Consider the following 141,069-nt stretch of genomic DNA (forward strand, 5'->3'; position numbering starts at 1 on the left):
CTCTTTGCTAAGGAGAAGAGGAAAAGGGGAAGTCCGAGGGCAGCCAGGCTCCGAGCTCCACACCCCTCAGCCCTGCCTTCGCCCCAGAATGCCCGGCTCCTGAAAGAAACTCATCCACTGGCCTGTGCTTCATGGCTGTGTGCACTCCAGGCTGTATGGGCTTGCTGACCCCGGTGGGGGTGGGGGGGGTCAGCCAGGAGAAGGAGGCAGGAGACCTGAGCCACTCAGCACAGAGAGGGAGTAGATGATTGGCTCTTGTTTGTTCTTTCCCTGAGGCAGGGGGGCAAGCAGCTGGGGTCACACTCCACCCAAGGGTCCTGTCTGTCCCAGGCAGTCTCCAGAATTCAAGTTAATAATGTAGAAGCCAGGAGAAAAGCAACTTTTTGTGTTAACAGCCTTATTAACATATAACTCAAATACCATACAATTCACCTATTTAAAGTATATACAATTCAGTGGCTTTAATTTTATTCACAGAGTTGTGTATTGTGTATCTATCATCACAATCAATTTTAGAATATTTTCATTACCCCAAAAAGAACCCCCAAAAGCCCTTAGCCATCATTCCCTAATCAATGCCCCCTTTCCCTCCCGGCCTAGGCAGCCACTGATCTGCTTCCTGTCTGTATACCATCTATTCTGGACAATGCCCTGTTTGGTCCTTTGTGACTGACTTCTTTCACTCAGCTTAATGTATTCGAGGCTCAGAAAAGACTGGCTTTGGCCACCAACAAGAGACAGAAAGAACCCAAGAAAAAGGCTCCCCACAGGAAGTCCAGAGCCTGGCTCTGGCTCTGTTGTGTGGCCTCTGGACATTGAACTGAGTCCATCCCAGCTCTAAGTTTCTATATTTTTACAGCTAAATGTATGGCATAGTTGCAGAGGAAGGCTAGACATTAGGAAGAACTACCTGTCTTTGAAGTGCCTCCTTTTCCAGGGTCTTGAAAAAATAAGGGAAGAAATGTGGATGTTTTTTGTTTTGTTTTGCCGGAGGTGATCTTGGGCCAGGACAATTGGGAATCAGAGACCTTGGGCCAGGCCAAGGATGCTAAGATTCCAAATATTGAAGGGGTGACCTTCTTTCGTATCTCCTTGCCAGGGAAAAAGAAGAAGGATGGCTGTGCTAACGGAGTGGTCCCAGAGACAGAGACCCCCCTCGTGTAGTGTCTGTCATGAGGGAGCAGACAAACTGACACTGGATCCTGAGGAACCGCACTGCGCAGGCGCACGATGGTCTGGGACGCGGTTGGTACCTGGAAACGACCATGTTCCTCGTAGCTCCTGTGAGACTCCGTTCCACTTTCCAGGAGCAGCCTGGGCAGCCGTCACACTGGGAGGACAGAAAACACTGGCCTGACCTTCCATACCCTGCCCTTGCCCTCTCCCCTTGTTTCAGGTCCTGGCTTCAGTCTGGGCAAGATGGGCCTAAGAGGAAATTCCCTAAAGGACTCTGGACATTCTCCAGGACCCACGGGGACAGTGACGGTCCAGGGCATTCACTTCCCTCCACTGTTCAGGAAGTATTGTTATGGACTGAATTTTTCCCCTCAAAATTCACATGTTAAAGTCCTAACTAACCTCAGTATCTCAGAATATGACTGTTTGGAGATAGGGCCTTTAAAGATGTAACTAAGGTTAAATGAAGTCATTGGAATAGGGCCCTAATCTAATATGACTGGTGTCCTTATAAGAAAAGGGAGAGACATCAGAAATGCACAGAGAGAAAGAGAAATGACCAAGAGAGGGCACAGAGAGAATGAAGCAAAGATTGATGCCTCTGGAGAAACCAAATCAGCTGAGACATTGATCTTGGACTTTCAGTCTCCAGAACTGTGAGAAAATAAATGTCTGCTGTTTAAGTCACCCAGTCAGTGGTACCTTGTTATGATAGCCCTGACAGACTCATTAACCAACTTGCACCAGAAAATTCCCTCCAGCCTGAGTCCCAGGCTTTAAAAGACATTGAACCTCTGAACTAACTGTGAATCTCTGAATGGCCCACTTCCAGCCCCAGTCTCAGCCCTAGCCCAAGCTCCTGTAATCTGAGACCTTGATGCTTCCTGATGACCAAGGCATTATCCTAAGAAAAGGTCTAGAAATAGGCGAAGGTGGGAGCAGAAAGACAAGGGTTTCTCTTTGGGGCCTGACAGACTTTCAGATCATCTGAGTTCATGGTCCTTAAAGGTAATTTACAATTATAGATCATCAAAGGATGATTGATATCCCATGGTTAGGAAGGGTGTCATTTTACAGGCAACACCTTTTTAATAGATAACTTCACCCTCTCTGCTGCCCATCATGCCTCCTATAGGAACTGGGAGTGGGATTCGAGGGTCTCTCCTCACTGTCTAACACAGTAACCACGAAAAAATATATTCAATTTACCCCAGCCAACAGGAAGTTTTTGCACAATTTCAAGAAAGCAGCTCAGCTCGAGGTGAGTGTCTCTACCTTAGACTGAGAGAGGAAAGAGCTAGGAAAAGCTAAGCAGAAGAAAAATTACAAAGGGGAAGGGTGCTAAGGCATCCTGGCATCTGACATGCTAATTTTCAGGTGCAAGTGCAGAAGATCCACCCAAGTTCAGGGGTAGAGGGAAAAGATCCCACAACTCAATGGGAAAATGGTCAAGGTCACTTTGAAAGAACTTGTTGGACGAAAGCGATTATTGTGGCCATCTTTGGAAAATACTACCTGCCACTAAGTCATTCTGTCTAGAAAAGCTCTTGGGTATTGCCACTGGAAAATAACTTGATGAGCTGAACTTAGAGGTTACTAGATGATAAGGCTCATAGTTACTCCCTTCCAGATGTAATTGGATTTTTTCTGGGGCTTCACTCAACTCTTGATAATAGAAAGGAAGAAGGCATGGAATAAACGGGGGTAGGTTTAGAAGTATTTTCCCAGAGTGGCTTCTATCACTCCATCTAGTATGTTAGTCCAGTCCAAGGATCTTTCCTCTTCACCTCAATTCCGGACAATCATTTCACCTTGGATAAATGGTCAGTGCAACTGGCCTGCAGATTCATATCGCCACCCCTCCGTTTGACTAGTCCTGGAGTTTCCCTGCCTGTTGGCTCTGCTCAGAGATGTCCTGCTAGTCACTTAGCTTCACCTAATCTTCATGCCTTTCCTATACCCACTTCGCTCCCATCTCCCAAGTCTACAGAACACTCACAGGGCCACCCGCCCTGGCTGTTTGTGTTGCTCCCACCTGCCAGTACAGACATTTCTCACATCTGGTCAGTGAATCATGCAAAATTGGCCTCACTTCCTAAAATTATGTGAAAGAGAAAATCCAAGATCTAGCAAGGGACCATGGTGGCAGTATGAGGAACACACACACACACACACACACACACACATACACACACACACCATGCCCCACCTTACTCTCCTTCATCCCCAGAGTCCCAGAGTCCCACCTCAGATCAGAGCAGTTCTGGATGGGATGGAGCCCACACTTCTCCCTTCATGAGGTGACCTCATTTAGACAGTGGTTTTGTAGGATGGTGCACCAGGATCTTTTTGGACACATCTACTCTGTTCAAATAAATTGGTGTTCCCATCCACAATGACTCACTTGTCAACTAGTAGACAAATGAACGCTCCAGTGAAAAACTCAAAGTGCTTCCGTGAGAACAATATTTGTGTTATTAAGCATTAGGGTTGATGCTTTAAAAGTCACACAAAAACAAGTATTGTTTGAGGGTCAAATGTATGCTAGGTACACTTTGAGGCACTAGGAAATCAGCATTGAACAAAGCAATGCCCTTCCTTTATAAAGTTTATATTCTAGATAATTAATAAGCAAGGAAGTATATGCCAGGGGTTGATAGGTTCCATTAAGAAAGATAAGCAGGGTAAAAGGCTAGAGAGTGATGTGTTGAAGAGAAGTGGTCCGTCTTTGGATAAGGGGATTAGAGGACACCTTCTGATGAGCTGATCTTGGAACAGAAACCCGATGACGCAGAGTCAGCCATGCAGTATCTGGGCAGAGAGCATTCCAGAGACCAGAAGATGGGAAGGCCCTGTAGTGAGAGCGTGGCTGGTGTTTATGAAAACCAGAACAGAGGCCAAGGTGACTGGGTCAAAACAAGAGAATAAGTTTGTTTTTGTTTTGTTGAATGTTTCTTACGTTTTTGTTTTATATTCCACATATGAGTGACATCATATGGCTTTTGTCCTTTTCTGACTTATTTTACTTAGCATAATATCCTCAAGATCCATCCGTGTTGTTGCAAATGGCAATATTTTATTGTTTTTATTTATTTATTTATTTATTTTTTGTTTATTTGATTGTTTTTATGGCTGAGCAGTATTCCATTGTGTGTATGTACCTGGTCTTTATGCATTTATCTATCGATGGACACAGGTTGTTTTCATATCTTGCCCATTGTGAATAATGCTGCAATAAATATAGGAGTGTATATATCTTTTCAAGCTAGTGTTCTCATATTCTTCAAATAAATACCCAGGAGTGGAATTGCTGAGACATATGGTAGTTATATTCTTAATTTTTTGAGGATCCTCTATACTGTTTTAATAGTGGCTGCACCAATTTTCAATCCCACCAACAATGCACAGAGGTTCCCTTTGTTCCACATCCTAGCCAACACTTGTTATTTCTTGTCTTATTGACAATATCCATTTTTAACAGGTGTGAGGTAGTATCTTATTGTGGTTTTGATTTGCATTTTTCTAATAATTAGTGATGTTGAGCTTCTTTTCACATGTCCATTGACCATCTGTATGTCTTCCTTGGAAAAATACCTATTTCGATTCTCTGCCCATTTTTTAATTGGGTGCTTTGGTGTGTGTTTTAGTTGTTGTTGAGTCATATGAGTTCTTTATATATTTTGGATATTAACACCTGAACAGAAATATCATTTGCAGTTTTTTTCTTCCATTCTGTTGTTTGCCCTTTTGTTTAAAACAGAAATGTAACAACAACAATAAATAAATAAACAAAACCAACAACACAAAAACAAACTCATGCCCTGGCCTGTTTGGCTCAGCGGTTAGAGCGTCGGCCTGCGGTCTGGAGAGACCCGGGTTCGGTTCCCGCTAAGGGCATGTACCTCGGTTGCAGTTTGTCCCCGGCCCTGGTTGGTCGTGCGGGTGGCAGCCACTCGATGTGTTCCTTTCACGTCGATGTTTCTCTCTCTCTGTTCCTCTCCCTCCCTCCCACTCTACCTGAACAAAAAATGAAAAAATGTCCTCGGGTGAGGATAAAAAAAAAACAAACTCATAGATACACACAGAGTGGTGGTCACCAGAGGGGAAAGGGGTTGGGGGAAGGGAAAATGGGTAAAGGTGAGGAATGGAAACCAGACTTTTATTGGTGAGCATGCAATAGAGTATACAGATATTGAATTAAAATCGTGTACACCTGAAATTTATTTAATGTTATTAACCAATATTACCTCAATTAAAAATAAATTAATTAAAAAACAAGGGGGTGAGAGTGGAGGGGGTGTGTCAGAGTAATGGCGTTGGGTCACAGTACATGGGACCTTGCGGTCTTGAGAATACCTCTTCCCTGGGGTGAGGGTGGCCAGAGAGCCCTTGTCAGATTCCTCCCATGGCGACCTTTGTACTATTATTTCCAGTAGGCTCATGGTCAGACCAGAATCCTCTCTAAATGTGCTTTTGTTTTTTTTGTTGTTGTTGTTTTGTTTGTTTGTTTTTTCCTTGAGTAAGACCCTCTGTACCTGTTCTTGCTGTACAAAGAACAAATATAAGAGCTTGCTGAGGCAAAGGCATCACGTGACATGTTGTCAGAGAGAATGGAGCAGGAGTCTAGCAAAAGAAAAGGGTTAGAGAGACATTCATTTCATCAACGGAGACAGGAGCACCCAATGCCTTGTTTAAGAACAATGGCTGCAAACATTAGTAACATCTCTGGCAAATCTTCCTTCCATGTTTATTAGAAGTAGCACCTGTTTAGTTCATCAGCACGTGGTTACTTACTGGGCTTTGGAGAAGCACCATCTCCCTCCAGCTCTGACTTGATGGCTCCCTGTATCTGTTCTGCATGCAGCCTGACAGAGAGCCTCTCAAACAGCACACCCCCAAATCCGGGACAGTCTTAGTGGGTGTCTCCCCTCAAATTGTGCACTGCTCACTTGGGTCCCATCTGCCAGGAGGGCCAGGCTGAGCCCATGGGTGAGTAGTGGGGACACTCCACTGTACAGCTGGCCTGGGTCCAGTTCTGGAAGCCACACTTCAAGGGAGACACTGGAAAACTCCAATGTCCAGAAGAGAATGACCAGAATGGTAAAAAGTCTAGAAACCTTATCATATGAGAAATGATTAGAGAAACCCGTCAGCCAGGCCAGTGTGGCTCAGTGGTTGTGCGTTGACCCATGCACCAGGAGGTCACTGGTTTGATTCCTGGTCAGGGCACAAGCCCAGGTTGTGGACCAAAACCCCAGAAGAAAGCATGCAGAAGGTGGCCAATCGATGTTCTCTCTCATTGATGTTTCTCTCTCTCCCCCCTCCCTTCCTCTCTCTAAACTCAATAAATAAATAATTTAATAAAAAAAAGAAATAAAGAAACCAGTCATATGTCACCTTGAACAAACAGGTTAGAAGGCCATAAGTCCTTGAATATTTGAAAGGCTCTCATGTAAGACAGGTTGCACAGTGAGGCCATGGAACATGACACTGAAGGACAGAAGTTGACTCGTATGAATAATAGGGTCTTAAAGCCCGAAGGAAACTTTGTGGTTACTCACTTCCAGTTGTTCATTTCTCAGGTGGAAAACCGAAGCCCACATAGATTGCTACTCCCTAGAGTTACATAATTAGTCAGTGGCAGCATTGGAATTAATTTTAGGTTTTCTAAATCAGTCCAGCCCCTTACCAGAGAAGGACTTAATACAAATGGAGAAATCCAAACATGAAGTGAGCTGTTTCAATGAATGTGTTTAAGCAGAAATCATCTCAGAAAAAAAATATATAGACAAGAGACTTTTCACATATTAAGTGGGAATTTGTATTCAATTAAAAAATCTGCTTTCGTCCTGGGTGGTTTGGTTCAGCCATTAAGAGTGTCGGTCCGCGGACCAGAGAGTCCTGTGTTCGGTTCCCACTAAGGGCACATAGCTCGGTTGCAGTTTGTCCCCAGCCCCGGTTGGGGTCATGTGGGTGGCAGCCACTCAATGTGTCTCTTTCACATTGATGTTTCTCTCTCTCCCTCCCTCCTTCTCTCCCTCCCACTCTATCTGGAGATGAATGCAAAAATGTCCTCAGGTGAGGATAATAAATAAATAAATAAATAAATAAATAAATAAGAATCTGCTTTCAAAGGCCATGTTGAACGTAGATAATTAATGATGGCACACTTCCCACGAGCCCCCCCACACACCAACACTCAAGTAACTCCAATAATTAATCAAAGTGGGGAGCCAAGATGAAACCAGTTTTCCAGTCCTGCCCTAGACAACCCATAAGATCCTTCTAACACTGAGAATGAATTATAAACTAAAGAAAAAATGAACACATAGTGGAGCAAAAGAGGTCCATGAAAGGACATCTGGCTGGGTGTCAGGAAAAATCTGCACTTCCTATAAAGAGTTATTCTAGCTTCCTTTGTTCTGCCATTTTCCTCAGTATATATCGCTCAGGAAATAGATCAGACCTGGAAACAAAGGAGATTGATGGGGAGTAATAATACTATTGCCAGGAAATTGCAACGTAGCATAAAAGCAGTCAAATAAATGAATACAATCGCACAGCCACTTAAGAAATCATGTTCTTAGAATATTTAAGAATAATGGGACCACACTTGTATCAGTTAGAGTTCTTTGGATGCAAGCAAAGAAGCCAACTCTGGGGTTAACTAAAGCAAAAGAAGGAATTGCTAGGAAGTTGTGGGTAGGTAAGTGCCTCAGTCAGTTCAGGCTGCTATAAAAGAATACCATAGGCTAGGAGACTTATACTCCACAGATATTTAGTTCTCACAATTCTGGAGGCTGAAAGTCCTAGATCAAAGCACCTGCAGATTCAGTGTGTGCTGAGAGCCCACTCCCTGGTTCATACACAGCCATCTTCTTGCTGTGTCGACCTGGCGGAAGGGGTGAGGGAGCTCTCTGGGTCTCTTTTGTCGGGGCACTAATTCCATTCACAAGGGCTTCCTCCTCATGACCTCATCACCCCCCAAAGAGCTCACCTCCAAATGCTATCATACTGGGGAGTAGGTTTCAGCACATAAATTTTGGGAGCACATAAAAATTCAGTCTATAGCACTCAGACATCCAAAGAAAACACTGACCAACCAGGCCTCAGAAAGGACAAAGCCCGGGGACCTCAGGGAAGCAAGGCGTCAGGACAACCACCTCAAGGACCACTGTGCGATATTCTGTTCTGTTTTCTATTCCCATGTTGCTCACTGAAAATTAACATTCCCAACAAGCAGATTGAGTTTGACTGGCCCACCTGGGGTCAAGCATCCCCCTTTAGGGCGTAAGGAGGAGTTGCAGGACATCTTGTCGCAAGTGGCAGTTGGTTTAACAAAATAAAGTACAAAACAAAGTTTGAACAGGAATCTGTGGAGCAGGAAATGCATGCACCTGTTCATTCAGTGAGCATTTACTGATGACCTACTGGCCACTAGTACCAGCTTAGGTACAGAGATTTCTAAATAATGGCATCACCATCCCTGCCCTCAAAGAGGTTACATACTAGCGAGGAAGCGTGTCAATAAGTGATTCCGATGAGTAAACCGTAATACAGCCCCCAGCGTGCCCTCAGAGCTATCTCCAGACGTGTGAGACCTCCATCCCCAAGGAGCACAGGTCAGGTCCACAGGGAAGTGGTGAAAGAGACAGAGGCTCTGCTGGGAGTGAACATCAGTTGGCAGAAACTGAAGAAGGTATGGCATGGTAGTTCCCTGGGGAAGATCTTCCCAGAGCAGCATGAGGGGCTTGTTTGGTTGACTGTGTTCCCAAAATACCAAGACATCCCAAGCTGGTAGGTTGTCTTTAGATTTCCCTGTAGGGGGCACTAAAGAGAAATAGATAGCAGTCTGCTCACAAGTTGGGGCTGGTGCCTCCTTCCTGGCTTGGGAGGTTCTGGCTTGGATGCCCGGAGTGAGATTCTGAAATGCTCCATCCCGCCCTCTGGCCCAGCCTGTTGGCCTCAGGCCTGTGTCCCCTCATTGGTGCTGCTCAGACCCTTTGGAGTCTTCTTGTTGTTCAGAAATACACTGGGATCCCTCCTGCTCAAACTTGATAACTACCTTTCAGCCCAACACTCCAATTCTTTAGATATCCCCTCCACTGAGGTTTCGGGCTCGATCCCCAGGAGGGTGCGTGCAGGAGGCAGCCGATTGATATTTCTCTCTCCTCGACGTTTCTCTCTCACATCTATGTTTCTAGTTCTCTCCCTTCCTCTCTCTTTTATAAAAAAAAAAAATCAATAAAAACATTTTAAAAGCGAGCGAGAGAGAGAAGAGAAGCGTTCCTGCACTGCCGGGGCCAGGGAGTCAGGGGAGGGTGGGAGAAACTGGAGTGCCAGGGGGATGAGGCTGCACTGGGCGCTCTTCTTTTTTTTCTTTGTTGGCATTACAGAGAGAGAGAAAGGGAGAGGGAGAGAGAGATAGAAACATCGATGAGAGAGAGCATCGACTGGCCATCTCCTGCATGCCCCCCAATGAGGATCGGGCCCACAACCTGGGCATGTGCCCTGACCAGGAATCGAACCGGAGACCTCTTGGTGCATGGGTCCATGCTCAACCACTGAGCCACACTGGCTGGGCTAAGTGCCCTCAGCCTGGAACATGGAGGAAGGAACACCCCCTTCATGCTCACCCTCACTCCTCACTGGGGACCATTCCAGTTGACAGACACACCTTAGCTCCCCTCTCCCCCAAGCCCCACCCTCCAGAAGCCTTATGAAGGAGATGACTCAGCATTCAGCAGCCCCATTCCAGCTCTTGTCTGTCCCCTGAACCAGACCACTGCATGTCCTTTGCCCCTTTGTCCAGGCTCTTTCCCTACTTCCCAGCCTTCAAGATAGTCTTTCATCCATCTTGTTCTCCAAGCAAAGCTTCAGAGTCCAGCCCTAAGCACTCCCCTTCCCAGACAGCTTCTCTGAGGTCATCACATAGCATCAACTCTCCCAGCCTTGCATGAAGCTGAATCAACAGCCATGTGCATCATTCTTCAACTTTTCCAGATGAGGTTAATAATCTCCTTAGTGAGGCTAGGAGCACCTGGAAGGGCCAGGTTTAATACCCGTCTTACCACTGACACGCAGTAAGCATAAACAGAGAGGTCAACGCAGGGGAGCCGGGGCATGCAGGTGGACAATAAGCAACTATTCTTCAGATATCCCCTCCACTGAGGAAGTCAGGAGTCTCAGGTTTGCAGATTCTATTATCTGGATATCCCCTTTCCAGGCAATATAATCAATTGGCTAGGCTCAAACAACCTTCCGGGGCTCTTAGGAACCTCTTGGCCACCCACAAAGACATACTCTGCTCCTCACTAACATCCTACCTCCTCAGGGACCCTGGGGCAGGAGTTAACTCCTCCTGCTACACTTTGTCTCTTCCCATCCTCTTTAATTCTTTGGAGCACAATTTATTGAATGCCTGCTATATGTCTGTTATATTTTGGAGCTTAGGTACGTGAATGAGTAAATTCAAGATCCCTACTCTTGTGGGGCTCACAGTACAGGGGTTAGGGGGGTAGTTGAGCAAGGACTTGAAAGAGGTAAGGATATAGCCATCTGGAAATCTGACCTAGAGCTATTCTGAGCAAAGGAAACAGCCACAGCAAATGCTCTACAGAGGTTTAAGAAACAGGAGCCAGTGTGGCTCCAGTGGAGAGAGCCAGGAGAAGAAGGACAATAGGTTAGGTCCCTAAGGTCACACATCAGGCCTGGAGGACCAGTGTAAGGACTTGGCCTGGCTCTGAGTAAAATGGAAAGTCATTTCATGGTTTTGAACAGAAAAATGATTTCAGCATCACTGTGGTCTATATTTTGACAATAAAGTGTAGGTGGGCAAGGGAGGGAGCAGGGAGATCAGCTGAGACACTGTTACTGTAACCCAGGCCAGAGATGATGGTGGCTGTGGGTCGGAAAATAATCATAGGGGAAGACGGGGGTTGGGGGGAGAGGCTTGGATTCTGGATCTACTCTCAAGGTAGAACCAACAGAACTTGCTGACAGGCTGGATCTGGTGAGGGGGGTGCAAAGGGTAAGAAGGGAACTCGGGAAGAACAGAGTTGCCAGGATGAGTGGAATAGGATGGGAGGCATCTGGCAAACAAAATAGGTGACTGTGGAATGTAGGAGAGAGGTCTGGCCTGGGTGCATACCTCTGAGTGTTGACATACGGACTTGATATTGGTAGAGAGGTGGGGGAGCCAGGTGGGAGGTCACCCCATCCCTGTTCTTCACTTTCTCCAACAGTGTGCTACATTCTTGGAAAGGCTGACAGGTGTCAAAAGGAAAGAATCCGATTTCCCCACAGGAACCATGTTGGAGCAGCATGTTAGGCTCCTGACCAAGCACCGATTGCTCAATGTTTGAATGGTGGTGATCACAAACATGGCATTTGACCAAGTCCTTGACAAACTGTGAATGAGAAGCCTGCATGCTGTGCAGAGGAGCTCCCTAAAGAGCCTGTTGTCAAAGGAACAGAGCACTGTGCCCTGCTGAGCAGAGCCCTTCCTGACATGGCCTTCTCCCTGGGCCAGGAGGCCCGGAGAACCAGGGGGACCTTCCGGGGGCCAGCCTGACTCTGCTCATCGTCTGCCGGGCCCTCTCAGAGAGGGCAATTTTTACACGCACTTTTGAAAAGGATTTTTGGGGGATTTGTGTGGCTTTTTTTTCATCACATGCTCCTGAAGTAATCACAAGCTGTGGTCATTGTCAGCACTCCAAGTCTGGGGAGGAGTCTTCAGTACGATGTTTATCCATCACACTAATTTGAGGGAAAGTCAGCTCAGGGGGATTTGCAGAGCTCTTTCAGGGAGTAGTTGTTGAGAAAGAGGTGACACAGCCCTGCCCTCAGTGGAAGGCGCGTCTGCTGGAGGCGGGAAGCTAACAGGACATTCCTAGGACGGGGCAACAACAGAGCAGGGTAGAGACTGGGACCGCAGAACAGGATATGGCAAGCCTGCCCTTGTGAGGACCCTCTGCGGGCTGAGAAAGAAGATGCCAGAGAACGAGAGACAAAGGCAGTCAGAATCAGAGGCAGAGAGAGTTACAGGCAAAAGGCAAGGCAAACAGCCTAAGCAAAGGGGCAGAGGCAGGTGGGGACTGGGGCTGGAGCTGGCATCGGAGCTGAGCCCCAGCATTTGGAGAGTCGGGGAGCCAATTCCGGAGAGTCACTGGCAGGAAGGGGCCACAAGGCTTAGGCTAGCATCCAGGCAAGAGAAAGGGGAGGGGCACAGAGGAGGTGGTGTCTGTGGGTACTGACAGGAGGGACACAGGAGGGAAGTGGGACCTGTAATGAGCTAAAGGGGCTCAGTTTCAAGACTGAGATAATTCTCCCAAAACTGTATGTGCCCCCTGCCAGGAGGGTCCCCCCTCACCTTTAAGAGAGCTGTGTGGAGACCCTTCAGGAGGAACTATCCACCTGGGAGGTGCTGCCAAGGTCAGTGATCGAGGGGGCACCTAGTGGGCACTGTGCCCAGAGGCAGCAGCAGCAAGGAGCCTTATGCCAGGAGCTGAGAGCAGGCAGGTGAGAAAGGGCATGGGAGGCCAAGCCCTGGTTCCGGGAAGTGGCCCTTGGAATCCTGCCAGCCCGTCCCCAGCCAGGCCTGACTCAGGGACCCTGCCAAACTTGTATTTCAGGTGTGTCCTGTTTTTACTAATATCACTGTTAATAATGAGGATTACTGTCAATACAGCACACGCATGTGGGTTCCAGGACTCCTGGTTCTCGTCTCCTTGCTGCTTCCTGAGCTCCTGTCTTCCCCCGACAGTGAGCCATCTCTAAACTCAATCCCAAGGCTTTATTCTTCTTGCTCCATCCCCGTCTTTGCAGACCTCAACTGCCTCAGCCTCCACCTCAACCTCTGTGTTAGATCTTTGCCTCTGTGCCTGCCATTTTGAGGGCTGGAGGCTTGGGGATCAAGCATTTATGAACTTCCTACCATGTATCAGATTCTATAACAAGCACTGCACACAAAACAGTCCTATTACTATTCTATTCTTCAGATCAAAAAAAAACCAACAAGGCTTTAGGAGCTCGTGAAATAACTACAAACTCAGGCCTTTCTGACTGCAAAACTGAGGTCTTTCCCTTTGCATATGTGATCATGACTAACCCACAAATATCTATTACAAGTTTTCCTCTATTCTCCCCAAACACCCACATGGGTGCCCCCATCACCTCACACTCGGCCTCTATAGAACGAGCTTGGCAGTTGCGTCTCATCCTCTGCTGCTCGATTTCCTACCTTGTCAAGGGTTTTAGACCTCTCCCCTGTTCACTTAGGATCCCATCCTTCCGGTCCTCCCAAAATGCATCCAAGAAGGCTGCTGAGGGCAATGGCTAACAAGGGGCGGCAGAAGGTTACCTTGTCCACTGCCCACCAGCAGGCATGTGACCATGCCCAAGCTGGTCCAGACTCCCCAAAGTAGCCCCTCGCCCCACTTTGCCTGCGTGAGTCCTACATCTCTCAACACTCTCCCTTTAGCACTTTTCTTCCTAATCTAACCATGAGGAACTGAATGGAATCCGCTTTGTTTCCATGCACCTGTAATAACTGAAACGATTACTCCAGACAGGCTGGTGGGGTGCAGTACAAACTCCAGGGCAGAGGTGTCCCAGGCTCTCACCAGAAGGCTCCCCTGGAAAGCACAGAGGACAAGGCTAAAGTTCAGATCCAGTTCCCTGCCTTCACACAGGCCACTGCCTAAGCAGTGACTGGAGGATTCTCAAAACTCCTTTGTTTCCAGTGAGGCCAGAAAAAAAGACTCATCCCTCCCCAGACTCACCCCAGTCTGACGGAATCCAGAGTCACTGAAATGTAATTGGGCAGCTTGCATGCTAATAGTTACTCTCATAGGAGCACATAGAAAGAAATTTATTGTGACTCCACAACACTCATGGTCTTTAGAATTTGGGGGCTTAAGAGCAGATGACTAAAGGATGACTTTCTAAAACCTAGGGAAGAGATCAGAGAAGGAACTGAGTCAGGAAGGACTCGGAATGTCTCTTGAATAGATTTCCCATGGCTGGGTGCGAAGTTAGGTTTCTGGTGGTTACCAAGGACATATAAATTACCTACATGATTTTTCAGTGACCAGAGCAACTAGAATTCAGCTCCAACAAGGCTGAAGAGAGAAACAAAAGGCAAAACGAGGATGTTAAATAGAGACAACTGATTTTGTGCTGGAAAAACAGAAAAGTCAGGACTGCCTTTGAGATCCCCTCTTCTGAGGCAGAGTGTGTGTACTGTCTTCTAGCCCAGTGACGTGATCCACCTAAGTTCTGCAAGCCAGTTGTTAAATGCAGCCACTATTGAAAATTAAATTATATAAACTTACAGTTAAGTAAGTTCTATAGAACAAAGGAGATCAGTACTCAAAAGTCATCACTTCCCAGTAATTTTACTATAGTTCACTCTTGTCTCATCACCGGAGGTTACTGACTTCTAAGGCATCTGTTCAGTGGAAATGCTCTACTCTGGGGTGCTACTGCTCCTTCTCCCAAATCCATGCCAGGAACACTATATCAGTAGCATGAAATCAGCCATGTAGGAGAATTTACATCACAGAAATGGCAAAAGCTATTCATCAAGGCTTCCCTACCTCCTAAGTACCCCCACCTGCTCCCAAAGACACTGTTAAGCATTTACCACCACAACTGTTTCTCTCCAACTCTGACAAGACTTCATGTAGGAGAAATGCCAAACCACCAAGGGGTCCTTGAAACAAAATCCTGGGAGCAGAAACTCCCCCCCTGCTCACCCAGCAGTGGTGATTGCAGTAATGATCACTGCTATCCGGCCTGGGATGGAAGAACTTCCCTGGCTTCCCTGGTGAGTCATCCTAACAGGAAGTTGTTTCCAGAGTCTCTCTAAAATCTCTCTTACTGCTTATTAATGAGCTTTACTTGCTAGAGCCTCGCTGTTTTCACCCCTTAAATGAAGGTTAAGTCTGAGTATGACTCCCTGGCTCCTGGAATGGGAAAGAGGATGTCATTTGACAAAACCTATACATACGACCAGCGGGCTGTCACCTTCCTTCCCTCACCCCCCTGCAAGTGACTGAGCTGGAGCATCCTCAGGCTGGGAGGGCCCTCCCCAAGTCATCCCGGTCAGTCTTCTGCCTTAGGGCTAAAGTGTGCCAGGACCAGTGCCCTGCCAAAGATCTAACCTTATCTAACAAGTCATCTGATAGGTGCTCACAAATGTGTGCAAATGAATGAAGGGATAGATGGTTCCTGCGTTCTCTGCTCCCCTCACTAAGTAATCCCCTCACCCCCTGTATCCCCACTGATCCCCCAGAACCTCTCACTTCCCCACCTCCCCCCCTTGTCCCTGGCTCCCTCTGTGCCACCATTGTCTCTCTTTTCTTCTTCCAAGGGTCTGTCAAGGCAGAGCCAGCAACGCTATCACCTAATACCCAAGCCAACCAGAAGGGCTTCCTAGTTATTTATAACTAAACAGGGTTTCTGGTCTTCCTCAGTTAAGAAACTTGAAACCCAGATACTTTGAGGTCCATCATACTCATACTTCATGTGGCCCCAGGGTAGGAGCAGGAAGGATTAGGAAGCACAGTTTTGCCTCAAGAGAAAAAGAGCCAAAGAGAGAAGGAAGTGCCTGGACTCTCAGCAGGCAGGTGGCTGGGCAGAGGTAGGCAGAACTGAGTAACTATGAAGTACCATGCTCTTCAGAAGACCCTCAGTCCCTAGACCAGACACAGGGGCAGTTGTGGGCCTGTTGCCGCTATCTTGTATATAGTACAACCACTTGGCCCACTAGAGGCAGTGGAATTGGAAATGTGATGTTTAGGGCTTCCTAGCAGCAGAACGTGGACCAAGGCATAAGAGCTCTGTGGGGACCAAGACTGTGTTCACTAGAAGGAACAAATCTGGTAGTCGAAGGTTGAATAGACGGCACTGGGAGATAGGGTGATGTCAATAAAGGTATTCAGGAAGAGCTTGGAATAGCCTTTGTTAGGAATGCGGTAGAAAGAATCTAAATATCAGAGAAACAGCCTGATATCTTAGATTCAAACATGCTTGGATCAAAACCAGAGTTGTTACCTCTGTGGCCTTGGTCAACATACCTAATCCCTCTGAGCTTCAGTTTCCTTATCTGTGTAATGGGATAATGCACCACCTCAGAGGACTAGAGTAAGGATTAAGTAAGGCAAAATAGCAGAAAGCTCCTGGCACTTAGTGAGTGCCCAATAAATGTCAATCCCCTTTCCACTAAAATGGGGGCTGGGTTAGATGACCTTGAAGCTCTTTCTACCCCAGAGTATGACTCTGAAACCCCTCCCAGTTGTTGAGAGGGAAGGCATACATCTAGGCGAGATAAAGTCAGGATTGGGTAGAGGAGAACAGGAGGAAGAAGGATGTTGAAAATGCTCTGGGAACATTCAGAGAGGTCATCCCTGCAAGTTCCTTGTTTCCTCCCTTCTTGACCTTCTGGAATAAAAGAGAAAACCGGGATTCTGGATTTTAAATCCCGCCCGAGGGGGTCTGTTTCCCCGTCTGTGTAGTGAAGGAGTGGGGTTAGACAGACCCTTCCAGCTCTGACTGCTGCCCATCTAAAGAGGAAATGGTGCAAGAATGATGCAGGACCACAGGGAGCCACGTCCCTCAAACTGCAGCAGAGCCTCCACCGGCCCCATGCCCAACCCTCTGTGGAACCACAGCCACCTGTCTCTTCCAGTTTCTTTATTTTGCTAAAACTGCTGCCTCAGAGCTCAGATCTCACACACAGAACAATTCAGTCCAGAACCCCACCCTCCCGGCCCCGGGGACCTCTGCCTTGGCTGGGGACCCGGGACCTCCGGCCTCAACCTCTCTGAGACACATCCTCCTCCTTCTCCCGGGGCCTTGGGGGCCAGGGGATGCGGAGAGGGCTCCAGGTAGTTGTATCCGCCTGCCTCCCACTTCGGGGAGGAGACTCTGCCTCGCCACCCATTTCCCAAGGGAAATGCCTTCAGTCTGCAGCCCGAGAGTGTCCCCGGCCGCGGGCAGGGAGCCCGCACCTTCTTCCGGCCGGAGCGCAGCCCGGCGGGCGCGCGAGCTCACACCAGCAGACCGTCCTTGCCCGGCCGCGAGCCCTGCGCGCAGTCGGGCTCGGCGCTGGAGACCTTGACGTAGACCGGGGAGGGGCCTGCTTCGCAGGCGGCGGCGGTGCGGGGCGCCAGGGGCACGTCCTCGGGGCCGCCGCTGAGCGGGGGCGCATACTTGCGGCGCAGGGAGCGGCTGACGGTCTGCGTCGGGTACCCCAGCAGCTGGGTGACGCGGCTGCCGCGCCCACTGGCCTTGCACCCGGGCGCCACGGCGTCCTCTCTGTGGAGACAACAGGCGGGCGGGTGAGCGGGCTCCTGGGCGACGCGGCGCGGGCCCGGCCTGGCGCAGCCGTGGCCACCTCTCGGCTCCCGCGCTCCCCTCCCGGCAGGCGCCTCCCTGCCCCGGCCCTGGCCTCCACCTTCTCTGCTCTCTGCCTCTTCTTGGGCCCGCGACCCCACAGTGGTCCTGGGGCATTCCTAACCTCTGGACAGGGCTTGTCCACACGTGTCCGGACGGCCCACGACAGGCAGCCCTATCTGATGTTTTCCCAGAATCACCGACTTTCATAGCGTGGGAACCTGGGAGATACAGGGGCTGCTTCCCTGGTCCTTTCCTGAGCTAACCCTGACCTTGCCCTCGCTCCCTTTCTTCTCGCCTCCTGCCCTTCCGTCTTCCTCTTTTCCTCCATCCCCAGAGCGTGGCAATCATTAGCACTACAGGTCTTGTTCTATTTTTATTTCTAGTTTCTAATATAAGTTATCCGCACTATTCTTATGAACGCTTCTTAAATAAACATGTCCAGAGTTCTCACCAGCTCTGTACAGGGGAAACGTGGAAAAATACAGGCCCTGCCCTCCAGGAGCTTACAATCTAGACAAAACGGAGAGGGGTGCACAGAGGTGGGGGGCAGGGGAGCAGAGCTGAAGACCGGGCATGGGAACGGAAGGGAAAGCCGTGAGCCCCGTGGCAGGTCGACATGCTGCAGTCCAGCACTCCGGCGATGGCGGGCAAGGCTGGAGTGGCAGGCAGGGGTGAGGAGGGGCAGGGCGCCAGTCCCCTGTCGCACAGCAGCATGCAGCATGCATCAGGTTTTACCTGATCTCATTAGCCAAGTCTCCGCAGGCCCCTCCGCCGACCCCGCCGCCGCCGTTGCTGTAGCCGAAGGCGCCGCGGGAGCCGCCAGCCCCGCAGCAGCAGCAGACGAGCCCCCAGATGCCCACCAGCAGGCAGCCCAGCGCGAGCAAACAGCCCAGCACTGCCCCGATGATCATGCCTACACGCCGGGTGTCTGCGGAGAGAAGGAGAGACTAGTCAGGCTCTCTGTAGCCTGGCAGGGGCCAGGGCAGAACATCTATGGGAAAGGGGCTCCGGGCCCTGGGACACTCAGTGAGGAAGATTTGGGGAGATGCAAGTTAACCCCTTATATTTGCATGTTTCTCCCAGGGCTTCCCACCTGCCCTCGGCAGAAACCTACACACATGCAATGGGCAGGCAAAACACAGCCTAGGTTCCTCCAATCCAGCTACAGGGCCCCCAAGGCCTCTGTACTTACCTGAGACCTTCACCTCCACCACACACACACTGTAGCCCACATGGTTGGCCACCGTGCACTGATACAGCCCATCGTTCTCATGGGAGATGTCCTTCAACACCAGATCTCCGTTGTTCAGCAGACCTGAAACTGAAGTTGCAGCACAGAGCTACAGCAAGGTGGAGAGACCTGCTGTCTGAGAGCCACACCCCAGCCTCGGGCCCTGTGGGGTGGGGGAGGGAAGGAGGGACAGTTTGTACACCCACACATTCAGATCCACTCCACTCCAGATGAGTCACCTTCCCCCTGCTGAAACAGAGAAGCAGGGAAGGACCCCTCGCCAGTAGGACAGAGACGGTATTAATTCACTCTGTCCCTTCTCTGAGCCTTGGTCTCCTTTGCACAGTAAAGATAAAGTTGGACCAGAAGACTTCTAGGCTCCCTCCAGCTCTGATCATCTTGGTTGGATCTTGAATACTAGCTCGCTTCTCGTATGCCGGCAGCTTTGCACACTTCACCCCATAATCCTCACAGGCCCCTGGAAGGTAGCTTATTCCCTTTTCATACATGATGAACCAAGGCACAGACAGGTTAGCCACTTGCCTGAGGCGTGCACCCAGTCAGTGGTCCACCCAGGATTCACACCTAGCAGCCTGTCTCAGATGGTTCTTTCCAAATTAACCATACTGCTTTGGGCCAACCCTCCCTCATCCCTTTGCCTCCTCTTCTCTCAATGGCGACTTCTGAAACAGGCTCGGAGGAGGTGTCTCCCACAGGGGTTCTAGGTTTGACTTGGTGCCACTGATGATTCAGAGAAGCCCCAGTGGGTCCCAAAGCCCTGATCTTCCAGTCATCCCGCCTCCCTCTTCCCGGGCCCCCTCACCTTGATTTATGGAGCTGTGGAAGGACTCCTGATAGGACAGCTCAGAGTGGAAACTGTGCTGGGAATGATAGGATCCTGCACGGTAGGGGTGGGTGTGCCCACTGATCTTGGCCCACTTATAGGAGAGAGGCGGGGTGCCCCCATTGGCAAAGCACTTTAGCACCAAATCGTTGCCATGTGCCATGTGGCCCTCAGACCAGCACATGGGCACGGCAGGCCGAGCTGCAAGAGAACAGGCAATTGTGAGCCAGGCTACAAGAGGCAGAGACAGCTCAGAGTGGCCAAGCCACCCATAGCTCTGAAGTCTGGGGAAGGAGAGCCCAAAGGACTGGCCATACCTTGGACGGTAACAATGACCTTCCGGGTGGCCATGGTGGTCTTCTTCACCCGGCACTCATAAGTGGCTGTGTCTGATACCTGCAGGTTCATGAGGTTGATGGAGGCATCATACTGGCTGGGGTCTGAGGCTGCAAAGCGGACCCTCTGCTGTAACTGGGGGAGGTTGCCATGGTTGATTCTCTTGTCCTGGTAAGTAAGGAACTGTGAAGAAGAGAAGAAAACAGATGTGAGACAGGCAGAGCCAAGCAGGGCCGTGTGGATTGGCTCCCTTGGGCAAGTCACTCAACTTTGCTGAGACTCACTTTTCTCAGCTGAAAAGTGAGAGTGATAAGGCCTGGTCCACTGACCTCTTACAAAATAGGCGAGATCAGATAAGAGCAAGAACTTTGGAAAGCATAAAGGCAGGCTGGGAACGTCTTTTTTTTTCATTCTCACCCAAGGATATGTTTATTGATTTGAGAGAGAGAGAGGAAGTGAGAGAGAGAAACATCGGCAAGAGAGAGAAACATTGATTGGTTTTCTCCTATACATGCCCCAGCTGGGGACTGAACCCACACCCTAAGTATGTGCCCTGAACAGGAATCAAGCCCACAAACTTTTGGTGAACAGGATGATGCTCCAAGCAACTGAGCCACCCGGCCAGGGCATGGGGACTTCTTGAAGAAAAGTACCACCCTTTTGGAGTGATTGCGGAGTTCTCATCCTTGTTGCCCTGTTCCACGAGAGTCCGTGGGTCTTAGTTCGGGGTCTTAGTTTTATCATCTGCCCTCGTCTCCCCTCCGTGTTGGCTTCCCACCACGGAGTGTAGGGTAAGGGGAACCAGTGCCCAGCACTCACCACATTCTCCCGATGTGAAGGGTCTGAATTGACCTGCATCCACTCAATGTCCAGCCCACTGGGACCATAGTCCTCAGGGTCCAGGATGTAGGGGCAGCCCAGTCTCACATTGTCACCTTCTGCCAGGTACAGGACCTCCTGGCCATCCCCGTTGATCCGCACAGCAGACAGCAGTGCTAGGGGAAGAGCAGACCGGGTAGGGGAGGGGAACAGAACCACAAGTTGGGTAGTCGGCTTCAGTCTCTCCCTCCACCGTTCTCTATCAGCAGCAACCCAGGCTCTATGAGGGTGCCACAGGGAGAGGGGGCTGCTCTGAGTGTGTGTCTGTGTGTGTGCATGAAGCAGCATATGCAATTCTGTGCAAACTTGTGTGTGCATGTTTATATACTACGATGTGTAGGATTGCATCTGAATCCTCTTTGTATATATATAGCCATTAGTTATGCTTGTTTGTATGCATGATTGTGTATGCACAGATGAGTATGTATACATGTGTACATGAGTGCTTATGAGTATTTGTGACTGCTTATGTGTACTGTGAGGATGCTCATGCCATGACCAGGTAAGTTGTCTGCTTTTAGATTTACATGATTGTGTGTGTGTGTGTGTGTGTGTGTGTGTGTGTGTACAGTGTACACATGGAGAACACAGCTGTTAAATGCTCTGACAGAGGAGCCTGGCTGGTTAAAAGCTGCTTCTGAGTGGGCTAAGTAAGATACTCCTGTCAGTGAGGTGCTCCTGTCAGTGAGGTACTCCTATCAGTGAGGTACTCCTATCAGTGAGGTGCTCCTGTCAGTGAGGTGCTCCTGTCAGTGAGGTGCTCCTATCAGTGAGGTGCTCCTATCAGTGAGGTGCTCCTATCTGGAAGCAGGAGGATAGACACCATAGCTCCTGCGGTCCCTTCCCAGCCCAAGGAGTGGAATACTGGAGATGCCCATGTGTGTGTTGTGTATAATGGTGTGTGTCTGTGGCTTTCTGCCTGTATGTGACAGCAGGTGCCTGCTTGTGTCAGTGCTCTGCATGCATGACAGTGGGTGGGTGTGACCAGGCTGTGTTTGTGTGGCATAGTGAATGATGGTGTGTACCTGGGATTGTGGCCACATGCGTCTGTAGGACAATGTGAGCCTTGCGTGATGATGTGTAGCACTGTGGACTTTGTGTCCTACCCTCGTGTGAATGTATGGCTCAGGTCCAGCTGCCCCTACATGCTCACTTCAGTCGGGTCCCCTCCCACTGCTGCCAGCCTGTTCCACTGAGTCAGCCTGGGTGAGGACCTGGCATCTGGAAATTCACCACTGAGCTTCTCTCCTTTTCTATTCTGAAGCCCCAGGCAAGCACTAGCCCCAACCAGTTGGACCTAGAGAGGAACAGAAGGGGGTGTGCCCAGGGCTCCAACCTTGACAGGCAGGGCAAGTAGGCTCTGCTTCCCAATCTCCTGCACCCCTCTCTCCCCATGTCCCTTGCCCAGCCTGGATCACTCTCCTGCATTTTTAGTTGAGGGGCAGCAAGTCCTTTGGAGATGCAGCCCTGATCTCAGCAACTCAGTCTGCCCTGCGCTTCTCTGGCTCTTTCTTGAGACCACCTTCACAGTTAGAGAGCATCTCATACACACAATTACACTTGATCGCAGCCAAACATAAAACATAGACACACTCTATGCAGTTCCACCTTCCTGCACACAAATACTATCAGATTCACGTGAACACACGTCTGCACACCTACACAGGCCCAGATCAATCAGAAGATATGCCCCCTGCACACCACATAGCCCAGGTGTGCTCATTCAGGACCAGGCATACTGCAGCAGCTTACCCTGGTTCTAAAGAGCCCGCCTACACTCTTGCCACACCCCCGTGGCTCAGGCATCACTGAACCTTGCCCTCAGAACCCTGGCTAGGCCGTCAGGCTCCAGGGGCACCCAGAGCAAGCAGGCTAGCTGCTGGGGCTCTAACGGAACCTGGTGATGCCTCCTCCAGCCCCAGGCCAGGAGAACATCAGCTCATTTCTGAGATAAGGATCCTGATGCCATCTGCCAGATCCTGGGGCAGCACAAGGCAAGCCAGGGACGAGCCAGAATTCAGCAGAGAGCAGAGGCTCCACCCTAAGGAGGGGCTCCTGGAAGCAACCCACAAAGAGGACTCTTCCCTGCACCTGGTGGGCAGCCCACAGGAGGGTAAGTATTCAGGGCAGGGAGCTTGGGAAGGAGGGGCAAGCTGGAAGAAGAGTGTGCCTTCACCCAGCGCTAGGCTGGGGGTCTCACTGTCCAGGCCAGGGAGCCTCACCCCAGCCTTTCGGTCTCCCTGAAAGCCTTCTCAACCTCTCCTAAGGTCTCTGGCCTTTCTGCACTCCTTTACTCTCCTGGGGAAGTTCTTCTTAGTGTCTCACCCTGATTTCTCTCACTGTGGCATAATGACAGAAGAGAGAGTCTGGAGAAAGGGAAGAAATTCACGGTGGAAGAGAATACTGGGCAGGGAGATTTGGAGAAAGGAAGGGAAATCACAGTGGGTTCCAAGAAAGAGGGCAGTGGTGACTAATTGTCCCCCCACAAAAGCACCAGGGGCTGCACACCCTCTGTGGATGTCACCTCAATAGTCGTGTCAATTCTCAACTTGTAAATCCTTTGTGAATTTTCAAGCTGCTTCCAGAGCTCCTAACCCTCCCGCTGGAGGTGAGGAAGGAGTCAGGAAGGGAGGGGAGAACAGGCGGCCCCCCCAAGAGTATATTGGTGCATCAGTGCACGCAGCACACACCCAGCACACATGCCACACATGGAGAGGTCCCAGCTCCCCATGGCACAGCAGAACTTCCTGCATGGGCTCTGCCAGCTCAGCTCTCACCAAGTGGAGGGTGTTCCAGACCTTCTGCCAGAAACTCGATCGTTCACACACACACACACACACACACACACACACACACACACGCTCACTCACACACTAACATACAAACACACATAAAGGCTAAAAGTATTTTCCCCTTCATGAGCTCCTTCCCTCACACTCCCTCACCCCCAACCCAAACCCCAGGTTGGGTCTCAGAGCCATTTCCAGCAATGCCCACACACAGTGGCTCTTGCTGAGACTTGCCCCGACCTGGGCCGGTAGCCATGACATCAATCCTGAGCTCTGTCCTCAACGTGCACCCCAGTGGGAAGAGGGGTCTCTGAGAGTTGCTGTCCCCACCTTCCTCGGGCCTCATCCTGGAGGGCGAACACTGCCCTGGAACTCTCACAAAAAGGGTCTGGGTGGAGGCCTCAGGTCAGGGCTCTGACGGGGAGTGCTGGGAGCAGCCACTCCGGCACAGTAGCCTGAGGCTCTGCCCTCTGCCCTGGGCTCTGGCCTGGGGTGGGGGTCCTCCTGCTGGACAGCACGCACGCTGGTGAAAGGGGCCCTTCCCAGGCTCCTCCTCAGCCCCCACCCAGCTTTGCTGCTCACCTGACCATCCACCCCACTCCCTATACTCTTAGTCACAGCAGGTATGTGCATGTGTGAACCCCACAGTGAGAGGACATCAAAGGCCTGTGCCCCAAACCTTCAGGCATGGGGCTCTCCTGGGGAGGGCCCCTTGGCAACATCCAAACCTGGGTGGCAGCTGGGCGAGGGTGGGCCGTGCCCTGCCAGGACATCTCAGACAACTGCCCCCTCCCAACCCTGCCCCTTTGTGCCCCCTCGCCGCCCCTTTCCCTGCCCACCGAGGATTGTGCAGGCACCCCTGCCTGCCGCCCAGCCCCGTACCTGGGCTCAAGCACAGGAGGAGAAGGTGGAACATTCCTGGAACTCCCATGTCTCTAGGTTCCGTGCTTCCTCCGCCTGGCTGGGTATCCTTGGGCCGGTGCTGTGGCCGGTGTGGTGCGTGTGTGTGGGGATGGGTGGAGGGAGGGGGAGAGAAAGCCCAGACACTGCCCCGGGGTGGCAGGAAGATACAGTGAGTGCCCGGCTGGGGAGCAGCCAGAGTTATTTCTATGAGAGGGAGGGGGCCAGGTCCCGCCTTGGGGAGGAGTCCCCAAAACCCTAATTATCGGGGTGACAGAGTGGCCTACCCAGGCATTACCCAGCCATCACCCAAGCTCTTCCCCATCCAGAGAGTGGGGCAGGGCTGCCGGTGGGACTTGTAATTAGGCACCTGTTAAACTTCCATTTCCTTCTGGCCCATCCTCAGGTGACAATAGTCACCCCATTTTATGACATCTGTGGAGCTCCCCTCACCACCGGGGTTTGTTACATTCTTCTCCAGGGGAAATGGACGAGGAAGGAGAAGCTGGACTTGAGGAAGCAGGGTATGCAGGCCTTGAAGGGGGTCTGACACACTTTCCAAATCCTGCCCCTCCCACCCCTGATCTTCGGAAGGATGCTCCTCAAGTCGAGGTCTGAGGGAAGAGGCACCAAGGAAGGGGACACGAGGGCTTGAGGCCCAAGCAGATGAAAGGGACCCAGGAATGCCCAGCCCTTCTTCTACCTGAGGCCTCTAGCCCTTTAAAGAGAGTCAGCCCACTGAGCTGAAGGAGGGAGGGAAGTGTGAGTTTGGGATCGAGGTCTTCCCCGGCTGCCCCCTCTGTGCCCCCAACCCATACCTGGTGGAGGGGATCCCTGGGAGCTGGGAGTATTACAGGGGTCCAGGCCGACCTCCCACACAGAACTGAAACCAGTTCAGTGAGGCACCAGGGGAGAGGGCCAGGGGTATGGAGGCAGTGCAGTCAGCGACTGGGTCAGCGAGGGGGTGTTGGGGAGAATAGCACCAGAGGGCCAGGGAAAGGGGTGTGCCTGTGTGGGTACCCACTCACTGGGATATTGCCACGTCTCTACTAAGGAGGGCTAAGCCCCCTGTGTGCACTTCTTTTAGGGACTGTTTGGTGTCCTTGCTTCTGTGCACAGGAAGAGAGACCAAGGACCCTCATAATTCGACTGCTCGTCAGGGTGACTAAGCCAACAAGGTCTGAGCAAGTTAGAGCTTGGGTAGGAGGGTCCTGGTGGGCAGAGGGGCAACCCTTGCTGATTGATCCAGGGGGTCCCAGAACAGGCCTTGGGCCTCCCATGGGCATCAGGAGAGGTGGGTCAGGTCAGGAGTGGCCCCACACAACAGCCCACCCCTATCCCTGACAAGGCACAGGAAGGACAGGAGAAGAGTCTTGGGGAGAGTTATGAGACTCAGGGATACTCCCAGGAAAAATAAGAGAACAATAAGGAAGCATGAGAATCCTACACATTGCTGCACTCCAAACCCTTCCACCCCCGACAATAACAGGGTGTTCTTGGACCTGCCAGATTACACAATGGATATCCTCATTTTCTTATTTATTTTGAGATTTATGGGATTGCCCTGCACACTCTGGAAAGCAGGGATCATTATTCCCACTTTTAAAAAGTGGAACAGAGACCTGGAGAAATATGAGGGCTCAGCTCAGGTGATACTGCTGGGGCCTGACCAAATAGGGGACACCCAAGCACCCTGATTCTCAATCCAGAGTGATCTAAGAAAAGGGCGTGTGACCCTGTGGGTTACTAGATCCACCCATGGGGGCAAAGCATGGAAGGGCGGTGATGGGTAGAGGGGTGTGCAGGTGGGACCAGGAAGAGGGAGACTAAAGAGAAAGGAAAGTAAGGCTGCAGTGTAGGGTTGGGAGCAGAATAGGGTTGGGATGAAGGCTGGATTAAGGTTGGGGTGAAAGTTGGGGTTAGTTGGAATGCTGAATGAGGCTGAGGTCAGATTTGAGGTTGAGATGGTAATTAAGGTTGAGATTAGGGTCAGTGTAATAGTTTGGACTGAGGCTAGGGTTGATGGGCGGGATCCGTGTTACGATAAGGAATAGCGTTTTAGTGTCATTTACAGCCATGCCTGAAATGCAGTGACAGCTCAGTCAAAGGCTGCGTGGAGACTGATTCAGGATTGGGAGTACAGCTGGGTTGGAATTGAGTTTAGGGTTCAAATTAGAATAAACTGTGGTTATACTATGGATTAAAGTTACGTGGGCAGGAGGATTCACGGGGATCAAAATTAGGCTTTATTTATGATACAGAAAGACCTCAGCCTCCATCTGCTAAAGCCAAGTTTGGCTTGATGTTTTATCCCTGGGAGAATACCAATGGCACATTTTGATTGGGGGCCCAAGATTTTGGGGAGAGTTTCAAATATCCATGAGCCCATCAGGCTCATGATGAGTATGAAGCAAATTAATCCAATGAAAAGGGATTTGGGGAGGGGATACAGGAAGCTATTTGTAATGAGTGGGGCTCTGGCACCACATTGAACTAATAGATGGGGTCTCTCAGAAACGGTTTTACTGGGGGTGTGTCCTGGCTTTGGAGTCCAAGAGATGGGAGCTGGGGAAGACTGAGGGCCTAGGTGCTCCTAGAACAGCCACTTTTGAGGGCACCACGCAGGGGCCCCTCCAAACCTCAAAAGGCAAAGCACATTGTTGCTCTCCTCTGACCCATTGAGGGCTAATTGCCACCTCCTTGCAATTTGGAGCCCATAAAAAATGCTGTCAGCCTTCCTGCCTTGTACCCTGAGCCCTGCCAGGTTTTGGGGGGCAGTGGTGGAGTAAGGGTACTAGGTATCAGTTTAGTTTTTATAGCATAGGTCTAGCCCATGGCCCCCATCCCACAGGCCAAGTTTTTCTCCAGCAGAAAAAGAGGGCTCACTGCTGGGAAGGCCCCTACCCAACTCCTCTCTCTCCTTTGTCCCCACCTAGTCTTCACCCCAAACATCCCATTCCCCCACCCACTTCTTTTTCAGGTTCCATAAAGGTATGGACAGAATCTGGAGACCACTGGGTTTCCCTCCATGCCACGAGGATACACCGTGATTACTAAGACGTAGAAGAACACATGTGGCACCCAAATGGCTCATTCAGGGGTTCAGAGAGAGAGAGACAGAGGCAGCAGATGGCCAGGCTATGACCTAGGGCCCAGCACACAAATTTCCAAAAAGGGTCCTTGGTTTTCCCTGTAAGATTTAGAGCTGTCCAGGGGAGAATGGCCCCTCTTTTGTGCATACCCCACAGTTTGGGTTGTATTTGCTTCCATTCTAAGACAGAAACAGAAACCCGAAGACAGAGGCTTAGAAAGCAATGAACAGAGACAAAGGAGAAGGGAAGAGGCAGGTCAAGAACCGAGAGCAGCCCAGACACTGCTTCTGAGGTACGGTGCAGCCTGACCCCAGAACACTGGGGGAAGGGCAGGAGGAGGACTTGGCCTGCCTCATCTTCCTCCAAAGTGCCCTTGACAGCAACTTGGCACCATCCCTGTAGCCCCTGCCCTCACCTGCCCAAACTGTCCCTCATCTCCTTCTCCAGACCCCCTGAGCTCAGGCTCAGGTTCCCATCTCCAGCCCCCAGGTCTGCAACTTGACCCTTTCTGAAACACACACACACACACACACACACACAGTCACCAGGCCCCTGAGCACCTCTCCCCAGTCCTCGTGTAGACCAGGCTCACCGCTGCAGCCCCAGGAGTGAGCAGCAGTATCCTGAGGAAAGGCCTGGGAGCAGGGGACACGAGCGGTGCAGGATGGCCCACATGCTAAGTCTCAGAGAGGGCAGACCAGGCACTACCGTCACAGAGCCGCCAGGGAGCTGCCTTTTCTCCCAGCTCAGTGCGGGTTTGGGCTTGGACAAGCACCAGCTGAGGCCGTGCTTTGAGGAGAAAAGCGTGGGGCTCAGAAGTGGTACAGTGATGTGATGGGAGAATGTCAAGTTCAGCTGAGGCGGGGTCAGAGGTAGTTACAGAATGAGAAATGAAAGCCACGTGTGCAGTTCTGTTTCAGAATCTAGGTTAGGGTTGGGGACTGAGGTCCAGATGAGGACCCGCAAGCAAGAGTTTCTGACATGTGACCTAGGGACTTCCTGAGCCCCTGCTCAGGCTTCCCAAGCCTCAGCAGTCCCTGCTGGTCCACCTCAGAAGAAGGGGGATGCCAGGAGGGACCCTGGGTAGGCCCACATCTCCTCAATGACATCCTGGAGCTGGCCCGGACTCCTGAGAACAAATAGCACGGAAAGGGGCCCCATCAGTGAAAGGAGGGGCCATCAGCAGATCACCACATCAAAGGGTGGTTGATTAAATGTTATGCACTGAACTGTTATCAGGGAATAATGGAGGAAAGAGAATTCACTTGTAAAGAGTGTGTGAATCCCTGATGACAGACCTGAAGAAGAATTAAGGGATCCTAAAGATAAAATATTTTTACCTCCCTGAGATCAACCATGTACCACAGCACCTTCATCTACTCAGCAGATGGGCTGGGACTTGCACTAGGCCCTGAGGAGCAGCGATTAGTGAAGCGAAGTGTCTGTCTTTCTAGAGCATCCAGTCCGGTGGGGGAGACAGACAAGGGAAGGGGTGCCAACCCCTCATCCCAACAGGATGAGCTGTGGTGAGCACAGCAAGGTCCCTGACCTGGTGGGAAGGATGTTTAAGCCGAGATCTAAGGGATACCCGAGGATGTGCGGGAGGGTTGGAAGTGGAGAGAGGTGGCCAAACGGTAACTGTGGTCCTTGGAAAATAAACCCGGGCCCTGCCAGAGACTACAGAGAAGAGAGTCAAGTCAAGAGAGACAGATGATGGTTATTTTTGGACTGAGGAGGGGAGATCCTTGAGAACTGAACCCCTGGGGACCCTCTACCCAATCCACCAGAGCACTCACTGGGATCAGAGCCAAGCCTTTCGTGTGTATGTTTGTATGTGGAGAGAGACCTTGCGATGGACTAGCCCATATGCCCACTGGGACTCGGACCCTTGAATTTGCAGAAATAAAATTTGCCTTTGATTCTCCAGTCTGGGTTCCTCCAGTGCATATCCACAGGGGGGACTGTGGTTGCCCTCGGCCCCCGGTGCGGCCTCAGACCTGCCTCACTTTCCTGGCAGGCAACAGAGCTAAGCTGGGTGTGCGTCTGCTTCGGAGCCTCCCCACTAAGCCTGTCCTGACCAGCCATCTCTCCGCTCTCCATGTTTGTTTCCTGTTGCCTGGACACTGAGAAGGGGGAAGGAGTGTGGGGAAGGGGGTGCCAGAGGGACAGGGCTCAGAAGCAACCCAGATCAGCCAGGGCAGGACAGCAACATGCCCAGCTCAGCAGATAAGGTGGAAGATTCCCAGCTTTTCCTCCCTCTGACAACCCACTCAGCCCCCCAAAAAATGCTCAGAAGAGCTATGTGTTTCCAGAACTCTGACACTTCCCCACACGGGCTCAGGCTGTACAGGAGCAGGGGCAGGAGATATCTGAAGGGGCATCATGTCAAAATAGCCTGAACATGTTTAGTGTGGTCCCAGCACACAGTGATTGTACAGGAAGACAGACATCAGCTCAGTAGGAAGAACTTTCTGAGCATGGGGACTGATCTGAGATGGTTTGGGTTGCTTTATGAGATAATGATTACCCAGAATCTCAAGAAGTACAAGCAAGCTCAGACTCTCCAACCATTTGATGAGAGATTTCAAAGGAGATTCAAGCCCCAGAGGGTCCTTGAGATCTCTTCCAGCCTTGAGATCCTATGATTTGGTCCTCACACCCACAAGCCCAGGAACAGTGTTTCCCCAGGGTCCATGCAGAAAAACTTAGCTCTGGGCAGTTTCTCTCCCACCTTCTCAACTTCTCTTTCCAGGAGTCTCCTGAGAAAGCCACCCATAATCTCAACCCTAGTCCTGCCCCAGCCTCAAAATCATCAAAGAGCATTGAGATAAGGGTGACCCATCTCCGTCTCTTGAGAGGACACGGAAATTGCAGGAAGGGTGCAGGACCTGCATTGCAAGAACATCCCAGCTGGGAGGGTGGGAGTTAAGACAGAGGGAAAGTCTAAGCTATTTAAAGTCAGTCAGATCAAGAATAACTTAGCCTTTTCTGGGACTCTAGATTTCTGTGATATTGGAAATGAACTTCTTACAGGTAACCTTGGCGTGATTTGCCAGTATAGCTCTCAGAGTAAGGAAGGGAGAGAGAACGGGGGCGGGTCACCTTGGCAGCAGTGTAGGATGAGGGCGAGACCTCTGGTCTGCAGTGAGCCTTCCCCACCTCCCTCTCTCCCCCAGGCTCCTGCTCTGGATGCAAGTGAGGACCTCTGTGGTCTCCACACTTAGACTTCTTGCCTGAGACTCCAGTGTCTCCCCTCCACTGTCAACTGAACAGCTTCACCCTTCTTCACCCCCAAAACCCTGTCTGGCTTTGAACTCGCTGAGCCCCTTTCATCCTAGCCCAATCAACTGCTTTTACTGAGACCAATTAATACCTGGACCCCAGTCACAGATGTGGATTCTGAGGCTTTCAGAGGTGCTGGAGGGCATCCCAGCACCCCACTGAGTCAGGGACAGCCTGGCTTGGCCACCAGCTCAGACAGCTGAGTCATGGCCAAATAGAGCTGCTTCTTCAGCAGGTGCAAAGGTTCCAAGACAGCCTTCAAGGCACAGCAGGGCATGACACAGGCAGCAGGCACGTGTGGGCAGGTGGGGCATGGAGTCCAGCCAGGAGCCAGGGGACATGTGCTCAGGAGGCCACTGCATAAAGACCTGATTCAATGCTCCGAGGTGGAGCCCAACTACTGGGTTTTCCAGGCTACACCATCCCAGTCTGGCATTGCAAGGACAAGAAGACCCAGAGGGCAGAAAAAGGGAGCTGGGAAGCCAATCAGGGACCCATACAACCAAGTCAATAGTTTAGGCACTTTATTTTCCTGCAAGCTTCTCACATCTTTACATCAATCAAGGGGACGCGCCAAACAGCCCTTCCTACTCCTCCCCAGATTCCCCAGCACCGCTCTTCCCTTTTCAGTTTCCCAGACACCCCTGAGCTGATTCAGTGGCTTGGAGGGGCGTACAGAGCTCATTTTGTCCCCTGAGAACTAGGAGAGAAAGCTGAGGCAATCCTAGGAGAAAGTACCGCCCACCCAGAGTTCCAATCTCTAGCAACAAGACTGAAGCTAATTGTTTCACCTCCCCTGCTCGTTGTATCTTCAATGAATTTCAGTTTTCTCTCTTCTTTGTCTCAGCGTCTCACCCCCGCCCCACTGCAAACTGGGCTCAAACAGTCCCCTACTGGCTCTACCAACAGTATCGTGCTGGACCCCACCAGCCCCTAGTTAATACTAGGAACCTTTGCTCTGTAATTATTCCCACTGCCATTCATGAGTGACAGCAATGGAGAGTTTATAAAACTTGCCAGCAGATGTGGCCGGCTAGCCTCAGATGCTTGGCTGTCAGGAATGTCCTACTTTTAGGAACAAGGTTCTACTGATAAGTCAGGCCAATCCTGACGCCCAAGGAAGCAGAGCTTCTCAGGAATCTGGAGAGAAGAAACTGAACCTCTCTTCCATATCATGAGTCAATTCCAAGAATTGCTAGAGGGATGGGCAACCCTGAGGGCTGAACTTGGAGCTTCTCTCCGAGTTCTCTCCCAAACCAGCTTCACCTGCTCAGAGGTGGCCATACCTCCATCTGAAGCCATACCTTGATTCACGTAACCTATAACTGCCCCTACCATGTCCAAGCTGCATCAAGACAATCTCACTATTGGGCCTTGGGGTCTGCCAGGCCCTGCCAACTTGAATTTTCACCAGCAGCAGTTCTGGTGAAATGCTAGCCTTGCTTTCAACCTGTGAACTTGGCTCATTTTTTTCCTACATGGTCTCAGCAAAGGGCATGCAACCTCTTTTCTCTTTGACCTGTACTCCAAGGGAGCCCATTTCTCCCAGCCCTGAAATGGATGACTTATGTAGGGAGCTGGGCAAACTCCAGGCACCCAAGGCCATTTCTGGCTTTCCTGGCAAGACGGTTCCCTGAAACAGGTAAAGGCTCACTCCTTGGTCCCTGTGGGTATTAACTGTGCAACAGGTGAAGCTCGGAGAGAATGTAGGCAAGTATGCCAGGTGCAGGAGGGGGCCCGAATCCCCAGTGGCATTGCCATGTCTTTTCTCCCACCCTAGGCTGGGTACCACACTTTCCAAGGCCCCTAGGGAGAAAGACAGCAGCTCCCCTAGATAGGAGTCATGCACTTAAGGGTACTGAGCAGGGGAGGTGAAAAAGCCTCTTCTCCAAGCAGCTGGTGGGCTGCCCACCTTGCTGGGCAAGGCTCCAGTCTCCCCCAGGGAGAAAGGTGGAGAAGGTGCCTAGGACGCTGCAGCTGTCCTGAGGAAGAGGAAGCACAGGAAGCAGCTTGCCCACTCTCCCTGCACCCTATGAAAAAAGGACTCTTGCCCGAGGCTCTTGTAACCTGGCGTTGTAAACACAACTGTCTTCTGCCAGCAGCTGTCTTCTGCCTCCTCTAGGGCAGGACCCACAGAGGGAGACTAGACGGGGCTCAGGATTTGAGAAATGAAACACCAGGGCAGAGGGGTGGGGCACCACTAGTGATGGGAGCTGGATGGAGGCACTGTCCCCTCAAAGCATACGCAAATGGGGAATGGCTCCATCCTCAGAAGCCAGCACTTCGGCCCAATGGGAGCCAGATAATCAAGGTCTTCCCCCAAAAGATGGAGATTGTTCTAAAGGTACAAGAAATGTAGTGGGAGCAGCTGGGGTGGGGGGGAGGAAATCAAGAGCAGACTAGAACAATGAAACATTTCTTGGGGGCAGAACTAGGCCTGCTGTGTCCACGAGTCCCTAGAAAGTACCCAGCACATTGTAGGTACTCGAGAAGTGTCTGAATGAGTGAACGAACAATGGGTTTGGGGAGCGCCATTCATCAGAGTGAGGTGGACGGAGGAGAACCCAGCCACTTGAGTGAGTGGGGCAGCTGTGTTTGGGTGAGGGGACGAGGCCTGCACCGTGAGGAGCAGGCCTCCGTGTGCCCTGCTGAGGGACAGGCAGGTGTCTGTGTGGTGGCACTGCCTGGCAGTGAAAAGGCTGTGGCAGGAGAGGGCTGAGACAGGTGGGTAAGCCCAGGTTTAGACTCAGATGTGATCTGAGTCATAGGCGTGAGCCCAGAAGAGCTCCACCTCAAGTGGCAGTGCCTCCTTCCCAGCCCAGCCCCACCAAGCCCAACCCAGCCCCGCCCAGCCTCTCCCTGAGAGCATCTCTAGCTCCTTGCCTCACCCCTTCAAATGCCTCTGAATTGGGCCTGGACTGGAGGCAGAAACTAGACTGTACTGAAAGCAAACGTGGCAGCATTCCAGGGGGTCACAAAAAGACCAGGAGCCACCAGGACAAGGGGACCGCCTGGCTTAGAAGGACAATCGTGGAGAGTACCTTTGCATTTCCGGGCCCTGAGCATCACCCCAGCCACGCCTGGGTCTCCCGTAACCTATTTCGCTCCACATTCAGTACCTGTAGTAGCCACATCCCCACACAAGGAAGCTGGACTGTTCCTTAGAGAAGTAGAATAAATTTAATCTGTAACTACCACAAGCCGAGTTTGGCAGCAGTCACGGACACCCAGAGATTGGGCGTAGGAATTGCCCTGTAGGAATCCAGAGGAGTGAGGGCCCCTCACTTCACAGAGGCGGCTGGCGGGATGTTAGCTCTGCGCTCGGCTTCAACGCAGTACTTCTCGGGGAGTCCAGTGGCTCTGCAGGAAACACAGGGGCGGTGTGAGGGGAGGGTGGGACCAGGGAGGAGAGAGCAGCAGGGAGTGGATGGGCTTTGGGGGGGTTACAGAACCTGGGGCCCTATACCCCCACCCCCACTCCCAGGATTCACCCCCTAAACAGATTCCTGTCGAAGCTCCAGCACCCTGCCAAGTAGCTCTCAGAGAGCCAGGAAAACCCACGCCCCGAGATTTTCCGCTGGAGCTTCCTTCAGAGGACAGCGTCCCTGAGTGCCTCTCCAACGCCCCCCTTCAGCCCCTGAATCCCAGCTGTCCAGCCAGCCCATCTCTTTGGGGACTGGGAGAGGAGCTGGGGAAGAGCACCTCAGCTCTTCAATCTTCTTCTTCTTGATGTCCTCAATGCGCTCGCGCCGCTTCTGGGCCTCCTCCTTGAGGCGCCGGCCCTCCTCGAAGGTGGCGACTCGGTCCTGCACCTGCTTCTGCTGGTTCTCACGCACCTGGCGCCTGAGCTCGTGGGCATGCTGCACGCGCCCTGAGGCCTTTTTCTCCTCCTCCAGCCTCTCCTTCTCAATCTGCTCTCTCTGAGCCCTGGAGGAGGGATGTGGGTTATGAAATGGGCTGAGCTGAGCTGCCCCAGCCAAAGAAAGGTGTGTGTGTGTTGGGGGGGCCCTCCAGGGCGGGCTCCCCCAGTCGATGTGTTTCAGAGACCCAGCCCTCTGTGGCTCAGAGATCAGCCTCCAAGGCTGCCTCTGAGCATGCCCCCCACTCCCTTCCCAGCCAGGACATGCTTAGAAGGGCCCCATGCTTGACTTAATGCTCCCCTGTCACTGTTTAGAAATTCTTAACCGTTTTTTAACAAGGGGCCTCATAGTCTCATTTTTACACTGGGCCCTGCAAATTATGTAGCTGGTCCTACACCCAGGGTTTCACTCACGAGAAGCTATTGTTTTCACTCTCTTATAACAAAGCACAACCTCGCTCCAGCTTGTTCTAAGATGTCTTTCTCCTTCTCTTTCCCTTCTTCCTTCCCCCCTTTCCTTCTTTACTTTCTTTCTCCCCCTGAACAGTAATAATAACATTACAAAACCAACAAAGGGGATACTTAAAAAGTTAAAGGAAGTGGCAAAATCTGTTATGTTAGCTCTCCTTAGAGGCTGGAAGAAGGAAGGGACTCTGCCTGACATCTCTTAGTTCTCTTGTTGCTCCAAACTCCTCTCAGGAGCCTCTTCCCCAGGAACACGTCATGGACCCTGACATCAGGGGGGAAAGGACTAACGTAGACTAGATAGGCTCAGAAAAACGCAAATGAAACGTATTTACATCTCAGAGGAAATGCAGTCATAAGCCATCTTGAGCTATCATTTTATTTCTTTCTCAGTACAATCAAAACCAAAATGTAGAATCATCGTAGACAGAGATCTCTCACCTGCTCTGCTCCCCTGGCGTTACTCACACCCCAGCAAAGGTACCAGAAGCGTGGTGTCACGTATTCATTACCCACTAGCCATCTTACAAGATGCAGTATACGTGGGACATCAGCTGAACTCCCAAAACTCTTGTATGCCATGCAGACATCTTTTAAAATCCCACTCCCACCGTAGAACCTTCTTAGTTTACCAGGAGACAACCGCTGACTCCCTTGCCCCACCGTGTTTACAGGCCACAGCCCCACTGTTCACACACCCACGCAGCAGGGAGACTGTCCTCTTTCCTGGCTGTTAGTTTTCTGTACAGAGAACAGTTTTCTGTTGTTTCACATTATGGGAAACAGGGAAAGTGGAGGAACTGAACGTGTCACTGGAGAGCCCCTGGGGTGGCTGGCAGCGGACAATCTGAATGGGGGAGACCCTGGCCATTTCATAGGGTTGGAGCAGTGTTCTAGAACTTTCAGAAACTACTGATGCCTGGGCCTCGCCCCAGACCAGTGAAGTCGGAATTTGTAGAGGTGCAGCCTGGGCATCAGTGCTGTTCGAAGGCTCCCGGGCATTTCTAGGAACCACTGGGTGGGACAGGTCAGTTATTTCTGCTTAGCCAACAGGCTGAGAGGTAAAGGCAACCCTCTGTCCAGAAGCAGGAATCCACAGATAGGCCACACGGGAGGCCCTCCTACCGAAGGATCCTCTCGAATTCATCCCGGTCCCGTTGCACCTGAACGGCCAGACTGTGCTCCTTGAAAGCCACCTGCTCCAGCCGACTTTTCCGCAGTTCGGCCTCTGTTTCCATCTTCTTCTGCGCGTTTTCCTTTTCCTTTCTGCGCCACTCTCTGTCTGCAACCTCCTGGTTGCGCTTTGCCCGCAAGGCATCCTGGGAAAGGAGAGGGTCGGGAGACCGTGAGGGTGCAGTGTTGTACCGACCAGGTGCCTTTGGGAGGACAGCCCTTCACAGACTTCCGACGCGGCCTGCTTTGGGAAGCTCCATGAATGTCTCAGGCGGCAAGGTTACTCTAGGAAAGATTAATGCAGTCCTATCCTACCATAGAACTTTCTGGTCAGAAGATACCCTGATCACTCATCCCAATCCTTTTTCTATACCTCAAACACCCCAGGTAGTCCTGCAACTGCTTCGCATTTTAAAAACTGCTAACAATGACCCTGGCCCATGTGGCTCAGTGATTAGAGTACAGTCCACACACTGAAGGGTTGCAGGTTCGATTCCCTGTCAAGGGCAGTATCTGGGTTGCAGGTGTGATCCCCTGCCCGATCAGGGTACATGCAGGAGGCAACCAATCAATGAGTCTCTCTCACAACAATGTTTCTCTCACCCCCCCCCCCAACCTCCCTTCCACTGTCTCTAAAAATCAATGGAAAAAATATCTTCAGGTGAGGATTAAAAGAACAACAACAAAAAACTGCTAATAATGGAGATGCTACACTTTCCTCTGTGACACATTTCAACGGCTGGTTAAGGTTGAAAGTTCTTGACAAAATAGTCAAAAACTTTCCCTTGAACCTTAAGCCCATAATGCGTCCTCAGTCCTTGCTGCCACGTACACTGGGAGCAGGCCCAGCTTCTCTTTCAGATGACTGGAGTCTAGGTAGCTGGCTCCCTTTCCTCTAAATCTCCACCCTTGAGGCCGTTTGACAGGCTGTCACAAGAATCGGTAAGGGAATGGGAGAGGTGGAGGGAAGCAGAGACTAAACAGGTACCTGTTCCGCCTGATAATCCTGGGCCTTTTCCTGCATGGCCCTCAGGCGTGTGATCTCCATCTCTTTCTCCCTCCTGATTCTCTCCTGCTCAGCCTCAAACTCTGCTTCTCGAGCCTGACAAAAAAGAAAGCCTTTGTAGAATAGCTCCCATTGCCCCCGCCTTGCAGTGAGAAACCAAGCCCCTGCACCAGTCTGTCCAGTATCTTCCCTACCACCTCTGAACTCTTTCTAGTAGGGCGAGATGACTGGCAATACAAGGGCATAAAACCAATTAGCATTTGTGAAACACTTTCTCCTGTATTATCCCAGAGGGCCCTCACATCTAATGAGATAGATATTGTAGATGAGGAAACTGATGTTCATAGAGGTCAAGGGTCCTGCCCAAGATCGCAGGGCTAGTCAGCTATTTGAATTTGAATTTGAATGCAGGTTTCCTGAGCACAGTCTCATGCTCCTTCTAATTTCACAATTTCTAAGTTACAAGGCCACTGGGCCAAGTTTCTAGAAGTAACAACTGTGGCTCCCTGCCTGTCTTGTAAAGTTTAGCAGGTGGAGGTTATCTCATTAGTCCCTGGGCAAATGGCCAACATGCTTTGGGCAGTCCTACAGTGGTTAGCAGATACCTAAGGGTTGAACCATCATAATTAGCTCCCTTTGCTACTCTTCTGTAAGAACAGACACATCCCTAAAAGCTTACCAAACCCAGTTTCCCAACAACCATTCCAGGGCAATCACAGACCAATGGCTCAGTTTGGGTGGAAATGTGATCTTCCCATAAAGAACATTCCTTAGCCCTCGTTCTATCTGCCCAGACTTCTGTGAGTTGCCTACTTGTGAGCTGTGCACACTGGCTATGTGTCCAGCTGGTCTCTCTGTTCCCCCTTGCCCTAGATGGCAGGGCAGAGAACGCTGGAGGCTTCCACAGCCAATTAGCTCTGAAGAGGCAGCCCTGGCTGCAAGAACAGAGACCACTGTGAGGTCAGGAAAGGACTTTTAAAATACTTGGATACTTACAGTGGGCAGTGGGTATGCCCAAGGGCCTGATTTCTTTGCCAGTCATCATCATCTTGCAGCTCCTCCTGCCAATGTTCTCTTCGTGTACGAAGACAAGACATATTCCTCTCCTGCTCAGAAGTCTATGGTGATTTCTCATTGTTCCATGCTTCTGGCTCTGCTCGAGGGTCAAGCCATGCCCAACAACTTCTCTCAACTCTCTGTCACCTTACCACCTCATTTCTTATCATGGCCACCACAGATGCTCTGCTATGGCCAGCAAATCTGTTCACCAACTCCAACACCACCTTCACCTATTCAGGGAAATAGCTGCTGAGTTCCATACTATTTGTCTAGGTATGTTCAGCCTAGTCTGACACTAGACACACATGGAAGCATTCAGGTCATCTTGAATCAATTGACAAGGTGGATGTAATGACTAAATGAAACAGCACGTGTGAAGCACTTGGCACAGAGCCTATGCACAGACTAAGTGCTCAGCAAACGGCAGTTGTATGATTGCTGGTACACACAAACCATCTGTGCCCCTCATCTTGGATTCTCACTCTGTCCCCTGTATATCCCGGCACCCAAAAAGAAAGCCAAAGCCAACAATTAAGCTTTGTTAAACTTCATTTTCTGTGGTTTGCATTTGGAGTATGTAGATATATCACACATGCCTTTCCAAATATATTCCCATACCCTTCCCCTATCCATCATTAAATTCACTGCTACAGAGAAGTATGATGTGCCCTCTGTCATCATGGAACCTCGAAATAGAGGAGAGACAGAACCAACACACATAGAATTGAGAAAGTTTCCTGCCACCTTGGGTCCCTCTTTTTCTTTTCACATAAATTCATGTTCACTCCATCTAAACAATACCTAGAAGGTTTCTTTTGCCCATCATTCCTCACAGACCCAATAATTCTATTACCCCATTTGCCCCAGAATGAGCCTGTACATTCCTAAGTTTCATGCCCAGTAACTATTGCAGGTGCTCCGCAGTGCATTTGCTCTTATGGGTTCCACGGTGGGGGGTGGGGAAGACTCCATTTTCTGAGTCTAGCACCCAGTACAGGATGCCCAATATGGGAATTTTCACAAGAAATGTATGAAAAGCTGGCCCATGATTACTGGGGATATAATTATCTAGGTCATGAGAAATCCATAGAAATCTTTAATTTCACCAATAGTTAAAATTTTCTTTCCTGCCTATACCTGACCCTCACCCCAACGTCTAATCAAAGATGTTAACAAGGATAATACCCTAATTTAGGTGTTGTTTTTTTCCAGGTTATTCTCTGTTAATGAATAAGTGAACTGGCCAAGATGCAGAGAAAAAGAAGCCAAGCCCTTGAACTAAGGACTTGACTTTTAGAACGAAGACAGGACTGCCTTGCGCTGGGGTTCCCTCAGTTCTCCGGCCTGCCTCTCCCCATGACAGGCATTCCATTCCCGGCCAGAAGTCCTAAGCATCAGAAACTGAGTCCCTACCATCTTCTTCTTGGTGAACTCCATCACCATCTGGTCTGCCAGCTTCTCCTGCGCCAGCAGCTCTGCTTTCTGTTTCTGGCTCTCATCGTTGATGCGCTTAATGTCAGCTTGCATCTTCAGTCTTTGCTGGCGCCTTAGTTCCATGTCCTGCCAGCAAAAGGAAGAGAGCCTCAGAGCAGAAGGGACATGACCCAGAGACAAGGATACAGCGATGCTCGTAGACGCAGGGAGACAACTGCTTCAATCGCTATTCTTCGTTAAAGTTGTTCTTACACGGGTTGTCCGTGACCTCATGCAGACAAATGGCCTCTTCACAGCCTTCATCCAACTAGACTCAGTGACAGCCCCTGACACTGTTGATCTATGTATACTCTCAAGAAGAGGAGGATCCAAAAATTCTAATTGGTGTCATTCTAAACCCCAGTCCTATGGCTCTGTTCATGGTATGTTCCTCCTGTCTTCAATTTCCTTCCCCTATTTAAACCCAAACTTTTGGTCATCGTCAATAGTGATGATTTAAATAATAAGCATTGCCCTAATTGAGTACTTTCTATTCATCGAGCACATAACCTATTTCTAACACCTAAACACATCCAAAAACCCTGAAAGTTAGGCCTCATTATCTCCCGTGCAGATGAAGAAACTGAGGCCCAGCGTTTAAGTAATTAGAACAGGGCTGAATAATAATCTGCCGGATTATTAGTTATTCAAAGCCAGAACTTTGAAACCTGACCTATCTAAATTCAAGTTCCAGTCTTCTCTGGAAATCTTACTTGATTGCCCCAAGTTTCCTTTCTCTCTTCATTGCTTAATCTCTGCACACCTCCTGGGATTTAATAACATATCACCTTGAAGGTCCCGTGCATGTCCTGTGTGTGCATCCTGTCACAGTTAGAGAACTGGGACCATGTGTCACACCTCCTCTCTTTCTCAACAAGAAATGTAGCCCAATTGAGAGAAAAAAAGAAAATAATAAACTATTGCTAAATGAGGCAGGGAAGTGGGGACCAATGTGAGGGAAAAAAAAAAACTCAGACACAGAAACACAGTGAGCGATAGAGATCAGAGAACCAACGTGACACTGGATGACACGGTCCCTTCTAAGGAAGGAGCCTCTGCCTTTCCCAGCCCTGAGCCTTTGGAAACTCCTCATGCTCAGACCACTTCTGAGCGCAGCACATTTTCGGGCCCCGAGGCGGAGGGGCACTGGAATATTGTGCAGCCTCCTCCCTACACCCTCCAATTAAACTTGGACTCCTTACTTCAAACTCTTCTACACATCAACTCACCCTACTTCCACACTGTTTCCAGCTCTCTCCATTTCTTCGAAGACTGAACCCTGGTATGCCAGCACCTCCACAGCCCAGCTTCTACCCTGACTCATCCAAGACAATTCTACTGGCTCTCCCTTAGCCTGGCTCACTGCCCAGTCCAGGGCTCCGTCTTCCAGAATCCCTCCTGAACCAGATTAGCACAGCATTGCCTGTCTCGAGCCGGGTCCAAGTGGAGCCTGAGTCATGGCTGCCAGCATTCCCTCACTCTCACCGTCCCCACCTCCTTGAACACTTTAGCCACTTGGCCATTCCAACTCACCCTCCTTTCCCCCTTCTCCCTTTCCTCTTGTCTACCTGCTTCCCCCAGCTTTAGGCCTGTATTGGTACCACAGAAAGTATTTAACCCCATGATTCTCAAAGCTAAAAAAACTACTGACCTCTGATCTATGACAGATCAGGTATTTACTTACTTCTTTGCCTATTTATTTACTTTTTTTGTTATTTTTGTTGGTTCATTTCATTTCTAAGATACCTTCTCTGTGTCTCCTCTTTGAAGCTGGTCCAAAGCAACCCCAGAGGAACAATTGGGGAAATTTGAATATGAATTAATATTAAATGATATAGCATCACTGGCTTTGATATTTTGTCGAGGGATGTGATCATGGTGTTGTTGACACATCAGAGAATCTTTGTTCAGAGATGCAGACTCAGGCATTCCGTAGCAAAGTGTCAAGACATCTGCCACTTACTTTTAAATGGTTTAGCAATAACAGAATGTACACATATATCTAAAAGACACAAGCAACTAAGGCATATTAGCAATCATTAAATCAGTGAAGTGTGGTTGGGTACAGTACAATTCTTGCAACTTGTCTGTGTGTATAAAAATGTTCAAAAGTGAAAACTTGAGGGAACAAATAATTAATGCTCCATATGCTTGCCACCTCCTGCTGTGCTTTTGTACATTGATTGCAACAGGCCAGAGAAGGCAAATGGAAGAGAATTTTTTTTTTCAGTCTACTTAGTTTGGGCAGGTATGTCATCTTTCCTTATGCAACCAATATACCTACTATTTCATTTAGGCAAACAGGAAAAAAAGGTTTGGCTCCTCAACACAATTAGTGACACTGGGATGCTATGTACTTTGAATAAGGTAACAGCAAGGAGCCTGAAACTAAGACACTGGTACTGTTCATCGAAGTATATAATACCCCCCAGATAATTGAAGGGAAACCATAAAACATCCCAATGTTTATTTGTGTAGAGCAAGCAAGCTGCTATATATTTACTTTATGTGTCTATTCGTATGGACATGTCAGTCTTGGACCCCAGGTCCCAGGGAGGCAGGGACACTCTCTATCTAAATCATTGTTCATCCTCAGCATGGCGCCATGGCCAAATAAATGTTTAATATGGCAATAAAAAGTTGATGGTGATGATGTTATCAAATGAGCATGTGCCTGACAAAAAAGTAGTCCATGCCCTGGAACCCCCAAATCTTGGAGGGCTTTGCTGCTGGCGTTGGTGGAACTTGGCAAATCTGTCCAGCCCTGTTACCCTGAGATCCTCCTCTTGGAGCTGCTCCATGTATTCCAGCATCTGCTCCTTCTCCTGTTCCCGCTGCTCCGCAAGCAGCGATCGCTCCTCCTGGTTCTTCTCCATCTGTTGCACAATGTGCCGTCTTCCTCTGGAGGAAACAGTGTGGTACAAGAGCCAGTGTCTTAGAAATCAAGGGTCTGCAGCCATCAACAAATCCTTAAACAACGAGTGCTAGAGAGAATGTGGAGAAAAGGGTACCCTAGTCCCTGCTGGTGGGAATGCAGACTGGTGCAGCCACTATGGAAAACAATATGGTGTTTCCTCAAAAAACTAAAAGTGTAATTGTCATTCAACCCAGTGATACCACTTCGTGAAATATACCCTAAGAAGCCTGAAACACTAATCAGGAAGAATATATGCACCCCTATGTTCATAGCAGCACTATTTACAATAGCTAAGATCTGGAAACAGCCCAAGTGACCATCAGTAGATGAGTAAATAAAAAAGCTGTGGTACATATACACAATGGAGTACTATGCAGCTGTAAGAAAGATCTCTTATCCTTTGAGATGACATGGAGGGACCTGAAGAGTATTATGCTAAGCAAAATAAGCCAGTCAGAGAAAGACACATACCACATGATCTCACTTATTTGTGGAACATAATGAACAAAATAAGCTGTTGACCAAAAGAGATCCAGAATCATCTAGGTAGGGAACAGACTGACAAACCTCAGAGGGATGGAGGGTGGGAAGGATAGGAAGAGATAAACCAAAGAACTTATATGCATATATGCACAACTAATCGACAGGGACACTAGGTTGGGAGCAGGAAAGAGAGGGTCAATGGGGGAACAAGGGGGACATCTGTAATACTTTCAACAATAAAAAATTAGGGGCCGGGCCTCTATGCTCCAAACTTCACCCAAATGACTCCCAGAATGCGAGGCATGGCAGCAACAATTTGAGTAGTGCCCCAACCATCACTATGCTTCCTGAGCCCAGACCCCAGTTCTTCCCTAGAGTCAGTCCTCTCCCTTCTCAGCTCCTGGTCCTGGGGCTCATATTTCTTGATGTTCCCTCTCTTCATTTGTTCCCAAGAGTGCACCCCACATGATAATGCACCTTCTCTCTTTCAGCGTGTAAAAAGCTTCTGAAATGTTACCTCCTTCCAAGTAATCACAGGGAGCTGGCTTCACATGCTAGCTTCATAGAGCTTCAAGAGTTCAAAAGCCCATGACTTCCCCTTCCTCCAGTGCCTCTGCTACCGCCCCATGTGTCTTGTCACTCCACCCTACATTCTATGCCTAGTTTGATAACTGTCCTCCTTACATCCTATCTTGCATTTTGAGACTGTCAGATGCTAGTGAACAGGGCTGAATCTGAGGAACCATTTTCTACAATCAGTGTTGCCATGGCTCCCTAGGTGTTATTGGGATGTCAATAAACTTGGAAGCACCCAGACTTTGTGATATATGAGTAAAGGCCGAGAGAATAAGAGAAGACACCGATTAGAATAAGAATCTAGGAGAAAGAGTACAAAAGTCACCTTCAGGTAGAACACTTGGATGGCTTCATGACTCCAGATGAAATAAACAGGAGTAATGAGTAAGAGTTACATGAAAGCAGGTTTAAACTCAGTGTAAGGACTAGCTCAAATCATTAGTGCTGCATAATGAGGCAGAGATATTTCCTTGATTGGAACTATTTATGCAGAAGATGAAGAGCCACTTAGCCATTAAATAAACTTTTATTGGAAGCCTGCTATGGTCTACCAGGTACCTACTAGAAGTCCAGAGATGAATGGTGCAAGAGAACAGAATGCAGATGGGGAAAGAGAACAGCCATTCAGTGTGGTACAAGTACTATTTACAGAGGTGATTTTTGTATGACATGTTAGTGTACCAAATCTAGGATACTATGATTCTCGTGCTGGGTCTTATCCTTTTCTAAATTCATTCATTCGAACACGTATTAGGTACCTACCACAGGCCGAACACTCTGCCTGGCCCATAAGACAGGGACCCTGTCCTCCATGACCATGCAATTAGTGAGGGTCAGAGAGCCACAAGCCAAGAAGTGGTATGCTGGGTGTCAACACAGTGTGACGGGGCACAGAGCACAGAGCCACTGAGCCCACCTGGGAAAGTGAGGGAGGTTTCTCAGGGGAGATCACAGCAAAACTACTACTAAGGAAAGAGACAGAGTTTTCCAGGGGGAAGGAAAGAGAAGGATATTCAAAGCAGCAGAAACAACAAAAGTCATGAACTTGTGACAAGACCTGGCATGTTGGGGGGTGGGGAAAAAACGTAGAGTGGATGGCAGAAAATGGGGACAAATAAGGCTGAATTGGGGCCAGATGGTGAAGTACCTGTTACGATCTTGGAAATAAGCTTTAGGAAGTTCTGCAGTTCTATAAATCACTTTATAAAGGTTTTCAGATACTAGGTGATGAGTGGCCATTTCTCATCTCTTCCCTCTGTGAAAGGCTACATGGACCTAAAGATAGACAGAACTGACAGAAAGAAAGATGCCAAGACCACCTCTTTACCGGATTCTCTCCTCCTTCCTCTTCCTGTCCCGTTCCTCCTGCCTTTGAATGGATCTCTGCCGTTCCACCTCCATCATCTGATCCAACCGCCTCTCCTCAGCCTCCAGTTCTTTTTGGATCAGCTGCTTCTCCAGGATCTGGGCATCACGGATGGCATGGCACTTGGCATTAAGGATGATCTAGGGAGTAGAAGTGAAATTCTAGTCCTAGGTCTGGGGGTAAGTTTAGGGAGGCCTGCGCCATGGGGGCGTGGAAGTTGGAGGGGAGCGAAATGGGAGCAGAATAGTGTACTGGAAATACACACAGCTGCTCACAAGCCCGGAAGAGCAAGAGCATTCTTATGTTTGACCTTCCCCGTAATATTATTCAAACATAATACTTACTGAGCTCCTGCGAAGGCCTTCTTTCAGGAAAGTGGCTCCTAGTGTTGGGAGTCACGGATCACACTTTGGAACTACGGTGAAAGTTATGCCCCCCCCCCCACCTCCACAAAACTCACATATAGACACATAAAATCTCCATGAAACTTCAGAGGTTCGTGGTCCCCCTTAGGGACCCATGAACTCCAGTTAAGACCTCTGTTCTATTCCTCAGTAAGTAAAACACTCATGCAGAATCCCAGCCACCAAATGTTCAAGCTAGAAGAGCCCAACACAACACAGAAGGGGATGAAAACCCAGGACCATCATTGAGAACCATTAAGTAAAAGCTTTCAAAAATAAAAGGAAGTATTAGTAGAGAAAATTTACCTGAGAGGCAGAAATTGTAGATGAAGGAGTTGGGGAGTCAGCATTTTTAATTTGGTTGGAAAGTGAACCACATATCAATGAGGAATTCAAATGAGTCTCTGGTCTTTATGCTCCCAGCTAAAGCACTTCAAAAAGAACTCAATTGCCTGGACCACCCTCTGTGGCCCGAATTGAACTAGCAGGATAAAATAAAAGTAAAATCCTCCCATTTATTTATCAAGCCACAGTTTAGAAAACCTGTCCCATATATCAGTTCATTTAATCCTGCTAATAATTCTGCCTGGTAGTTTTACCACCCTCACATTACAAAGGAAGAAAGCAAGGTTCAGGTAGGGCAAGGTCTCACAACTAGACCAGGGCAAAGCCAGTGCTCCCTCTGATCACAGCACCCCACCTTCCCTCCCAGCCCCGCCCCCACCTCCACCAACCCCACCCTCACCGTTACCCCTCCTCGCCCCATCTCCAGCTGAAGCCAATTCCGTCCAATGTGTGAAAAAGAGGAGGGGAAAAGCACAGAGCCCCAACCTTGCTCATGTCCTTGAGCTCCTCCTCCTGCTCCATCCGCATCTTGTTGGCTCTCTCTAGGAGGTTCTGGGCCCTCTCTTTGGACACCTCCTCGAGGTCATTGAGCTTCTTATTTTTCCTCGAAGCCATTTCCTTCTGTTTCATGACCTTCTTGCGTATGGTCACTGCATCCTACAGAAGACCAGCCTGCATCATTGTGGGACGGTTCCCTGTTCTGTGTCCTAGGCACTAGCCTGTCTACCACAAATGACCCAATATTATTTTCCCTCCACCCCACATGCAATCAGAACCCAGAAGTTGCTTAGCCTGGCTTTACCCTCACCCCTTCCCTTTCCATTCAGTTGTTCCCACAGCTGGTTATTCTACAGCATGTCTCCATCCATGCCTTGTTCCAGGGCCCCCTAACTAGAGCCCCCAGTCTCCTGGGAAGCTGGCCTCTCCCCAGCACATCTCTTCTACCTCCCATCCGTAGAGACCAGGGCTGGAGGGCTTAGCTACCAAGATGGCTTCCTTCTCCTTCCTGAAGACCTGCTCCCTGGCCTCGAGTTCTTCTCTGGTCAGCACATGGGATGCAGATTTAATCCGCTCAAATTCATCGAGACTCATAATAAGGGACTCCCCGGAGGGATCCTTTGTGGGAACGCTGGCACAAGGAATGAACAAAGTTAGCAGGGGTGGGAGGGAAGTGAAGGGAAGCTCTCGGTACTACGATGCAGGCTTCTCTGCTCTCTTCCTCGCCTCACCAGCTGCCATGCCCTGGCATGGACACGGCCAGTGGCGGGACAGTCTGCCAACTGCACTGTGGGTCTGCTGGGGAGAAGACCTCGGTAGAGGGTGAGGTAGCATCACAGGCTATAGGGACACTTTAAGAACTTTTTCTAAAAGGCCCAGCTTATACGTTGCCCTCTCTGTGTAACCATCCATGGCGCTCCCTCAACGTACACATATGCAGATCCCCCACGTCCCCACCAGACCCAACAGACCACCTCCCGCTCGGAGCCCACTGTGATGGGCTCTCACTGTTACAGCCAGCGGGGCAGGGCCTGTTTCCTTGCTGGGTTACAAACTCCTTCAGGACAGGTCTCTGTCTTAACCACACTGGCAGCCTAGCCGTGTTGGGAACACAGGGAGAACTCAAAACAAAGCTGCTGAATGAAACTTTAAAAATAGATTATTCCTCAAGGATGACATGAAAAGGGCAAGGGGACGCCAGACAGGCTGAGATGAATGCTAGTGAGAAACGTAAACACCCTGCCCATTCAGCCCAGAGAGAAGCTTTGAACCCTAAATATTCATTAAAATGTCTGATCAACAACAGTTGGAGACATGTCTATAGACCTCTCCTTTCTAGCCGCCCAACCATTCAACAAACCAATAGGTAATTATAATGATTACAAACAAATGACATACATTAAAGATGGAGGCAGGGGAAGCAGGGGGTGGGAATAAAGCTGCTTCTGGGTGAGGCCATTTAACAGGCAAGGAGATGCAGACGTCTGAGGCAGGAAGTGAAACCTCATCCAATAAAACTACTGTGGGAGGAGGTCCAGGAGGTGGAGCAAATGAGCGTGTAGACTTGGGGCTTAGCCAAGATCTCCTGATTCGTTGAGTGGCAAGACCCAAAACAGACTATTCAGGGATAATCTGAATCAGAGACAGCGCCTCGTGGATTTTCAGCAGCCCTGACAAGGAACCAGCAACTTCATCTTCAGTGTATTTTCGAGACTAGACCCCTGCGAAAAGGAACTATTTCTCGGGCCCTAGGAGTAGCCACAGGGCTGCTGGCCATTTGATGACAGGACTGACCAGACGGTGCTCCTGCAGCTGTGCGTCCCCAGCTCATGACAGAAGCAGCATTTTCCAGAAATTCAAGCTTTTAGCAGGTGGGGCCAGTGTAGAAAGTATTGGTTCATTTCACATTGCTGAATGAGACCTAAACCCCACGGGAGGGGCCGAGCTGGGGGGCAGCTTCAGGCAGGAAACAGTGTGACCTAATCCCAAAAGAACCCAAGAGCCTGTGGGAATTTCCCCTTTTGGCCTCAGAGACTGGGAAGAAGCCAAGAGCCTAATTAGGCCTCTGGTCAGTTTCCCTCTGCTTCAGATTCTCGATGCAGCAAAAGGAAGTGATTCATCTGGACGATTACCTTTCCCAAGTGCACCCATGGGGGCTCAAGGAGGACCCCCTAAGCACCTCTCCTCTACCAGACCCTTAGGTTCCACAGAAGGCAAGAGAGGGCAGAGAAAGAAGTTGGGGATCAAGGGGCGGAAATAAAGAGGCCAAGATGAAGAAGAAAAGCTACAGAACAAAAGGGAAATGAACACGAAAGAAGTGGAGATTTGGGTGACAATGAAACCAGGTGGGTTTCCGCATTTCCCCACCACGGGTCCTCGGCAGAAATGCAGGCTGGGATAAGTGGGCAGGGCATGGGCCCTGGATACTCACACGAGTTCTCGGATCAAGTCCCGAGTGATGATCTGGATGGTTTCCGGCTTGTGGTCCGAGCCCAAACCAGTGAAAGTTTTCTGAAGGGCATGTTTATCTCGGAGCAGTACGATGGGGCTGTCGCTCTGGGCCAGGGGCTATGGGTTCAGCAAGGACAGCTTAGAAACTGGTCACCTCACTTCCTGCTGGGCAGTCCTAACTTCCAGTGTAGCCTCCCCTCTCCTATTGCTTCCACCCTATCCATTGGCAGGGGAGGCTGGCCGGGACCCCGACGGCAGGACCACCAAGAGTAGCCAGGGCACTGAGAAAGCAGCATGATGCTCTGCACTTGAACATGGCCACCTGTGTTCTGTACTGACCAGTGCTTCCGAGATCAAGGCCTCTCTATAACTTGTGCAGATACTCCTGGAAATGGGGGTTGCTACTGTGTGTCCATACCTACCCTAAAACCATCAGGAATAAAAATTGTAGGCTCTAGATTCTCCTCTCTCCATGATTTATAAAAGAAGGAGTAATTCTCTCTCTTGGACCACACCGTGGGCTTGAAGCAATACAATTTGTTACAAACTCATACGATCTATGATATTGATATTTTTAAATCCTTTCTAATGTTTAATTTACTTTGATCCCCAAGGAAAGCTATATGAGGCTGGGGTGGGGGGTGTTAGAAGTGGCTAAATGGCTGGTGGAGCCCTGCCCTTACATCTAATGTGGTGAGAAAGTCAGAGTTAGAATTTAGCAAGAATACAAATTAGATGTATGTGATTATTTTTCCCCAAAATGTTCTGACCGTGAAGGAGTTCATAAGAAAATTAAATCGCTTATTTCAGGAAATAGTTGGACACCGAAGAAATTTTCGTTGATCATGAATGCAGTAACTGTGGTCCAAGTGGAGGCAGGGGGTTGGCCTCAGTGGAGGTCCTTCCCGTCCTGAGAACCTCACTGTGCACAGAAGTCCCAGGCTGCTGCTGCCACCTGGTGCCCATCTCTGCTTCCAGGCGGGCACAAGTCAGTCATGCCACAGGCCCCTTCTGCCCCCTACTGCTGGTTGAAAGACTTTCTGCACTCTCACCCAGCAATAAGGCCAAAGAAACAGTGCCAGGGAGGGGCATTTTTCTGACCCCCCTCCCCTTGCTAGCCAGCAGGAGTACTCACAGAACTCAGCCATTTCCAAATCTAGCTTTGCTTTGACTAGATGAGTCCCCATGGACCCAAAACAAAACAAAAAATGTAAGTGAAATTGCATTCCTTTGATTCTTTCCCTTGTCAATAGGAAAATGCTACAGAGTGAGGGTTATCTAAATGCAGAAAGATGCCTGTCTCACCTCCTCTGAAAAATCCCTTCGCAGTGAGGATGGTGAGGAGCAGGGACAGATGTCACCACTCCTCTCCCCAGCCCTCCCACTGCCAGAGGCAGTCACCCCAACATTCAGGCCACCACTGGCATCTTCTGTCTCTTTTCTCTCTTAATCTCTCCCTGCCCTTCTCTCCATGTCTCATTCCTTCTAGACCTGCCTCTCTTCCTTTTCACCGACTCAGCTCCGTGTGTACCAAGATTATTCCAAGTAACCCTCCTGCTCTCCTTAGACGAAAGGAGTTGTCAACCTCTTAGGACATTTCCAGATGAAGACCCACTTGTTTCCCAAAGCGAATGAATTGTTTTAGTTGAGCATCTGGGCAAGGAGGATGGCTTTGTGTTTTGTTCTGAAGCTGGTCTTGGATGGAGGGGGAACTATGTTGCTGTGTCGTCAAGTTCAGTCCAGCGGCCCTCAAATGTTGTCCCCTCCCCTTCAACATGAAGGGGATTTTCAGTGCTGTGCAGACATGAGGATTGAATGGGTGGAGGGAGCCAGGTGTCCTGTTTATGTGGCCCCAACTAGGTGTCAGAGCTCCCCTGCTGGCTCTCAGAACTCCCCTGTGTCATTGAGCATTACCAGGGAGAGGGGTGCAGTGCTACCTTTGTCCTGAGCAACACTTGATGCTTCCAGATGACAGACACCTGGAGGGGCTGGGTTAGGGTTACCTTGTTCCCTCCGAAGAGACTCTCATCTACCTCGGAGCTCACAGCCTTGGTCCGATAGCGAGTCTTATTCCTTGACCTGTTGGAAGTAGTAGAAGAGGATCTCGCAATACCAGTTGTGCTTACCGGCTGTGGGGAGAGACAGAAAGTTTGAGCCATTAGTACTGAGTGCCATCAGGACCCTTGGCAAGGTAAGAACTTCATCGGCCCATGCCAGGGTAGGTAGCGGTGCCATTGAGGGAAAGTACCTGGGTAGACCCTGAATGTAGGGGAGACCCCCAAAGAAGTAGAGGGCTCCCTGGGTAGGGGCCAAGCACACGGGCTCAATGAGAAGGAGCAATGAGCTGAAGAGGGCCAAGTTATCATGCTATATGGAAGAAATAAGAAAGGAAATGAAGATGGCAGGAGGATGACCTCATTATTGTCCCAGTCCCAATTTCCCACAAGGACACTCTCATGTAAGACCACTTTGGCTTGTCTCCCCAGAAATGTATAGTGTCCTCTTCACCTCCAATATTCTCAGCATGAGCTCTACTCACCCTACACTACTATTTGAATTCCTGCAAATCTCCACAATCTTATAAGGTTATAGTGGGGACCAGAGGATATCAAGGATGGAAAAGCACCTCACCTGCTGCTTGGCACATGGTTGGTGCCTAATAAACCTCAGCAGGTGAATGATGACTGGTAGCAATCTACACTCAGACAAATCAATGCATAACACCCACCATGTGGCTTTCACTCCCAGTACCCCTTTAATGTACATTAGTCAGTTTTAACCACCTAGTGTCTCCCTATTTTTGGAAAGACCCCATTGACAGGTTGTGGAAAACAAAGCTCATCTCTGACTGTCCAAGCTGAAGGCACCAGATATTTGCCCTCCGAGCCTGGGCAAAGCCAATCTGATCGCCCAAGCCTAGCGAGGGTTAGGGAACTAGTGATGTAAGAAGAACAAGGAAAACCTTTCTGGCAAAGGCAGCCATCGCCGTAACACCCAGTATCTGAGCAATGCTGATAAGAACACCCCACAGAAAAAGCTGCCAGCGTTGGGGGTGCAGCACTGCATCTAGGGTCCTTGCCAGACCAATGCTGGGTTGTGATTCTGGCCTCTGTCCTGGCTGCACCTCTCTCTTTGTCCCATCTTACGAGCCTGGTTTCTAAGCACTGGTGTCAAGTCCAAGGGCTTTCCAAAATCCTTAGAGTTTTGGCTCTGCTGCTCATAACCAGGAACCCTGACGAATACAACCTCATTCCCAGAGTTCATCCAGCTTCCGCTCAGTCCCCAGAAGAGAAATCTGTCTCCAAAAGGTGGCTTCCGTGAGGACTGAGGGATAACACACCTGGCTAAACCCAAAACTGATTCCAATCTCACTTTATTTCTTGCATGACCACATCTCTCACAGTTTTCTAAGCTGAGATGTCTCTGGGGAAGGGGCTACACACATTGAGTCTCCTGGGAATCAGCAACTGTAGCCTGGGAAGTCCCAGGTGCATCCTGGGAGTCAGCAACTGTAGCCTGGGAAGTCCCAGGTGCATCCTGGGAATCAGCAGCTGTCAAGGGAACAGGATGGACAGGGAAATGGACTATGCATTCCAGGTCGCTAAACACTGTGTGTCTTGAAAGCTCTCTGTCATCTGCCATGACCAACCAGACACTCAGCCCCTATTCAACCTGTATCAGTTTTTCACACTATTTGGGCAATTACTCTCCAGCTGGCTCTGTTCCATACAAGGATCACTGCTGTATGTCCTGTCCCTCACTGCCTGGCACAGCCAGCTACAAGCCTACAGAGGAAAACTCCCTTGGAAGACTCAGTCAGCCCAACAGAGCAGAGCAGAGAAGCTCGGATTTCTTAAAAGGCAAATAGAGCAGCCCCAAGGAGGCCTAATAACAGACTTCTGGTGAGTAGGGAGCAACTGCTCCCCTTTCCACTGCAAATAGAATAAGAGGAATGAACAGAAACTGCAGTGGGTGGGGTTGAGGCTAAGCAATGGGGATAACTGGAAAAGGTAGAAGGCACTGGGCCATGGGGAATGGTGTGAGTTCTGTCCGTAATTAAGGGAAAAGACGTGGTCCTGACACATAGTAGGAGCTCAGTATGCATTTGGTGGAGAATTAGTGAATGAACCCACGCAAGATGACCTCTCAGACCAGACCGAAATGGAAACATTCCCAGAATATGCCTGCCTGCCTCCATAATTTCTGTATCACGTAAGGCCCACACTGTGGAAAGTAATGTATGTGAAAAGGCTCAAGGACAGATGGAAAGTATTATTATTATTTTGTGTTTGTTTTTCTGTTTCCTTTCAAGAACTCCTGCAGGTTTTCCCTTGTGCTCCGGTGTCGACCAGACAGTGGGTTCCTCAGGGCGGACACTCCATCGCCTCTTTCCTACTCCCTTGGTACCCAGGTCAACAGAAAGTTACACAAGAGTTACTCGACTGCCTGAGCCTAGAAGTCAAAACAGAAGGAGGAAAACAGATGACCACAGAAGAGTAGCCACTGAGCGGAGCAGAAGGAAGCACTGAGCTCTAGGGTTGCATGGCTGAGAAAACCTCACTGGGGAAATGCTGACTTTGAAGCCACAAGCCGTACATTAGGGTTAGAATAACCAGTTTTGCCAAGAGTAACAAGAAGGATTAGAGAGGTCACTGTGTAAAAATGCTAGAAAAAAAATAAAGAACCAAGCAGAAATGGAAAGTTAGATCCCTCTAGGCCAAAGGCAGTAGACAAAAGGTCCTTTCAGGTGGCAAAAAGCTGGTTTTCTTTCTTGCATGACCAAATAAACATCCCCAAGAAGCTGAGCAGTGCCTAGAGAAAAGCCTGTCTAGGACTTGAGGGGATGCAGCTCCTGAAGAAAAGGAAGAGAGAATGATAAAACTGGTAGTAATAGCCGAGGGAGCAAGAGGGATTGGGAGAGATGAGGGCTGGGGACAGATAAAGATGCCAGACCTGACCTGCTTTAATCTTTTCATCTTGGCGACTTAGCTGACTCCCTTTCTCTTCAAAACTCATCTCACCCCAGGAGCACAAATATTTGGCCACTGCTTGGAACGAGACTGATGCCATAGGATTCGCTGGTCAATCGCATAATGATTTTGACTTAGCCATTAATATAGGATGGACTACATAACGTATTGTTTTATAGAAAACCGATTATAAAAACATGTATGTAATCCTATGAAAGTGTTTGCATGAAGGTCTGCACCCAGAATGTGTTCATGAAAGAATGTTCACAAAAATGTTTCATTTCAGGTGAGCATTATCATTTTAAGATGTTTCTTGGATTGAATAATTTTCTGCAATGGCTAGATAACTCTTTTTATGATTAGGAAAAACTATTTTTCTTTGAAAACAAAAACATAACAATGGGCCTGATGCCCCAACTCTGAACACAGGTAAGTCTAGCCCTTTAAAAACTGCAGCATTTTATGTCCCAGGATGTCCCACTCACTTCCAGCAAGACAGAGCTGGGACGGGGCTGAAACAACTCAGTGGTGGACTTTCCCTGACAGAACTGTAACCCGTCAGCTGAACAAAGATGAAGGCATGTTCTTCCCTGGATGTCCCCTCCGCCCTGGATCTGGTTCCTCTTTTGCATGTAGGTTCACTGCAGGCTAGCAAATTTAGGCTTCAAGCTCTTGGCCTGACTCTCCTCATTTCTTCTGTAGGCTTTGGTTCCTGGGAAGGTGGGATGCCCAGGCAGCAGGCACCTTGTCTTTTACTAAGTGATTCACTCGGCTCACCTCTTCTCTCGAATATAACCAAGTTGGCCATCTCTGGGATGCCATCTGAAGATAACATCCTAGTCACTACTGAAGTCTGTCCCTTCTTATACAGATGTGTTACTCCTTGTTTTTGTAAAAGTCCTGGAGGTCTAATAGTGAGCTTCCCCCCACCACCACCTCTCCCCACTCTCAAACTAGTGAGTACATACATACACACACACACTTATACTCATGCATACACAGACACCCTTGCTCACAACACCTGCTTCTCAAAGGTGCCCTTATGCCCAGTCCTTTCCAAAGGGTTTCAGAAGTGCTCCATCAGCAGGCCAAACCTCTGCCCTAAGTGGCCCTTGGGTGGGGAATCCCTGATCTGGGTGCACAGAAGCCCACAAGTCTAGCCCAGGTGCAACTCACTGATTAATTTGAGCTTGGAAATATAAAAATGTTAAAACAGGAAAAAAGAGAACTAACATTTACTGTATTCCCTTATATGCCAGGCATGATGCTGGGCTCTCACAGACAGACACGACTGTGCCCGTAAGGCACTAAGAGGAGCTGAGAATAATAGGCATGATAAATGACTAAGTGGAAGGGGGTCCCACGCAACACTGCAGGGAGTCCTCAGAAGTGAGGAACTACTCTTTGCTGGAGACTTATTTGTTTTATAATTAACAAAGCTCTTCTGAAATCTCTATGTGGGGATCCTGCATTTGAACCACTGAGACCCAGAAAAGCAGTGTCACCTCTGGGCATGAAGTACGTCTACCAGTACACCCAAGGATCCACCTTCCCCACCTGGTGTGCCCCCAGAAATTCAAAGGTTACTTCCAATACCCCAAGACTGCAGCACCTATTCTCTGCTCTCTTCCTTCTTTCTCAGGGACCAACAGGCTCCTCACTGGAGCCCAGACATCCCCTGCATAGGTCCTCCCAAGCCTGCTACCCTTCTCAACCCTCATGATCCTGCGCTCCTTCCACCCCAGGGAACCCCAGGCTGGCCCAGTGTCTCTCCGGGCCTTTCAAACCTGGTGCCCTCATTCATTCACTCATTTGCAAATTGTTGAGTGCCTACTGAGTGACACCAGGAGAGCCCCAGTAACAGAAGCGAAAACTGAGAACATTAGGTAACTTAGGTGTTGTCACTCTGCTAGTCAGTGGCAGAACAGATATACAGAAGCTGCTGTCTGGCCTCCTCACCAGTGGTTTTTCCCCATCACCTCTTACAGTCCCTAGCCCACAGGAGGGGAAGCAGATCGAGACATGCCCTTCTCCCCAACTCCCAGGCTCAGCGGCGCTACGCATTTTCAATCCCTGTCAACCCGCGCTCGGGAGAAGTTGCTCAGGACGTCGTCCCTTGCTTCTTCTAGAGGTGTCCACCCCGCTCCTGGGCCTTCCTGACACTCAGACCATGACCCAACTTCTGCCCTCCCCCAGTTCTCCGCTTTTCCAGCTCGGAAATCCAACCCAGTTCGGGACTCAGGAGGCGCTACCCGAGTTCCCCTCCACCACGGGGACCTCACCATATCAGCCGCGTGTCCCGCGCCGCAGCCCTCGGCCGCAGGCACTGCCAAGGAGGCGGAGACGCTGGGTGTTGACGCGTTGCCATAGCAACCCAGAGCCTGCGTTCCCCGGCCCAGGGCCCGCCCTTATTCTGGGCTCCCGCAGGGGGAGGCGACTTGCCCCGGTGGCCTCGGAAACCGGAAGCCTCCCTCTAACCAGTGCGGACAGCGCTGGAGCAGCAGCCTGGCCTCCGAAAGACCGGCCCGCCCTGGCACGCGTCCGGCTCCTCGCTTTGGCTTTGGCTTTGGCTGGATTCTTGGGCAGGACACGAACCCTCAAGGCAATAGCATGGGCCCTAAAGGTCTAACTGCCAGCCGCCCCTCCAAGAACTAGGCCCAGGGTCACGGTTTTCCACAGACACCCACTTAGGTTACCATGGTTACTGTTGCCCCAGTGAGGTGCCAAGCCAAAAACCCTGATGAGAGTTTAGTCTGCAAGAAGCAAAGCAGGGTCAGAAGAAGAAAGTTTCACAGCAGGAGAATCTAGGTAGACCAAAGAAAGAACTTCCAGCCATGAGGATGTGGATGTAGTTTCAAGAGCAGTTCCTTAAAATGTGGGCCTCAGACCTTCAGCTAGGAATTACCTGGCAATGCTCATTACTAGACTATCTGAATTGAATCTCTGGGACAGGCTTAAGGAAGTCTGCCTTTTAACACTTCCCAGTTGTGTATACGGCTTTGGAGGAGTTTTTAAGAGTTTTATGATTTTATCAATTTGGATTAGTCCCTATGCCTCCCAACCTGCAGGGGACAAAATTGAACTGACCCCCACAACTGACCAACCACAACCCTCCAAGTCTTCCTACGTGACCCAGAACATTTTCCCTCCAGCGCAAAGCTAATACCAGGGCTCTTAGCGATGTGTCTACTTGGCCATGTAGTTTTGCTAACTTATAAAAGTAAGTTGGGGGATACATGTTTTTTGGGAAGTAGTGAAACATGTTCATGTGGTTCTCCATCACTCGCATGTATAGTTTCATTACTGTCTGCTGTTCTGGCCTAGGAATGGCTGCCTGGAACACCCCTTTTACTGCTTCACTGCACCTAATGTCAGGACAGGAATATGGCACCTAATGGCCATATTCTCCATGTGAACTTATGCCACAGTGCTCAACACCAACGGGATGTGCAAAGTGAAGGAAAAATAGGTTTGAAATAAGCAAAAGCCAGAAGCCAGTTTGTAAAAAAAAACAAAACAAAAACATAACCTTCCATTGTGTCAAATTGGAAGGTATGGATTCTGCTTTAATCAATGTCTGGTCAAAACTGATGATCTCTCAGCCAGGAAGAGAACCAGTAATGCAGCATAAATAATTATAAACATATTACGCATCTCATCAGAGAAAAAGCTGCCTGCAGAGGACGTAAACGTGCTGACTAGTTGTTTTTCCACCAGAAATATATGTTTTCTTTTTGCATCCCTCTCCTAGGTAGAGTATTTTAAACACAGGTGCCTGCTTGAATTTTTCTATGTATAATGAGATGATCTTTCCATTTAAAAGCTGTCTCGGCCTTGTGTATGAGTCTTCTACTGCTGCTGTAACAAATCACCACAAATTTAGTAGCTTGAAACAACATGCATTTATTATCTTACAGTTCTGAAGTTGGACACAGGTGTCGCTGGGTAAAACGGAGGTGTCAGCAGGCTTGCGTTACTTCCAGAGGCTTTCGAGTCCATCCTCTTTACACCTCTAAAGGCCACCCATATTCCTTGACTCATGGTCCCCTTCCTCCCTCTCCAAAGCCAGTAACCTTACATCTCTCCGACCCTGCAGTAGTCACATCTCCCTCTACTGGGAAAGGTTCTCGTGATTAGGTTGCACTGCACCCACCTGGATAACACAAGATAATCTCCCCAACTCAGAATCCTTAATTTAATCTTATCTGCAAAGTCCCTTTTGTAAGGTATGATAAATACACACAAGTTCTGAGAATGAAGAGGTGGGTATTTAGATGATGGGAGGTACATTATTCTGCCTACCTCACCTTGCTAGTTAACAATGATGGTTTAAGGATCTGAAATATTTTCAAAGGCTTGGAAGAGAAACACAAACATAAACAAAATGAAAAAAAAATTTACTTGAAAAGTTGGTACAACTTGAATATGCCTTTCTAAACTACAGTTTGGAAAGTCTCCTTGAAGATTTAGATAATACAAGTGAGATGTAACAGATTTGGACTACGTCAAGAGTATATTTTCTCCTTTTGTCAACTTTAAATGTATGTATGAAAGAACAGAAAATTTACTTTAAAATTAATGGGTTTAGTGTGCACAGCAAAGCAACCCATCAACAAAATGAAAAGGCAACTTGTTGGATGGGGAAAATATTTGCAAAGCATTTATCTGATAAGGGGCTAACATCTAAAATATATACAGAGCCCTGGTTGGTTTGGCTCAGCAGTTAGAGTGTCGGCCTGCAGACCGGAGAGTCCCGGGTTCGGTTTCCGCTGAGGGCACATACCTTGGTTGCAGTTTGTCCCCGGCCCCGATTGGGGTTGTGTGGGTGGCAACCAGTCGACGCGTCTCTCTCACATTGATGTTTCTCTCTCTCTCTCTCTTCCCCCCTTTCTCCCTCCCGCTCTATCTGAAGATAAATGCAAAAATAAAATAAAATATATACAGAACTCATACAACTCAATAGCAAAATAACAATCCAATTTAAAAACGGGCAGAGGAACTGAAGAGACATTTTCCCAAAGAAGATATTCCAATGGCCAACAGGTACATGAAAAGATGCACAACATCACTAATCGTAGAGGAAATGCAAATCTAAACCACCTCACACCAGTTAGAACGGCTATTATCAAAAGGACAAAAAGGTCAAAAGAGTTGGTCAGAAGGTGGAGAAAAGAGAACCCTGTGCATTATTGGTGAGATTGTAAATTGGTGCAGCCACAGTAGAAAGCAGCATGGAGGTTCCTCCAAAAAAGTTAAAACATAGAACTACTATGTAAATCCACCCATTTCACTTCTGGGTATATATCCAAAGAAAACAAAAATACGAACTCAAAAAGATACCTGCACCCCCCAAGTTTATTGCAGCATTATTTATAGTAGCCAATATATGGACACAACCTAAGCATCCATCAATGGATAAATGGATTTTTAAAACTGTAGTATGTATACACTAGAATATTATTCAGCCATAAAAAGAAGGACATCTTGCCATTTGTGACAACATGAATGAACCTGAGGGTATTACACTAAGTGAAATAAGTCAGGTAGAGACAGAAAAATACTGCATGATTGCACATATATGTAGAATTTAAAAAACAAAACAAAATGAACTCAGATACAGAGAACAAACTGGTGATTGTGAAGACATGAGCAAAACAGGTGAAGGTGGTCAAAAAGTACAAACCTCCATTTATAAGTCCTGATGATGTAATGTACAGTATGGTGGCTATAGTAAACCACACTGTAATGTATATCTGAAAATTGTTGAGAGTAGATCTTAAAATTTCTTATTACGAGGGAAAAAAAATTGTAACTATGTATGGTGATAGATGTTAATTTGACTTGTGGTGATTACTTTGAGATATACATGAAAATATCAAATAATTATGTTGTATACCTGAAACAACTATGTTATATGTTAATTATAATCGCAATTTAAAAAATAATGGATTTAGCCCTGGCTGGTGTGGCTCAACTGGTTGAGCATCATCCTGTGCACCGAAAGGTCCCCAGTTTGATTTCTGGTCAAGGCACATACCCAGGTTGCAGGTTAGATCCCCAGTCAGGCGTGTGTAAGAGGCAGCTTCTCTATATTTCTCTCCCATATTGATATCTCTCTCTCTCTCTCTCTCTCTCTCTCTCTCTTTCCCTCTCCCTTCCTCTCTCTCTAAAATCAATTTTAAAACATTATGGATTTATGAAACAAGTGATAAAAATGAACTATGAAATCAGTAGAAATTATTCTGAAGTTGAAAGCAAATTGTAACAAAAATTTCAGATTATATCAAAAAAGGTAAGTAAGAGGAATAAACAAATTTAAATATAATAAATAAGCACTTGGATTGTTTGGTAATTCAATTAACAAGGAGAAGAAAATCGTGAACACATTGGGAAAGTATTACATTTCTTGACTTGACAAAAAATTGACATTGAGGAATATGCATAAAACTCATATCAGTACAATAAAATGAGGACAATCTGGTTCATGAGTGCCACCATTTCAAAGAACATTTAAGATTAATTACTGAACAATGTCTTGAAATTCTACAATACATATAAGAAATTTAGCACAGATGTTCCCAATTTGACATCATAAAAATTGATACGACTTTTACCAACAACAAACTGTGAAATGAAAAGAGACATTCAAATGTATCATAATAATAAAGGTACTGATCAATTCATGCCAGAGGAAAGACTGGATTATCATTCTGTTCTTACTATATAACGTCATATCTTAAAGTCATTGTCACTTGGAGAGACAAAGAAAAAGCAGCCAAAAAAGATAAGGGTGAGCCCGGCCTGCGTGGCTCAGTGGTTGAGCGTTGACACATTCACCAAGAGGTCATTAGTTTAATTCCCAGTCAGGGCTCATGCCCAGGTTGTGGGCCCAGTCCCCAGTGGGGCTGGGACTGGGGCATGCAGGAGGCAGCCAATCAATGTTCTGTCTCACTGATATTTCTAGCTCTCTCTCCCTCTCCCTTCCTCTCTCCAAAAATCAATAAAAAATAAAAAGAAAAGGATGAGTTATTTGAGAGTTTCAGGCAGTGAATTCATACACATCTATGTTGCTCTTCTAGATATTATGTTTATAGTATTTGCCAGATTTTTAAAAATTTATAATTTGTTGTGATTTGGTCTTCTAAATAAATGTTTACTCCTGTCATCAGTTTTGTACCAATAGTTTTGTCAGCAAAACTTGACTCAAAATTGCATATCTGGTGGGGATGGGGAGGGTGCCGTGCCCTCACCACCCTCTTCCACCTCCTCCCCTGAGCCCTTCCTTTTCCTCCTTTCATTTCTACTTGCTGGTGTCTTTGGGGTCTTTCCTCTATACCACCCCAAGCTCTCATTTCACTTTGTTCTGCTCTGTCTCACTGCTGCACAGGTGAGAACAACGGAGAAGGTTCAAGAAGCTGAAGGAGCCTGAGGAATAACACATATCCAGATTCTCAGCCAAACCCTAGCCCCACCTCTGACTGCCTGACTCTTCCCACCAGGCTGCTACTCCCACAGAAATCTCAGAATGAACCATGGATTGCTGGCCAGGGGCCAGGAACTCAGAGCCAGGAGAGGAGTTAGCAGCAGAACCCAGCAACCGTAGGTTGGGCTGGGTCCCATAGCTCCTTCGCACCCCATTGGGCCTTGGAGCCTTCCTGGGGGGTGGTCAGGCAGGCCACACTCTGCTGGCCTCCTGAGGTGCTCCACACACTGGCTGAGGTGGGAGGGATAGAAATGTTGACTCTGTGATGAATAAGCACATTTAAATGGGAGGAGCCTGAGAGACAATATTCAGGGGAGCCACAGATTAAAATGAAAAGTCTGGACTCTCACTTGAGCATGTCTCCTGTCCAGGCAGTGAGAAGAAAGACTGATTCCCCCTGGCTCTCCTCTCTCTCTCCCTTCCTCCTTCCCTCTCTTCTTTAAATGCATTTAGGAACCTGCCCTTTGGAACACAGGGAACAGAGATGCTGAGGGAGAGTGTGGGGTGAGGGTCGGAGGGCCACACGTGTAGAATGAGTAAAGAGATGAGCTGGCACACTGCTGTAGAAGAGTTGTGTTCAGTGTAGGTAGTACTTTGTCGGCGATTTTGCTCATGTTTTTTTCTGAACTCCATGCTACACACATCCTGGGAGTTCTTCAGAATAGAGACCCCACCTCCTTCCTCTAGACCTGCCTCCTTTGCCCTGTGCAGCTTCTGCTTCTATTTTAGGGGTTACCAACTGACCGTGAAGGGAATTCTGGGATGCCCACTCAGTTCTCAGTAAAGCACCGTTTCTTCTCACCTGGTTCATAGCCAGCGATTCCACCTAGGACCCCTAGAAGCAGCTCCCTGGGGCAACACTGAGGAGGGAAAGCAGTGGCTGATTCTGGAGCCAGACTAGCAGGGTTTGAACCTCGGCTCAGCCACTTACAACGGAGAGAACTTGGACAAACTGCCACCCACTTGAGCCTTGTTTCCTTCTCTGGGAGATGGAGTAATAGCCCCAAAGGGAGGCTCTGTGAAGAGAAGACCAGGCTCAAAAATCAACCTACACAGTGCCTGGTGGTTTTCTGCCCTTTTCCTTCCTCTAGAGAATACTGGTGGTGGGTGGGCGTGGGGAAATGTCTTTGTCTTCAGTGTAGTCTGAATACAACAGGAATCAGACTGTAAATCCTCAGTTGCAAGGACTCCTGAAAGGTTATTTTTCTCCTCCCTTCTTCCTGGAACACTTATACTGTCCAACACTACCTTCAAGTCTTTCTAAAACAAAGGGGGGCTTAAAACAAACAGAAATATTTAAATGTATAAATCATTTTACTCAAAGTATTTGCTGCCTTACCTCTTTCTTCAAAACTCATAAAAACGGTAGGGCCGTCCAGCTACAGCCTGAGAGACCAGACACAGGGCAGGAGCAGGGAGAGTTTGAGGAGCAAGAAGAAATTCAGGACCAAGGAGAAAGACTGTGGGCACCAGGGTCAGAGCAGGGGTGAGGGAAGCTGGGGAAGGAGTATGGTTAGTGGGGGAGCAGAAGTGGGGACTACTGGGGGAAGCCTGCGGCTGGAGACCCTGGATCCAGAGTGAAGAGAGAGGAAAAGAATAGAGGACACAGGCCAGAAGGGCAGTATCACCTTCTGATAGTGGTGCTCTCCACCCAATGAATGAGGAGCTGAATCTCCAAGAGAAGAGATAGAGGGAGCCCTATTGCTGGTCACACTCACCCCTACCATTCTACCCCTTCTGTTCCTCCCCCAGCCTGGCTGCAGTCCCACTGGGCAGATATTCCCCCAGGCCAAGAGAGAAAAAACATTTAGGAATCTGTAAGCTCTCCTTTAAAACCTCATCTCCAGCATTGCCCTAGATTCACCTCCACTTGACTGGCACCGGCTTTCCCGCCTACGTGTGAGACCAGCATGGTCTCTGAACTGGGTGTCAGATGCTGAGATAAGGCTAAGAAGGGGAAAACCGCCAAAGCCAGGAAGTTACACAGCCTGGTTCCCCTGGCAACCGAGCCACAGTCGCCAAACAGTGCAGGGTAAGGGGGAGGGACAACTCCATTCAAGGCCTCAGGCCAGGGCCCTCAATTTTCCTGTTGGAGAACCGTCTCTCCAGTCTCCTAAAACAGTGCCTAAGAATTATGGAGACGGGATTTAAAGTGCAAATTTAAGGTACCACCCCCCAGGCTCCACTGAAGATCCTCAGCCTAGGACTAACTGAATTTGCATTTCTAACGAGCACCCCAGGTGATTCCAATGCAGTCTGAGGACATCACTTAGCAGAGTAAGTTTCATGAAGTTGTGACTCCTAGTGACAGAGTTGGAGGGAAGATACAGGATAGAGCCTGGGCATCTCAACCATCCTGTGTCCGCTGGAGTCTACAGCCAGCCCCAGCCCCAAGGGTGCTCGACTTTGGGTCTTTTCAATCACCAGTAAGTAACCAGGAGTCCATACACCTGGATCCTAGTATATACAGAACTAATTCAAAACCACACATTTTGATGGAGCTCCTTTGGGGCCAGATTCTACTCTTCTGAGACCAAGAGCCACACGAAGATACACAAGGTCTGCCTTCCACTCTCGAGAACCCTGGGACCTGGCACAGCACCTAGTCTCTAGGTTTCAGTTCCTTCCTTCTCTCCAAAGAGTATAAAAATACTAACACCTCACCAAGAGATGATGAGGCTCCCTGGTTGTCCTGGTGGTTGTGGTGGCTTTTATTGCTAGAGGTAAAAGTTGGGTTGTCCGGGGGTTCCAAAGGGTCAGGGAGCCTTGAGGACAGAAACCCTAATTGTGGGGAGACAGCCTGGGCCTCCGGGTCTCTCCCTTAGTTCTTTCTAAAACTGCCAGATCTTCATGTGCCTTGAAGAGGTGGCTGCTGCAAAACTGAACTTCCTGCACCTCTTCCCAGGCCTGACCTCTCCCTTCCTCACTGTGACCCTGGCCTCCACCCACAGGAAAAATGCAGATTATGCTTGTTGCAGGCCAAACCCTTCTCCAGGGTCAGCCGCCCAACAGGGGAGCCCTACAAGAGGAAGAGCAGTTAGCTTGGACTTATTTTGTCATAAATTTAAACCTCAGGCCAGCCACTAGCTGGCTTCTACAAATTCCTTTTGCTCTCTTAGCCTCAGTTTCCTCACCTGTAAAATGGGAGAATAATACAGGTGGGGCAAAGGTAGGTTTATAGTTATGAGTACGTGAAACAGAGTTTACTCATATTATTATTTTTTCACTACTGTATTATTTTCCAGACCACTGTAAACCTACTCTTACCCCCACTTTAGCCCCACCCTGTATTTTGTAGGGATCCCAAGCCCCTTCCCCTGGATTACCCATCCCAGCAACAGACAACACACTTTGCTTAGTTGCTGAAGCTGGTAACCCTGGACCCCCTCTTCATGCTCCACAGTCAACCAGAGGGCACTAAACAATTTTGAAACCCATGCCCACTGGCCCTCCCTGGAACCCAGGCCATTCTCCCTTTGGCCTGGACTTCTGCCATCACCCACGTCTGTGTGGGTCCTCCCCAACCCCAGCCTGCCCTCCACCCTGCAGTCTGAGGAAACTAAACAGAGAATGACAAGCAACTCTTCATGCCCCAGGAAAAACCTTACAGTGGCTCCCATGCCCTTAATGAAATGTCCAAAATTATTTGACTTTGAAGCTCCTTGGATGATTTAGACCTGACTCTCCTTTTTAATGACATTTCTCAGCACCTCCCCCGACACACCTGTAAACACAGACATTCTACAGTCCAGTGCTGCACATTCTCCCCTCCCCACGCACACGCCACACACCTACCTGGAACACTCTCCTCTCTACCACTGGCCTCTCCCTCATGCTTTTATTTGTCCTTAAATCCTCAGTTCAGACATCATCATCCTCCAGAAATCTTCACTGACATCCCTCCAGTGAGTTCTTAGTACCTAGACTCTCCTTATCACACCACGTATCCCATTATGTCACAACCGGCTCTTTGCTTTTCTAGCTCCTCCCAAGAGGGCAGAGACTATATTTGTCTTGTTTATATCCCTCAGCACCCAGCAATGCCTTGCCCTGGATAGGTGCTCAAGAAATATTTTCTGAAATAATAAAAGAAAAAATATAAGGAAAGCTCCTAGCACATGGACTAGCAGAAAAATGGGAATAAACACCAGCAGCAGCAGCCTGGTCCATTCCCACACGGAGCCACACCTCTCCGGTGGAAACACAGTTCGAAGGTCAGATCCTGCCAACAGTGGGTGAAATGGTGTGACAGCCCTAGTGTGGAGGTGTTTGCACACCCCTCCCTTCCCCCGCTCCCCAGTGATATCGATCTGTCCCTACCCAATCCCTGGTCCTCACCCCACTGCAGGCAGGAAAGGAATACTCCCTCACCCTCTTCTGAAACTTGATCTCTAGCCACAGAGCCAGTGACTGCTCTTTTTTCTGGAGGAGACCCCCTGACTCAGCCCCACTGCCCTGGGCAGCTGGAGAAAGGGTCCCTGAGATACGTAGCCTCAGCTTGTCATGACATCCCACCAGCCTCCACTCTGGAAATGACCCAGGACTAGGAGGTATGTTGGTGGCTGAGCCTTTGGGAAGAGCCCCACTGGTATCTCTCCAGATGCGTATCACTGGCTTTCTGAGTTATTATAACCGCTATCTGTGTTTCATCCCTGCAGGACTGTGCACTATTTGAGCAAAGAGATCATATATTAATCTGCATATCCCCCATAAGGCCTGACAGAGTAGAACCCCAGTAACTGTTAAATGGACAAATACATGAATTCAGAAATGGGTGTGTATGAGCATTCCCAGGCAGAATTTCCCATTGTCCACCTTAAAAAGATGGAGTTTGTCCTATTTTGGAAGACCTTCCCCCTGACTCTTAAGACATTGCAGAGTCAAGAGGATCTTTTTTCTTTGTCTAACCGAAATTTCTCTCAGATGCAACTTCAGTGCCGTTTCGTTTCGTCCACCTCCCTTGCCACTGGGACTAAAACATACTTCTTTGTGAGGAGACAATGGCTAATTTACCCTTTAGCCTCCTCTTCAACAAATTTAATCCCAGGCCCTTTATTGTTCCCTCCGGGGCCCCGCGGCCCAGCCCTTTCCCTGTTCCACTGCTCCTCAGGCTGTCTGCCAAGCTCTCTACGGCCTCCCTCGGCTGTAGAGGTAGGAAAGGGACATGGTGTTCTCCACAGAGCCATGTGCAAGCACACGGATGCTTACACACCCCTGGCCCAGACACACCTCTCTGCACCCATAATCTCGTCTTCAGTAGACATTTGCTCATAGGCAGCCTCTACAGTCACAAACTCACCTCCTCCACCTGAGCCCTAGTCCTGTGAATTCTCACACACCTGGACACACTCATAAGCACAGGAATAAACCACACAGACCTATGGTAAGCCGAACTAGGTGAAGGGTCTGACGCCCTCCCTCCTCCTCCCCCTCCCCTTGCTCCTCCCCCTCCAACTGCCCCTTCCATTGGCCACAAAGGGCCAAGCCTATTTTCTCTCCACCTCCAGGGTGATTTCCCACTTCAAGGCTGAAGGCAAGAAGCAAAGGAACAGAAGTTGGCTCCTCTTTCTTCTTCCTGCCATCCTCCCATTACCCCAAATCCTCAGTGCACCTTCCATTTGCCCAGAGGAACACCCTACTTTCCATCCCCCTCCCAAAGTCCACTCCTCTGGCTGTAAGGAGCACTGGCTTCTTGGGTTTTTACCTTTTGGAAGTGAACACTGAGGAAGCATTGGAAACTGACCCACAAGGCCAATGACAGGAGGGTCCTGAGACCCAGGGGATTCAGGCACAGGAGAGCAGGGTGATGCTCATTCATTCAACACCTTTTCTCACCTTTATGCTCCTTCAGCCCCTCTTTTTGCTAAGCCTGGAACAGCACAGATTTAGCCAGGCTCACAGCTGGGTTGACCTGGGCTCAATTCCCTGTCCCTCCACTTACTCTTTAAGTGTCCTTGGACAAATGTTTTGCCCCGAGACTCAGCTCATCTGAAAACAAAATGGAGAAATACAGTAATATCCACCTCGTGGACTACTGTGGAAATCTACCGGGAGAAAGCAGTGGTTCACTCTTGGCTCTGTAACATGCTGTGTGTCTCACGAACTTGAGAGGCATGTGGCCAATAATATGGCTACATTAAATCAGGGCAGGCTGCATGTGGTTGACTTTTTTAGTGTAAGTATCAGTGAATTCAATGTTGTCTCTGTAATGACATCACTCTCCTTCAGTGGCATTCCACAAGCCTTCCTGAATGGGAGATAAAGGGGGTGGAGGGATTGCTAATCCCCTGGGAATGTGCCCATAGGCTGCAGCCTATCTTATCTTTGCCACAGCCCAAGAGTGCAGCCAGCAAGCAAATACCATCTCCTGCTGATGTGTCAGGTCAGGCTGAGGCACTGGGCTGAGCTCTCCTGCACAGCCCTGGCAGGGGTTTGCTGCGCAGTCGGTGCTCCTTGGCAGCGGGAGCCACAGTGGGGCAGGGGAATGGTGGGAGAAAGGATGAAAGCTCACTGGTTGACAAATCTGCATGATCTGTCACCAGCAGGTACAATGTTAGGGTTTTCCCCTCCTTAGGAAACAAATGCCTGGAAGTAGAAAGGGGGAGGGAGGGCCAATGGAGGCCAGACCCCTGGGGTGGGACCTGACATGGGAGGCTGGCCCAGGGTCTCTCAAGTTCTCCCCCGACACAGGATCTGAGGGGAAGGCCATGGAGTCAAGGTGAGACACCTGGGAATCCCCTGGGGTTAGAAACTAAGGGTGGAACATTCATGCCTGGGTGAGGGCTGGGAGTTCGGGAAAACCTGACCCCAAGACGATGATCTCGGTCCAGGGCTCTCATCTAGAAGGGAAGCTTGCTGCTAGACTCTCCCCAGCTCACAAGTTTATGGGATCAATCAACAAGGCTTCCTCCTTCCAGCCATCACCACCAACTCCCTGCTCATTGCCCAACTTGCCAGTTCTTCACCATGGCAACCCCTGCCTGGGACCCCAAGCTAGTCTGGCCACCTTGCCCCACACCCGCAAGAGTGGCCTCCCCCCTAGAGACTTGCCAGTACCCAGGGTTGTACCAAGAGCCAGCCCCACCCTCCTGCAGTGGCTGAGAAGCATTCCTGCTGGGGGAAAGAGCCCAGCCAGGAACACCTGGCAGGACCGCCCAACTCCCTGGCTAGGTGAAGGGCCACTCCCTGTGGACAGTGCCCACATGTCCTGCATTATGGCTCCTAGCCCAAGAGGAACTGAGAGGACCTGTCCCTTCAACCCCAACCTACCCTCACCTAAACCAAGAGAGAAAGATGGAGAAGGGAATCAGAGAGGGGGGTGAGGACTGCAACCCTTCATCTCAACCCCCCCCACCATGTTCTTCAGTCACTGCACTCCCCCCATATTCCCTCTCCAACACTGGGCTCCGTGGCCCCAGACACAGCCAGAGTCCATCCAAAAAAAGGGATATTCTTTATTTAAATCAGCACACTCGGATTCTTCAGGCCCCAGCCCACAGTGGGCAGCCCCCTCTCCCCTCACCCCACCCCTTAGCCACAGCGAGGGGAATGGAAAATGAGAAGCCAAGAGGGCCTCTGCCAGGGCAAGCTGCCTCCAATGTGTGGTGAGCCCAGTCCAGCTGTGGCAGGGGTGGCAGCTGCCACAGACCCCTCCCTATAAATTAAGTCCCTGCAACCACAGCTGTGGGGGAGGCATATTTGTGGAAGGCAGGCCCAAAGGCAATGTTGCTGATCCCCAGCCAAGGAATGGATTCAGGGCACAGAGATCGGGGGAGAAGAGGTACGGAGGAGGAGGAAGAGGCCCTAAATTTTGGTCCCAGGGAAAAAGAAGCCAGTTGGTCCAGTTTTTGTGGGTTTGGAAAAGGGAATGTATTAGTAAGCACAGGGGGAGAGGCCACCATTGGGCACCCCCAGAGATACGCTAAGCCAGGCCCCTACCCTGGCAGAGGGGAGCTTGAGGGCTCCCGGGGACTCTTGGGGAATGTAACTGCTAAAATAGTAACCATCCAAGGAAGGGCAGGAGCAGGGCTGGGGTGGATCAGAGGATCTGGCGTGGCATCCCATAGCCAGTCATGCCTGCCTGAGACGCCCCACGGTTGGTGCCCATCTGTAACCCAATCACATTCTTGCCCTCTTGCAGCTGGTTGTCGGAGAAGTTCCGAGGGTTCTCCTTGGACTTCCTAGGTGGAGAGGAGTGTTGGTTAGGAGGAGGCTGAGGCTGCCCCAGTAATGTCTTCCCTGGACAGAGCACAGGCTTTGCTGTGGCGCGAGCACTTGAGCCAGCTCCGTCCTTGAGCCTTGGGCTCTCTGAAGCCACATCCTCTCCTCATCTTTCAAATGGGACAGAGGATTCTGTCCCATGCCAGAGGGTTAAGTAAATGAAGAATGTGAAAGTACTTTGTAAACGGCCAGCTGCTATAGCAGGTCAGTTGTTTCCTAGGGACAGGAATGGTCAGGGTGACCGCGCCTGCCCAGGGCCTGGGCAGCCCCAGCAATACTCACTTAGGAAACCAGTTGGGATCCCCAGAGAAAAGCCCATCATCCCGGGCTACTGCCAGCCCGCCCAGGTTCATCAGCGTCCGCTGCACACAGGCCATGTTCTTTCCTGGGAAGGAGAAGGGGATGCGTTGGCCTCAGCGGAGCTGGGTCCTGATGCCAGGGTTCCATCTCTATCCCTAATTCATGCAGGCCCAGCTTCCAAATTCATTTCCTCTTCATCCCCATACCTTTTCCATCCCAGCCCCCAACATGGTCAGCTCCCCAATAGAACATACGCATGTGCGAGCACACACACACCTGCACCCCACACACCCCTCTTTGTCCTCAGAGTGCCAGAAACCTGCTCCTCCTCCCTGGTCAAGATGGCCCAGCCCAGCCTCTGATCTTCTGGACGACAACCCCGAGGCCCCGGCCCACCTTCCCAGAGGTCCACAGTCTGGAAGATGTCGGTGGTGTTGATGCCGTAGCGCTCGGCGGCTTGCAGGAACTGGGAGATCTGCTCCATCTGCTTGAAGGCCATGGTGGAGGACTGAATCTTCTTCACTGGGGCCTGGCCCACAGGGTACAGTCCGTTAATGAGCTCACACAGCACCTGGGGAGGACAGCAGGTGTGAAGAGATGAGGTCATGCCTGCTGAAGATCAGAATGTGCTCCCTCAGCACTAGAGACAGTGAACCACAGAGGCTGCGCTCCTACCTGAGCACACCTGCGGTAAGCCTCAGGCTCTTCCTGCCCAGCCCGACTCTGAGGCCAGAGCGGAAAAGACACCTTGATATTTTAATATCATTGACTACAGTCCATCCCCGACAGTTCTTTCCTTAGAGGATTCTATGTGTTGTCTCCACGGCAGAGAGGCCCCTTCACCCGCCCCCTTCACGCAGTGGGAGGAAGGAAAGCCCGAGTCCTCTCCAGGCTCAGGAAGAAGCTGGGTCAGGTATGCCCTCAGTTCTTCAGGTGAAACAATCTCCAGCCCCCACACCCAGCCCTGCTCTCCCAGGACTTCCAGTCCGAGGGGCCCAGCTCTCACCGTGCCATCCTTGAGCCAGTTCTGGAAGTTCTCACGCCCAGGCTGAGGCCGGCCCACGTCCTTGCGGCACTGGGTGGTGATCCACTGGATCAGGATCTGCTCCAGGTCTGCATCGTACTGTTTCTCAATCTTCTGCTGCACCTCCCGGCTCAGGCCATAGGCAGGTCCTCTGTTGGCCATTCTGAAGGGTGGCGGTGGCTGTGGGGAGCAGGGAAGGGGAAACACCCAACCCTTTGGTTAGCACTCTGCAGGCTGTGGGGCGGGGGATTCTTCCTGCAAGGACACACATATCTCCAGTGGGCCCCGAGGTGAGAACAGCTGCCAATTGAGGGAACTCTCATCTTGAGCCCTGAACATGGGCTAGAACAGCACTGCTCAGAACTCGGGCCGCCGGGCCACCTCCATGTTCCCCCACCCCTATGACAAGCAGCCAGTTTACTATTAAGGCTTCCCAATAGATTTCGTTTGAATGGTTCCACTACTACAATGAACCATAAAGCCCACTGGAATAGAACATAGGGTAAATGAGGGGGCTTAGCCCCTCATTTGGGGTGGTAAGCTTTAACAAAGGCAAACTGGTTAGTCTAACCCCAACCTTGCTTGTTTCAGCTCTGGGAAGGATAATAATGATTTGGGGAAAGGAGGGAGAATACAGAGTGGCTTGGGAAACCTATGCCAGGAGCTACATAGAGGGCTGTGTAGATCAACCTGCAATCAGCCACTGAGTTTAAACTGAGCGCCCACTAGGCAGAAAGGCGGTCTTCCCAAAGATGTCTATGTCCTAATCGCCACATCCTAGGAATGTTGCCTTACACGGCAGAAAGGGATTTTGCAGATGTGATTGAATTAAGAATCATGAGACAGGGAGAGTACCCTGGATCGTGCAGGAGGGCCCAGTATACTCACAACAAAGGTCCTCCTAAGCAAAAGAAGAAGGCAGGTGAGTCAGAGTGGGGAAAGTGAGAGGAAGCAGAGGTCGGAATGCAGGGCCATAGCCACACAATGCAGGTGCCCTGTGGAAGGTGGAAAAGGTAAGGAGATGGATTTTCCCCTAAACCCCCCTTGAGGAATGCAGACCAGCCCACACCTTGATTTTAGCCAGTGAGACCTCTGTTGGGGTCTTTAGAACTGTAAGATATTAAATGTATGTTGCTTTAAGTCACTCGGTTTGAAGTAATTTGTTACAACTGGAATAGGGAACAAACACAGGAGCCCTGGTATTTTTAGAGAAACTGGGAAGAGAGAGAGGGATGGGGAAACACACAGAAAGATTTCTTTCACTTAGTTTGAGGTTGGGAAGAACCGGGTGGTTTCCTGATCGATGGACTGAGTTGGCAGCACCTCATTGTGAGCAGTGTCCCCAGCCACAACCTCATCGCCTGGGTCCCACACCCAGAGGCCTGTTGGCAATGCTGCCGATGCCAGGGCCCCATCCCTCCCTGGGTGGGCAGCTTGCTACTTGCAACAGAGTAGTTGTCTGGTTGTGTACAAAAAGAGACCCCCAGGACAGGCACCCATGCTCAGAGAGGGGAAGGAGCCACTCCTCCCTCATCTGGTTCCAGGCCAGGTCAGACCTAAGGGATGAAGTCATTCTGGCTCCCTCTCTCCCATGCACCCCAGGTTAGACAATCCTGCCGCCCCCTCAGTGGGCCTTAAGGCTCTGCCTCGGTACATGTCGTCAGACCACAGGGGCAGCAGCTGCCCCAACCCTCTCACAACTCTCAGCCCCAGTGGTCCTGTCTCAGGCCAGTCCCCTCCCCCACATCCAACATGGCTGCCCCTTTCCACTCCAGCTTATCCAGCTGCACACTTCCGGCAGAGATCCTCCCCCCAAATCAGTTATTTTTAAACCTCATTAAGAGCAACCCACCCCTCCCCACTTCCCCCAGCCTGGAAGCTGGGCCAGATAAATGTCAGTCTGGGCCTTGACCCCACACGGCCAGACACGCACACACACACTGAGCTGGGGGAGGGCAGGTGGTTCAGTGACTGAGGCCTGTAGAGAGGAGACAAGATTTCCCACAGGCCAGTCCCAACTACTCAGCGACCACTCAGTCTATGACCTGTGACCCCTGCCACACAGGGGCATGGCTGAAGACCTGGGAGGAAGGGGAGGGGGCTGGGGGATACCGTGTTTTCCCAGTAAGCCACCCTTTCCCAGCCCAATGTCCAGACCTCTCTTCTGGGGCAGTTTCACTATGGTCACTTGGGCCTCAGGACTGTGTCTCCATAGGCCCAAGTGGCCCAAGCCCAGGGATTATAGTGGCCCAGAGAGAAAAAGGGCAGAAGAATGATGAACTTAGACACCAGGGTTAGGAGGAGAGGGCAGGCCCAAAGCCTGACCCCTCCAGTGTCCCTCACAGGCAGGACAGACACAGCCTTCCGGACCCACTTCTGGACACTGGGTAGTCTCAGGGCCCCTCCCCCACTCTGGCGCCTGGATACAGCTGGTCGTGTCACAGCCTCCAGCTGCAGTGTCCAGGCTCTACTCTAGGGCCATTGCCCTAGAGCCCTGAGGTGCCAGAATCATAGGGCGGAGCTTGAGGAAGGGGCAAACCCAGCCAGACCCAGCCGGGCCCAGCTGCCCAGCCTGTGGCAGCTAGTTCTCCTCCCCACCCCCACAACAGCAGGCGAGGGTTGATGGGCTGTGGCTGCTGGAGCAGGAGTGGCCCACCCTAGTGACAGCCACAGAACCTACTGCTGCCCTCCCTCAAAGGAAGGGAAGACAGCCAGCCAGTTGCCTGCCGGGGTGAGGAGAAGTTGTGTGGGAGATGCCCAGAGCAGAGGATCCAATGGGAAGACAACAGCTGAACGACTTGGGGGGTGGGTTGGTTGTGAGTAATCTAAACTGGAGAGCTGCCTGCACCTGTGGGAACTGCCCCGCACCCCTATGCAGAAGGGCACAATAGTTGGAAAAGGAGCAGAGGCCACAAAAGGCACTGGGGCCCTCAGCCCTGCCCAGACCCTGGGCTGGAAGCTTACCTCACCTCCCAGACCAATGCCAAGAAAAAGGCGGATGCAGGGTGGGGGTGGGAGGATTTGAGGGTTCCTGGCTGGAGGTTTAATTGGGAAGACAAAGGGACTCTCCATTCATTGTGCAGATAACATAAGGGAACTTCTCAACTCAAAACTGGGATTAAGACTACTCTGAAAGGGCACAATCGGAGTACCTGTCCCCCCCAAAAATGCCACATGGAACAAGCAGAAGCAAGGATGGTGGGAGACCTACAATTGGGATAGGCCCGTTACGGAGAGTCAGAGAGTCCGTGAGCAGGAGAGAAAACTGAAGCTACACAAACAGGAAGCCACAGGCCTGCAGGAGGAGGGGTGAGGTGGGGAATGTTGCCATGGCTTCTGTGTACCAAACAGGCACAGGGCAGGGGGCGGGGGCACCAGACAGAAACAGGCACTCAACACAGAGGAGTGGTGAGGAGGCTCCAAGCTCCGGGCAGAGGTGGGTCCTTGGGAAAAGAGCCACCTCACCACAGTTCTCAGGAATAGCCAGGTGCAAGGCGGCCCTCAAGGAGGCCGCTGTAGAGGTACAGAAAGCGTGTGGAGAGGGGAAGTTCTGAGTTTGGGGGCAGAGAAGTATACTAAAGGAAACAGTTCAGGAGAAGAAGAAATGGCCTGGGGACAGAAGCTATATTCTGAGCTAAAGCCCCATACCTGAAAACTGTGTTGGGAGAAGGGACGGGGTGAAGGGAGGATTTAGAGGCCAACCCCCAGGGGGCAGATGAGGCACTGGCACGGGAGGGGGTTGCAGTCACACAGACTACTTGTTGGTTCTGGAATGATAGGGCCCAGCTGGCCCCACCCTACCTTAGACTCCTCAGCGGTTTTAGGTTATCCCTAAGGCCTAAGAGAAATTAGGAGGGACACTGACCCAAAGAGATGTCTCTCAGTCTTGTGCCCTGGGGTCAGAGAGAGAACTAGAGAGAGCCCATCCAAGTCTCCTCCTGCACCCGACCTCATTTCACCCGCTGCCTTCGCTCCCTGACACCACGTTCCCCCAAGACTTTCCTGGTGTGGGCTCCAGGCGGCAGGCCACTTCCGGTCCTGCAGGTCCGGCCCCCTCCTGGCCACACCCTGGGCCTTAACGACTGAGGGGATGAGTCACACCGCCTGCCGCTGGGGTGACGCAGTGGTCTGAGCAGCCCGCCAGCCGGCCAGCCCGCGGCCACCATCGGCTTTCTCAGCAGCGGGAGGCTTGGGGTGCGGGCCTCGGCTCACGTAGGTGCAGGAAGGCTGGAAAGCAGCCATCCCTGCCACCACCACCCCCCTGTCAGGGCACCCAGGGTGGGCGCAATCGGTGCTGCAGCCCCCAAACGCCTGCGCTAGGGCACTCTCCTGGAGCAGGCTGCGGCTTCAACCCCCGCCTGCACTGGGGAAGGCAGGCCACCGTGGGACGCGAGCGCAAGCCCGTGACCCCGAGTCCCCTGGAAACGAGCTGGCAGACGAAGTAACAGAAAGGACAGCCTCGGGGCACAGAGGGCAAGCACCACCCGCACGTGCTCCTGGAACCAGGAAGTGCAGGGTCGCGCGGAGCTGGCCCGGGGACCCGGGCGCGCAGTCGCTCGGGGCCAAGTAACCAATCCCCGACGCCCTCCTTCCTCGGCTGAGACCCAGGGCTGGAGCTGGTGCGTGGGGTGCAGTCCCTGGGGCCCTGCTCCGGGCGGATGCCCCGTCTGTGCACCCGCAACAGGGCCTGACCTCATCGCCCAGCAATGCGGGTCAAGGCTGGGGACTGAACCTGGGAGCGCGGGGCGGAGCGGTCCTCGGACCCTTGCCTCCCAGCCTTGGGTCCGCAACCTCAGTAGGGCTGGTCGCCAGCAGGGCTTCTCGCTTTCTAGAGACACGCCCCCACCCTCACTCCCCCCACCCCCCAAAATAAAAACGCTGCTCACCTTCGGACGGGCAGGAGAGCGCGCACTCCGGGCGGGGATGCAGGGCAAGTGGAACGACCGGGTTGGGCTGGGGGGTTTTCAGCGGCTCCCGCCTCGGACGGGGCGGACCAAGGGCGGGGCGAGCGCTGGGAGGGTTTAAAGGCGCCGTAGCTCGAGCATTGGACCATGGTTAGAAGAGAGGGTCAGTGGATGAGACCCTGGGTTAAAGGATCTGGGGAGTCGATGGCTCCAAGAGCAGTGGCAGTAGTCTTCACCCAGGACAACCTCTACCCCACAACCCTAGAGCCAGTAGACTTGTGCCCCAGTGGGAAACTTGGTGCCTAGGTTAACTCAAGACTCTAAGGCTGTGGGTGAGTTCATGTGGGAAGAATCCCCTCGGTTTGAAAAGGATGATTAGGTAAACGGAGGCACAGGAACACACACCTCCCCCCACCCCCGGCTGACTAGGGTGTGACAGGATTGGGGCTTGCAGGCCAGGACAGTACCTGCACCTACTTCAAGCCTAGGCAGGAAAACTTAGTGAGGTCATTCCTCGCCTGGTGCTCAAGAGGTGTGATCGATCAGACCTGGGACCCAGGGTTCAGACCTGACTGTTCCCCCCTGCATCTCCTCATTAATCCTGGAGAGTGCAAAGGAGGAGTCCCAGTGGAGGAGGCTGTCAGTTCTGAGAGTGGAGGGGAGCAGTTTGGAGGCTAAGGGAGTGCTCCCTGCTTTCAGCTTTCAGCCTTTAAGTCCGCCTGGGGTGGAGTCCATGCTTACACCCATCAGTGGAGCTCTTCATATATGGTTGGAGTCCTTCACATATGGTAGAAGCCTGTTTCACCTAGCTTTTAAAAACATCAACCAACCCCACCTAGCCCGACACTCCGGCGCCTCCTGCTCATTCCCTAGATGGCCAACCTTTTTACTTCTGTGCTGTTGCTGTCAGGGGTGCTTTTCCTCCCTTGACTGATTTTCACTTGCTCTACACCTCACCCACTGTTGATTTGGGGACAAATTCGTAAAGCACTGGACCCCTCAGTTCCCTAGTGTAATAGGACAACCTACCTCGGATGTGGAGAATTAACTGATACGTGGAAGGATCTCAGAGTAGCGACGCACACCGGGAGTGCTCAGCTGGTCGCTATCATTGTTCCCACTCTGAAAACGGAGGATCCCCCACATGAAGCATTTGTCCCAGCACAAGCTGTTTACTCCATCCTTGTGTTACCACAATAACCAACACATTGCTTTATCACAGATCTCATTGCATCACACTATAACTATTTCTTTACTTGTCTGTCTCACAGAGTAGAAAGAACTTCCCAAGGACAAAGGCATGACTTAGTGGCGTGACTTAGTGAACTTTGTGTTTTCTCAGTAGCTGACTTCAGTAGGCATTCAATAAATGCTTTAGGAATGGATGTTGAATGCACCTCCATTCATTTAGGAAGAGTGCCTTCCTTTTTTTTTTTTATCCTCACCCGAGGACATTTTTCCATTTTTTGTTCAGGTAGAGTGGGAGGGAGAGAGAGGAACAGAGAGAGAGAGAGAAACATTGACGTGAAAGAGACACATCGAGTGGCTGCCATCCACACGACCAACCAGGGCCAGGGACAAACCGCAACCAAGGTACATGCCCTTAGTGGGAACTGAACCCGGGTCTCTAGGGACCGCAGGCCAACGCTCCAACCGCTGAGCCAAACTGGCCAGAGCAAGAGCGCCTTCCTTTTAAGGGTTCAAGATTTTCCCACTTCCCTCTCGCATTCAGAGTCAGACAACAGAAATTTTCCAGACTTTCTTTATTCACCTGTATAAAACCTCACCCATACCACAAACACCACACACACACACACACACACACACACACACACACCCTCCAGCAGACCTAGGAACCCTGTCCTAGTCCCCAGGTTCTAGGGGCTCAGCACATACATCCCACACCACACCCACCCAAGCCCAACATCAGGGTCTGTGCCTGGGCCTCCAAGGGGCAGGCAGTTTCCCAGGCGGAGCTAGGTCTTGCTGGAGCCGCCTCTGCTGGGTCCGTGTGCCTTCACCCTGCCTCACATTAGAGCGTTCACAGCAGAGTGGCCTGTTCAGGATGAGGGGCTGGCTGTCGACAGGCTGGTAGCCAGGCCCTAGCGGCATCTCGGCGGCGGCGGAAGGCCAGGAATTCCTCTCGAAGTGCAGCACAGCGGGCCTCAGGGCCAGGAGCGTGGGCAGTGTTCAGGAGGCAGCCCACCTCTGGAGCCTTTGCACCTGCAAGAGGAGAGCAGAACAATAAGAGGGTAAGTCTTGAGGTTCACTGGCACCATGAAGCTCCCCAGGGCCTGCAGGACAGATGAACCAAGGAAGCAAGAGGAGAGAGCCAGGGCCCAGTGCCCAACCAGGAACAGACTGGGCCCCCAGGCTATGGGGGAACATGGATGGCAAGGCCAAGAGTGCCTGACCTCATGGAGGGCGCACACACCTAGCTCTGGTGCAGCTTCAGGTCCGGGTCGAGGGCCAGCCAAGCCCAGGTACACAGTCTCCAGCAATTCCATGTCCCCAGGGAATTCTGAGTCCCATTCATAGTTCTCATCCACAGATGTGTTTCTCCTATAAAACGGGACAGATGTGTGGGGTGGGTGGAGGAATAGAGGGTGGCCAGAAACGCCTGAACCACAGCTTCCCAAATTCAAGTAGGGCCATGAGTTTCCCCTGAGGATCCTCGGACCTCAGGTCAAAGCTTCTGAAAGGAGACAAGCTCTCTTGGCCCCAAAGTGGGAGTGGAGCAGAGAAGGCAGGTGTCAAGAGAAGGGTGACAGAAAGTCTGGGAACAGGGCAGGACGAGGGCCAGGGCAGGGGTGGCCCTTACCTCTTGCTGACTGTTACCACATGCTCCCTTCGGGGCCACCTCTCAGGGCCACTGGCCCAGCTGCTGGTGTCTCCTGGAGCGGGGCTGAGGTAGCTTCCTCCTGCTGAGGGGACTGTGGAAGGGGGTCGGAAGAAAGAGGCGCTGCCCCGCCCACTGCTCTGGCTGGTGAGGCTGCCCCTCGGGGCAGCAGGGAGAAGGCTTGACAACAGCCGGTCCCTCAGTGTCCAGTCAGCCAGCGCTGTGCACAGGACCTCTGGGGCAGCCCCGGCCCCGACCGCAGCCCCAGGAAGCACTGCCCTGGGGGGTCCAGGAGAATCCGTGGGCTGAAGGAGAGATGAGGTGGGGCAGGTCGGGATGTCACTGTAATCTGGGGGTGGAGCAGGACCAGGCTCCTCAAAAGGGGGCCAGTCCCCATCCACATTCATCTCGCGGAAGAAGGGCAGGCTCAGGTACTGAAGCAGGGGTCCGGTACCTGGCAGGGGGCTGGGCGGGCCTGCGGGGGAGGGCCCCACAGGGCTGATGTCTGTAATGCAGAGGGGCTGGGGCAGCCCTCTGGGGCTGCTGCTGCTGCAGTCATAGGACCGGGCCTGTTGCCGGGCCGGGGTCCGAGGTTCGGCCTGCTCAGGGCCTGGCGTTTCTTGGGGGGTCCCCACATTGGGTCCCATCACAAAGCGCCCATCTGGTCCCCGACAAATGGGCTCCAGGGGTAAGGGCCCCTGGCTAGGTGGAGGAGCTGGAGAAGAGCTGGGGGTTCTGGCAGGCTCCCCACAGAGCAGACTCTGGCGTAGGCTGGGGACTGGGGACGCCCGGAGCTTCAGCTTGGCCAAGCTGTCAGGACTGCCTGAGCCTGGAGCAGAGCTGGGGAAGGACAAGAGATCAGGGTCTGTGGTAAGGGCCAGTCTTCCTCCCAGGAACCATCGTTAGGCCTGGAGAGGTTTGGTACACAGCACAGCAGACCTAGGAAAGCAAGTGAGTGAGGACCCACAGGAGAGGTGGGGGGAGGCAAGGACACACTGGACCCCCCAGGCTGAGGATCTGCGTGCCCATCCTCACCTCCCTCACTTCTGTTCGCCTCTCACAACCCCCAGGTGCAGAAAAGGAAGCAGAGAATAGGGGCACACTGTGGGAAGGCAGAAGGACGCCCAGAAGGAGAAGGGACTTACCGTGGAGCTGACAGCCGGGCTGGAGAGAAGATAAGAGGTGGATCTGTAAGGGCAGGAGAACCAGAGGTGACACAGGCCCACCAGGGCCCTCCAGGACCCCAGGCACAGACCCTCACCCAGCAGCAGGAGCCCAGCCCCATCTGGCTGGGTGCAGGATGGAGAAGGGAGGCCTTCCTCCAGTAGGAGACTCAGATGGGGGCTGGCCCTACCTTGGCGGAGGCACTTGCGGTGGCGGCGGCGGCGGGCAGCCCTGCGGCGACTGGTTAGGCAAGCAGCCAGGATGCTCACGAGGATGGCCACCCCTAGGAAGCAGAGCCCGCCCAGCACACCAGCCAGTATGGGCTGTGGCAGGAGGCCTGGCAGCTGCGTGCGTGATGGGTAGACCTCCAGGCCTGCGCAAGGAGCCACGAGGGAGGGCCAGTGTCCAGATTCAGTGGGCTCAGAGCCCCCAGGCCCCAGCCTCGGCCCTCCCTCCAGGTTCTCACCAGAAGTGGAGACATTGGCTGAGTTGCTGGGGTTGCTGACATAGCCACCAGCCAAAGCCACGAGGCGAAACTCATAGAGAACATCCTGGGGGTGGGGAGTCCGAGAAGGAGGTCAGAGCCAGGCCTGACTCCCCCCAGCCCCATTTGAAAGACACAGCAGTTGGGAGGTTAGGGGGCAGTAGGACGCTGGAAAGATGGTCCAATCTGAGTGAGATCAGGTCTGGGGCATGGAGTGGGCCTGGAGAACCCCCACCCCTACTCCCACACTAACCTTAATGAGGCCAGGCACCAGCAACTGCATTTCTGTGCCTGCCACAGCCCGGTCCAGCACCTCCCAGCTCTGGGAGCCTTGTCGGCCCTCTAGGACGTAGCCATCCAGTCTCTGAGGGACCATTTCTGGGGGATCCCAATGTAGTAGTACCCCCCGGGGTGTCCTCACTGCCACCAGACGTCGGGGAGGGGACAGGGGAGGCGGCATCTCCGTCGCGGGGAGTCTGGGGGCAGCTGGTGTGGTAGGAAGCCCTGAGTGGGACAGACAGGCAGAGGAGCAGAATTCCCAGTGCTTCCCCACTTCCCCTTCCACCACCCCCAGTGCCCAACCACTCCCAGAGCCCAGAAGACAAGCCTGGATCGTCGTCCACAAATTCCTCGGGACCCCAAGCTGCCCAGCACGTCTGCCTGCTCCCACCCAGACCCCCACATCTGGCTCTTCCTGCCAGCTCCTCCCCATCCTCGTCTGCTGCTCTGGAGCGAGAGGTCCCTCACCTGCAGGGGCAGACAGGACGATCTCACTGAAGGGCCCACTCCCCAGCTTGTTCTGAGCCAGGACACTAAACTGGTACTGGGTGTGGGGCTTCAGCCCTGGCACAAGGAGATGAGCAGCCCCCACGGGCACCGCCAGGGACACCCAATCGTGGTGGGCTCGGTCGGAACGCTTGGCCCTAGAGGACATGAGGAAATGGGGGCACGTCATCAAGTAGGAAAATCAGGAAGCGTCGCGTCCAGACAGCTGAGTGCTCCCCTCCCAACTCTCCAGGTCACCGAGGCTGCTCTGTAAATCAAGCAGCAGAGTTGGGGCAGGGCTGGGGTAGAGTGGAAGGGGAAAGGGCAGAGGGCCAGAGAGAACCAGCGTGGGAAAGAGGAGTGGCCTGCAGGTCACTCACAATGGGGTATACCAGATGCTGAATCTCTGCAGATAGCCACCATCAAAGCCAGGCTCCCAGGAGACATTGGCTCCTTCGGGCACAGGCACCACAGACACATTGGTGACAGCATGGGGGCTGGTACCTGGGTAGGGGGGATGGAGGGAGGATGACGGTCAGGGCCCTAAGGGAATGTGAAGAACTAAGAGGAGCCCAGAACCTCTGCCCTCCGCCCATCATCCCAGGGGTCCCCTACCCACCATTCCCATCTGAGCCCCCCAAACGGACTCTCCGTCTCCTTCCCCACATGGTGTCTCGCAGCCCCCAGCCAGCTATGCGGCCACTAACCCAGCACATAGACATTCGTGGAGGTGGCCACTTGGGCTACAGCATTGCTGGCGGTACACTCCCAGCGCCCATGGGCCTCCTTGGTCAGCGGTCGCAGGATGAGGCTACTGTTGCTGTCCACCTGGGCTTGGCCCTGCAGTCCCCGGCCCACCTACAGAACCACTGGTCAGCCCTGAGGACACACGCAGCCACCCCTCACCAAGGGCGCCGCTCATCTCTCCCGGCAGCTCCGGCTTCCCGCCCACTGCCTCCAAGCACCTTGCCCTTCCCAGTCCTCCTTCCCACAGACGACCCAGGCGTGCAGGGGCAGGGGCGGGCCGGCAGAGTGTAGGCAAAGCACTCAGGAGCCTTACCTTGGCCCAAGAGACAGTAGGAGGAGGGTCTCCTCGGGCAGAGCAGGGGATCAGTAGCTCCCGCCCTACTTCTTGGAAATACTCTTCTTTGGGCCGTTCTAGAAAAGCTGGGGGGGCCTGCAAGCCAGAGCTGGCATTGGGAAGGGCCTCTCTCACACTGCTGTCCCCTTCCTGGGGCTCCCAGTCCCACCACCTGTCCGTCTCATCTCTCACGATGTCTCTAACTCTGTATCTCTGTTACCTGATGGGACAGAGAAGGAGGGGCTGGGAGGTGTCCAGGTGGAGGTTGGTGAGAGTGGGGGTGGAGAGAGTATCTGACTCTGGATGGCATCTGACTGCTGCTGCTGTGACCACTACAGTACACACAGACTCGGAAGCCCCTCCGCACCCCTCTACCCACCAGGTGTCCGCACGGGGTGCATCTTCAGTCACCTGACCCACTGCTGCTGGCTGACCCCGAGCCTCACCTTGAGCAGCACGCGGGTCACTGGGGAGGGCCCTGCAGTGCCAAGGCTGTTGTAGGGGGTACAGGAGTATTCTCCCAGAGCGTCCTCGTTCCCCAGGGCGATGATCAGTGAGCCTTCTGTGCCCTGGGACCAGCCTGGGAACTGGAGGGAAGAGGAGATGACAAGGAGAGAAAAAGTCAGCAGAGGCAAGACCGAGGCGGAGAGAGGCCACACCAGGGAGGAGATGGTACAAGAAGCCCACAGCTAGACAGAGGACACCACAACTCAGCCTCTAGGCCTGACCTCCCGGTCCAGTCCTCTAGCTCCCTTTCCCAGGGAGGGCCTCTCCCAGTGGCTGTGAAGGCTGGGACGGCACAGTTCCAGGGGATACCGTGTGAATGGCAACCCCTGCCGGTGAGCTGTGTGGGGGCTCCCTGCCTGCTGGGACCTCTCTGTCCGTCTTCCCAGCACTCCAGGACTAAATCCAGCACCTTCCATCCCAAATCAGATCCTTTTCCTGGCCTCCCTACTTCTGGGGAGATAGGCCCCACTGCCCTTGCTAACATCTAACGCTTCACTCTATCCTTGCTCCCCTGTCTGCGTACCCACCAGGTCCATCCATCTCCATGTCCTCCTCTCTAACCCAGGCCACATAACCTCTCATCTGGACCACTTCCACAGCCTCGGAACCCCTCTCCCTTGCCCCCTCTCTGCCCTCCATCCCTTCCAACAAACTGAACCCATGCTCACAGCTTTGATGTTATCACACCATGGCTCAAGCAACTTCTCTGCCTCCAACTGCCTTTAGACTTTTTTTTTTTTTAACATTCAACAAAAACGTATGGAGTATTATTATTACAGAACCCCTGGGGACACCAGGATTAAAAGACGCAACACTAGCCCACAAGGAATTTATAGTCTTTGCAGACAAACAAAAGACCCCACTCTCCTTGGAATGAGGTAATATTAACGTGGCACCCAGAGGTCTTCCTTTTGGCACCAACCTGTCTTCCCAGCTTTCTCTGCATCATTCACACCCACACAGGTACCCCCACAGAGCTGAGTGATTCATTAGGTCATACACACACTATATTGTCTTTTGCTTCTGGGCCCCCGTTTCTGCCTGGAATGCCTGTCCATCCTTCAGGGCCCATCACCAACGTCCCAGACCGTAGCAGATCTGCCCCCAACCAGTCTCTAACAGGAAGGCTCTTCCTCCAACCCTGGCTTTCCAGCAGTGTCTCTGTTGCTGTCCCTGCCCTTCTAGGCTGTGCCCTCCTTAAGCATGGAAGTCTCTGTGCTCCTGCTCCCCATGCAACACCCTGCACAGTACCCGATAATAAATGTATGTTCCAGTAGTGAATTAAATTAAACTGAACTAACTCCACCCCAGCTGTCCTGATCAGAGAAAAAAACAAGCTGAGATGTTCCTTCCCCTGCCCCAAGCCTGTAAGCCTGTACCTTGTCCAGCTGTAGGGCCTGCCCATCCTTGGTCCAGCTGACAAAGAGAAGCGGGGGATTGGCACGAACTGGGCACCGGATCACCCCTCGCATGCCTATGGGCAGGGGTGTCTCAGGAGGCATCACTGTCACCTGGGCTGGGTCTAGGGGAAAACAGTGGCAAATTGTGCAGGAGGAGCTTGGCCTGGCCTGGGGGAGGGGAGCAGGCTTTGGGGACAGCTGGGGTCAGGCTTACAGAGCACAGTGAGGTAGGCAGAGGCTGAGGGCGGGTGCAGGAGGCCGTTGCTGGGCACACAGGTGTAGCGGCCCGCATCATCAGGCTGGACGGCCTGCAGCCACAGGCTCCCATCCACCAGGATCCGCACTCGTGACCGCAGGCGGCTGCAATGTGGCATGTGTGGGCAAGGGCTCAGGCCTTGCTCAGCCAAGAGGCTCCTCAAAGACTGCCCGCCAGTTCCCCGCCCCACCCTTCAGAGCCCCACCTAATGTGGAAGACATTGACGCTGTCCTGGAACCAGCTGTAGGTGAGGTTAGCAGGGTACGCCTCAGCTCGGCAGGCCAAGGACACATCCTGGGAGGCATTGACCGTGCTGTTCTTGGGGGGCACGGCGATGACTGGGGGTCCTGTGGGGGAGCACAAGGGGAGGGAGGGGCTTAGCCCACAGTCTTCCCAGAAACCTGAGTTCACATCTACTGTTCTCCCTGGACCTGCCCTCTAGAACACCCCTTCACCCCGTGTCTCCTGCCTAGAAACGTGTGTGTTGGGAAGGGGTATCAGGTTTAACACTCCGCTCATGTACCCTCTTACCCATCTGCCACACCACAAATCCCCTCCCCTAATCCAGGTACCTTACCCCAGATGCTGCAGTGATCCCTGAACCCAGACTCCCCCTTCCCCCCCTCGATGGCCATCCAGGCACTGAATGGCTGTTTATTCTTTGGCCACAGAACACTTCTGCTCAGGAACCCACAGCAGCTGCCGTCTCCTACCACATGAAGCTCAAACTTCTTGACTCAGCCCTCCCAATCCAACCCCTCCTGGCCTGGCCAAACATCTTTTCGTATGTCAACCCTTACGAACCACTCAGGTTGTCAGGTCAGTGTGGGCAGCTCGCTGTGCCCTATGCCAGGCTCACGCCTGTCCCCAGGCTTTGCTGTCTGAACCCCCAGCCTGGATTTCTCTTCCTGAGAGCCTGGCCAAGCCACGGAGCCACGACGCTACGACGCTAACGTCTGCTGCGCACAGCTCTCTGGGCGCCGGCGCCAGGCGCTCTGCTAAGCACTGCCCTGCATCACCTCATTTAACCCTCAGAAGACCCTCTGCAGTAGGAATTACTGTCTCCACTTCGTACTTGGAGAAATGAAGGCTCAGAGGCAGAGAGGTTGTGAGGTGATTTGCCCAAGGCCAGCAGGGAAGGTAAGATTCACATTCAGGCCTTCCCAACACCAAAGACTGCCACCAACACTTCCCTACACTGCCTTTCCCGGAGAACCAGAGAGAAGCACGCCCCCTACTTGGCCTTACGTCCCCACATCAGAGGCTCTATGAAGGCAGAGTCTAGGCCTTCCTTCTATTTCTCAGTTTCTGTTCTAAAGGGAAGGTCTTGGCCAGGAATTACTATGGGCTGGTCACTAACTAAATCCTTGTCACAGTCCTAGACTTTGTGAGAGTAGATAGGAACCTCTTTATATAGATGGGGAAGTGAGGAGTCAAGGGGGTCACATGGCTCATGTAGTAACACCAGCATCCATATTCTTTCCACTATACCGCATCACTTTGCACTACTCGTCTATTTGTCTATTTACTGGTCCTTTGAAAAGGTAAGTGCTGATTTTAGAGGAACCGCCTGTGTTGGGAGCTCCCTCACTCTCCATGAACCCCTGTCCTCAGGCATAAGTCTCCTCCAAACTCCAGCCATGTGCACCTCTAGCCACAAGTCCGGCCTCACACACAGGTGTCCCGGTTCCCCGCCCTCCCCCCAGAGAGCACCTAGCACAAGCAGCTGGGTGGCGTGGGTGGTGCTGCCCTCGGTGCTGGAGGCCTGGCAGGTGTAGATCCCAGAGCTGCCTCGCTCCACCCGCTGGATCCATAGCGTCCCGTTCCGCACCTAGGGTAGGAGTGGAGGGGGAAGGCCCCCTCCAGCAGGCCTCAGACACTGCATTTCCAAGGCTGGCCAGCAGAGGGAGGCAACAACCGAGGCTCAGGAAACCAAAGCCCCTTCTCTGGCCTTTGCCAGCTCTGTCCTTCAACCCAGCTCCCAGGCCTCCACCTGCCCCTCACACTCTATCTGGCCCATCCCGCCCAGCAACAGGATTCACCTGCATCTGGCGCTGGCCCTGGCCCTGGCCAAGGTCCTGTCCTCGGAGCCTCCAGGTCACATGAGGCTGGGGGCTGCCATGGGCCACACAACGCAAGGTCAAGGGCTCCAGTTCCTGAACTTCCAGCACCTGGGGAGGTGTCTCCAGGAATTGAGGGGGTGCTGTGGAGAGAGAGACACATCAGGGGCTGCTAGAAGAGCTATCAGCCCGAAGGCAGGGAGACAGATGAGGATGTAGCCCTTAGCCCACCCAGCCCAGGGCCACCCTGCCTGCTGCACTCGGGGCTGAATGAGGACGGCACCAGCACATCCTGAAACTGGTTTGCAGAGCTGGCAACTGGAGCTGAGCCCAGGCAGGGTGCTCAGGGCCAGGGGAGCGCTAGGTGCCCCCTGGAAGAGCACTGTTCTGGGAATCAGGAGGCCAGGATTCTAGACTTCTGCTCGGCCCCTAATCATTGGCATGACCCAGTCTCCCTGTGCCCCTGTCTCCTCATCTATGAAATGGGAACAATTATGACCTCCTTCCCTCTCAGGGTTGAGAAAGAATGCACGTGGTATTGGGGTAAAGGTATTTTGAAAAAATAAAATATGCTGTATATACGTGATCTGTTTCACTCAGGGCCACAAGGCCCCCGCCCACTTAGCCATTACTTTGTCCTGGCCAGGAAGGCAGGAGCAGGGAAGAGAGGGGAAGAGGAAGTTCCTGACAGAGAGCCTAGAAGGCAGACTTGATTCAGATTAGAAGGGAAGGGGCAGGAGGGAGGTGGGAGGGGCAGGAGGGAGGGTGGGAGGGGCAGGAGGGAGGTGGGAGGGGCAGGAGGAGGGTGGGAGGGGCAGGAGGAGGGTGGGAGGGGCATACCACAAACACTGAGAGAGCAAATAAAGGTGTCAGCAAGGGTGGGGCAGTGAAACCACCCTCTTCTCCACGCCCCCCACTCCCACCCCGACCAGCCAGAGGCCCCATCATCCGGCTCCCAGCTTCATACAATTGACGGTGAGGTGCACCCAGGAGCCGTTAGCAGAATCGTCTTCGGGGCTGTGCTGGTCCAGGAAGAGCACGCGGCACTCGTACCAGCCCTGGTCTTCCACCCGGAGCCCCTCGATCTGGAGAGATGCCCCCTTCTGCAGTCGGACTCGCCCTGGGGGAGGGGTCCTAATCAGGGTACTGCAGAGAGCCCCAAACCCCTGGTCACACTGGTCATTCTCAGAGGTCAAACACAGGCCCAGTCTCTCCCAGGTACCCTGATGCAGTGGGGTCTAGAGGGGCACAGAGGGGCAAAAGGGTCACTGAGGTCAGATCCCTCAGTCAGCCCCTCTGATGGCTCCTGCATTTCAGCAGTGGGGATCCAGTCTAAACAAAGAGAACCCCAGAGCTGAAGAAGCGGACAGCTTCCAGGACCGTTGCGGGGAGCAGGCTGAAGAGCCAACACTGAGTATCCCGGACTCTTTCGGGATCTGCCCATCCCTAGGCTTTCTGCAGGGAGAGGAATGTGGGTCCCATGAGTGCCCAGAAGCCTGAGCAGAGACCCAGACCCACCCTCTCCAAGTTCCTAATCTCTCAGGGCTATTACCAGTGGCCTAAGCGCCTTAGGGTGGCCAGAGTCCAGCCCGGCCAGGCAGCAAGTTCAGCAGCCTCCTCATCCCATCGTCCCCCGGGCACCCAGGCCGCAGCTGACTGCAGAGCTCCGCGAAGCCACACAGCCCAGCACAAGCAGACACTGCACTGCCACCCTCCGTCAGCACCCACACCACACTACCAGACTGGGACTGAGGGTGCCCCCAAATCCCTCTGCAACTCCTCCGATAGCCCTGCACCCAGACAGCTTCATGGGTCCCTGGCAGTACAATCTAGAAAGAATGGCAGCTCCGCTGTATACCCTCCGGACAATTTACTAATCTCCCTCAACTTCAGTGTCCTCATCTCTGAAGTGAGAGAAATCGGGTGGGTTGGAGGGGAGAGGTTGTGTAGGGAAGGCAGGCAGCATGGTGCCTGGCACGGCAGGTGCTCAAATAAAGGCTGGTGAACAAGTAAACGAGCGCAAGATTTGAAATCAGCAGCCTGCATTCGATCCTGGCCCTGGCCCACACCTGATAACACATCATCTTCCTTTTCTTACCCTGTGTCCGTGAACAGCTCCACCATGCACCAAGTCACCCTACCAGAACCCGGCATCACCCAGTCCTCCCTCTGCTTGTTCAGTACATCCTTCAAATTCTACCTCCTAGATATTTGTTCTCTCTTAGTTTAGTCCTGGGTATCTCTCCCTGCTGAGAGGTCTTTCTCCTCCAGCCTACCTACCCCTCTACATTCATCAGCTGCCCCCCCCCCGACCTTTCATATGGTTCAAAGACATAAGTCCCTTAGCATTGTGCTCACTCCAACCAACCAGACTGTGCCCCAGATTAGCTCTCCCTAATACTAGAAGGTCCAATTCTGTTCGTGCAGCCACCCCCTCCAATCTGCTTCCATTCTACCTCTGGGTGATCTTTCTGAACTATAATCGAAACCTACGGCGCCCCTAACACCACTGGGAAGAAGAGAATGATCACGTGGAGGCCAGCTCTGTGACCTTCGGCAGGGACAGGGACGTTTTTCCCCAAGAATGAAGTCCAAGGGTGTGAAATCTCTAGGAAGGGTGGACCTGCATAAAGGGCTTGGTGTTTACATCTCCACCTAGGAGATAAGCCTAGGCCTGTGGATAAATATTTAACATAATCACACCTTTCCACCCACCAGTGGGATTCCTCAGTAACCCTGATCTACCTGGCCATGGACCCCCACAGACCGCACACTGCAACCTCCTCTAACTGCCATGCGACAGGAACTTTCATTGTGGTGATCTTCAAGCTCCACAAAGAAGGCAGAGGACGGAAGGGAAATTGAACGTTGAACAAGACCTGTCCAATATTAGGCACTGTTACCCTATTTAATTCTCCCAACAATTCCATTATAGAGGAAGGAACTAATGTTAAGCTTCTTTCTCAAATCACATGACAAGTAGGTGACAAAGCCAAGCCTTCTTTCTGCAGACGGTCACACGTTCCACTGCACACTGCTGTCAGGACCATGCCCAAGGGACCCCGCACTGGGCACACTCAGTGTGTTCCCACTCCAGGATGTTGGTAGCCAGGGGGTAAAAGTCCAAATGTGTGTCAACCAGAACATCCAGTGATGCATACTGCATGTCCCAACTTCTCTGTGAGAAATGGTCTGCTAGACCTGTTACAGCACAGGAAGACGGCCCGGGAGGGCAGTCCTGAGTCCACCTGAGTCGTAGGTCCACCTAGGTCCACCTGGAGGCCCACCCTCCCCCACAGGGCCAGAACCCGAGGGACATGACACCCCCTGCTTGCAGGGATGTATAAAGGAAAGAGGAGAAGCATCCTCGCTCTTACAAGCTCTCAGAAGGCAGGGAACCCACACTCATGTTCATGGGCAAGTTCACACACACACACACAGTTCCAAAACAGGTGCCAACTGTGCCCAGATGTTCCAAGAGACCGTGCAGCAAGAGGATGAAGTTTCTGTGGGAGCTATGACAGGCAGCGGGTTCCGGAGGACAACGGGCAGTAAGGGGAGATGACGAGAGGAAATGGGCATTCTAAAGCAGAGACAGCTGATTCGTATCGAACAACTCAGGACAGAGGAAAAAACTTGTGTCCCTTCTGGTGTTCGGTGCACCTTGAAACTACCAGGAAATACAGCGCAAAAGTAAAAAACCAAAAGCAGGTCCCATGGACTAGGACTGGCCTAAGACCCACCCGGGAAAGGTGCCACAGAAGGGGGCCCCTCTGTCCTCTGATGCCCGCCGCGTTTCACACCACGCACTTCACGCACAGTGGTTCACTTAATCCTGCTGTTTAGTCCTGGCTGGTTTAATACTGCTTTTTACTACTCTCATACTAGTCTATAAACCCAGGCTCCTCAGCCCGATGGACCCTAGAACCCTCAATGGCTGGACGCGTTCCCTTCAGTACAGTCCCTACAGCTCCGGTCACTTTTGTGGTTCCTCCCACATTCTAGGCACCAGCCCGACACACAGTCTTAGGCTATGGCCCCTTCACTTGCCCAGAGGGTTTATGACAGGACAGCATAGCCTTAACCACCTCTACCTCCCCCTGCCTAGCAACGGCAGTTCAAAGTCCCCTACATAAAGGATGAGCGATCTCTTCCACACTGGGAGGCAGTAAAGAGTTAATGGGCACAGGGGCCCTCCCCCCACCCCCACCCCACCCAGAGACCTGACTCTGCAGACTAACCCTGGCCAACCAGAAGCCCCGGACTGGGGCAGGGTGGACACAAAGGGCAGGGTTAGGAAGAAAGCACAGGGTTACTGCTCACAGCCCTGACGGACAGAAAAGAAATCCCACAGGTAACAATGCTTCTGGCCAGACCCCAAAACGGGGCAGTGGGAAGAATAAGAGCTGCTCATATGCCCGGTGGAGTCTCAGGAAAAGCCCTTCTCCCTCCTCCTCTCCCCCTGCCTTAGGCAGGCATCTTCTGCATCTGCCCAGCCTCAGCCAGGAAGCCCACACCCTTCCCAGCCGGCAGGCAGAGGCAGGGCGGGAGGAAGGGCTGGTAGGCGCCGTCCTTTCTCTCCACTCATCCTACCCAACGCCCGTTTTCATCAATTCCCAGGGGGCTCGTGCAGACACAGATGCTCCCATGAGGCTGTTTGCCAACAACTGCCCCCAGTTTGAAGATAAACTCTTCCCTGGGGTTAGTACCAGCCTGAGCCTCCTCCCCTTTGCTCAGCCAGCCCCTCAGTGAGAGCTCAGCCAATCCTTGGCTTCTCCAAGATTCAAACTAAAAGGGAAAGCCCCCAGCCCGGCTGGTGTGGCTCTGTGGATGGAGTGTCATCCCCTGGCCTCGGAGGTCCGGTGCACATGCCCCAGGTTTCGGGCTCGATCCCCAGTAGGGGGCGTGCAGGAGGCAGCCCACACATCGATGATATTTCTATCTCTCCCTTTCTCTCTTTCTAAAAAAAATCAATAAAAACATTTTTTTTAAAAGGGAGAGTGCCCCCTTCTCACCATCAGTGATCTCCCCGGGTGGCCTTTCTTGGGCTTCCCCTCCTTAGTTCACTAAGGACCCACCCTTAGGCCCTCCCAGACACTGTCCTCAGAGACTTGCACTAAACCTCTCAGATTAAGGCTCCAGCCAGGATTAAGAGGAAGCTGAGCCTTTTGAGGGAGCCGGCTGGGGCCCGGGGAGATCTTTACACTCTTTTAAAAGTCTATACAGGGCCACCTGAAGCAGCAACCCAGCCCAGCCCCTTCCATTTGCTGATCCTGACCCTCCCCAGCTCACCTCTGTACACATGCTCTTCTGTACTCAAACAAGGCTGAGCTCCCACTGGGAAAGCAGACAAGTTGCAGACACACCCACCCTGCTACCCTATCAGTCCAGGCCCTAGAGGCCTAGAACCCCCAAACTAGCATTGAAGACAGTGGAGAAGGGAGGGGGCAGGGGTCTGAGCTGAGAGCAGAGCCAGAGACCAGGAGAGGGCCACATGGGGAGACCAGGGAAGATCAGGATGGAGTCTGGGAAACTTCATGATGACATCTAGAAAAGCAATTAGAGAATTAAGTTGGACACTTGAAACAGGGCTGCAGGATCTCCCTTGGAACAGATGATGTGGAGTTCTAAACGGCATGTATGCTTGTGTATGTGTGTGTGTGTGCGCGCGCGAGTGTGTGCATGCATGTGTGTAAATGCAGTTTGGGAGCAAAGCCATGCTTATTAAGCAGAATTAAAGCACTGGAGCTGGGGGTAAGGTCAGGGCAGGGACAAAGCAGTTAAGAAGACACCCCCCGCCCCCCAGCCCTCCCTTGTTGGTGATCCCTCTGACTTTCAGCTAAGTCTTACCCATGTAATCAGGGTCCACTCGGGGAGAGTAGAGGCCGAACTGGATGAAGATGGGAAGCAGGAACCCAAAGCGCAGCCACTCAATGACGTGCAGGGGGGGCCGGCCAGCTGCAGGCAGCAAGTCACAGCCCAGTACAGCACTCTCCCCAGCCCGGCCCACCACCGATACCACCTCAGACTTCCCTTGACCTGCACAGTGGGTGGCATGAGAGACAGCAGGGGCCCAGGTCAGGGCTGAGAGGGGAAATCCCGTCAGCAGCTCAGGGGGCTCCCTAGGATTCTGAGTAGTTGAGGGAACCCTGAACTTCTCCAGAATCCTCACATGCTCACAGAGAACCCTTAGGGAATGCCCCCACCTCAAGGCTAACAGGGAGTTCTTGAGTCCAACTCACCGTCAGCCCCCTGGCTGATGATCAGGCTGAGGACGGCCAGACTGAGGCACCAAACCATAGCCCAGCTGCCTGCTCACCCAGCTCACCCTATCCACAGGGGCCCAGGTGGAGGCTCAGCCAATCCTTCTGATCAGGTAACAGGTTTCGGCTCCCACTCTTCTGGACAGTTAGGGCTTGGCTCACGAAACACCTGATGAAGCTGTTCTCTAGAGCCAGACCTAAATGCCAAATGCAAGGTGATATGCAGAGATGGACAATATTGGAAACTAGGAGACGCCCCACAGTTAGAGAAAAGCCAGGGGAGCAAAGGAAGAGAAAGGAGATAAAGCAGATAAGTAGGAGGAAGGGACACAGGAGACCAGAGATCCTGACACCCGCCCCCCTGGTGAATAAACCCTGAGATGAGAGCAACAGGCGAATGAGGGAGTGCTGGCAGGGGGGATCAGGAAGGTCGGGACGTTCTAGGGGGCGGACCTGAGAAAATGCAGAGGAATTCTTGGGACACTCGTGTTACTAAGGTTCTGGAAGAAATGAAGTGGAGCGTGGGGGGAATTGGGGGCTCTATACACTCAGAAAAAAATTTTCAGGAAAGTACGGAAAATGAAGAGCCCTCATAGTCCAGCCTCCTCTTCTCTTTTCTTAGTCCTGATTCTAATAAAAAGGTGGCAGATAGGAGGTAGAACTAGTACTGTCTCCACCCACACCCCTCTCAAATGCCCATTTTTCTCACCTGATCTTGGCAACAGGTCCTCTGTGCTTGGAGGAACTCCCTTCCTGTCTCCTCCCAAATCCCCACCCACCTACACACCTACCGCTTCTCCCATCTACTCCTCCCTGTAATTTCCCTCCCAAGAATTCTCCTGCCTCGGCCCACGGTACACTTCTTTAACTTTTTTTAATTGATCTTTTTAGAGACAGAGAAAGGGAGAGAAATGGGGGGAGAGAGGAGCCAGAGAGGCGGAGAGATAGACAGAGAGAGAGACATGGATTTGTTGTTCCACTTATTTATGCACTCATTGGTTGATTCTTGTATGTGCCCTGACCGGGATCAAAACTCAACCTTGGTGTGTCAGATGGATGTTCTAACCACCTGAGCTGCCCAGCCAGGGCCACAATACACTGCTGATGCCCCACCCCCAATTTCCTTAGTCTTCACCTTCTCTGGACCCCTGGAACTCCTTGCTTTTGGAACGCACCAAGAACCAGCCCCCTACACACACACACACACACACACACACACACACACGCAAGCACGCGCGCGCCTTACCTCCAGAACTCCTCCAGGGAACACCCACCCACAACGAATTCCACTTTGCTTCCCAGAACTCCCCTAGTCCTGCGCTCCAGAGAATTACACCGCTCTCCGAAGACTCCCGCTTTCTCCTTTCCCCTGACTCCGGCACCTTTGTCTAGCCCCCCATGATACTCCCATCCCATCCCCTCTAGCACGCCCACGCCCTCACCTGCTCCTCGCGGCTAGGCTCCACTCCACCCGGGACACAATAGGGGGCGGACCCTCCTCCCGCCTCGGTGCCCCGAGAGCCTCCCGTCGCCCTGGAGACCGCCAATCCCCGCCCGCGGCCGCCAATAGAGGCAGCAGAGGGTGAGGAGGTGGGCGCGACCCCTGGGCGGCCTGGGACTTGTAGTTTCACGGGCGCAGGACTCCGGGGCACGTAGGCAGGTCGCCCCCTGGTGGAGAGCAGCACGACCAGGCGCGGAAAGGCCGGAGGGGCGGGGGGTTAGAGCCCGCGCTCCAGGAGCCGCTCTCCGCGGGCTCGGTGCACGCCCTCCCGCCGGTGTGCGCTCCCTTCGACCCCCTCCCTGCGCCAACCAGCTTAAAGAGCCGCAGGGGCGGCCAGAGTTGAAATCTGAGCCTGGAGCAGGAGCACTCGGAGGGGAGCCGGACTCTGCTCCCTCCTCCCAAGGGATCCACCTAGCTTCCCCGGCTCCTCTGATCTCCTCCCTCATCCTCATCCCCGCCACCCCCATTCTTTCTCTGGCCGGACTGGAAATACCTGTCTGCAACTGGCGAGCTCCCAGATCCTGCCCAGGCACTTCCCGCAGTGCGCAGGGGGAAGGCTGCTCCCCAGCCCAGGTTGCCAAGTCCACTCCGCCTGACGCCCAGCACCAACCACCCAAAGAAACAGGCCCGGAAAAGAGAAAAGAGAGACATCCTGCCGCGGGAGATTGAAAGAGGAGGAATGAAATAAGCGATCATTTACTGAAGCCCTGCATGTGCCAGACTCCTGACTCCAAGCTTTATAACTGTTATGTAACCTGCACAGAAACCCTGAGAAGTAGGTTTGATTCCTACCTCTATTCCCTCCTTTGGTTCCGGTGACTGATGAGAAAGCCAAGACTCTGGACGAGGTGAAGTAACTTGCCCAAGACTTCCCATCTAGGACAAGGCAGAGCCAGAGCCCAACTTCGTCAACCCACCCCTGGGACATTTCAATCTCAGGCGCAAAGATATCTTGCGCGTCTGTCCCTCTGAGTTTTCCACTTCCTCGGCTTGCTGCTGCCCTACGGATGGATGCAGCTGCAGGTGGATGCAGCGTGGTCATGCTGAGACCGGCTGGTAAGCCAGGACGGGCAGTACGCTTATGCACCCTAGTCTGAACTCCTACGACTCACACTTAGTGCACCAGGCATCTGATTCATGGGATCATGGCCTCAACGTCAAGAGAGACCCTACAGGATGGGTCTAACCACTGTCCCTACCACTGTCCCTGCCTCATCCTCCAGGTGATCAGCCATCTGACCACATCATGGGCTAGGAAGCTCACCATCCACCACCATTCCATCTGTAGGGTCTCTCACTGCTGGAAAGTTCACCCAGGTGTAAACGTCTGGGCACCTGAGATGGAAATATGGGAGGGAAACCAGAGGAGGAGGGGAGGCAGAGCAGTGACTGGTCTCTACTCGCCATGCCTCCAGCAAATTCTCCCAAAGTGGCAGCTTTCAGCATTACTTAGCAGTGTAACAGACTGAGCTAACAGTGAGTGATCAGACTGTAATGAAAACATGTTAGTGGAGGGGGTGGGGGGCAGGGAGAAGGGTGTCAATGGGGATCTGTAATTTTTTAAAAATAAATTAATAAAAATAAATATATATATATATGCCTGGCTGGTGTGGCTCAGTGGATTAAGCCTCCTCCCATGGGCTGAGGGGTCCCCACTTCAATTCCTATTCAGGGCACATGCCTGGGTTGGGGGCTCTATCCCCAGTAGGGGGCATGTAGGCGGCCCATTGATGTTTGTCACAGGGATGTTTTTCTCTCTCTCCCTTCCTCTCTCTCTAAAAAAAATCAATAAAAACATTTAAAAAATACAAATACAAATGTTTTAAAAAATCACCCCCCCCCAAAAAAACATATGTATGAGAATGGAGAAATCTGTGGAGGGAACACCTCAAACTACTATCTCTCTGTTTCTTCATTGTTTGGTATACTTTTGAAAATAGTAAAAAAAGAAAGAGAGAGAGAAAGATGGTTGAAGCATCATTTTCTCTTGGCCCCTCGCCAACCCACAGTAATAGGCTACACCTCTGGTCCAAAGGTCTTGTTTCTGCTGTCTCCAGTGTTTTCTTGAGGATAATCTCACTTGAACATTAAAATAGCTTTCTGTAAATGTGGGATTTAAATGATTTTCAATTTTTAAAAGTTTATGATATGGTCATTTCTTCTGGAAGCTTCTTTTGTGTTTTATTATCCTTGTTCTTTTGCTGTGATTCGGGTGTATCGTGTTGGCTCTTTGGTAAGAAAAGGAGCCTAGCCCCATAACATGTTCCCTCACCACACCAGAAATAAAAGGTAGGGGGGGGGAACTAGTCCCTGAGGCTTAAAACTAAAGATTTTCCTCTGGTTGTCCTCAACTCATAATCACTACTCTCTGGGAAAGTTTATGTAGCCAACTAGGATTCTGCCTAACCAGAGTAACGAGCAGCCTACATATTTTCAGCTTGGATGACAAAAAGATCAGTGAAAGTTTTCAATTCCAGGGACTTCGCTGACCACATACCCACAAGCACTGGTCCTGTGGCCTGATGAAAGAAGAAGTATGGTTTCTCCCAGACTGTCATGTAACTGTTGCTGCGCCTGTCTTCTGTCCAGATGCTACTCTGGCTCCAGGAGCGTGCGGAGCCTGCCTTGTTCATCCTTGAATTCCCCCATAGGCCTTAGTCACTCGGGGCCATGCCCACCTCTCCAGACTCATTCGTCACCCACACCTTTATCACACAGTGCATGGCCTTGCAGTCCCTAGAGTTCACTGTGCTCTTTCACACAGTGTCTTCTCCTGTGTCTGCTGTCTGTCTACAATGTCCTGCCAATCACTGGTCAAATTCTGTTTATCTCTTCCCTCAGGGACACCCCATGTCTCACTCCTCCCACCATACCCTCACCTTCACCCACAGCCTTTGTCACACTTCACTGATTATATCTTTATACATCCCACAAAGTTCCCTAATCACAGGTCCAACTCTGTTTACCTCTTCCCTCGAGGACAACCCATGCCTGACTCCTCCCGCCACGCCCTCGCCTTGACCCACAGCCCTTGTCCCACTTCACTGTGATTATATTTTTACACACCCCACAAAGTTCCTTGAGGGCAGACAGTGTCTTTCTTTTTTTTTTTTAAATAATTTTTAAACATGTCTTTATTGATTTTAGAGAGAGAAAGGGAGAGGAAGAGAGAGAGAGAAATATCGAAGTGAGAAAGAAACATCGATGGGCTGCCTCCTGCATGTCCCCTACTGGGGATTGAGCCCACAACCCGGGCATGTGCCCTGACTAGGAATAAAACCAGTGACCCCTTGGTGCATGGGACGACAGTCAACCAACTGAGCCACACCAGCTGGGCCAGACAGTGCCTTTTCCTTCTCTCCGTTGCGAGCCCAGTGCCTGACACTTTGCCGATGCTTAAGTGTTTGCTCTCACCTGTTTCCAAGAGTAAGCTAACTTTGAAACTACGAAGTGCTATTAGGAAGAGGCCTGGGCCTCTCTGAGCGTATACTCCACTTTCCTGAGGGTCTCGACCTTCCTCTTCCAGGCGCTCTTTTCTTTCTCAGTTCAGAGACTGCTTGGGAGAAGAAGGGACTCTGCCAGCTGTGCAGGGACTATTCTTTCCTTTATTTACTTTCCATGTGTCTGACTGAGATCCATGAGGAACAAGCTGCCCCGGATATGCAAGATAGACTCCAGTTTGCTTTTCCTAGTCTTCAGAAAGGTAATAAGGAGGCTGTAATATGGGGGCTGTGGGCCTGGCCCTGGAATGCAAGCCTTTTTGACAGTGGGACTGCTTAGGTCAGGGGAGAGGCACAGAAAATCAGCCTGGGCCAGGGCTGCCTTCCAGCAGAGCTGGGGCTTGGACCCTCAGAGAGGAGCGGATCTGTCGCCAGCTGTAGGAGCGTTCTGAGGACCGGCTTCCCACCCTCAGCACCTCCTCCCCAGCCCCAAGGGGCTCCCTCTCCTGCTCATAAACCTAGGTAGCAAGCCCCTGCTTACCTGCTCGCCCTGCCTCCTGTCCAGTGCTGGAGGTATGCCGCCCGGAGCCCTCCTGGTGTCCCAGTGCCGGCCCACATGCCTGTTTTCCCAGAAGCGGTGGCCTTGGTCTTCATTCCCCAGTGCATTCCGGCCCTTCACAGCTCAGTAGTCCTTGTCTGGGAAGACATTCTGGAGGTCAGCATCCTTTTCCGCACAGGGAAGAGAGGGTGAGGTGAGGTCCAGAGAAATGCTGGGTATGGCTTCTGCCACATGGCCTTCTCCCAACCTCTCATTCTGCTTCTGAAACTCCGCAGGGGCACCAGCTTCTGCTTCTGTGGGAGCCAAGGCACCCTCTCAGCCGAATCTCCGAAAGAGCTCCAGTCAGATGGACCAGCGCCTACCTCTCCTGCAAAGTGTGTGTTCCTCGTGGAAAGGGACTGTGCCCCATTGGATGTTTTCTGAACAAAGTGTCCTAAAGTTGTGGCACGACAGAGTCCAAGAAAGACCACCAGAGAATTGAACTCCAAATAAGAGCCGTTATTAGCTGGCCGGGGTCTGATTCCGAACACCCCTGTGGCAGAGTCTTCGGAGATCAGCCCCGACCTCCCTACACACACAGCTTTTAAAGCTACGCACTGGGGCAGAACAAGCAAGCACGTACAAAAGCGAAAATATGCAGTTAGGCAGTTGGCTAACCTGGCTAATCTGGGAACCTGACCTTTCTTGAACATGTCGTAGACATTTCCTGACCTTTCTTGGACATATCTTAGACATTTCTTGGTCCAGGGAGTATTCCAATTACTGAGGTTATTTTGATCTCTATTCGGTTGATTACATTCTTTATAAAACAGGTTCAGCTAGAGGACACACAGTGACTTCCCCAATCACCAATTATGGAGCTATAAACAAGTCAGCACAATCAATTACCAGTCATCAATTATGGGGTTATAAACATGTCAGCCTAAGCTGGAGGTGAGTGGCAGAGCGGAGCCCAGATTTCCTGACATCTCACCCAGAGCTCTCCCTACTGAGGTCTATAGCACCCTTCCAATTCCCTCGCTACTTACACACGCCTTGTCACTTGGCTGACTTCCAAGTCCTCCCCAGTTCCCCCCACTCCATGGCAACTTCACAAGATGTGATTTTGAGAGGATGACCAGGGCTTGGGCAGTGGGTAATCAGGCCTGGCTAAGGATTTCAGACTAGTCATTGACTCAGGAAAGAACAAGAACATCAATGTAAAGGTCTTCACCCACAGCCTTTGTCACACTTGTCCTATTAACCCAGGACAAGAATCCGGAGAGGTCTGAGACATGGCAATCTTTTTAAAAAAATTTTTTTCTTTACTGATTTTTTAGAGAGAGAGGAAAGGAGAGGGAGAGAGGGAGAGAAACATTGATGAGAGAGAACATCAATTGGCCACCTCCTGCACTGGAGATTTGGCCCACAACCTGGGCATGTGCCGTGACCGGGAATTGAACTGGCGACCTCTTGGTGCATGGGTCGTCGATGCTCAGCCACTGAGCCACACCGGCCTGGTGAGACATGGAAATCTATAGAGAAAAGACACACAGGACAGTAATACCAACCACAAACCAAGGTTAAGCAAGGGTCCAGACCTCAGCTGTTGATCCAGCTGCAGCACCAGAGGCCCAGAGCAGCTGGCATCAGGGAGATGATTGAAAGGTTCCAGCCTCATTCAGACCCAGAGTAGAACAGCACTGGGGCAGGGGGTCCTGTCCCCCTGACACCACAGCCTCTAGACTGGGGTGGGGTGCACGGGAGTAGTCACTGAACTTGTCAGCCAGGGTGCAAGTAGGGTTGTGAGAGCAGATCTTAGCAGGAACCGCGCCACTCAGGTCGGGTTCTCAGTCTGCAGCATGTCCCTGGAAGAGTCACAGGTTAGTGAGGTTAGAAGGAATCTCTCACTTTTCTCATTTAAAATGTAAATGTTCTGTATGTTAATGGGGAAGGGGATAGGTGGTGAATAATAACACACCATCACTACACCCTGAAGACTCACTTCTATCCCCATCCCGGGGCAGGTATAAGAAAGCATGTGGGCTTGAAAGGGAGCACCCGGCATGGAAGGAAGGGGGACTTGGAGGGGAACCTGGAATGGAAGGAAGGGGACTTGGAGGGGAACCTGGAATGGAAGGAAGGGGGACTTGGAGGGGAACCTGGAATGGAAGGAAGGGGACTTGGTGGGAGAACCTGGAATGGAAGGAAGGGGACTTGGAGGGGAACCTGGAGTGGAAGGAAGGGGACTTGGAGGGGAACCTGGAATGGAAGGAAGGGGGACTTGGAGGGGAACCTGGAGTGGAAGGAAGGGGACTTGGAGGGGAACCTGGAGTGGAAGGAAGGGGACTTGGAGGGGAACCTGGAGTGGAAGGAAGGGGACTTGGAGGGGAACCTGGAATGGAAGGAAGGGGACTTGGAGGGGAACCTGGAGTGGAAGGAAGGGGGACTTGGAGGGGAACCTGGAGTGGAAGGAAGGGGACTTGGAGGGGAACCTGGAGTGGAAGGAAGGGGACTTGGAGGGGAACCTGGAGTGGAAGGAAGGGACTTGGAGGGGAACCTGGAGTGGAAGGAAGGGGACTTGGAGGGGAACCTGGAGTGGAAGGAAGGGGACTTGGAGGGGAACCTGGAGTGGAAGGAAGGGGACTTGGAGGGGAACCTGGAGTGGAAGGAAGGGGGCTTAGAGGGGAACCTGGAATGGAAGGAAGGGGACTTGGAGGGGGAACCTGGAATGGAAGGAAGGGGGACTTGGAGGGGAACCTGGAGTGGAAGGAAGGGGGCTTGGAGGGGAACCTGGAGTGGAAGGAAGGGGGCTTAGAGGGGAACCTGGAATGGAAGAAAGGGGGACTTGGTGGGAGAACCTGGAGTGGAAGGAAGGGGGCTTGGAGGGGAACCTGGAGTGGAAGGAGGGGGCTTAGAGGGGAACCTGGAATGGAAGGAAGGGGGACTGGAGGGGAACCTGGAGTGGAAGGAAGGGGGCTTAGAGGGGAACCTGGAATGGAAGAAAGGGGGACTTGGAGGGGAACCTGGAGTGGAAGGAAGGGGACTTGGAGGGGAACCTGGAGTGGAAGGAAGGGGGCTTAGAGGGGAACCTGGAATGGAAGGAAGGGGACTTGGAGGGGGAACCTGGAATGGAAGGAAGGGGACTTGGAGGGGAACCTGGAGTGGAAGGAAGGGGACTTGGAGGGGAACCTGGAGTGGAAGGAAGGAGGCTTAGAGGGGAACCTGGAATGGAAGAAAGGGGGACTTGGTGGGAGAACCTGGAGTGGAAGGAAGGGGACTTGGAAGGGAACCTGAAATGGAAGGAAGGGGGACTTGGTGGGGGAACCTGGAGTGGAAGGAAGGGGACTTGGAGGGGAACCTGGAATGGAAGGAAGGGGGCTTGGAGGGGAACCTGGAGTGGAAGGAAGGGGTACTTGGTGGGGGAACCTGGAGTGGAAGGAAGGGGACTTGGAAGGAAACCTGAAATGGAAGGGAGGGGGCTGGAGGGGAACCTGGAGAGAAAGGAAAACAAAGATGCAGCTTAGCCAGTCCTGCAGTGAGCGGCCAAACACAGCTTCTCCAGAATGGTGGTCATCTAACTCAACTTTATTGCCAGACAATCTTCCCTGGGAGAGTAAGGCCCCTTGTGCATCCACCCTCAGCCCCTGGGGCAAGGTGAACCTGGGGAGGAGAGGACAATTCCCTAGGAGCTGGGAAGAAACAGTGGTCAGGACAGGGTTCCCCAAGGGGCTATCAGACCAGGTGAAGGCCAGGCTTTTCCTTCTTTCTCAATCTCATTCTGTTTCTCCTGAGGTTTTTCATACTTGGTGTCTTGCATCTCACCTGGCCTCAAATGAGCCACAGCCCCACGGCCAGAGTTCCCGGGAGCAGGACGAGTGATGCTTTGGCCAGGAGGCCAAAGGAAGCTGAGGCCTCTTTGAGGGGTAGCCCAGATCTGGAACAGGAGAAGGAAGGAGGTGGGGGATGCTCACCAGAGGGAGAGGTGAGGTACAGACACCTACCCCAAATCTCACAGAGGGGTCTCAAGTTCACAATCAGTTAATGTGGCTTTACAAGTGTCTCTGGAAATATTTATTCTCTTCACAGAAGCTCAGGGACTGAGGTCTGGGGAGCAGTTGCCAGCTGAGCAAAATAATAGAAGAGACCTTTGGAAGTTGGGAGTTCTAGGAAAAGCAGGGAGTCTCCCACCCAGTCCAGGGGTCAAGTCTTTATGGGAGGGAGTTAGTTCTAGATTCCATGTATGCTCTTGGGGAAAACTGAGGGAGGGAGGTGGTGGCCTTGAGGCCCTGCAGTAGCTCAGGCCTGTCTGGGGTCCTGCTACCTGCACAGAAGGGCCCAGCAGGGACGAGACAGGAACTAGTGTTGCTGATGGGCTTGCTAGGCCTGCAGGTGCAGGAGAGGGCATTGTCCCCAGGCCTCTGGGATGTGTGAAGGACAGAGCCTTCATGTGCTGTGTCAACACCGTCCTCAGGGGATATCCAGCTGCAGGCCACGTCCAGGCCTGCTTTCCCTGCAGAGCATGTCAGGGACATCTCATAGGGGCCTTCCCCAGAGATCGCAAAGCTCAAAATGAGGTGAGGCTTCAGCAGTCATCCTGGATGAAGGGGGGACACAGAAAAGAAGGTGGGGTAGGGGTGCTGTCCACCCAATCAGCAAATAAGCAAAAACCAACAAAACTCAGCCACCGTACAACCCAGGGTCCCCCAGGCAGCTGCTGAAGCAGACAGATCTTCCTGTGGCATCTGCTACCTCCCTCTATACCTTGCCTCTCTCTCTTACTTTGGCACCCCACCTTCCTCCAAATCCCACTCTACCTCCTTGGTCCCGGAACACATTGTCACCCTCTCAGGAACATTTATAGTTTAATCAGTGTCTCAACAAGATCCAAGGTAGATTATCAGTCAATGTCACAGACACTAAGAAGGAACTTGTATCAAGTAGAGACGAGTCACTGATTAGTAGCCCTCAAATCACTCAGGGGGATTAAAAAAATAAAAAGGCTCAGAATGGAGGTGGCATTCACCCCACCCCCACCCCACTGTAAAATCTCACTGGGAGAGAAGGTCTCCTGGATATCTCCACACAGAGCCCCTGACCTCTCTATGTTGGGTACTTCCACAGGAATGGCCTCCATGCCCTGGTGCTGGGGTTTGGGTACACAGGGGACAGTCCACCCTCCAGTCCCAGCCCCTCAAGTCATAACCCCAAGTCCTGAGACCCCCCTCCTTTGCACGGGAAGCTCAGGAAAAAGAGAAAGCAGATTTTTAGTTCCTGTACTGAACTCACAGCAGATACATAGAGGGCAGTGCTGCAGGGTGGAGATCTGGGTCGTCCTCTGGTTGACTTGAGATCGGAAAGGCCCTGAGTGCTCCTGGCTCAGACTGCTGATGCACAGGAAGTAGCTGGGATTCAGGAAGCTCACTCAACCTTGGTAGCAAGGGTTGGTCACCATGATGGTAGGTAAATGTCCCTCTTTCCCTGGCACCGCAGTAGCAAGCCTTATGTGGGAGGACCAGGTAAAGTTCTCAACCTCTTCATCAGACAGTATTTCCAGGGGGACACTGATGGGCTCCTGATGGACTACAACCACTTCCTCAGGATCCGCCCCATCTCCAGAATCTCCTCTGGCTGCAGATAAAGGAAGAACAGAGATGCTAACAGACCAGCGGGTGTAACTGGGCTGCTGACATGGCAGCAGGCTGTGGTCTCTCTCTCAGCTGAGCTACTGCTGTGGCCCCACTCAGTCTGGTCTCCTAGCTGCCTCTTCTGGCTTTTGCTTTCTACTGAACCGGACTTGAGCACCTCCCAAGAGTGGGCTTCCCTCTGTGCCCCAACCCTCCAAATTTTACCTTCTCTGTCTGCCATCATGGGTCTACTCTTCCTTCTCTATCTCCAGGTTTCCTCATCCCCTGGTCCTGCCCTAAAGCCATATCCTATTCCTCTTCACTCCAGAAGAGCTGACGCATTCAGCCCCAGAGAAATGGACTTGCTAGCCCAAGGCTCAGCAGATCCAAACAGAGGGCGAAGGACACACTCTTGTCCTGGAGCTGCGGTCTCTCTCACCTTCCCGGAGCAGCTGGGCAGGGGCAGCCAAGGAAGGGCCCCCATGTCGCAGCCCCAGCCCCGTGCCCCAGGAGGTGTGACTTGATCAGCACCCAAGGCTGTGAAGAAAACAAGCTGTCAGGAGGTTACTAAGGACTGTGACTTATGGAGAGTCCTGAGGAGAGGGAAGTATTCTTACCCTATCTCCAACCCTCTGACTGCCTCCTTTCTCACAAAGACCCTCCCTCTCCAGCTTGGAAAGATTTCTCTCTCTGAGCCTCATTGAAAAGATGGTTTATCCTCTGGCTCATGTTTCATGTGCATTAACTCAGCTCAGATCCCACTTCCTAAGTAAAACCTTCCTAGACTCTCCACCTTCTGTATTTCCAGAGCCCTCCTAGCCGGACCGTAACATACCACATCTCCCAATTGCTTAGAAAACTTTCTATCCAGCCTTGGCCGCTCTTATGTAGCTGTGGTCATTTGATCTCCTGAACATCTTTATCTCCCTGAAGAGACTCCATCTTTTGGGACATATCTGTATGTCCCACTGTTTCTGGCTCCCATGCTAGACACATGTAGCTAACTGATATGTTTGGAATGTGTGAATGAATGAATGAAGTCTTTCTATTTCCAGCTAGTTATATTCACAATTAAGAGACTTATTCAGAGGAAGAAAAACTTGACCCTCTTCAAAAAGGCAATGTGTACCAGATTACTGGTTGAGGTTGTTAATATTGTGGAAAGACTTCAAATCATTTTGTGAGGATATAATGTGGATCAAATCAGATTGAGGATGAGTGCAAGAAATCAAAAGTATTTCAAATAGTCAAAGCTGTCCAGGATGCACTGGGTGACCTTGGGAGGTATTTCTGGCCCCTGTAGTCAAGCTAAGACTGTACAATCACTTGCTTGGATATTCTGCAACATTTCCAGCATTAGTTAGTATATAAATGTAGAGGTGAATAAAACCAACTTCACCTTTGTATTACGGAGTTTTCATACTGTAACATTTAACCAACCTTAGTACTACTGTCCTTAGTAAACATATCAAAGATTTCTCATTTATGATCATCTGTATTCCTTAAAAAGTAGCCATAAATGTTTTTGTTAATAACAGCCAGAATGGCATGACAACCAAGAAAATATCAAACATGATAATGTCGATTATAAACAATCATCTATAACAAGATCTCCAGCAGGTATGGCCCCTGGCGCTACTGCGTTCTTGCTCTTGTCAATCGTTACTACCTGAGTTACTTACTCTAAGTACTGTAACAGAAGTCGGTTAGTGGAGAATAATTTACACAGAACTGCTGAGTCATTTGTCTGCTCCAACCCTACATTCCAGTACATAAATTACCCTATAATGAATTCTGTATATTCTATGGAGTTGCCTGCATCATCTTTCAGTCTGAAGATATCTTCTCCTTACAGTAGCCGTCAGGCAGAGAGGTACTCAGACTAGATAATTTTTAAGTTTCTTCTAATTATCAATTCTATGAGTCTGGGCTATGATGAGGAAGGAAGAGTGGTGTCTCAAGACCAAGGGCACAGTGGAGACAGAGATATTCAGTTCTGGTCCTGTGCCAACATTTCATACCTTTAGGTTAGCAAATTCAGTACTCAATCAAATATTTATTAAGCAGCTTCCAAGGCCCAGATACTGTCCTAAGTGTTGGGGGATTAGTAGTGACCAAGAATTTTAGATCATGACTTCATGGAGATCATAGGCTAACAATTGACCACAGACAAGCAACTGCAAGTTCGAAAAACTGGAGGAGTCTATAATAAGGGGATTTAGCAAAGTTCAAGTCAGGAGAGTGGGGAAAAGCTTTCGGGGAGAAATGATATTTTAGCTGAGACCTTAGGAATGAATAGGATCTCCTAAGTAAAGAAGAGAATAAAGTAGATCATTGTTAAAGTTCAATGTGTGAGCACCAAGCCTCGGGGACCTGGGGTAATGTGTCAGCGAGATAACCAGAGATGCAGAGCTGAACTGTAAAGGAACACTTCATTACACAGGTGGGCTGGGGGGGTACAGCTTCCCCAGATCCTCAGCAGCGATTCTTCTTGCTCATCCAATTTTAAAGACAGAAGCCCCATCCCCCTTTTGCACCCCCTCCCCCAGGGGACCGGTACAATAGTGGTTGTGACGGGGATTACCCAAGTCAAAATTAGCATTATTCACCAGGCTCACAAGTACCTTCAAATGCCTGCAAATAAGGATCCTTGGAAACTGCAAATGCCTCCCAACACGTGGGGCAACTATAACTTAGGCAAAATTCCTGTACTTCTAGGGGTATTAATCTATTATTGGAAAAATGTTGAGCAAGGTCCATTGATGATAAAATGGAATCTAGTCGCCTTGGCCTCAGGGCCCAGGTCAGACGGGAGCTCTTTAAAAGGTAGTCAGGTCTCAGTATGAGTATAAAAAAATTTTTATGCAATCTTTCTGTCTTATTTTATTTTTATTATTTTTATTTCTTTATTGATTTTTAGAGAAAGAGGAAGGAATAGGGAGGGAGAGATAGAAACATCAATGAGAGAGAACATCAATTGGTTGCTTCCTATATGCCCCGCACTGGGTATCAGGCAACAACCTGGGCGTGTGCCCTGACCAGGAATCAAACTGGCGACCTCTTGGTGCATGGGTCGACGCTCAACCACTGAGCCACACTAGCCAGGCTGAAATCTTCCTATTAAAAAAAAAAATAATTAAAACAAAGGGGGAAGCCAAGGTCATATGCATAATGTTCAGAGTTTCAAGGGTGAGTATATCAGTTAGGTTCTCTGAGAAGCAGATGCTGGAGTTAGGAATGAAAGAGGTTTAATGTGTGTGGGTGTGGGAAGGGGGTGGTAACGCCTGTGAAAGATGAAAGGGGAAGAAAGCGGAACGAGCAAGGTGAGCCTGGACCAAGATGCGGAGCTGGCCCTGCTAACTCAGCAGGGAGCTCTGAGCTCAGAGCAGGCACTGTGCCCAGCCTATGGCTGTAGCTGTCCAGGAGGAGCACAGGGCCTGAAGTCACGGCAGCTGGAGGCAATCAGTTAACTGTACCTGTTGCGGCTGAACACAATTTCTCTCTTGAAAGGAGGTCCTGAAAGGAGGTCCAGGGCCTACAGTGAATGTACTGGTCAGCCAAAAGGTAACTGTGTTCCGGTGGATTAACCCTGTCTATAGATAGTACATTTGGCTTACTGAGCCAAGGAAGGTCATTTCCTCCTCCCTACCCCCACCCTCACTGAGCCCTCCCAGTCCAATGGCATGGTTCTCAGGGCATGGTTTTCTAGTACTCTGAACATCTGATTTTCATTCTGGCTCATGGATTGTGATCCCAATGCAACCCCATTTCTCTGTCTGCCCCATGAATCTTACTCAGTAGAGTGGTCTTCCCCAGCCCCAGATGAAAACCCAGGCCTTGGATTCAGGTTTCCGTTCAGAAATGAGAAATTTCTGTCCCATGTACACACAATTCTAAGTTTGAATTAGAATCAAACTCCCCTTGCCTTAGTTTGGGTCTGTTTCCTGCTGGAGCCTAGAGTAGGGGTGGGTGGGCGTGGGGGGTGAAGAACGGAAAGCTCTCTGCTCATCTTCAGCTGTCTCCAACACCACCTTCTTCTCAGCTCACCTCCCTCAATTCATGTTCCCTCCTCCGAGAGGGTGGGCAGGCAGGGGAGGTGATGAAACTGCCCTTGCCTGGCTGAATGGCTTTGCTCTCTACAGGCTGGCAGATGGTTCAGATGGAATATTTTCTCTTGAAAGGCAATTTTATGGGTGCTTAAGAGTTTCTACTGGTTCCCTTTCCTACCCTTGACCCAGCCAGGGTGGATGTATCTCTATTCTGAATGGTCCTTTGAAACGTCTTCCTCAGGCCCTGAACACCTTGGCTATACATCTCATCTCCTTCCCTCACCCCTTCTTCTGCCCTCATTTTATGGCACCCACACCAACCAAGCAGGCTGTGTCTTGTGGGTGGCCTCAGTTGCTCACTGTAAACATTTCTCACCCTGACAGATTCCAAGATCTACAACACAGCACCATGTTTCTGGCTGCCTCATAAATCTGTGGAGTCAGATTTCAGTCCACAATGGTTTTAGCTCTCCCAGGCCAGATGTAGGCTCCTATCTCTGATGTAGGCAGACACTCACCTACATGGCACACATTTGAGATCTCTCCAAGTCCTCTTCTTGAAGTCCTCCCATCCAGCTCCTGATCAGAGATAAAACATTGCCTGTCCTTTGGGGAAGAAGCGGGGATTCACAATAAAATAACAAGTGCATCAGGTTCTTAAATAATGACATTTGTTCAATATCATTTTGCTATAACATTGATGAGTAAGAAGTTAAGTCTTGCTTATATCAATTAGCCAATGGTAAAATTGTTTTTGTTATACATCTACATCATTTCACTTAAAGTCAAAGAAATTATCAACAATGTTAAGCGAGGATTTATTGTACTCCTAAAAAAATCTCTTTCTAATCCCCCTTTATCAACTCTCTATCCATGAATGATAGGGTTCCCAGAACAGTGATATGGGTTCTTTTTCTTTTTCTTTTTCTTTTTTCTTTTTTTGGTACATGCCCCTAGCGGAAACCGAACCCAGGACTCTCTGGTCCGCAGGTTGACACTCCAACCACTGAGCCAAACCAGCCAGGGCTATGGGTTCTTTTTCATTCCCCTTGTGAATTTCACATTTCACAAGGGGAGGTCTCCCTCACTCTGCCTTTGACCTCCTGATACAATCACATGGACACTTTAGTGTAACCATAGCAGGAAGAGTCCCAGCTGACATCTGGCTTAGAGCACACACTTAGGGTTCCCTCACCACAGCCTTCGATCCAGCTGATCTCCGCCCTGCTCTGGTGGACAGTTTCACGATTGTGCCCCTCTACCCTGAAGTATTCAGCTCTGCTTTTCTGCTTCAGGACTTTCTCTGAAGCAATGGAATGTCCTCAGCCCGCGCGCAGTGCAACCAGGAAGTGGGAGGAGAGTATACAGACCTCAGAGGCCATCCCGGCCAGGAGACTCTGAGTTGGTGGATAGATGTCCGAGCCTCCCTGCCCTTTCATGGGACAATTCTGAGGCTTATCCTCCACAGTTCTTAACCCTAGTTGCCCACAACAGTAACCAGCCATTAACATACCTGTCCTGGCTTTGCTCTTTTCCTGTCTCATGCTCCACATTCTTTCTCATCCTGTCTCATCTCCCAGAAAGACTTCCTCCACTTAAGTTCCTGGCAATGGCCCTCTTTGGGAGAAATGTAGACTAAGAGACTATTATACATGATATAGTAGTCGAGTAGTAAATTTGAATCCCTTCTCTCTTCTGTCTCAGTCTTTAGGAACAAACAGTCAATGAAAAATAAGCCTTTCACCTCAAATGTTCTGATATAAGAGCCTTGGGAAACAGAGGCAGGTGAAGAACTGGTTCTGCTCTAATGGAGAGGATGGGGTAATAATAAAGGGCAAACCTTTTACCACACATCCCCTCAGCTTCTCTTTGGGTTTGGAAAGATATGGAGCCACACAGCAGTGCCATGGTCTTGGAGGAGCCATTAGCAGTCAGTTCCAAATAAGTCACCTATTCTATCAGAGGGTCTGCTATGCAACTGACACACAGTTTGCCGCCTTTGCTTTTGTGTGTGTGTGTGTGTGTGTGGTTTTTTTTGTTTTTTTTTTAAGTGTCAGGGTTAAAAGAGTGACTATTCAGCTGAACCTGTAGGTGGCTGGAGAAAACTGAAACAGTCTGTAAATCACTGAAGTGCACCCAAGAGGGCCATTATGAAATAAAGGAGAGAGAAGTGTCTTTTGCTGCAGATCAGCCTGTGTAGGATGTCCAAGGTGGGACAGAGCAAAGCACCCGGGGCACAGACAGAATCCCCACCAGCTGGGGCTGAGAGAGTGAGGTGAAGAGAAGCTGAAAGAAGTTTACTTTTGTCACTAACCATCAGAGAAATGTAAATTAAACCCTTAGTGAGATATCACCCCACACATGTCAGAATGACTATCATCAATAAATCCACAAACAACAAGTGCTGGCAAGGATGTAGAGAAAAGGGAACCCGCATGCACTGTTGGTGGGAATGCAGGTTGGTGCAGCCACTATGGAAAAGAGTATGGAAGGTTCTCAAAAAATTTAAAATGGAATTATCTTATGACCTAGCAATAAACTTCTGGGAATGTATCTGAAGAAATCTAAAACATTAATTTGAAAGAATATATACACCACCATATTCACTGCAGCATTATTTACAATACCCAAGATATAAAAGCAACCCACGTGCCCATCAATAGACAAGTGAATAAAAAGGTGGTGATATGTATATACAATGGAATATTACTTCAGCATAAAAAAAAGAGATCTTACTATTTTCAACAGCATGGATGAAACTATTGGATATTATGCTTAGTGAAATGTCAGTCAGAGAAAGACCAATAGCATATGATTTTGCTTACATGTGGACTGTAAAGAATACAATAAACAGCCCTGGCCAGTTTGGCTCAGCGGTTAGAGCATCAGCCTGCGGTCCACAGAGACCCGGATTCGATTCCCACTAAGGGCATGTACCTTGGCTGCAGTTTGTCCCCGGCCCTGGTTGGGTCATGTGGGTGGTGGCCACTCGATGTGTCTCTTTCACATCGATGTTTCTCTCTCTTCCTCTCTCTCCTTCCCACTCTATCGGAATAAAAAAATGGAAAAATGTCCTCGGGTGAGGATAAAAAAAAAGAATAAACAGAACAGAAATAAACTCATAGATACAGAGAACAAACTAATGGTTGCCAAAGGGTAGGGGGTGTAGGGGACTGGGTGAAAGAGGTGATAATATTAAGAAGTAAAAATTAGTAGTTATAAAATAGTCACAGGGATGTAAAGTACAGCATAGGGAATATAGTTAATAATATTGCGATAACTATGTATGGTACCTGATGGGTACTAGAAATATCAGGGGGAACACTTTGTAAACTGTTAGTGAACCCCCCTGAGTCAGAAGGAAAGAGCTGTACCTTCTTGGCTCTTGTCAATCTCCTAAGAACGATTTCAAGTAACAGGCAGTAGCATTGTAGCAAAGCAAGCAAATTTATTAGGGAATCGAGGCAAGCAAATTTATTAACAACACGCTTGGCAGCTGGGGGTCAATGGGGGGGGAAAAGAAATATCTGTAATAAAAAATAATAATTAATTAATTTAAATAAAAAATGCATTTGGCATATAGCACAAGTGGGTACCCAGCCAGTCTGAGCGCCTCACCTGGTGGAGGTTTAGAATTTTATACTTTTTTGTCTACAGGTTTTAAGGTTCCTCTACTGGATATCTTGGGCAACAGACTAGATTTCAAGGACTCCCATCTCCCTTCCACAGAATTCATGAGAACATCTGGTGATTTTATCTTGGCAAGACCCAAGACTGCTGACTTCTTTGTTCCATGGGTGAGATAAATAACCCTTTTTTTCTCCCCTTCCCTTCCTCCTACCCTAGCAACTATCTATCCTGCCTAACAGTTGCATTGCACACCTTACTGCATGTCCTGTCAGACTTGCTATTGTTGTATAGAGAGCCATATGTGTAGCCCTCCTATAGCCAGGCTAGAACACCAAACACGCAGTTTGGATACTGACCTTGTTCCCTGTTCCAGCTTGTCTTCCTGCCCCACTTTCTTCTAATGCATAATCCTAACTGATTGGTGTCTCATTTTGCCATATTGTATGTACTTTGTAAGACACCTGGGAGAGTTTAGCCAAGCTTACATTTATAAAGAATACAGTCTACACAACACCACCCTCACTTCTGACACCAATGCAAGTTCCAGGGTTTCCCCAAACACTCTTAGTTGCAATAATTTGCTAGAAGTATTCATAGAGCACACTGAAAGCTTTCACACTCCCAGCTATGATTTATTACTGAAAAAGGATACAGGTTAAAATAGCCACAGGAAGGAGTGCATCAGTCCAGGAAAATAACAAACACATCCTCTCCCTGTGGCATCTAAGGTCAGTGCTATGCCCCTGATATCAACATGTGACAATACACACAGAAAAACTCACCCAAGTTTTGGCCCCATTTTTATTGGGGCTTAATGACACAAGGCCCACATAGATGGCCTTTAGTTTCCAGCCCTTCCAAAGGTTGGGCTGAGAGCTTTAGTCTCTGGAGATAAAAAAGATACTGCATGGCCTAAAGCCCTTATCATAAATCACATTGTTAGACTATCTGGTTGCCAAAGTTTCCAAGAAAACAGGAATACCCCTATCAGAGATGATATTCCAAAGGCCTAAAGATTACCTCCCAGTGGCCAATGGCAAAGGCCAGACTTCTCTTTGGGTAAAGTTACTTCTTCACCACACAATTTGCTGTTAAATTTATCTTAAACAGGGTGAGGAGAATGAAAGAAGAAATGAACCAAGCAATCAAATTAAATCAGTCCAGACATGAGCAGACTCCTTACTACATTGACAATAGTGCTCCTGAGGGAGAGATCAAGGTTGAGTGACTCCAGCAGGGAAACTGCACCAACAGCCACATATGCATTTGGGGGGGGGGGCATTTAGTCAATAACACATACCCCATGGTCTGTCCACAAGAGAGAAGTTTCTTATGTCTCAGGCCAAAATCCAGATGGCTCAGATTTAGTGAGACCCCAGGAAAGTGGTTCTCTAGAGAACCCACACCATCTGTTATTATAAAAAGGGGTACATCTAACTGCTTATTGGCATGTGATTTGAGATTCCTCTTTCTCTACATAGCTCCCTTTTCCAAGCTCTCAGGCGCTGTACTGGGTGGTGGGAGGTACATAGAGTAGTGGGGTCTGACCCTGGCCAGCATGTGGGTCTCAGAGCCAGGTAGGGGACAAGACATACCATCCAGGAGGTTTCTCAGGCTGGCTTGTCTCTCTGGAGACCCTGTTCCCAGTCTCATAGGTGTAGCTCCCAGCATCCTGCTGACATCACCGGGAAGAGAAGGGAAAAATAGTCTCGGTGGTCAGAATGGAACAGGAACACAGGCATACACACAGAAACAGCAGGGACATGAAATTAAAGAGGCACTAAACTTTTCATCACTGAAATCTGCAATTGAGTCAAGTATGGAGGTTCAATTTGATAAGGAATTCCTGACAGATAAAGTGGTAAGATGTGAGAGTAATGGGTACAGGAGGATAAGTGAGCCCCCTTACTGTTTCTTCCTACACAGATTTGGAAAGTGCCAGCCCCCACTACTTCCCAGTTCCACCTGGAAAATTTCTGCACAGCATCTGGCCATGGAGATACTCTCTGTCCTCCCTGCTTCAGGATAAACAAGGAAAGGAGGCTTGATGGACTCAAATGACAAGAATCTTGTTCTCTCAGAAACAGGCAGGAGTAGACCTGTGGTGGAGGTGGGGGACTTTATAAGAGAGAACTTGATATTGGTGTCACCTGTTAGGAGAAAGGTGGCTCTTCATACAGGATACCGGGTCTGATGAGGTGGATCTCAGCAGGTGGGAAGGACTCCTAATCTCTTAGGATCCTGGCTCCAACTTGAAGGACGTAAATGGACAATTATAGTCAGCTGGCTGACTGATGCTAGGCTGACATCCAGACAGGCCAGGAACTAAGAAGAGAGGCAGCTAAAGATGCCTGAACTCATAAGACAGATTTCTATTACTCCCTTTTTCTTCAAGTTTCCCTTTTGCTTTTCTTAGACTTCAGTAAAGACTGGCCTAAAGCTTTTAGCCTGTTTCAGCTGCATATTGAAGGAGAAGCAGAGAACCCAATCCTTGATTACCACTGCTGGTAGACATCAGCAGTGGTAATCAAGGAGAGCCCCCAGAGAAGATGAACCTCAAAAGCTGAGAAAACCTCAGGTCTATGTGGTCCCGTTGGCCCTCCAACCAGAAGATCCTTGTTCCACAACCAACTTCAATGGCTCTGAATTATGTTACTATCAAAGAAAGCAATATTTCCTTGTAAAAACATAGACTAAGTCATCACTGGCTCTCTCCCCTTGCAGGAAGGGGGACTTCTTTCACTCCAAACTATGTTTTCCTAAGTTTGCTCCAGAAAATACTTCATTTTAACTGTGTGAAAATACAGATTGCTTTTAGTATTGAGGGATAGGGAATTTTTTTATGCTTATTTATCCTCAAGTGCTACATGAACCTTGTATGTGATTAACTGTGTCTCATCAGTGATGTAGGATTTTTTTTTTTTTAACTTCTACTTGGTTATATTCAGTTTTTCAAGTTTGGTGCTCACTTAGCATGGTCATGAGCAGAAAATCTTGCAAGCCTGGTGTGGGTCGAAGGGAGTTGTAATATTGGTTACAAACCAGGAGGAGTAGAAGGCTATACAGGTGGTATAGTTTGACATGTTTTAGAGCAGGTCCTATGGCCCAATCTCACCTCCTTACATGAAATTATACTGAATTTTTTTAAATTGCCACTACCTTCCCCACGTTATCTTAATATGCAAATACTGCTAGGAAAATAAAAGAAGACCACAATATATATCTGTTTAGAAATGTTTCTAATATGTTAGTAAATGTTCAGAAAGAAAAGGTAAATCTCCTTGGGTAAAGCAGGTTTACGTGGACCTATGAGCTCATTCTGGTAAATATGCAAGAGTAAGCATGTGAAGCAAAGGGATGTAAATCAATCTAACCTTCAAAGGGCAGGAGTTAAGAGTCAAACCATAAATGGAAGAGACCCTCTTGGGACTCTTTACCATGAATGACCTATATAACATAAGGCAATATGTTTCTACTTCAATTCAACTCAACAAAGATCTATTTAATTCTACTATATGTAAGGTACTGTTCTAGGTGAAACTAGGGACACAGAATTGCATACATTCCCAGGCAGTCTAGCCATATAGTAAAACATATGTGAAGAAATAAAGCAAAGGACAGTCCAAAGAAGGGACATAGACCATGCATTTGGAGGGTTCAACGGGCATCAAGAAGGGATTTGGAGACTATTGTAAATGAAGCAAGCTGTATATGAAATAGCTGGCATGAAAAAAGCACAGAGATAGGAAATCACAGAATATTTTAGGAAACGTCAGATGGTCATATCTGGATGGAACATAAAGTAGGAGTGGGAAGTTAGTGGAAAATTGGGCAAAAGAAAAGATTGGGACCTTCTGAGCAAGACCAAGGCAAAGGAAGTTTAGAGCCAATCAGTGACACATGTCCTTGGTTGTTTCTCATTGTTTTCTTCTGCTGAGAGCTGATCCCTAACCATTCACAAGAACGATTCCTAGGCACACTTTCCAGATGGGTTTCTGGAGCACAGACACCTTTCCGCAATGAGCTGAGTCCTTGGTTCTACACATAGTCAGAAACACTCACCTTCTTACCTGGCTCAGTGTTTCCCCAGACTCTTTCCATTTGCCATGTCCCTAACCCCCTCCACCAGCCTTGGGACCTCTTTCCCTCCTGTTTTTTAACCTCTTGGCTACTTATTCTGTCTTGAAAGTGGCCAGCAATAGAAAGGTACCCAACCACATTGTCCAAGCACCTGTTGTCCACTCCTCCTTGATGGACAACAGAGACTCCTGATGATTAAGTGCTGATCTCAGATTAGCCTTATTTGAGAGTCCAGCACTATTTAATATGTTCACTTCCCACTCTTCAACTTTTCTCATGTCTTCCTCCATCACTCTCCATCACTGTACATATCTCTTTAACCCATCTGATTTTTACTTTCTTTGTCATATGGCAGAAGCAAGTATCACAGGAAGGAGTATGAACACATACACCAAAGGTCTAGGGTCTCTTGATGTATGAGAGGGTTAGCAGAGGCAAGATACCGTTTATCCTCAGGATGGGCTGATTTGCATCCCCCTAAAATTCATGTGTTGAAGCCCTAAATTCCAGTACCTTGGAATATGACCATATTTGGAGATAGTACCTTTAAAGGTGTGATCAAGTTAAAATGAGTCCTTTAGAGTGGTACTAGTCCAATATGACTGGCATCCTTATAAGAAGAGGAGATCAGAACACCAGGGTGCTCAGGCACAGACAGACAACCCTGTGAAGAGACAACAAAAGGGTGGCTGTCTGCAACCCAGGGAGAGAGCACTCAGAAAATAAACAAATCTGCTGCCACCTTGATTTTGGACTTCCAGCCTCCAGAATTGTAATAAGATACATATCTGTTGTTCAAGCCACCCAGTCTTTGGTATTTTGTTATGGCAGCTCTGGGAGACTAATACATCCTCCCAAGGCCATGCTGCAATAGAAAAGATGGACTAGAGAGAAATTTTTTATATTATAGGCACCTTCATAAGAAATCAGTTTTGTCTTGATACTCCAGAAAAATTTGCCATCCTTGAGTTTTATGACCCTGCTACCCCGGACACAACTGATTGGACCAAGGCTAGACCAGTATATTTGTAAGAGTGCATTACCACAGAGCACTAATTCCCAGTTAGATTCTCCCTTGGGGAGTGTTGGATATAAAACAGAGGATAACAGAGCAGAGAAAGCAGAGGTCACAGAACGAGAAGTAAGAGAAGAAAAGGCAGAAGAGAGAGAGAAGCTGAGCAAGGAGAACACAGGCTTAGTGCAGGCATCCACTTCGGAGGGGACCACCAGTGCCTGGGCAGCCAGAGTCACTGTCGAGTAATTCTCCCTCTTCTGTGAGGTCTGCCTACCACACAGTTGACAGAGTCCCTGACTTGTCCTTGTATCCTTAAAATAAATTTTTGTCGCTCAAGCTGTTCTAAGCCCGAGCCTACCTGAAAGAAATGACCTACTACAATAGTGTGTTTGTTTGCTAAGGCTGCCATTAAAAAAAGACCGCAGCCTGGGAGCTAAAAAGCCAGATTTTTTTTTTTTTTCTCGCAGTTCTGGAGATTAGAAGTCCATGATCCAGGTGTCAGCAGGGTTGGCATCTATGAGTGCCATGAGGGAAGAATCTGTCCCAGGTCTCTTTCCTTGACTTGCAGATGGCCATCTTCTCCCTGTGTCTTCCCTCTGTGGTGTGTCTGTGTGCTCATTTTCTCTTCTAATAAGGCACCACTCACATTGGATTAGGACCTGCCCTAATGGCCTCATTTTAACTTAATTACCTATTGAAAGATTATATCTTCAAATATGGTCACATTCTGAGATGCTGGGAGTTAAGACTTCAACATATAAATGTGGGTGGGGTAGGTATAATTCATCCCATAACAAATAGGTTTGTATCTAAAACCAGGACATTTCCCAGCAGGCCTTCTCCCCTGGCCAGGCAGCTCTCCTCAGGTGACATTCCCCCAGACCTCCACCTCCACATCTCCACTGACCTCCAACCCACTAGCACAAACTGAAGCATATACCGATGTAAAAAGAAATCAAGGACATTTAGTAAGTGAAAAAACAAGTTGGAAAATAATCTGTTAGCGTAAACACATTAATGCTTAGTAACAAACCTGTATGTTTTATACATGTAATAAAATAATATAACTGCATAAAAAATAAACCAGGTGATCAAAAAACAGAGGGGACGGACATAACATCTTATTCAGGTTATAATAGAAGGAGAACGTTTAGGGGAGGCAACGTGTTTGAAATAAAAGTTTTTAGTGATGAAGGAGCTCTGAGCATATTGTTAAACAGGGCAGGGATGGAAGATGCTGAATAATTGATAGGACAGGACCCTTGAGTAGGTGGAAAGAGTGGAATTAAAAGCAGAAGGTGCCCTGGCCAAGTGGCTCAGGTGCTTGGAGCGTTGTCTCATACACCAAAAGTTGTAGTTCTATTCCTGTGGGGAACATACCTAGGTTGCAAGTTCCATCCCTGGTCAGGGTGTGTATGGGAGGCAGCGGATCTATGTTTCTCTCTCACATCAATTTCTCTTTCTCTCTTTCTCTCTCCCAAAATCAATTTAAAAATAAACATATCCTCATGTGAGGATTTTTTTTTTTTAAGCAGAAATTGACCAAGCAGTGCGAGAAGAGTAAAGGGAAAGAAAAACAGAAACTGAACATGAAGAAAAATCCTGAGGCGTAAGATTCTGAGGTAAGATCATTCACTATTGTAAGCTGAATTGTGCCCCCCAAACCCATACACGGAAGTCCTAACTCCAGTATGTGACTGTCAGTGGAGATGGGGCCTTTAAAAAAGAGGTAATTAAGTTAAAATGAAGCCATTAGGAAAGAAAGGTGTGAGGAAAGGAAGAAGGAACAGAAAAAGGAGGAAGGAAGGAGGAGAGAAAGAAAGGAGGAAAGGAAAATGGAAGAAAGGGGAGTCAAGGAATAGCAAAGTTGCTGATCATCATTTCATCATACGCTGAATGTTTTGAATTAAAAGTTTGTTCTGCAGAGTTGATCACCTGGTTGTCTTCTCTCATGGCCAAGTGAGACTCATATCCAGTACACACACCTCCAAGTCCAAGGTCATGGTGCCAGCATGGTCAGCCTGGGTGAAGGCCCACTTCCTTGTTGGCAGATGGCCATCTTCTCGTTGTGCCCTCAGATGGCAGAGAGAGCAGAAAGGAAGCAAGTCTGTCTTATCTCTTCTTATAAGGACAAAATCCCATTCATGAAGCCTCCACTCTTAGAACTTCATTACCTCCCATAGGCTTGGCCTTCTAACACTATCCAACTGGGAACTAGAACATATAAATCTGTGGAACATAAACATTGATTTCATGCCTTTAGTGGATGCTATGATGTGCTGCCCAGACTCCCCTTCAGAAATAAAAAATTTGCTGCCCAAGTGCTGGGGGTGCTACCAGCAGTCATCAGATAAAGATGGCCTGTTATGAGCTGAATTGTGTCTCCCTCCTGCAAATTCATTTGCTGAGCCCTGACCCCAGTACTAAGGATGTGTGACTTTATTAGGAGATAGGGCTTTTAAAGAGGTAATTGAGGTTAAATGAGGTTATAGGGGTGGGCTCTACTCCAATTTGACTGGTGTTCTTATGAAAAGAGAAACTTTGGACAGATGTAGAGACACCAGGGATTCACATGCTCAAAGGAATGACTGTGTGAGGACATTGTGAGGGGGGGAGGCCATCTGCATGCCAAGCAGAGGGCCTCATAAGAAACCAATCTGCCAACATCTTGATTTTGGCCATCTAGCCTCCAGAACAGTGAAAAAAGTAGACCTCTGTTCTTTCAGCCACCCAATCTGTTGTATTTTATATGGCAGCCTTAGCAAACTAATACTTTGCCTAATTAAATAAACAAACAAACAAGTAAATAAATAAATAAATAAATAAATAAATAAATAAATAAATAATAAATGAAATTAAGCCATTGGGGTGAGTCCTAATCCAATAAGACTGGTGTCCTTCTAAGAAGACATTAGGACGCAGAGACACAGGGGGAAGACCACATGAGGATAGAGCAAGAAGGCAGCCATCTACCAGCCGAGGAGAGAAGCCTGAGAAGAAACTCCCCCCTGATCTTGGATTTCCAGCCTCCAGAACTGTGAGAAAATAAATATCTCTTGTTTAAGCCCCCAGTCTGTGGTATTGGTTATGGTGGCCCAAGCTGACCATGACAGCGCCCATGTCTGTGCTTTGCTCAAGAATAAAGAAAGACTTCCAGTCCCACCCAAAATAGGAGAGGAGGCTACAACCACACCCACAGGGAGGAGAGCTTAAGCCTTTCCAGGGGGCTGGCAGAAAGCACCCTGCCCAGACCAGGGCTAATGAGGTCAGATCCTCTTCCATGTCTCTTTCCCATTCCCCACTTACTGCCTAAGTTCAGACTGGGCTGCCAACAGTCATCTTCATGCTGGCTGGGAGGTGTGCAGGGAGCCTTGTTGGTTGATAGTCTCCAGCTGCAGCAACTCTGGATGTGTGTGGTGCTAAGACCATGTCCTCAGGTGGCTTCCAGCCAGTGACTGAGCACAGGGGATGTGAGAGACAGACCATTTGTGCCTGACGTGGGGCATCACTAAAGGGTACCCCATCAGCCTGGCTGAGGTTTCGCAGCTGCACTGTAGTCTGAAGCTCCTCCTACCCACCCCTCCCTCACTCCCCATCTCCTTTCTCAGGTGTCACACCTGCATTATGTAAGGTCTGAGGGCTCTTCTGGCCTGCTCCTGCTTCTCCTCTTTATCCTTCAAGGGTGCAGGGTTTCCCCAGTGATTCTTGCGTGTGGATTTTTGTCTTGATCTCTGCTTCTCTTAACTGATCTCATAGCCTCGAGTCTTCCTGCCCTTGATCCATCCTTCACACTGCTAGAGATCTCCTTGTTCTCAAATTCAAATCTTGTCACACTTCTGCTTTCATCATTTTCAAAATGTCTGTCCCTTACAAGATGACATTAAAAGATTTAAGTCTCTTCCAATTCAACCTCCACTGGACTGTGATTTTCATACCCACTGCCCCTGCCTGACAACTATACAGAACTGCGCTTATCCAAACATTGAGATATCTGGTCCTATAATTTCTTCTTCCTGGAACATTCTTTTCTACTCTCCAGTATCCTCCACTCCATCACACAGACACACACACACACACACACACACACACACACACACACTTCTCTTAGCAATCTTTGCCTTTCTACTAAGACCCATTTCAAATGTTCCCTTCTCTCTAAAGTTTCCTGGACACACCCAAGCACAGGAAATCATGCCTCTTTGTGCTATTTTTGTCCCCAATACTAACATCTCTTGTGGCATTTATCAAACTATCCTGCAATCCTTTATCTCTTAAAGGAAACTTTAAGAAATAAAGTCATCTTTGTATCCTCAATATGAGCACAGTTCCTAGAACATAGTAGGTGCCCAAATTGTGTGAACTATTACGTAAATCTGTATGTGCACACACACACATGCATATAACAAAATTAAAGTTCCAGCTCATGTCCCAAAGTCTTGGTCCAGCATTAGTGCCTTGGCCAGGCTCTTCTCTTGCTAACTCCCCCTCCAGCTCAGCATCTGCCCCTCTCCTCACCCTTTGGGTGGAGCGTGATGCAGGTGGGTATTTGAGGAGTCATTGACTGAAGCATCACAACCACTGAACATGTGCCGTGAGTCAGAGGTGGACAGGGAACGTCTCCTTTCCCTAGGGAAAAAGTCATTAGATTGCCAAAAACAACAAAACAACAACAACAACAAAAAGAAAACAAGAGATCAGATCTCCCCAAGAGAGATTTTCTGGCCACCTTTTGGGTTGTTTGGGTTTTTTTGTTGGTTGGTTGGTTGGTTGGTTGGTTGGTTGGTTGGTTGGTTTTTTGGTGTAAGTTAATTCAAGTCTATTTCTATTGTGTGCAACTAAATGATTTCAATAAATTCACTTGAAAGATCATTGTTGGGAAGAAAACGACTTATTTGAGAGGTCGCTTAGGTTGAAAGTCAGTGTTGGCTTGGACGGTAGGCAGGGGTGGGCTGGTAGTTAGATGATCTTTTCAGGTCTCTTCTAAGAGGACAGAGGTGCCTCCTCTGCCATTGGTTCTGGCCAGTCTTCCCCAAAATGAGAAGCAAAATGCAGGAAGGAGGTCTTCTCACAAATCTCCAGCCCCCTCAGAGGAATAGACAGGCATAAATCCCAGCAAAGTCCTTCACAGCAGCTAACAGCCAGGGCAGGGGAAGGACAGAGATGCCAGAGAAGCAAGGTCACACTTCTAGCAGCAGCAATGCTTCAGGTTTGATGGAGCAAAGGAGACAGTCTCTTCTAGGTGCAGGGAAAGCTTACTACACAGTAAAAAGAGGACATGGAAAAACTGGTCTCAGCTCAGCATTTTCCTTACATGAATATGAAAATAAAGTCACCCTCTGTGTAGGCTGAATAATGTTCCCATAAATTTAGCTCTGTCCACATCTGAGTCCTGGAACCTGTAAATGTTACATTATATGCAAAAGAGATTTTGCAGATGTGATTAAATTAAGGATCTTGAGCCCTGGCCAGTTTGGCTCAGCGGTTAGAGCGCTGGCCTGCCGTCCAGAGAGACCCGGGTTTGGTTCCCGCTAAGGGCATGTACCTTGGTTGCAGTTTGTCCCTGGCCCTGGTTGGTCGTGCGGGTGGCAGCCACTCGATGTGTCCCTTTCACATCGATGTTTCTCTCTCTCTCTCTCTTCCTCTCTCTCCCTTCCACTCTATCTGAACAAAAAAAGGAAAAATGTCCTCGGGTGAGGATAAAAAAAAAAAAAATTAAGGATCTTGAGATGGGGAAATTATCCTGGATTATCCAGATAGGCCTGAAATAATCACTAGAGTTCTTTAAAAAGGGATTCAGAAGAAGCCAGCATCAGAAGAAAAGCCAGCCTTGGCCTGTGTGGCTCAATTGGTTGGAGCATCATCCCATGCTCTGAAGGGTCACGGGTTCGATTCCCAGTCAAGGCATATACCTAGGTTGCAAGTTTGATCCTGGTCGGGACGCATGGGAGAGGCAACTGACTGATGTTTCTCTCTCACATCGATGTTCCTCCCACTCTCTCTCCCTCTCCCTTCTTCTTCTCTCTCTAAAATCAATAATTTGAAAATTTGTTAAAAAGAAAAAAAAAAAATTCCAGGTGATGACAAAAGCAGAGAGAAGCAGAATCCAAGACAGAAGATGTTCCAACACTGGCTTTTTAAAGATGATGAAAGAGGGCCAGAAACCAAGGGATGCACCTGTATTTCTTAGTAGACAGCAAGTCCCTGAACATATTGCCACAAGGATGGAATGATTTCATGTATGTAACAGTAGTTGTTCAGGCAATGCTCGCTATTATAGTTATCCCTGTATCTCTTGGAGCTACGCTATCCTCGTGGTAGCCACAAGCCACAAATGACTATTGAGCATTTGAAACGTGACCAGTCTGAATTGAGGAATGCCGCAAGTGTGAAATACACCCAAATTTCAAACACTTAATACAAAACAAAATAGAATGTAAAATAGCTCAATAATTTTAATATTGATTACACATTAAAATGATAATGCAGGCAAAAGTAGGTATATAGTTGTGAATACTTGAAACACAGTTAATAAAGCTATTGTAACAATCATAACTTGCATGTCTTTTTCCATACAAACAACAGTAAACCTACTTTTGCCCACTCCTGTATTTAAGATATAGTGGATAAAGTATGTTATTAAAATTAATTTTATCTGTTTCCTTTTACCTTTACCTTACCTTTACATTAAAGTGGCTATTAGAATAGTTAAATTTCTGTATGCGGCTCACATTGTATTTCTATTAAACAGTGTTCTCAGAGTCTATGAAACTTGCTGAATGAACCAAGCCTTACACATTCAGGGAAATGTGGTTACTATGCACTGACTTTTTTGTTTTTCACTCAGAAAATTTTTAATAATGAACATTAAAAAAAAAAAAGTATTCTTACAAATTGTTCTGCAATCCAAATATACAATAGCTTGGAAAAAAAGTTTATAAAACAAAAGCCAATGTAAAAAGACAGATGAAAACAACTAGAACAGTACACGTTTTATATGGCTCTGAACTTACAGTTTTCTTACTGCATCATCAGTGTCAGAAATCTGTTTCTTCCGCTGGCTCCACTGCTCAGGATTTAAAGAAATACCTTTTCTTCCTGGTTTCATTTCACCTTCTGGATCCATTCAATAGTCTCTAGTGTCGATTAAAGGACTTTTTTAAAGGACTTTTCCTTTAACGTCCCGAACGCTGATGTACCTCATTTCCCCAATCTGCAGCATGTCATCATCTCTGCTGCTGCTCTGCTTGGACGATGACAGGGCTCTTGAAGTTTCACCAGTCTTTTGCTTCTTTACAGCTTTTTCTGAAGTAACTTGCATTTTCCTCTTCAACTTTTGTCAACTTCACTGTCAGAATCACTGCCAGAAGAGCTTGAAGAAACAAGTTCCTTTGATTTAAGCATTGCTCCGCTCCTGCCCTGGAACAGCCCTGTGCTCGCTAGCTCGCTACTCTACGCACTGACTTCTTAACAGTTGTCCCCTGGTGCTCTTGTCTGTACGTCTGTGATGTTGACCAAGGGATGTTCCTAGGAGCACCGTTAATTCCTGACTGCCAGGTACAGCTAAATCAAGAGAGTAAGTTCAGCTGCCTCAGGCACAGAGTGGGTCCCTGCCCCAGAACAGAAGGAGGAGGTAACTGCCACTCTCCTTTGTCACCCAGTAAGCTGGGCACACCATCCTCCTGTGTGGCTCACAGGCGCCTGTACCCATCACACTGTAGACTATTGTTTTAATCCCTGCCATCTGCTCCGAAATGTTTACCCACAGCCTGCCCAGTGCCTGAAATTCCACCGTTTGGGCGATTCTTTTGAACAGGAAACTTTGCTCTGTCCAGAACCTGTGCTTGGGTCTGATAACCCTTCATCCTTCAGAACCATCAGGGGTTCACCTTTCTTTCCTTGTTCTCTGGCCCTGCCCTTCTCATCCACCCTCACCCCAAGAGTGGCCCTGTACCAGCAAAGGCCTCCCAGCTCCCTTCTCCTGTTGTCCCTAAGTCACACACACCATTGGCCCCCTTACTGCCCATTGTCACAGTGATACTGACAGTTAAGGACAGCAAAATTAACAAAACTTGGCAGGCTGCAAAGGCTCCAGGATCTCACTCAGGTCTCACAACCGGCCCCTGGTTAGGGAAGTCAAGTGGACTTCACGCACTGCCCTATCCTGGGGGTGGATATCTTCACCCCATGCCTAAAAGTGAAGGGCACTCAAGCGCTTCCTCGTTCCTCAGTCTGTGGGCCTGAAGAGGCCTCCCAATTAGGTGATGTGCAAGTCACGGGCTCTCCGTCCCCACCCCAGGACACACCTCACAATCCCCATCAAAATCCGTGTTTCTTTCTTTTTTATTTTTATTTTTTATCCTTACCCAAGGAGGGAGAGAGAGACGGAGAGAAACATCGATGTGAGAAAGACACATCAATTGGTTGTCTCCGGCATGACCCTGGCTGGGGCCGGGGATTGTACCTGCAAACCAGGCACTTGCCCTTGACCAGAAATTGAACTCAAGACTCTTTGGTCCGCGGGCCAACACTCTAACCCCTGAGCCATAATGGCCAGGGCAAAATCCATGTTTCTAATTAAACATAGAATTACCATAGAAGCAGCAATTATGAATGAAACAGTACAGAGGGAAGCCTTACACATTCAGGGAAAAGTGGTCTATACCAAAAAGAATTGAGAGCAAGACTCAAACAGATATTGTATAGTCGTGTACAGAGCATGCTCACTGCAGCTTATTCACAACAGCTAAGAGGTGGAGGTGCATCCATGGGTAAATGAATGGATGAACCAATGTGATACACACATATAAAAGGATATTATTCAGTCTTTTAAAAAGTAAGGAAGTTCTGCCATGCTACAGCATGAATGAACCTTGAGGACTAAAATGGTTCTGAAACCAATTCTGACGTGGAGGGGTGGGGAGAGTGTTCCTCACATTGCCAAACGATTCTCAGACACCAGCTGGGTTTCCTAACACTCCAGCTCAGTTATGACACGATCTGCCTGGAGGTAGCATTCGATCCCAGTCGCAAGCACAGATGTCACCTGTGTTTCTGACCAACTGGCTATAGATGGAAGTTCCAGTGATCCCCTCCTCAGGTTCCATTAATTTGCAAGCGTGGCTCACAGAACTCAAAGAAACATTTTACTTACTAGATCACCAGTTTATTACAAAAGGGTATAACTCAGGAACGGCCCAAAGGAAGAGATGTGTAGGGCAAGGTCTGGGGAAAGGGCATGGAGCTTCGGGGCCCTCCTCCAAGGACACCACTCTCCCTGCACCTCCAAAGAGCACCAACCTGAAATCCCTTTGAACCTCATCCTTTTGGGGTTTTATGGATTGTCTCCACTGGCAACCAGCCCCCATCTTTAGGTGGGGTCGAAAGTCGCCTCATTAACATAAAAGACACTTTTATCACTCTCATCATTTGGGAGATTCCAAGGGTTTTAGGAGCTCAGTAGGGATGAAGACCACATATACATTTCTTATTATAAATCAGTCTCACAAGGATATAATGCTGAGTGAAGTCAGTCAGTCACAAAAGAACAACTATTTTATGATTCCACTACATGAAGTACCCAGAGTAGTCAATTTCATAGCGAATTAGATCACAGGTTACCAGAGGGTTGGGGAGGGGACAGTGGGGACTTATTGTTTAATGGGCACAGAGCTTTATTTGGGGGATTATGAAAAAGTTCTGGAGATGGATGGTGGGGCTGGGTGCACAATATCAATACATGCTTAGTGTCACAAAACTACACACTTAAAAATGGTTAAAGTGGAAAATTTTATATTAAGGATATTTTACCACAAATTTAGGGAAATAAAATATACTTCCAAATAAAATTTTTAAAAATGTGTTTCTGCATCTCTGACCAGAGCCAGGGTCTGACCAAAGATGTTTCCAAGTGTACCAGACTGAAATGCTCCTCACCTTCCGTCTTGGGGGGACTCCCACCAGGGAGCCCCTCAACCCCTCTCAGCCCATCAGGCACTTCTCCCCACCAGCGGGCCTCCCTTGGACATTTCTGTCTCTTCTTGGAACTTTCTAGCCTGAGAGCATGAATTTTTATGAACCCACAGGGCAGGGCTGCAGTTTGGGGCGGCACGTTGGTCAGGGATGTTAGCAGGCACCGTTGGCAGCACACCTGACAGCAGGTGTTGTTAGTAAAAACTCCATTTTCATCTCCATCTTCTCACTACTGACACTCTCACTTGCTTGGTTCAGAATTCAAGCAAGGAAGAGGCAGGTGTTGACCACTGACCACCTACACTACCAGCACTGCCAGTTTTAGAACAGAAAGCCAAGTCTAGGGTCTTAGAAATTAGTTGAGTACTTGCTTTGCCTAGGTTGCAGCAGTCTTATCCAAGGAAGGCATGTGCTGTTATTAAGATATTGTCTCTAGGTTCCAAATCTACCTTTCGTACTTGTGTTGTGATGCCCAGTACAGGACTCTGCAGTTATGTTTCTCCGTTGCCACCTTGCTCCCTGTTAAGCTGTGCCCAGAGGGATGCTAGGGAACAACTAGAGGCAGAGGAGGGAGGACTGCTCTTCCTCCTGGCAGGTAGGTCCAGTGATGACCTTCATCCTTGCAGCAGTTCAGACCCAGTCTCCAGCTGCCCTCAGCACTCCCAGGACCAGCCTCGCCACTCCACCTGAGGGGTACCAGCACCAGACAGGCAGCATCCGCTCTTTGCAGATCTGAGCCCAGCTCTGCTGGCTGCTCGCTGGTAATAGAGGTGGTCAGAATGGAACTTCACTCAGAGGTGAGTGCCCAGGTGTGGGCAGCCCTTTCTCCAAGCTCAGAGGTCCTGGCAATACCCAGCTGTGGAGGATAACTGTTTCCTACACTTTTTTTTTTTTTTTTGCTACCTCAGTATTTTTTTTTATTTTATTTTTTTTAAATATTAAGCAAAAAAGAATTAAAGTCCTAAACTATAAAATGAGGTAAAGAATAATAAGAACCAAGACCTGCAATGAAGACATGTTTGTCATACCCCTTAGTTTCTGAATGAGGGGGAATGACCGAAACACAATTGTTGTGGAGAATTTGTCAATCCCTGACTGCTCAAGTGAGCAAACAAAACATGTAGAACCTCTGACAAAAGTCATTGCTGGGGTACATTTAGCAAATACAAAAACAATAAAAAAGAACACACTCTCTGTTTTGGTGCCTATGGAATCGTTTTTAAAGTTGATTACATATTAGACCACAAAAAAAAAAAACCCTAACTAAATTCCAAACCCAGAAATTATACATGAGTTCCTCCTATACCACAATATAATGAAACTAGAAATTGGAAAGATATGTAAACAAAAAATGTCTCAATTATTTGGTATGAAAACACTCTTCAAAATAATCCATGGATCAAAGAGGAAACCAAAACTGCAATTTACAGAGCCCTTGGGAAATAATGATAGTGGCAGCACCAGTTATCAACATCCAGAGGAGACAGCCAAACGGTGATAAGCAGCAGCTTCAAAGTGGTCAATAAAAATAATAATTAACATTAGTTGAGTACTTACTATATGACAGACACTGTGCTAAGCACTTTTATAGTAGTTTCTCAACTATTCCTCGTAAGCAATCTTTTTTACTTTATATATATTTACTTATTTTGTTACCAAATAAGTAAATATATATAAAGTAAGAACATAATTCAAGAAGTTAGAAAGAGAAACAGTAAATGAAAGCTTAACATCAGAAGCCATCATTAATAAAGCAAAAAGATGAAATTAATTGGAAACCTAGGAAAGAGCAGAATTGATAAATGAGCCACAGACAGTGCATATGGCAGAAGACGTTGTCCTGTCCCATCATCACTTTGGTATCTTCCAAGTTTATTCCAGTGTCAGATCTACATCCTTTTGCATGACAGTTTATTCTGACACTGTGAGATGCCTTTCTGCTTATGCCCAAGGCTGTCTATAAAGTGCCAGGGAATGAATACCCTGACATCCCCAAGCCAACCCACCTTCTCACATATTCACTGTCAGGAGCTGTGGCGAGTAACTACTCCACAAGCCCTCTGGTGTGATCCCTCTGAGACAGGCTTCGCCTCTCCAGAATCCCTCAGGGTCACTTTCCAGTGCCCTCTGTGGTGGCTGGCCGAACAACTCCCCTGTACTAGCTGCCTGCTTTGCCCTGAGTCACCTCCTTGCTCCCCTCCAGTGATTTCCTGCACCACCCAAATAAACTACTAGAACTCAAATTCTTGTTTCAGGGGAAAATCCAAACTGTACATTGAATAAATATTCAAAACAAATAAACGAAAGTCTATACCTAGAGAGAGAGAGAAAAAAAAGACAAAAATGCTACATATTAGAAATGATAGGTTATACTGACAGATTAAAACTACATCTATAGAGAGAAAATTTTAAAAATAAAACCTATGTAAAACTGTATGCCAATTTATTTAAAAATCTTAACAAAATGGTAAATTCATGAAAAAATATAAATTATTAGTGTTGACTCAGAGAATGTAGGAGTTCTAAAAAGACTGGCAGACATGAAATAAGTTGGAAATCATTGCAAAGATTTCATCCTCCAAATATGGTAAGTATAGATATAGTCCCTTAACAAGACATTTAACAAGACAAAACATATTTTTTTTTCAACCAATAGCCAGTTGTTATGTTAACAAAAATAAATGAATAGACTCTATAATATTAATAGTAGATGAAATAGATTTCAAGTGAAAAATAATAGCTCCAAAAAGAGAAAATTACAAACAACCTGACTTATACATATAGATATAAAAATCCTGAATAAATCTTGGCCAATTAAATGCAGTAGTGTTTTAAAAGAATAATGCACTGTGACCAAGTAGGTTTATTTTTATAAGAACACAAGGAAGGAGAAAAATTAGAATATCTGTGAATATGATATTACCCATAAGGAGAAAAATTAAAAGATTAACTAAATAGACATTTAAAAACCTCATTTTATGATATTTAAAAAGAAAAACCTAAATAACTGGAGACGAAAATATATGTATTAAATAAGAGAAGAAAAATGATTTTAAACCAATAGGCAATGTTGTATTTAAAGGCAAAACTTTAGAGACATTCTCAATAAAAGTAGAACTTGCTAGCTTCAACTCTGCAATAAGACAGAAGACATAAATATAGCCAGCAGAAAGAAGGAAGTCTTAATTGCAGTTCACATAATTGCCTACCTGTAAAACCAAGAATATTGTGGAAATAAACAAAGGCCACTCCAATGAAAACAAACAGGCTGTTTATTCAGAGCTTGCTGTATAGCAGGGGAGTCAAGGCAGGCAGGAAAGTGAGGAGGCTTTATCATGAACAAAGCGAAGGTTTTAAGTACGCTTTGATAGGAGGCTGTGGGCATGGGGAAGCAGGAGGCTGTGAACTAAATACATGTAGTGGGATTGGTTTGGGGAGCATATATGGCTTACTCTGGTTGGTCCTGATTTGGAATCAGGGGCAAATGTTTGGGGAGTTGGCCATCACTGACCAAGTGCTGACTTTTCTGAGCTGATTGCTACAGAGGTGCTGGTTTGACTTCCCGGGTTGGTTGTACAAATGTTTTTGGTCAGAATGCTCTGGTCATATATGGTCTAACCGTGGTCTGTCTGTAAATATTTAGCTCTTAGTATCAACCAAAAAATAAATGAAAAACAGTAACAAAATAAGGCAATCAAGTATAGTTGTAACGAGGCTTCTGCTGCCATGCCAGAGTATCTCCAAATCATTTAGACATCTTGGATTACCTGTCTCTAGAATTCAAACAAAATACCTTATTCTTCATTTCATGTAGAAAATCCAGCATTCTTCTAACTAAGATTCTCCGGGAATTTTATATATCTCTTGGTTACCTTTTTCTGCAACTCCTAGATTTCACAGGATTCTGAGTCTTTGCTCTCAATTTGCTTTGCCTGATAAGTTTATTCCACCATCACTGCCCTATTCTTGCATTCCGCAAAGTATTGTTAATCCAAGCCTCTTATATAGAACAGACTTTTTAACAAAACAACTGAGAAAATAAAAAGGTTTATTTATTATAGAACAATGTAGGTGACAACATTGAAAATCAGGCATCATTGTCCTAAAAGTGCATTTTCCATCCCTCAACATGGGGACTGGTCATATTCCTCCTTAGGTACCAGTCTACACCAGTGTCTTGACCTCTTTCTCTGCAGTCCTTCTCCTACTCTCTCTCATTACTCATATTCCTCTCACCTTCCTATTCTTGGCCCCTCGCCCACTCTCCCAGCCTGCCTGTAGACACTTAAAATTCCCACTTAGTAATAACGTCTTTCAGACCTCTATGAGTCTTGCCAAAGCAAATACTAAGCTGTGATTTTTCTCAACCAAAAATGCTTGTCAAGGCATTTCCTTAAGACGTAGAACCATGAACTTCAGAAATATTATGGCATTCCTCTGGGAAGCAGAAGTAATTGAGTTATTTTTTAAATCTATTTCTTCTGCCCTCTACATAATATAAATTTGCAAAAAATCAACTACACTGTAAACTTGCAGGAGTGGGGAAACTTTTTTCCTGCCAAGAGCCATTTGGATATACATAACAGCATTCACAGGCCATACAAAATTATCAACTTAAAAATTAGCCAACTATATTTGGTTAGGCTAATTTGGTGAGGTGTGTGAGGTTAGCTGGTATTGATTTAAGGCCCATGGGCTGAATGCTCCCCACCCTTGCTTTAAAGTAATAATTTATGGGGATAAATTCCATTTGTAATACAAACATTAAAAATATGCTCAAGCCCTGGCCGGTTTGGCTCAGTGGTTAGAGTGTCGACCTGCGGTCCGGAGAGACCCGGGTTCGGTTCCCGCTAAGGGCACGTACCTTGGTTGCAGTTTGTCCCCGGCCCTGGTTGGTCGTGCGGGTGGCAGCCACTCGATGTGTCCCTTCACATCGATGTTTCTCTCTCTCTCTCCCTCCCACTCTATCTGTACAAAAAAAAAGGAAAAAATATCCTCGGGTGAGGATAAAAAAAAAAAAAAAAATATGCTCAAGCCCTGGCTGGTTTGGCTTAGCAGTTAGAGAGTCATGGGTTCAATTCTAGTCAAGAGCATGTACCTGGGTTGCAGGTTCGATCCTCAACCAATCGATGTGTATCTCTCTCACATCGATGTTTCTCTCTCTCTCTCTCTCTCCCTCCCTCCCTCCCTTCCACTGTCTCTGAAAAATCAATAGAAAAATATCCTCAGGTGAGAATTAAATATATATATATTTTTCAATAATAAATATAAAAAGAACTGGTATAAAAATTATAAATCTATATTGAGAAATATAAAAAAGACTTGAGAGAGACATACCATATTCCTGGATGGTAAAGCTCAATGCTGTAAAAATGTCAGTGTTTTTACATTGATTCAAAAATTTAATGCAATTTGAATCAAAATCCCAAAGGAATTTTTTTTCCAAATTGACATAATTATTATAAAGTCTACCAAGACGAATAACAGATGAGAATGACTTAAAAAATATTGGGAAAAAAAAGAGAGAGATCTGCATTGTTACATAAATATGTTACAATTTTAAAATCAAATTTCATAGCCTTGTTATTTGAATGAATAGGCAGAAACTAGTGGAAACTAATTAGAAACCCCATCAGTTAGAATTAGGTTCACTAGCAATGATCAATAAAATAGCCTAATAGGGTGAGATGGCGGTGGATTAAGTGGAAGCTACACTGACCTTCTCCCAGGACCAAACTGGAATTACAACTAAAATATTAAAAAATCATCTTGAATAACCAACTGAAGACTAGCTGGAGAGAACCATTATAACCAAGGACATAAATAGGAGCCCACATTGAGACTGGTAGGAAGTGTGGAGGCGTGAGAGAGCTGGTTGGGCTCCCATAGACAGCAGATGAAATGCTGGAGAAATATCTCAGTTGTTGGGGTTCCCCCTAAGAAGTTTGGCATCTAAACCCTAAGCTGGGCTTCCCAGCCCAGAGCAACAAAACCAGAAAGTGCCCACATAACATCGGATTGTGAAAAGCACCAGGGGTTCTCTCTGGGAGGGGGAGATGGCTAGAAACACAGGTGATCTCTTAAAGGGCCATCACACTAAATTTTGTTTGCAGCCACTCACCTTGGGCTCTGGCTGAGGGAGGGCAGAGTGGACTAGAGCTGTGTAAGAAGAGTCTAGGTTTGTGGCTCTGTGGAAAGAGCTGAGAAGGCAGCCACCAGGAATACTGTGCTGAGTCATTCCCCCACATTGCAGAAGCCATCTTTCTCAGGAAGAGTTTCCCATCAAAACTCTTGAAGCAATTGCCCCACCCATTGGAAACTCTTCTGCCCCACCTACCAGGTGGAGTTTATGCCTGGCTGAGGACTAAAGCCTTGGTCTCATTAAGTGTCTGAGACTAACAGTCAGCCTGCATACAGATGTGGATCTCTGGGTGATTTGAGTCTTTGCCTGTACTGCTTTTCTGCCTGGGACTTGTGAAAGCAGACCGTGGTGTTCAACTTGGTCCTTTCCATATGCACACAGCCCCAGCAGAGGAAGCTACAAGCTGTGGATCACAGATAGCTCCAAAGATGGTACAAAGGGCTAGTCACAAACAATGTCTGACACTGGCCTGCCCTGAGACCCTCAGAAGAGGCCCAAAACCAATAAACCCAGTGGCCAGCTTCAGTCAACAGAGCAGGACCCAATAAACCTCACAAACATTATATCCACAGGAAGATTTTGGCAGGATCCAATCCCTGCTGAAGTGAATTGCACTTCATGTGATAAAAAACTGCACAGAAGCCTAAACACTGTGTTGGGTGCTGAGCCTCACTGTCAGCCAACCTGAGGGTCAAGCCCATGCACCAAGGAGCCAAGAACAATCAAAACTCAATTACAACAGGAAGGCTCAAACAAAGCACACAATAGACATTATTAGAGCAGCCAGGTCTGGTGATCAGGGAGACTGTGCCACTGAGTCCCACAGTTACCTACTACATAAGGCCACACTACCAAGACTGGGAGTTGTAGCAGATCTACCTAATACAGAGAAACAGGCAGCAAAAATAGGGAGACAAAGAAACAAGCCCCATAGTGTCCAAGGGGGAAAAAAGGAGGAACATCTGTAATACCTTCAACAATAAAGATTTTTTAAAAAGAAAGAAACACGCCCCAGATGAAAAAACAAGAAAATTATGCAGAAAAAGAGCTAAGTGAAATGAAGATAAATAATTTATCAGAAATAGAGTTCAGAGTAATAATTATAAGAATGTTAAACAGCATGAAAAAAATATGTAAAAACTATGAAATACAACCAGTCAAAATGAAGAATGACATAGCAAAACTAAACAATATACTGGAAGGAATAAACAGTATATTAGAGGAAGCCAAGGATGGGATTAGCAAATTAGAAGAGAGTAGGAAAAAAAATCACTCAACCAGAGAACCAAAAAGATTAAAAAGCAGGACAATTTAAGGGAGCTAAATGACAACATAAAACATAATATCTGCATCATAGGAGTACTAGAAGAAGAAGAACGTGAGTGAGGAATAGAAAATCTCTTTGAAGAAATAATGTCAGAAAACTTCCTTAACTTGGTGAAGGAATAAGTCTTACAAATTCAGAAAGCACAGAGTCCCAAGCAAGAAGAACCCAAAGAGGCCCAAACCAAGACACATCATAATTAAAATGCCAAAAATTAAAGACAAAGAGAAAATCTTAAAGGTAACAAGAGAAAAGCAATGTGTTGCCTACAAATGAGCCCCCATAAGGGGTTCAGCTGATTTCTCAGCAGAAACACTACAGGCCAGAAGGGAACAGCATAAAGTATTCAAGATAATACAAAGCAAGAATAGGTAATCCAGGCTATATCCAGCAAAGCTATCATTCAAAATTGAAGGTGAAATAAAGTGTTTCCAAGACACACAAAAAAAGGCAAAAGGTGTTTGTTGCCATGAAACCAGCATTGCAAGAAATGTTAAAGGGACTACTGTACTATGAAGAAATAGAAAGAGAAACATAGGCGTAAAGAATAAAAATGGAGCCTGGCCAGTGTGGCTCAGTGGTTGAGCATTGACCCATGCATCAAGAGATTGCCAGTTTGATTCCTGGTCAGGAAACAGGATGTGGGCCAAATCCCCAGTGGGGGGTATGCCAGAGGTGGCTAATCAATGTGCTCTCTCATTGATGTTTCTATATTACTCTCTCCCTTTCCCTCCAAAAATAAATAAAATAAAATGTGACTTATACCCTTTAGTTCCATCTATTTACTATTTTAAAAAAAGAGTAAAAATGGCAATAAGTAAGTACATATCAATAATAACCTCAAATGTAAATGGATTGAATGTGCCAATCAAAGGTCATAGAGTAGCTGAATGGAAAAAAACATGGCCCATATATATACTGTCTACAAGAGACCCATATCAGAACAAGAGTTACACAGTATGAAAGTCAAAGGATGAAAAACATTTTTTTGTGCTAATGGAAACAAAACAAAACAAAAAGCTGGGGTAGCAATACTCATATTTGACCCAAAAACGACTTCTAAAAGAAGGCCATAACAAGAGACAAAGAAGGTTACTACATAATACTAAAAGGATCAATCCAAAAGGAGGATATAACCCTGGTAAACATGTTTGCACCCAATATAAGAGCACCGAAATATATTTTAAAACTCCTAGAAGACTTTAGAAGAAAGATCCACAGCAATACAATCATAGTAGTGGATTTTAACACTCCACTGACATCATTATACAGATTTTTAGACAAAAAATCAACAAGAAAACAGCAACCCTAAATGACACACTAGATCAGATTAATTTAATTGACATTTACAGAACATTTCACCTCAAAGCTGCACAGTATACATTTTTCTCAAGTGTACATGGAACAGTCTCAAAAATAAACCATGTTAGAACACACTAAGTCTTTAAAGTTCAAGAAGATTAAAATCACATCAAGCACCCTGGCCAGTTTGGCTCAGCAGTTAAAGCGTCAGCCTGTGGACTAAAGAGTAGCGGGTTTGATTCCAGTCAAGGGCCCATACCTTGCTTGCAGTTTGGTCCCTGGCCCAGGTCAGGGTTGTGAGGGAGGCAACCAGTCAATGTGTCTCTCTCTTTCTCTGTCTCTCTCTCTTCACCTTTCACTCTATCTGAAGATAAATGAAAAAATATCCTCTGGTAAGGATTTTTTAAAAAATCATATCAAGCATCTTCTCAGATTACAGTGGCATAAAACTAGAAATCAAATATAATAAAAAACATTCAGTCCTGCTGGTATGGCTCAGTGGTTGAGCATTAACTCATGCACCAAGAGGTCACTGGCTCGATTCCCAGTCAGGTTACATACCCAGGTTGTGGGTCTGATCCCCAGTGGGGAGCATGCAGGAGGCAGCCAATCAATGTTCTCTCTCGTCGATGTTTTTATCTCTCTCTTCCTCTTCCTTCCTCTCTCTCTAAAATCAATAAAGAAAAAAAACATTCAAATGCATGGAGGCTAAATAGTATGTTATTAAACCATGAATGAGCTACTAATGAGATCAAGGAATAAATAAAAAACTTCCTGAAACAAATGAAAATAAACACACAACAATCCTAATTCCATGAGACACAGTGAAAGCAGTCCTGAGAAGAAAGTTCATAGCACTACAGGCCTACCTCAAGAAACAAGGAAAAAATCTAATAAACTATCTAACGCTACAACTTAAAGAATTAGAAAGAACAACAAGACTAGCCCAAAGTAGAAGGAAGAAAATAATAAAGATCAAGGTGGAAACAAATGACATAGAGTCTAAAAAAGAATACAAAAGATCAATGAAACCAAGAGTTGGTTCTTTGAAAAGATGAACAAGATTGATCAACCTTTAGCTGGACTCACCAAGAAACAAAGAGAAGACCAAATAAATAAAATCAGAAAGAAAACAAAAGATAAAGTAAGAAATGACACCACAGTAATACAGAGGATTGTAAGAAAATACTATGAACAACTAAATGCCAAATAAATTGCACAAGCTAGGCAAAATGACCAAATTCCTAGAATCATACAATCTTCCAAAACTCAACCAGGAAGAGTCAGAAAACCTGAGCAGACCAATAACATCTAATGAAATTGAAACAGGAATCAATAAACTCCCAGCAAAACAAAAGCCCTGGTCTGAATGACTTCACAGAGTTTTACCAAACATTCAAAGAAGAACTAACACCCATCCTTGTCGAACTATTTCAAAAATTTCAAGAGGAAAAAAGACTTCCAAGTTCTTTTTATGAGGCCAGCATTATCCTAATTCCAAAATTAGATAAAGACACTACAAAGAAAGAAAATTACAAGCCAATAACCAGATGAACATAGATGCTAAAATCCTCAACAAAAATATTAGCAAATCGAATCGAGCAATACATTAAAAAGATCATACATCAGGACCAAGTGGGATTTATTCCAGAAATGCAAGTCTGGCACAATATTTGCAAATCAATAAACATGATTCATCACATAAACAAATGAAGAATAAAAGTCATATGCTCATATTAACAGATGCAGAAAAATCATTTGAAAATAATTCAACACCCATTTTGATAAAAACTTTTAGTGGGAATAGAGGGATCATACCTCAACATAAGAAAAGCTATATATGACACATCTACAGCCAACATCACACTGAATGGGAAGAAACTAAAAACATTTCCCCTAGGAACAGGAACAAGACAAGGATGTCCACTCTCACCACTTATTCAACATAGTGCTGCAAGTCCTAGTCACAGAGATCAGAAAAGAAGAAAAAAAAGACATTCAAATTGAAAATGAGGAAGTAAAACTGTCATTATTCACAGATGACATGATATTGTATATAGAAAACCCTAAAGACTTCACAGAAAAACTACTAGATTTAGCCCTGGCCAGTTTTGCTCAGTGATTAGAGCATCAGTCCAAGGACCTAAGGGCCATGGGTTTAATTCCAGTCAAGGGCACATACCTGGGTTGCAGGTTTGATCCCCAGCCCTGGTTGGGGTCATATGGGAGGCAACCAATCTCTTACATCGATATTTCTTATTCTCTCTCTCTTCCTTTCTTCCAGTTTCTCTAAAAATCAATGGAAAAATATCCTCATGTTAGGATTAACAAAAACAAAACAAAACTACTAGATTTAATAAATGAATTTAGCAATGTAGCAGGATACAAAATTAACATCCAGAAATTGATGGCATTTTATACACCAATCATAAAATTTCAGAAAGAGAAACTAAAAAAAAATTCCATTTACCATTGCAACAAAAGTAAAAATAAGATACTTAGTAATAAACTTAACCAAGGTAAAAGACCTGTACTTGGGAAACTGTAGAATGTTGAAAAAAGAGATGGAGGAAGATATAAACAAATGGAAGAATATACCATGTTCATGGAGTGGAAGAATTAATATTAGTAAAATGTCCATAGTGCCCAAAGCAGTCTATAGATTCGATGTAATCGTTATTAAATTACCAATGGCATATTTCACAGATCTAGAGCAAGTACTCCAAAAGTTTATATGGAAACAAAAAAGACCCTGAATATCTGCAGCTACCTTGATAAGGAATAACAAAGTTGGAGAAATCACAATACCTGATATCAGGATATACACTACAAAGTCATAGTAATCAAAACAGCCTGACACTAGCACAAGAACAGGCATATAGATCAATGGAACAGAACAGAGAACCAAGAAATTATGTTCAATTAGTATTTGACAAAGAAGGCAAAAACATACAATGGAGTAAAGACAGTCTATTCAATAAATGGTACTGGGAAAATTGGACAGGTAATGCAAACAAATGAAACTAGGCCACCAACTTACACCATATACAAGAATAAACTCAAAATGGATAAAAGATTTAAATGTAAGTCATGAAACCATAAGAATCCTAGAAGAAAACATAGGCAGCAGAATCTCAGACATCTCACACAGCAGAATTTCCATTGATACATTATCTTCTAGGGCAAGAAAAACAAAGGAAATAATTAACAAATGGGATTACATTAAACTGAAAAGCTTCTGCACAACTAAAGAACCAAGCATCAAAATGAAAAGGAAACCCACTCTATGGGAGAGTATATTTGTCAATGATACATCAGATAAGGGATTACTATCCAAACTATATAGAGTACTCATACAATTCAACAATTCAATTAAAGAAGGAAGACAAAGAATCCAATTTAAAAATTGGCAGAGAGTCTGAATAGATACTTCACCAAAGAGGACATACAAATGGCCAAGAGACATATAAAAATATGCTCAATGTCATTAATCATCAGAGAGATGCAAATTAAAACAACAATGAGATACCACCTCACACCTGCCAGAATGGCTGCCATCAACAAATTAACTAACTCAAGTGCTGATTAGAATGGGGAGGAAAGGGATCTCTAATATATTACCGGTAGGGATGTAGACTAGTGCAGCCACTGTGGAGAACAGTATGGAGTTTCCTCAAAAAATTAAAAATTGAACTGCCATTTGACCCAGTGATCCCACTTCTAGGACTATATCCTAAGAAGCCTGAAATACCAATCAGAAAAAATGTTTGCACCCCTATGTTCATAGCAGCACTATTTACAATAGCTAAGATCTGAAAACAGCCCAAGTGTTCATCAGTAGATGAGTGGATAAAAAAGCTGTGGTACATTTACACAATGGAATACTATGCAGCTGTGAAAAAGAAGGTTCTCTTAACCTTTTAGACAGCATGGAGGGACCTGGAGAGTATTATGCTAAGTGAAATAAGCCAGACAGAGAAAGACAAGTATCACATGATCTCACTTATATGTGGAATCTAATGAATAAAATAAACTGATGAACAAAATAGATCCAGAGACATGGAAGCAGGGAACAGACTGACAAATCTCAGAGGGAAGAGTTTAACAAAAGAATTTATATACATATATGCATGATCAATTGACATGGACAATAGTGTGGTGAAGGCCTGGGTGTGGGGCAGGAGCAGGGTGGAGTGGGTCAATGCAAAAAAAGGTGGGGCGGCATCTATAATCCTCTCAACAATAAAAATATTTTTTTGAAAAACAGCATAACCACAATTTTAAAAATATAGAAGTTTGTTTTCCTCTCAGCTATTAGAAGTCTAAAGATAAGCAGTCCACAGCTGATAGAAGGGCATCAAGAACTTCTTGGACAATGAAACTTATTCTATATTGCAATAATGTTCAACAAGATGGCTGCCAGAGTTCCAGTCATCACATTTACATTATAATTGTCAGAAAGTACAAGACATAAGGAAGGCTATGGCCCTTCTCACTCAGGATATGTCCTGAAGTTATATACAGCATCCCCAATGTATATATCTCAATTACCTGGTAACAGCCACATGACCACACATAGCAAAGGAGGCTGCAAAACATAGCTTTGATTTGGGGAATCATGTGCCCAGTTGACTTAGAATGTTCTATTACTAAAGACAAAGGGTAGAAGAAATAGTGCGGTGTCTCTGGCAGCAAAGCACAGACCACCATATGTATGAGCATTTATTCTTTATTTTTCAGTTACAGTTTACATTCAATATTGTTTTGTATTTGTTTCAGGTGTACAGCATAACAGTTAGACAAATATATACTTCACAAAGTATACCCCTTAATATTTTCAGTACACTCCTGGCACCATACATAGTTATTGTAATATTATTGAGTATATTTCCTATGCTGTACTTTACATCCCCGAGACTATTTTCTATCTTTTTTTTTTTTTTTTATCCTCACCAGAGGACATTTTTCCATTTTTTGTTCAGGTAGAGTGGGAGGGAGAGAGAGGAACAGAGAGAGAAACATCGATGTGAAAGGAACACATCGAGTGGCTGCCACCCGCACGACCAACCAGGGCCGGGGACAAACTGCAACCGAGGTACATGCCCTTAGCGGGAACCGAACCCGGGTCTCTCAGGACCGCAGGCTGACGCTCTAACCGCTGAGCCAAACCGACCAGGGCCATCCCCGAGACTATTTTGTAACTATCAGTCTGCACTTCTCAATCCCTTCACATTTTTCACCCAGTTCCCTAACATCCCTCCACTCTGTCAACCATCAGGCTGTTCTCTGTATCCAAGAGTCTGTTTCTGTTTTGTTTCTTCATTTATATTCTTCTTTAGATTCCACATATAAGTGAAATAATATGGTATTTGTCTTTCTCTGACTGACTTATTTTATGTCGCAAATGATAAGATTTCATTTTTTATGGCCAAGTAATATTCCATTGCGTGCATGTACCACTACTTTTTAAATTTTAATTCTCATCTGATAACATGTTTTTAGTAATTTGAGAGAGAGAGAAACATCAATGTGAGAGAGAAACCTCGATCAGTTGCCTCCCATATGAGTCCTGGCTGGAAACTGAACCTGAAACCTTGGTATGTGCCCTGACCAGGAATCAAACTCCCAAACTTTTGCTATGCAGGATGACACTCTAACCAACTGTGCCACCCAACCAGGGCTGTACAACTACTTTTTCATCCAATCATCTATCAATGGGAATTTGGG

General features: G+C 49.0%; 6 protein-coding genes and 1 pseudogene across 9 annotated transcripts in view; 1 reads left to right on the forward strand and 6 right to left on the reverse strand.

The window, feature by feature from the left end:
- The window catches only part of SLAMF8 (SLAM family member 8), a 9,869-nt gene extending 8,259 nt beyond the window's left edge, over window positions 1–1,610 (forward strand). For both annotated transcript variants that reach the window (XM_036273459.1, XM_036273460.1), the window contains one exon: window positions 1,100–1,610. In XM_036273459.1, coding sequence (XP_036129352.1) covers window positions 1,100–1,164 — 65 coding nt within the window. In that variant the 3' untranslated portion in view covers window positions 1,165–1,610. The remainder of the gene's footprint in view (window positions 1–1,099) is intronic.
- Window positions 1,611–17,228: 15,618 nt separating this feature from the next.
- VSIG8 (V-set and immunoglobulin domain containing 8) lies at window positions 17,229–24,611 on the reverse strand. Its single transcript, XM_036273561.1, has 7 exons — window positions 24,539–24,611; window positions 20,808–20,983; window positions 19,970–20,171; window positions 19,632–19,853; window positions 18,770–18,892; window positions 18,313–18,505; window positions 17,229–17,496 (listed from the first exon to the last, which is right to left on the reverse strand). Exons 1-7 carry the CDS (start codon window positions 24,585–24,587, stop codon window positions 17,229–17,231), a joined length of 1,233 nt encoding a protein of 410 aa, XP_036129454.1. The 5' UTR covers window positions 24,588–24,611.
- Window positions 24,612–34,173: 9,562 nt separating this feature from the next.
- On the reverse strand, window positions 34,174–65,431 carry CFAP45 (cilia and flagella associated protein 45). Its single transcript, XM_036273492.1, has 12 exons — window positions 65,254–65,431; window positions 51,009–51,134; window positions 48,986–49,122; window positions 47,041–47,185; window positions 46,543–46,713; window positions 45,269–45,447; window positions 42,737–42,866; window positions 39,906–40,052; window positions 37,416–37,529; window positions 36,380–36,573; window positions 34,633–34,857; window positions 34,174–34,290 (listed from the first exon to the last, which is right to left on the reverse strand). Exons 1-12 carry the CDS (start codon window positions 65,290–65,292, stop codon window positions 34,212–34,214), a joined length of 1,686 nt encoding a protein of 561 aa, XP_036129385.1. The 5' UTR covers window positions 65,293–65,431; the 3' UTR covers window positions 34,174–34,211.
- A 3,179-nt stretch (window positions 65,432–68,610) lies between these two features.
- On the reverse strand, window positions 68,611–75,944 carry TAGLN2 (transgelin 2). 2 transcript variants are annotated; one of them, XM_036273169.1, is made up of 5 exons: window positions 71,891–72,838; window positions 70,985–71,182; window positions 70,375–70,549; window positions 69,961–70,063; window positions 68,611–69,638 (listed from the first exon to the last, which is right to left on the reverse strand). In XM_036273169.1, the coding sequence occupies exons 2-5, from the start codon at window positions 71,162–71,164 to the stop codon at window positions 69,497–69,499; spliced, it is 600 nt and encodes a 199-aa protein (XP_036129062.1). In that variant the 5' UTR covers window positions 71,165–71,182; window positions 71,891–72,838; the 3' UTR covers window positions 68,611–69,496. The 2 variants fall into 2 exon arrangements, with proteins under 2 accessions (XP_036129062.1, XP_036129061.1); XM_036273168.1 differs by lacking the exon at window positions 71,891–72,838 and adding an exon at window positions 75,889–75,944 and having other exon boundaries at window positions 68,612–69,638.
- A 1,860-nt stretch (window positions 75,945–77,804) lies between these two features.
- On the reverse strand, window positions 77,805–94,208 carry IGSF9 (immunoglobulin superfamily member 9). 2 transcript variants are annotated; one of them, XM_036273382.1, is made up of 21 exons: window positions 94,168–94,208; window positions 92,705–92,922; window positions 92,313–92,501; window positions 87,430–87,582; window positions 86,445–86,605; window positions 86,116–86,233; window positions 84,608–84,749; window positions 84,361–84,506; window positions 84,126–84,268; window positions 82,686–82,826; window positions 82,219–82,335; window positions 81,866–82,016; window positions 81,539–81,662; window positions 81,141–81,316; window positions 80,647–80,897; window positions 80,376–80,460; window positions 80,100–80,282; window positions 79,891–79,933; window positions 78,728–79,585; window positions 78,341–78,468; window positions 77,805–78,129 (listed from the first exon to the last, which is right to left on the reverse strand). In XM_036273382.1, exons 2-21 carry the CDS (start codon window positions 92,760–92,762, stop codon window positions 77,948–77,950), a joined length of 3,549 nt encoding a protein of 1,182 aa, XP_036129275.1. In that variant the 5' UTR covers window positions 92,763–92,922; window positions 94,168–94,208; the 3' UTR covers window positions 77,805–77,947. The 2 variants fall into 2 exon arrangements, with proteins under 2 accessions (XP_036129275.1, XP_036129276.1); XM_036273383.1 differs by lacking the exon at window positions 94,168–94,208 and having other exon boundaries at window positions 92,705–92,976.
- A 7,731-nt stretch (window positions 94,209–101,939) lies between these two features.
- Window positions 101,940–104,315, reverse strand: SLAMF9 (SLAM family member 9). The gene is given in 5 exon segments (XM_036273273.1): window positions 101,940–102,124; window positions 102,127–102,141; window positions 102,529–102,801; window positions 103,485–103,861; window positions 104,290–104,315. Coding segments are annotated over 5 exon segments (876 nt in total).
- A 19,296-nt stretch (window positions 104,316–123,611) lies between these two features.
- LOC118637979 lies at window positions 123,612–124,010 on the reverse strand (annotated as a pseudogene).
- Window positions 124,011–141,069: the final 17,059 nt, after the last annotated feature.

This window comes from Molossus molossus, unplaced genomic scaffold (assembly GCF_014108415.1).
Source record: "Molossus molossus isolate mMolMol1 unplaced genomic scaffold, mMolMol1.p scaffold_m16_p_20, whole genome shotgun sequence".
NCBI lineage: Eukaryota > Metazoa > Chordata > Mammalia > Chiroptera > Molossidae > Molossus > Molossus molossus.

Excerpts from the sequence above, each read along its gene's own strand:
- IGSF9 (XM_036273382.1), bottom strand. The coding sequence starts at position 92,762 with ATGGTTTGGTGCCTCAGTCTGGCCGTCCTCAGCCTGATCATCAGCCAG. Across the intron at positions 84,507-84,607 it reads GTCAATGTCTTCCACATTAG|CCGCCTGCGGTCACGAGTGC; the intron begins GTGGGGCTCTGA and ends GCCACATTGCAG. Across the intron at positions 81,317-81,538 it reads AGCATCTGGTATACCCCATT|GGCCAAGCGTTCCGACCGAG; the intron begins GTGAGTGACCTG and ends CATGTCCTCTAG.
- CFAP45 (XM_036273492.1), bottom strand. The coding sequence starts at position 65,292 with ATGAGGGAGAGGCCAGTGGTAGAGAGGAGAGTGTTCCAG. Across the intron at positions 51,135-65,253 it reads TAGAGAGGAGAGTGTTCCAG|CCGGTAAGCACAACTGGTAT; the intron begins GTAGGTGTGTGG and ends CTCTCCCCACAG. Across the intron at positions 36,574-37,415 it reads AGGATTATCAGGCGGAACAG|GATGCCTTGCGGGCAAAGCG; the intron begins GTACCTGTTTAG and ends CTCCTTTCCCAG.
- TAGLN2 (XM_036273169.1), bottom strand. The coding sequence starts at position 71,164 with ATGGCCAACAGAGGACCTGCCTATGGCCTGAGCCGGGAGGTGCAGCAG. Across the intron at positions 70,550-70,984 it reads ACTGGCTCAAGGATGGCACG|GTGCTGTGTGAGCTCATTAA; the intron begins GTGAGAGCTGGG and ends TGTCCTCCCCAG. Across the intron at positions 69,639-69,960 it reads GATCCCAACTGGTTTCCTAA|GAAGTCCAAGGAGAACCCTC; the intron begins GTGAGTATTGCT and ends CTCTCCACCTAG.
- VSIG8 (XM_036273561.1), bottom strand. The coding sequence starts at position 24,587 with ATGGGAGTTCCAGGAATGTTCCACCTTCTCCTCCTGTGCTTGAGCCCA. Across the intron at positions 20,172-20,807 it reads CTTCACATCGGGAGAATGTG|TTCCTTACTTACCAGGACAA; the intron begins GTGAGTGCTGGG and ends TCTTCTTCACAG. Across the intron at positions 18,506-18,769 it reads GGTGGAGGTGAAGGTCTCAG|ACACCCGGCGTGTAGGCATG; the intron begins GTAAGTACAGAG and ends TTCTCTCCGCAG.